The sequence below is a fragment of the Neoarius graeffei genome, chromosome 9 (genome assembly GCF_027579695.1).
Source record: "Neoarius graeffei isolate fNeoGra1 chromosome 9, fNeoGra1.pri, whole genome shotgun sequence".
In the NCBI taxonomy this organism is placed as follows: Eukaryota; Metazoa; Chordata; class Actinopteri; order Siluriformes; family Ariidae; genus Neoarius; species Neoarius graeffei.
The window spans coordinates 40,033,325-40,177,503 of record NC_083577.1 but is presented as its reverse complement, the minus strand read 5'-3'; the positions used below and the strand labels follow the sequence as shown (position 1 = coordinate 40,177,503).

The following is a 144,179-nucleotide window of genomic DNA, read 5'->3' as shown; positions in this document are numbered from 1 at the left end:
TGGTGTAGCGGTCAGCACTGTCGCCTCACTGCAAGAAGGTCCTGGGTTTGAGCCCAGCGGCCGGCCTTTCTGCGCGGAGTTTGCATGTTCTTCCCGTGTCCGCGTGGGTTTCCTCCAGGTGCTCCGGTTTCCCCCACAGTCCAAAGGCATGCAAGTTAGGCTAATTAGTGGCTCTAAATTAACTGTAGGTGTGAATGTGACTGGTTGTGTCTACCATGCGATGACCTGGCGACTTGTCCAGGGTGTACCCCGCCTCTCTCCCATAGTCAGCTGGGATAGGCTCCAGCTTGCCTGCGACCCTATAGGACAGGATAAAGCGGCTACAGATAATGGATGGATGGATATTGCTCTTAGCAATTAGCTTGTTGTATGTGTTGTTCTTTAGTTGAAATTAACTTACACTATGAGTGATGTAATTGGAGATTCCTACATAGGGCACTTTTTTGAAGAAATTTTATTAGCAGTAGGTGACCTATCCTTAAAAAGTTAGACAGATATGCTGTGTGCATTTTCATTGAATTTTGTATATATTAGTGTGTGTGCGTACACCGATCAGCCATAAAATTAAAAACACTGACAGGTAAAGTGAATAACACTATCTCACTTCAGTGTCACCTGTCAAGGGGTGGGATATATTAATCAGCAAGAGAAGAGTCAGTTCTCGAAGTTGATGTGTTGGAAGCAGGAAAAATGGGCAAGCGTAAGAATCCGAGTGACTTTGACAAGGGCCAAATTGTGATGGCTAGATGACTGGGTCTGAGCATTGTCTAAATGGCACATCTTGTGGGGTTTTTCTGGTATGCAGTGATTAGTACCTACTCACTGTGGTACTAATCAAAGTGGTCCAAGGAAGGAAAACCAGTGGACCGGCGACAGGGTCATGGGTGTCGAAGGCTAGCCCATATGGTCCAATCCCACAGAAGAGCCACTGTAGCACAAACTGCTGAAAAAGTTAATCCTGACACCTTTCTGTTTTAATCAATGTTATTCACTTCACCTGTCAGTGGTCATAATGTTATGGCTGATTGGTGTGTGTGCAAGATATATAATCACATTTTTTTCTCATTTGGTCATGGGGTCCGTGTACCATCCTGTTCTGCTATCTAATTGGCAGTAGGGAGGCGGTTGAGACTTTTTATTCAACCCTGGCTTCAGCTATGTTGTTGTCCACTGTCTTCCCTTGCTTAGTTGAATACATGTAACTTTGTCTGTGCAACAAAGGTGCTATCATAACAGAGACAACTGTTTGTCTGGATGCCATATTTCACAATATTATTATAGAGATGAATAAGTTGGAATATTATGAATGTGTTTTATATAAAATATTGATGTGTGTTGCTATGAGCAACTTACCAGCTCATTTCTAACAGCTCCATCAGTGGAAAGTGGCCACTCTGGAACCACAGTTGATGAGATATTTGCCCACTCTCAGCACAGCCACTACACTGCCAATGTAGTTGCACAATACTATGTGTGGTGCTGGCAGGAGTATATCAAACTCCGCAACAACAAAACCATCTGAGCTCCTGGGCTGAGATACTGTCTACCAAACAAAATTATTCATCTAACAGTGGCCCTGTAAGCACCATCACTCCTGAAGAATGAGAGGGGACACACTGTAATGAGCTTTTCTCTACTGTCAAGTAGGTGGTTCAGTAGATTTCTAAATAAATAGCTAATGGTTTGGTAGAGTTACAACATACTGAATTTTGATTTAACTTCCCAAAACAACTCAAGGTAGAACAGGTTAGTCTGGTTTCACGTGCAGCCTTTGTCCACAAGCTAACAGTTTTATGTGGGCGAGTTCATCTACCTGTATTTTTCTCAAACTTGCACCCTTATCTCAAATAGTGTGAAAACCTCTCTAATACACTGTGAGCCTGGCGTTCATTTGGGATAGCTAACTGTGTGAAACCGACATTCTGTTAAAGCCAGTACACAGGAGGGGATAGAAATAATAGAATCCTGGATTAAACTGAATTTTAAAATTACCACACTGAAAATTTTCAAGAATTTTAAGCCTTTGTTCATCACATGTATATTAGAGCACAGTGAAATTCTTTCTCTACATTTAACCCATCTGGGGATGTGAGCACATACAGTACAGTACACACCCAGAGCAGTGCCCAGGGAGCAGTTGTGGTGGTAGGGGTTGCCCTTGCTCAATAGCACTTCAGTCATAGATGTACAGTAGAGGGAGAATTCCTTTACTCCTCCCACCCACACATTTTCCTGCTGATCCAGGAAATCGAACCAGCAACCTGTTGATCCCAAAGCTGCTTCTCTAACTTTTAGGCCATGGCTCCATCACAAACTAGGAGATATTGCTCTATTTTAAAACCTAAAAATGACTACAAATAATTTAGGTCACAAGCAAATGGATCTAATTACTTCCTCACCACAAATCATTAGATGTGATTTTCAATAAAGCTTCTATCCATCCTGCTTTAATGAGAACATGCAAGACATTGTATCTAGTCTAAAAGCATGCATCCAAGAAGCAGCTGTGTGTGTATATATATAGTATGTGAGAGTTATGCTGGTTAGTCATCATCATCTGGTTTCAGTGGGAGGTTTTCGATTTTTTTCAAAACTAATATTCTACAGCTTGCAGGAAAAGATTCCAGAGCAGTTTGAGACCTAGCTGAGGTCTTGGAGACACTTCAAGATTCCCCAGTCATTCCGAAGAGTGTCATAGATTACAAAAGACAAACTACATTTCTGTAATTGTTCAGATCTGTCAGACAGAGAATATTAAACAGGCCACATTGTTTTCAGATTCCTTTTTAATTCCTATTTAATTAAATGTGCTCATACACCACCACCACCCACACTTACCAAAGAATGTCTTTTTTTTTTTTTTAATCAAAGAGAATGGCTTGTCTTGCACTGCTCTGTTAAAAAAACCACATCAATAACCAAATTTCCTCCCACTCCAAAAGGGTGCCTGAAGACACCCTTTACATACTGTTATATGTTTTAATATGATTAAAGATATATAAAAAGGGGTGTGTGTGTTGTTGTTTTTTTTTTTTTTTTTTTTTTTGGGGGGGGGGGGGTATATCTATCAATATTATAAAAGACCAAATATAACTACAGCAAATGGTATTCTAATACAGCATAAACCACAACATTTATGACTGGATTGACATTTATTAAATAAGATAATCATGCATAATGAAATAAAATTTAAATCAATTAAAATACAGTTGAAATAATTTGAAATTTAAGGTGAAAAGTTAAATAAACTTAGCTTTGAATCTAAATTCCAGCTAACAAAGCAAGATAATATATTGGTATGATTTTTATACTTATGCAGTGCGTGTAAAAATATGCAAAATCAGTTTGTGCAACAGTGTCAGTGAAACAATGGGGATGGAGAAAGATGAAATTGGGTAGCTGTAATTACAATACTGCTCAATAAAAACATAGCATGAGACAGTGGGACAGATTTTCCTTTTGTGTGCAAGGACAGCTCACAAATTATGACATCTTTTGTAGAATATGACTTTGAATAAAGTTCACAGCGTATAGAATGTGCAATTGTGTAATTTCATTGAAGTTTATGCATCATTTGCACGAGTGTGTGTGTGTGTGTGGGGGGGGGACAATATTTAGGCTTACATAGCCTGCTTTTTGGCTGTATGATTTACCAGTGTGATATTATAAATAAAAATGACAACATATATAAAGTTAAATGACAGTCAGCGATATTTTAAAACACAAACGTAGCAGCCAGGGCATTTTATTTGATTCCAAGTAATTATTTATTTGTACTGGTATATCTTGATACAGTGGTGCATGCTGTCTGCCACCACTAAGAACCCATTGGGTAGCAAGGCAAGCCCTCGGGGGCTGCTTAGTCCCTCAGTAACCATTATTCTGCCTGTTCCTTCAGGTGGGTATAGCACCACACGATGCTGCTCTGCCCAATCTGCTATTAGCACTGCTCCATCACGGTCAATGCAGAGTCCCCAGGGACTAGTGAGGACGGGTCCCATGCTAGAACAAACCCCGAGAATGCGTAGAATATTCCAGTCAGGTCCCAGAACCTTCACACAGGGCTCTCGACCTGTCTCACTGCCCCGCTCAGACACTGCCATAAGACCAGTGTGTAGACACGCAGTCACTAGGTAAGGTCTGTGGAATCCAGTTACTACTGTTCGCTCCAGCCTTGAGCCAGTTTTTGGCTCAAGTCGCAAGGAAGTTAAAGTGCCTTTACGAATATCTGCAACAAGGAACTCATCTTTTTGTGTCACTGTGACTCCTCTGGGTGCTTCCAGCTCATCTCGTGGCACCCCTGCAATATAAGGTCCCCCTCCAAAAGTTTGGAGGAGGCGTCCATGTCGATTAAAGATGAGAAGGGCTCGTTCAGCTGCACAGCTCAGGGCAATGAGACCTTTGGAATTAACAGCCACATCAAAGTAATTGCGGCAACATCTCGATAAGCCTCCAGGATCATTACCTGGGGAAGTCACTTGCTGAAAAACATTGCCATACTGATCAATTACCTGAACACGAGCATTCCCACAATCCACCAAGAAAAGCTGACCCTGAGGTGTAACATGGACACCGCTTGGCAGAGTAAGGTCTGCACGTCCTGAGCCTTGTTTACCAAATTGTCGAACAAGACGCATTTCTTCTGCTGCCAATTTCTGAGCATCCTCCTCAAATTCTAGTAGGGTTGGTTCACTTCTATCTCCCCAAAGCCTGGCCCCATCCTTGTGCTTTGGACCAGTGCCTGCATTCTGGTTTAGCCTATCTTGGGAGGACCCATCAATGACTGACATAGACAGTGAACGTGAAACTCCCCAAGAATGTCTATGATGTTGTGGGTGTTCTTTCTGTGAACGGTTTCCATGACTGGGGCAAGATTTAGTCCGTGATGCTGAGGATTGCTGGTACCCACTGACTTTCCTCTTGCTTGATTGGTCTTTTCCACTGAGCAGTGGACGAGAAAGCTCACCACTGGATCTAGATAATCTATGGTTTGTAGTGGTATAATTTCTAGGAGAGCTGACAATGAAAGTGTATCCAGAATCAACACTCTCAATAGGAGAAGGAGCACGGTTATATCCATGGTCATCTAAGGATATAGTAAGGTGAGACAAAGGACGGTCATATGACAGCAGATTTTGGCAACTGTGGTTAGTGTTTGGATCTCTGTGGCTCCTGGGGCATGACATTGAGCAATAGCTAATTTGAGATCTTCCCTTGCAGGGGTTTTGTTGCTGCCTATCTGCCTTTGGATCTTCACAATGAAAATTGCATAAGAACTGACCTCTCTGTTGCTGATAGTCTCTTTCTGGGGATGGAGTTTCCAGCTGCTTCCTTGCTCCTTCTGAAGCAAGAGGCTGAGTTGATACATTTTGCTGATATACAAATTCTTCTTCTTCTGACTCCATATTGTTAAGCAATGCTGGTACAGCCAGGAAAAGCTCATCTGCTTTTGATTCAGATGTGGGTGATTCACACTCTTCCTCCTGTGATGATTCACACTCACTGGAAACCAGCTTTGGGTGCTGGTGGCCCATATTTTGTGATAGTGGTTTCACATCTTCACCAGATTCTTCATCACTTTGGGCTGACAGTTTGATTTTTCGGACAGCTCTCTGGCTCCCACAGCTATTTGATGAAATAAGAACTTGGCCATGTCCAGGCCCTGCTCCATCAGGCATGCTCCTACCTCCTTTTCCTGGCTCTGTCCATTTATCACATTGCCCTCCAGAGGCATGAAGGGAACACAGCTGTCCCTGCAACCTACAGGAACCAACAGGGAAATTAACAGGGTGGTCCTGCACCTTAATCTCACCAAAGGTGACAGCTTTTGGTTGGGCACTGGGCTTGAAAGACACACGTTTCAGAGCAATTGAAATCTCCCATGGCTGAAGCAGCTCTGCAACACTCTTAAGAAGTAAACCATGTTTCTGATCTACTTCACCCCCATCTTTGTCTCCATTTGCATTTTTTTCATTACTTTTTTTTACTTGATCTCGTAACTGACAGATTTTGTGCAGGCGCTGATCTATAAGTGTTTGTCCAACACGGATAGCTGCTGCATTGTCCCTTTGCAACTGCTCCAGTCTGCGCTGCAGATCCCGATGATCTTGCTCCACTCTCTCCAGCAGGCGACGTTCCTCCCTTTGTGCTCCCAGCAGAGCACGTTCTACTCCTCTGCCCACTACCTCAGCCTCAACTGCCTGTTGTTCCCGAAGCCGCCTGAGCTCTGTCTCGCTAACTGCTAAATCACAGAGGGCCTGTGTAGCCCAACAGGGCAAGGGAAGGGAGGACACCATGGTACACTGTTTTTGGGTCTCTGGACCTTCTGAATCTGACTTTTCCACTGGGCTAGGCAAGGAGAGTAGAGATGTACTAGGGGAAGCCTTGCTGCTTAATGGAGACCCAGGAAACATCATTGCACTGATTTCAGAAGGATATTTGGGACTGTGATGTGTGATGTCTTCTAATTAGAAGGCATTCTTTTCTCAGGGACCTGTATGAAATATCAAAAGAAAAGGGCATTATGTTACAAATTAGATAATTATATCGCAAAAAGTTTAATACATTTTTTGAAGATAACAATGTTAATCTGTTCTGGCACCTAGGTGTAATGAACCTCCTCTAGATATCTGGACCAGCTGAGTCACTGGCCTCACAAGGCCTATTTCTTCCTGAAGTATTTAAATTAGCACTTTTTAAAAAATGTGTTGTCTACGTGCTCTTCTTATGATATTACCTCCCCAACAGGGCTTTTAAACTGATAGAATAAGAATACTATGACCCAATGAACCACTATCAGAATGTATTTATTGATAGAGACGCCAAACCTGTTCCAGCATGACAATGCTCCTATGCACAAAGCAAGGTCCATGGTTTGCCAAAGTTGGAGTGAAAGGACTTGAGTGGACTGCACAGAACCTTGACCTCAACCCCACTGAACATCTTTATGATGAACTGGAACACCAACTGTGCACCAGGCCTTCTCACCCAACAACAGTGACATCTCACTAACACTCTTGTGCCTGAATGAGCAAATCCACACAGTCACACTCCAAAATCTCATGGAAAGCTTTCCTAGATGATGTTCACATTATCCCATTATTATTTATCCAGGATGATAGTTGGCAGAACTCTGCTCATTCCATTTCAGAAGCACAATATATTTTTAGTTACTTCTAACCTAGAACTTGATCTCTAATTAATGCTAAATATATTTCCAACATCCTATTACCATCCCCCCCATTTTATTTGGCTTATAGGTTTTTTTTAATTAATTCCTTTCATGAAAATGCACAATATACAGTATTGAATTAGAACATACACTACCATTCAAAAGTTTGGGGTCACCCAGACAATTTTGTGTTTTCCATGAAAAGTCACACTTTTATTTCCCACCATAAGTTGTAAAATGAATAGAAAATATAGTCAAGACATTTTTCTGGCCATTTTGAGCATTTAATCGACCCCACAAATGTGATGCTCCAGAAACTCAATCTGCTCAAAGGAAGGTCAGTTTTATAGCTTCTCTAAAGAGCTCAACTGTTTTCAGCTGTGCTAACATGATTGTACAAGGGTTTTCTAATCATCCATTAGCCTTCTGAGGCAATGAGCAAACACATTGTACCATTAGAACACTGGAGTGAGAGTTGCTGGAAATGGGCCTCTATACACCTATGGAGATATTGCACCAAAAACCACACATTTGCAGCTAGAATAGTCATTTACCACATTAGCAATGTATAGAGTGGATTTCTGATTAGTTTAAAGTGATCTTCATTGAAAAGAACAGTGCTTTTCTTTCAAAAATAAGGAAGTTTCAAAGTGACCTCAAACTTTTGAACGGTAGTGTAATTCAAGATACATAGATCAAAGTGACTCTTTTCATGATTGGAAAGGAGCAGCAAGAAGAATATAATTATTAATTTTGTCTGCCCCTTAGTAAAACATATAGAATCTTAGATGGTCTGTAAATTCCAATTACCTACACAGCACATCAGTTACCTACACCATCAGCTACATATGCCAACAACTTAAAAGAAAAAATAACCAATAAAAGCAAAAATGTATAAGCTCAAAACAATAAAAATCATCTACATTCGATGCCAACAACATAAAACAAAAAATAACCCATAAAAATCTAATTTTATGAGCTCATAAAAAATAAAATGAACATCCAGTTAAATGTCATGTGCATATTGTCTCATTTGTCTCTCTTTATAAATTTTTTAAACTGAAAAATATCTGTGCAACACTTTAAATCATCCTGATGAGAATTCCAAAGTTTTACGCCAACAACAGAAATACACATTTGTTTTAAAGTGGTGCGAGCAACTTGATGCTTAAAATCAAATCTCTTTCTATGATTTTCATCTTCTGAGGTAAACACAAACAACTTCTGCATGTTCTCTGGCAATATTCTGTTCTTGGCTTTAAACATGACTAATAATGTCTGCAGTTCAATTATCTCTTTAAGTTTCAATAACCCTGACTTAATAAATAATATATTAGTATGTTCTCTAAACTCAACTTTGTGAATTATTTGAATTGCTCTTTTCTGCATTAAAACCAATGGCATTATATCGCTTACCGTACAGTGGTGCTTGAAAGTTTTTGAACCCTTTAGAATTTTCTATATTTCTGCATAAATATGACCTAAAACATCATCAGATTTTCACACAAGTCCTAAAAGTAGGTAAAGAGAACCCAGTTAAACAAATGAGACAAAAATATTATACTTGGTCATTTCTTTATTGAGGAAAATGATCCAATATTACATATCTGTGAGTGGCAAACGTATGTGAACCTCTAGGATTAGCAGTTAATTTGAAGGTGAAATTAGAGTCAGGTGTTTTCAATCAATGGGATGACAATCAGGTGTGAGTGGGCACCCTGTTATGTTTAAAGAACAGGGATCTATCAAAGTCTGATCTTCACAACACATGTTTGTGGAAGTGTATCATGGCACAAACAAAGGAGATTTCTGAGGACCTCAGAAAAAGCGTTGTTGATGCTCATCAGGCTGGAAAAGGTTACAAAACCATCTCTAAAGAGTTTGGACTGCAGCAATCCACAGTCAGACAGAGTGTGTACAAATGGAGGCAATTCAAGACCATTGTTACCCTCCCCAGGAGTGGTCAACCAACAAAGATCACTCCAAGAGCAAGGCGTGTAATAGTCAGCGAGGTCACAAAGGACTCCAGGGTAACTTCTAAGCAACTGAAGGCCTCTCTCACATTGGCTAATGTTAATGTTCATGAGTCCACCATCAGGAGAACACTGAACAACAGTGGTCTGCATGGCAGGGCTACAAGGAGAAAGCCACTGCTCTCCAAAAAGAACATTGCTGCTCATCTGCAGTTTGCTAAAGATCACGTGGACAAGCCAGAAGGCTATTGGAAAAATGTTTTGTGGACGGATGAGACCAAAATAGAACTTTTTGGTTTAAAAGAGAAGCGTTATGTTTGGAGAAAGGAAAACCCTGCATTCCAGCATAAGAACCTTATCCCATCTGTGAAACATGGTGGTGGTAGTATCATGGTTTGGGCCTGTTTTGCTGTAGAGGTCTGCGCGGGTCGGATTTTTCAGTCCCGCTCCCGCCCAACGCCCGCAAAGAATTATGATTTTCAGTCCCGCTCCCGCCCGCCATATTTTGTCCCGCCCGCATGATGCAGACGTTCGTATTTCTCAGGAAAGTTCTTGTTTTGACACAGCGTGATGGTGCCCCGCCCCTTACTTTGAGTGAATTTGAGCATGTGAGCATAAATATTTACAGCTCATGTTTGTTATTGCTCACCTTGTTTCTAAATTCAGCATGTAATATCGCTAATAATAATAAGCGCTGTTAAACGATTAAAATATTTAATCGCAAACATACATTTCTATCACATGAGAAATCATTGTAATTTTCTGATCAGTACAAAAAAGTTAATGTACTTGCTTTACACCAATTTTTTTTTTTTTTCATTACAAAGCAGAGTTAGTAAAAGAAGTGAATTGACTTACTGCTTGAGTTAGTCTACAACTTTAATCAGAGAGACAGGTTACACAGTGACGGTAGGCTTGACTCAATGCTATCCCAGAAATCCTTCCTGTAATATGCAAATTTGGCCGCCTCTGATTGGACAGCCAAATTTGCATATTTCAGGAAGGATTTCTGGGATAGCATTGAGTCAAGCCTACCGTCACTGTATAACATGTCTCTCTGATTAAAGTTGTAGACTAACGCAACAAATAAAACAATTATTGGTCGGACATGGCGATTCATTTCCGCCAGTTCGTTCATGTCGGTCAGTTCGTTCACCAAAGCGGCATAACAATGGCTGTCGTCCGAAGTTTAGTTCATTTTGAGTGAACGAGAGGCGGCAGAGGTGCCACCCACAATAGATTTTCATACATTATAATGTGCTTGAGAAAAAGATGGAAGAAAAACATTATCCTAGCATTATCTGAAAAAGACTACATAAACAAAGCTCTGAAAGTTAATTAAATGTAGATGAGAATAAAGCTGTTTTTATATTTATTTTAGTAGAGCCATGGTTTGCCGGCTATGCAGTTGTTCTCTCAAACCCATTAAGCAAAAAAAAAAAAATTGCTTATTCAACAGCAACACTCATTACAAAGAACAAACCACTTTATTACAAATTGCATTAACATTAAAAAAACGAACACAGTATGCCGCGATCTCCAGAGCCACGTTCTTCATTGTTTATCACAGTCATGGAAACCGTTGCTATGCGCCCAGCCCAGTATGGCAGCAGGCAGGCTGGCTGCTCGTTCGTTCGCGAACTGCTGAGCTCGTTCGCTGTGAACTGAAATGTATTGCTGAGTGAGAGCTCTAAATTGTAAACTAAAGACCTGGCATGTGTCAACGCTCTGATAATAGGGCTCAGATAGCCCTTAAAGAAGTAAAGTGGCGCTGCTCTGCACAGATCAAAATGCAAGTCGGACGCCCTTCTGCTACTGAACAGATCCTGCTGATTCGCCAACGACCGAGATTCAGCGGCCGCCCTGCTGCCAGCGAGCAGAGACTGCTGATTCGCCAACGACCGAGAACGAGAGGCAGCGCGAACTAGTTCTAGTCGTTCACTTCGAAGACTCGTTCAAAAAGAACGGTTCGTTCGTGAACGACACACCACTAAAAGCAATTCACTCATGGTTCTCTTGCTAGTTGGGTGTGAACTGCGAGTCATTAAAGTGATCAAATAATTTCCCCTTAGGGTGATCAATGACAAGTTTAAGATGCTATTTCTCACTCAATCTGACTTCCTCTGCAAATTTAGGTATATCTTAAAATGTTTTTATTAATGCCAAATAAAATATCCAGCACAAATTATATATGATAGACATAAATTAATAATTTATAAATTTTATTTCAAGTACGTTTTTAGTTAGCAGCTTATCACCGCTCCCACCCGCGCCGCATATGTGCACTTCCGGTCCCGCAATTAGCTTTCAAAATTTGTCCCGCGCCGCACTGCTTTGCGGCGGGTCCCGCGGGAGTGCAGGGCTCTATTTTGCTGCATCTGGGCCAGGATGGCTTGCCATCATTGATGGAACAATGAATTCTGAATTATATGTGCGAATTCTAAAGGAAAACGTCAGGACATCTGTCCATGAACTGAATCTCAAGAGAAGGTGGGTCATGCAGCAGGACAAGACCCTAAGCACACAAGTCGTTCTACCAAAGAATGGTTAAAGAAGAATAAAGTTAATGTTTTGGAATGGCCAAGTCAGAGTCCTGACCTTAATCCAATGGAAATGTTGTGGAAGGACCTGAAGCGAGCAGTTCATGTGAGGAAACCCACCAACATCCCAGAGTTGAAGCTGTTCTGTACAGAGGAATGGGCTAAAATTCCTCCAAGCCGGTGTGCAGGACTGATCAACAGTTACCGCAAACGTTTAGTTGCAGTTATTGCTGCACAAGGGGGTCACACCAGATACTGAAAGCAAAGGTTCACATACTTTTGCCACTCACAGATATGTAATATTGGATCATTTTCCTCAATAAATAAATGACCTAGTATAATATTTTTGTCTCATTTGTTTAACTGGGTTCTCTTTATCTACTCTTAGGACTTGTGTGAAAATCTGATGATGTTGTAGGTCATATTTATGCAGAAATATAGAACATTCTGAAGGGTTCACAAACTTTCAAGCACCACTGTATGTATGCGTTACCCCACACTTCTACACAATAACTAAAATAAGGCAATATAAGTGAACAGTACAACATTCTCATTGTTTTACAATCTAAAACATACTTGACTTTGTTCAAAATAAAAATATTCTTTGACACCTTTTGTTTAACAAATGATATATGAGAGTTCCGTGTCAATTTTCCATCCATTATAACTCCTAGAAACCTAAACTCAGATACTTTCTCAATGTTAACTCCATTAATAGATAATGAAACTTCATCCTTTCTTTTATTTGCAAAAACAATCGTAATACAAATGAGCAACTCATCTACTGATGGTGTTTCTTGTTGCAATACACTACACTGCTAATGATAATTCTAGAATAGTCTACCTCAGAAATTTGATGCAGCGTGAGCAGCATACACTAGTCACAGTGCACAACTGAAGCACAAACAATGAGAAAGAGTAAAGATGGACTGACAGATGGTTAGCTGAATATACAATATGGATAATGTGACATGCTGTGGTAGAGTTCAGAAGGCGAAGAGACCATAAGATTAAGAGAAAAATAAAAGATGTGGGAAAAGGAGAAACATGAACATAGAAAACAAGAAAAGGTATTACAAGATACAGATACAGTATTTAAAAAGCACTGAATATTTTATTGGCATTTCAAATGCAAAGAGGCAGGGGAAGAAGGTAGTGATTGGTAATAGTGTGTGTGTGTGTGTGTGTGTGTGTGTGTGTGCGCGTGCATGTGTGTAGGAGGATGAGGAGAAGGAAACGCCAACCTGTCTTTTCAAAGCACACACACACACACATCTTCTAATACCACCCATCAGTATGGAAATGGTATTAATATATGGTAATGAAAAGCACAGCTTAAGGAAAGCTATGATCATAAAAAGAAAAGAAAAGTTTTCTCTATCTTTGGAACATCATGCTATATTCAGGAAATGTAAAATGCATTTAGTCTTACTAATTACAAGTGCATGTAATCTCCAAAGGGTGCATTATTGGTATTTTATTGAGATTGTAGACACATTTGAACTGATAAAACATGACTCGTTTATATTGTATGTTGATAATCCTAACTGTCCATATTACACACTAATTTAAATAGATACTTATGTGTTTCTAAACCCCTGCTTCCTTACTGTTTATTTGTCCAATCAATTAAAATGCTTAAAGTGCAAATCAATGACTGTTGTATTAGACTGGTACCAAAATCCAGAATTGTGACACCCAAAGGCATTTTTGAGACAAAGTCGGCAAACAGTCTTATTTTGTCAATTTGGGTGTGCCGAATTCAAATCTGCAATATGCCGAGCTCTATCTGACCTCTGTTGACCTCTAGAGGTCATTGAACTTTGGGCCTGTAAACGTCTCAGCTGAACCCAGTTTCTCAGCTTTCTAAGGAATGAAATGTACTAAAATGATTAATGAAGTTAGCAAATGGCCTTGTTTGTTAAATGTTTGGGTGCTGAATTCATTTTTCATTTGTAAAACGACATATGACTTCTGATAACCTCAAGGTCAACGGCATTTTTAAAATGACTTTACTCCCCCAAAAAGAATATGAACAGATAAAAAACAAATAGAAAGGAACAAATACAACATTAAATGCCAGTCCATGTACATGTGACTTACTTTTCACAATGAGAATGCCTCGGCGATCACCTTACATAACATTGCATTACATTTAGCGGTTATTGTTTATACGAAGCTACTGAAAAAAGGACAGATTCAGCAGCATACAAAATGTGGGGGCATACAGGGTATACAGGTTAATCAGGGTTAGTATATAGGAGAGTTTTTTTCTTTGTTGTTTGTTTTTTGTAAAGGCTTTACCCCGTTTAAAACAAAACAAACAACAAAGAAAAAAACTCTCATATATACTAACCCTGATGAACCTGTATACCCTGTATGCCCCCACATTTTGTATGCTGCTGAATCTGTCCTTTTTTCAGTAGCTTCGTATAAACAATAACCGCTAAATGTAATGCAATGTTATGTAAGGTGATCGCCTAGGCATTCTCATTGTGAAAAGTAAGTCACATGTACATGGACTGGCATTTAATGTTGTATTTGTTCCTTTCTATTTGTTTTTTGTCTGTTCATATTCTTTTTGGGGGAGTAAAGTCAGTTTAAAAATGCCGTTAAATGCATAGGCCTATAAGGCCAAGTTTAATGACCTTGAGGTTATCAGAGGTCATATGTCGTTTTACAAATGAAAAATGAATTCAGCACCCAAACATTTAACAAACAAGGCCATTTGCTAACTTCATTAATCATTTTAGTACATTTCATTCCTTAGAAAGCTGAGAAACTGGGTTCAGCTGAGACGTTTACAGGCCCAAAGTTCAATGACCTCTAGAGGTCAACAGAGGTCAGATAGAGCTCGGCATATTGCAGATTTGAATTCGGCACACCCAAATTGACAAAATAAGACTGTTTGCCGACTTTGTCTCAAAAATGCCTTTAACTCCTTAAATAAGCACTTTTTTGAATTTTGGTACCAGTCTATATGGTCAATGAACAATCAAATTGGTCAACAGTCATGACCAAGACCATGGCTTAAAGTTTATTATTATTAGGCATCCAATTTGGGTATTTTACTACAATCTCTATTTTGTAGTCACATGTAGTGTGAATTACCATAATGAGGGACACACATTAATTTATTATGTTTCATCGAATGAATTAACCTAAAGTTTAGCCTAACATGTCCCACATTCAGCTAATTCATTCCATATCAGTCTTGAATCGACAGCCCATTGAATTTCCATTAGATATACTTTGCAGCCTAAATTATACAAAAGGAGATCAGGTATCCATTACATTTTAAATTATACATCAGGGATTGATATTGATACAGCTGTAAATAAGCCTTCAACGTTTTAGGAGAGGAACACAGTACGTCTTTGTTAGTAGAAATGAAAAAAAAATGCTAACTGAAGGTGTTGTCAAAGAAAAGCAAGCAACTGAGAAAAAATTTCTGAAGCTTCTCAGTTTCTTTCCTAAGAGCACATAAGCAGGAGTAAATCATTGAACAACACTAAATTTGTTACCAATTGGTAATTTTTAATAATTACATATAACCAATAATATACAGCTCATGTAATGCTGTACTTTGAATCAGCTAACTATATTCTGTTACATAACAATAATATATAATACAACAAAACATGTCAGTCAAAAGTTTTATTTCAACTTGTTTTGGTTATTTAATTTATAAGCGCACACAAGTGTTGTTAAGAATGTACAATAGTGATGAAATGCATCATTTATTAAATTTATAAAAATATATATATTATTGGATTCTTACCTGTGTTTGCAGGTACCTGTGCATGCATGCATCTCTCTCTCTCTCTCTCTCTTTCTCTCTCTCAGCATTCTGGGTTTCTTGCTGTTGCTAAGAGACACAAAAAAACACAAGGCCAGCTGCCAGTCGATCACACTTTTTGGTAGGAAAATGGGCTATCCAGCATTTTTTCCTCCTTTACCAAACAGATTTGTCAGTTGATTTGTAATAATCGCACTGTATGTATAATTAACTGATTTATCTAAGCTTTATCAACCCTGCTTGATCACATGATATCCCATTAGATTATTAAATTAGATTTAGCTGTTCACTTTCACTATTTACATACTTCTGCTATACTAAATATTTGAAATAAGAATACGAATATTTTGTACTGCCTAATTTTACCATATACCATTATTTAGCAATCAATTTATTAGTTTTGTTTTTAAATTAGTTTCACTCTGTACAGTGGATATAAAAAGTGTACACACCCCATTAAAATGATAGGTTTTTCTGATGTAAAAAATAAATAAATAAATAAATAAATAAGACCACGATAAATAATTTCAAAACTTTTCCCATCTTTAATGTGACCTATAACCTGTACAATTCAATTGAAAAACAAACAAACCAAATCTGTTAGTGGGGAAAACATGAAAAATTCAAAACATACAATAAGCTGGTTGCATAAGTGTGCACATCCTTAAACTAATACTTTGTTGAAGCACCTTTTGATTTCATTGCAGCATTTAGTCTTTTTGGGTTCACACCTACCATCAATGAAAATGACTCTGATTAACCCCAAATAAAGTTCAGACATTTACTCAGTTGCATCCTCCAGCAAAAGCCAGGGTTCACAGAGAGCTTACAAAGCATCAAAGGGATCTCATTGCTGAAAGGTATCAGTCAGGAGAAGGGTACAAAAACATTTCCGCAGCATTAGATATACCATGGAGCACAGTGAAGACAGTCATCAAGAAGTGGAGAAAATATGGGACAACAGTGACATTACCAAGAACTGGACGTCCTTCCAAAATTGATGAAAAGACAAGACGGAAGCTGGTCAGAGAGGCTGCCAAGAGGCCGACAGCAACACTGAAGGAGCTGCAGGAATTTCTGGCAAGTACTGGTTGTGTACTACATGTGACAACAATCTCCCGTATTCTCCATATGTCTGGACTATGGGGTAGGGTCAAAGAAAGACATCCAGGCCCGGCTAAATTTTGAAAAAAAATAAAATAAAATAAATAAACTGTCCCAAAAGCATGTGGGAAAATGTGTTATGGTCTGATGAAACCAAGGTTAAACTTTGTGGCCACAATTCCAAAAGGTACGTATGCTTGGTGCAAAAACAACACTGCGCATCACCAAAAGAACCCCATACCCACGGTGAAGCATGGTGGTGGCAGCATCATGTTTTGGGGTTGTTTTTCTTCAGCTGGAACAGGGGCTTTATTCAAGGTGGAGGGAATTATAAACAGTTCTAAATACCAGTCGATTTTGGCTCAAAACCTTCAGGTGTCTGCTAGAAAGCTGAAGATGAAGAGGAATTTCATCTTTCAGCACGACAATGACCCCAAAAAAGTTTTGGAACGGCCCAGCCAGAGCCCAGACCTAAATCCAATTGAAAATCTGTGGGGTGACCTGAAGAGGGCCGTGCACAAGAGATGCCCTCGCAATCTGACAGATTTGGAACACTTTTGCAAGGAAGAGTGGGCAAATATTGCCAAGTCTAGATGTGGCAGGCTGATAGACTCTGACCCAAAAAGACTGAATGCTGTAATTCAATCAAAAGGTGCTTCAACAAAGTATTAGTTTAAGGGTGTGCACACTTATGCAACCAGCTTACTGTACTTTTTTTTTTGAAATGTTTTTCCCCCAAACAGATTTGTTTGTTTTTTAATTTAATTGTACAGGTTATAGGTCACATTACAGGTGGGAAAAGTTTTGAAATTATTTATCGTGGTCTCATTTTTTTTTTACATCAGAAAAACCGATCATTTTAATGGGGTGTGTGCACTTTTTATATCCACTGTACATCATTTTATCCACTCTGCCAGATTGCTTGGCAACTTTTTGCCTACTCGTTTTTCATCTCTCATGTTTCACGTGTTCTTGCTGTGTCCACCTGGATCTCCTCTCGCCTCCAATTGAGGTTTTTCACCCACGTGACCAAGTCATGTGATGCATCGTTAGGCTGCCATTTTGGAGGTCACGGCTCGAATCAGTTTGAATGCGAGGAAGGCGACAAACGAAAAACATAAAAGAAAAAGGAGCGAGATGCAGAAAACACCTTCACTATCCAGCGACGTAGGGCATTTACAGGGCGAGCAGAGGGAGAGGTATTTGCAAAAATTGAGGTTAGCAGGCTTAGAGAACGACGTTTACCTGCTTCCACCAGGATTGTTCACTGACGTATGGAAGTACACGAAGCCCTCGTCTTTACCTGACTTCGGCCCACATGATCTGTATACCTATGTCGTTAAAAACCCATCGCCATACACAGGTATTGATCTGAAAGCGTATAAGAGTTTGGATGCCTACAAATATTTTGTGTCAGGCTGGGTAACATGCCTACATCAGCGGGTCGTCCCTGGAGCCGGTGGTCGCCATCTTATTACAGCTAAGGTTTGTTCACATTTTCATTTACTTTCGGTCCTCAGGATAAACAAAATGTTATTAAATGTCATTGAAATAACTTCTTAGTCTGTTGAAACATGGCCTGTTATAAATTTGCTGTTACCAGGCAATGACCAAGAACTGTATTATTAGGGTCGGTGTCTGTGTTGTAGCAGTGTACTAGCAGCTAGCTGTTAGCACTAGCTAATGTCAACAACATCGTAGCTAGTATGTTACTGTAGCAATGTTTACGTTCAGTCATTTGGATGACTGTTAAAACCTTTCAGTCTCAAGTTTTTCCTTTACTGTATTTACTAGTTTACTGTAATTATGATCTGGCAGCCATTTACATCGGATCCAGTGTAAATAGCTGCCGGAGCGCGCTCCGGCTTGCTCCCCCTCAAATTAAGCAGTGCGCTCTGGCTTTCTCCCGGAGCGCGCTGCTTAATTTGAGGGGGAGCAAGCCGGAGCGCGCTCCGGAACCTCAGCCGGAGCACTCCGGGAGCAAGCCGGAGCGCGCTGCTTAATTTGAGGGGGAGCAAGCCGGAGCGCGCTCCGGAACCTCGGCCGGAGCACTCCGGGAGCAAGCCGGAGCACTCCGGGAGCAAGCCGGAGCGCGCTGCTTAATTTGAGGGGGAGCAAGCCGGAGCGCGCTGCTTAATTTGAGGGGGAGCAAGCCGGAGTGCGCTGCTTAATTTGAGGGGGAGCAAGCCGGAGCGCGCTCCGGAACCTCGGCCAGAGCACTCTGGGAGCAAGCCGGAGCGCGCTGCTTAATTTGAGGGGGAGCAAGCCGGAGCGCGCTCCGGAACCTCGGCCAGAGCACTCTGGGAGCAAGCCGGAGCGCGCTGCTTAATTTGAGGGGGAGCAAGCCGGAGCGCGCTCCGGCAGCTATTTACACTGGATCCGGTGTAAATAGCTGCCGGATCATAATTACAGTAAACTAGTAAATACAGTAAAGGAAAAACTTGAGACTGAAAGGTTTTAACAGTCATCCAAATGACTGAACGTAAACATTACTACAGTAACATACTAGCTACTATGTTGTTGACATTAGCTAGCTTGACCTTCAAAATGGCGGACACTGGGGCGTCACGTGACCCTGTGACGTCAGGTGAAATACCTCAATAAGCATGCCATTAGGTGGGTCTGTGATGCTAAATTCTCCCTAAATACTGTGTGTTTGGTGCCTTGTGATACACTGACATCCCAACTGACTGCCTCACACCCAATATTTCTAGGATAGTTTCATACTGAAGGTGTCGGCATTTCTTGGATTGGTTCTGTAAATGATTTGTAAAATGTGTATATTTTACTTTGCTCCCCAACATTCAAACATTGAGGGATAAAAACTTTCACACAGCAGTTGGTGCCTACTTTTGTTGATGTTCAATGTGTAAGGTCCTCTAAAATAACACTGTATTTTATACTCTATATTGGATTGCCCTATTTTCTGTGTAATTAACTCCATTTACCATAATGCCTTGTGGTTTGGAATATTTTCACTGTTCTGATGTGTTGTGACGTTCTGTGCATTCGGACCAATCAGACTTATTTGCTCGTTGTAGTTTTATTTGAATTTTGATGTCAGCCAATGGTAATTGGTATATGTTTAATGCCCGCGAGTTCGCGGGCTTTTTGAGATGTTTCATCACTTCGCGAGGGAGAAGCTCACGGAGTTCCCGCCTGCTGCCGAGCAGAGAGAGATCGCGTTGTTTGTGAGCTCTATTTCAGCACTTATTTTGCAGACAGTTTTTTTTTTATAGTTTGGTCTGCTTGTGGCCATAAACTCCGGTGTCACTCCAGTGAGTGATCTTGCTGTTTTTTTTTTCTGCGGACACATCTGCCCTCCGTGCTGTGCCCACCGGAGCGCTTTCGTCAGTCCCGGGAACTCACTGTGTCGGGTCTGGGACCCAGCCCGCTACCGAGGGGTTTGGGGTGAGCAGCATCTTATTCGAGCGAGCTAACCCACAGCAATAGCTAGCCCTCTGCTCAGGAGCATCTGCTGCGTGACTGTACCGACATCTGTAACCTGATCCGTCTGGTTTGACCGGTGGATTGTGAGTAACGCGAACCCACACTTACACTGACACACACACACACACACACGCGTTCCTCTGGTCTCGCCTGGATAGCCAGCGTTTTAGAAGGGCATTGCAGCGGTTGCTGTTCTGCCTGCAGTTCACAGAGCTGCCACCTGTGCACCAACGGGCCCCAACTGCGCGCGCGTTTTTCTTTCTTGTCCACTTCTTTTCTTTTGATACTTTACCCAGTTTTATTTTCTTACTATGTACTGCTGGTATACACACTGTTGATGTGCTATCTGTAACATCTCTATTATGTAGGCTAATTGTTTCCGCTCTTCTTGTGCCGGTGTTACTATTTTCTTGGTGATTACATTGCATGCTTCTTTGGGAGCATTTATTGTCAAATACTATTATTATTATTATTATTATTATTGCTTATTAATAAATATAATCATTATTATTTAATTATATCTTGGGTGTATTGGCTGCTCATTTGGTTGTTTATATTTGAACATTCTGACATGCACACTGCAGACTAGCTATTAGTTCTTTCACTCATGCTACTGTTATTTTAAAGTCTGAGGAAATACACCATACACTAGCTTCAAAGGTAAGTGTAGTATTTTCGCAGTGGAGGCACCGCGCTGTTAAATTTATCATTTATTAGATTTATGCTTATTATTCTCTCTCTCTACTCATACTTGTACCCTTATGGTATCAGGAATCTCAGCCAGCTCACCACTCCACCGCTGAGAACTTAGGACCCTGTTGCGCCATTATTTATTGGGATTTAGGGTAACTCTTTAGTAGCCTATAGCCTACTGTGCTGGGTAATCAGCACCTGTCCAAAAAAAAAAAAAAAGGGGGTTACAAATGGAAAGCAACAAAACAGAATCCACCATCACTGTAAAAGTTTTACTGCTGCTGATCATCTTTCCTGCAGTGAGACGAGACACTTTTCCTTACATACCAAGATGGCACACTGAGCTGCTGTTACTCGGGACTAGGAAACGTCAGGTTTGTGAGCCTCCTTACTCAGACTCACTTTTTCAGTTCAGGCTACAAATTTTCTGCAGGATTTACTGTAGGTCAGGGCTTTGTGATGGCCTCTTCAAAACTTTCATGGTGTTGTATATTATGCAGTTTGGTATAAATTTGGAGGTATGCTTCAGATCAATGTCCTTCTCTAGACCTAGTCGTGACCAAGTTTTAACATTCTGGCTAATGTCTTAGGACATGGCTTCAGTATTTCTAGATAATCCTCCTTCCTCACGATGCCATCATTTTTGTCTGATGTGCACCAGGACATTTTCCAGCAACACACCCCCACAACATGATGCTGCCACCCCCATGCTTCACAGTTGGGATGGTGTTCTTTGGATTAAAAGCCTCACTCTCCTCCATACATCGTGCTGATCATTATGGTCTAAAAGTTCAATATTTTTTCATCTGACCAGAGAACACACCTCCAAAAGGTTGCTGGCAACTTAAACTTCAGTCTGTCTTTCTTTTTTTTAATGCCAGTCTCGGAGTAGGGGCTTCCTTTGCATGACAAACTTTCAGGTTATGGCAATGTAGGACTCTCTTAATCGTAGATGTCCATACTTTGGTTCCAGATACCTCAACCCTTTCACCAGATCCTTTAGCATTGCCTTGGTGTTCAGTTGAACCTTTCAATTTTTTTTCCCCCATCTCTGGAAGTTCATTATACTGCTTTCCAGAAAAGTGCCATGTCTGTGTGGTTCCAAGATTTTTATATTTGCATACAATTATTTATACAAATGGTCGTGGTACATTCAGTTATTTGAAAGATTCTGAGAAAGTGCTAAAGCAGGATTACAGTGCTGGTGTGTCCGCATCAATTTGATACCTCAGCATTTTCAATTCATCACTTCTTCATACTGTCTCAGCTGAGCTCAATGCTGTGCTTATTCAGCGATCAGGAAGACGTGCAGAGCACCTCAGTTCAGATAGGAGAAAGAACAAGCCTTACTACCACTGATCAATGAGGACAGACAGACACACAGAAGGGGAGCATTTAAAATAACGGAGGAGGTTAAAAAAAATGATTTTTGGTTGGTGGACGGACCAAAATAAATGAAATACATAGACCGCATTATTCCATGAAATCGAGTCGTACATGAGCTGATAGCCGATGAGGCACGTACAGTAGCGGCGAGTTGCCGATAAGCCATGTACGATGAGATCGAGTGGAATAACTGTTTTATTCTATCCACGTTCACTGGATTTTGAGAAATGGAGCATTTTTATTTTTTGCAAATTAGATAAATAAAAACTTTGTACAAAATGTCTGACAAAATCATTTTCGCTTAGAATGCAAAACCAGCGAAATGACAGTAACAATTGTGTAAAAAAAAAAAGCGATGATAATTCTTGAAAAAAAAAACGTTCTTAGCATCAAAAATTTTTTTTAGGGTTTTGTTTTAGAGTTTTTAGTTCATCCTCAGTTTCTTTCAGTAACACGCTCTGCCATTTTGTTTTTCTCTACTCACGGTATATGAGCTGATCGCATAGTAGTAGAGTAGCCAATCAGAGCATGCGATTGCTCATAACCAGTGAATGCAGATAGAATAATAACTTTATATCCCTCTTTGAAAAATTGGCCAAGGATGGCTCATGTGACATGAAATAGTTCCACTATTGATTAAACAATGTATCTTGTGACATCCAAAAAAAATAAAAATAAAATCAAATAAATAAATAAATAGGCGGCACGGTGGTGTAGTGGTTAGCGCTGTCGCCTCACAGCAGGAAGGTCCTGGGTTCGAGCCCCGGGGCCGGCGAGGGCCTTTCTGTGTGGAGTTTGCATGTTCTCCCCGTGTCCGCGTGGGTTTCCTCCGGGTGCTCCGGTTTCCCCCACAGTCCAAAGACATGCAGGTTAGGTTAACTGGTGACTCTAAATTGAGCGTAGGTGTGAATGTGAGTGTGAATGGTTGTCTGTGTCTATGTGTCAGCCCTGTGATGACCTGGCGACTTGTCCAGGGTGTACCCCGCCTTTCGCCCGTAGTCAGCTGGGATAGGCTCCAGCTTGCCTGTGACCCTGTAGAACAGGACAAAGCAGCTAGAGATAATGAGAATGAGATAAATAAATAAATAAATAAATAAATGGATATGGTGAGAGTCAGTCATGGTATATCCAGGATGTCACAATTTCAAGCTATACGGACGACTTGAGTCACAGCTGTGGCTCTGCAAGCATTTCTGTACATTTAGATCTACGTATCATGATCATGCCTAGTGACGCAAGTGAGCGCATGGTACAACAAACAAACATGGCTGCCTCCAGCGAGTTTATGCCAAGATTCACTCAACGTTTGGAATTTTTTAAATGAGGGATATAAATGAAATATACCATGCACAGAGGCCCCGGCTGAAATTATGGATTCTCTGAGGTGACTGGCATAGTATTATTTTCTGAGGGGAAAACAGTACTATACCAGTCACCTGAGAGAATCTATCATTTCAACCAATACCTGTCAGTGCACGGTATATCTGATTACTGTATTCAACCATACAGATACACGTGTCTGAACGGAAAAACAAGAACAGACAAAAACAAAAAATGACAAGCACAACAAAAGCAACAGGAATAAATGAAGACCAAGACATCATAGGTATTGCTAAGTAAAACATTTATAACTTAATTTAAAAAAGAAAAAAAAACAATTTCCCTTTTAGTGTTTTACAGATTTTAAAGTGTAACCATTGATTTCCCCCTACTGAGATCAGCTGTACTCATCAGGATCTTTATAGAAAAATATTTCTGGCAACATTCATTATTTTACATTTGGTGCCATACAGCTCTGAACTGTTAAAGAAAAAGGGGGCTTGGTGAATTGCCCCAAGTTTAAGCGTTACTGTGTATAAACAAAAACTGAACCATGTCAGACTAAGAGCAACAGGAGCAGGTTTGCATAGATAACAAGCCGCAAACACAACACCACTTCACCATTCAAAACAGCCAAGATAAGAAAAAGAAAGAAATTAAACAAGCTAATTAATGAATAAAAATCAGCTTCAAAATCCTTTATGGGTTCCACTGAATTTATACAGAAATTTTGCAAATTTTCAAAAGCCAGCAACTGAGAACAAGCAATTACTTTGTCAAAAGCTTCATTACTCGAGCACAATTTTTTAGCCAGTTTTAAAATATTGATTATATCCTGGAGGTCAAACCTCCTGGAACCATGTGTACTGGAGTAGCCTCGACAGGCTCCGAGGCTGAAACACAAAACCGTGGCAGAACACACTTTCTCAAGGTATGTACACAAAGGTGCCTCGTTTAGAAATTTTTAGATCTAACTAGCAGTAAAAACACTAGAAAGGGCCAGAAACCTGTTTACTACGCAACACTTGGCACCATATCTCCTGATGTTCCTAAATCAGCTATTTAATATTCATCTCTCCACTTTAACACACGTACAGAAACCACAACCAGTGGCATTACATCACTCGTAAAAGAAATTTTTGCTCCTGTCGATAACTTGGAGCACCTTTAAAGTGACTACTCAGTAAGAACCTGGTATCTAGACATTTCAGAAACCCTGAACAACAAAAAAAAAAGTTTGTCAGTTAATATTTTGAGATGAATATTTAAAAAAAAAAAAAAATATTGCCACCCCCCAAAACAAACACACACAAAATGCTTAAGCAAACATAGGAAAAATGTCCTGCTCTTAACAACAGCCACAAATAAATCTCCTGACTGAAATGACACTTCAGTATTCTACGCATCTCTGGAAAGCAAATACGCCACTGGAATCATTCAAAGTCCGAGATAAGAAAAGCTTGCTTGTAATGGAGCGCAGTATGGCTAAGCGGGGATAAATGGATGGATTGATCGATAAGAGTCCAAGCTGCAACATTTACATCCATCATCTTAATTTAACCAGCATTTTATATACATGTACAACAACTGAAAATGATTCAATTTACAGGTGTTTAAAAAAAAAAAAAAAAAAAGCCACTTTCATTGAATGGGACAGCACTGTAATATGATTTGGTACATTAAAACAAGTGCATACGACATGAAAGTAAGTGTATAGTAAGTATAAGAAAAAGTGTCTTACATTGTCTTTATGGCTGAGAATAATTTCGTGGAATTAATCAAGGTAGATTCTGGCAAAAATTGCCTGCACCCAAATGAGAGCCAGTACATCATAATAATAATAATAATAATAATAATAATAATAATAATAAAGGGAACAAACCACCCACCACAACATGCAGTATTTTCACAATGAATACTAAAGTCTCCTGTGGGGGAATCCAAAATAAATTTAAACTTAAAAAACATACAGTAACCTTACTGCAACACTAAGATGGCTTCTGCTTCTCTGAACTTGGCACATTCCCTGCACAGGCTGGAACTCGCCTATAAAAACCTGACACAGTCTTGTCATCTACGAAACAGGCCACCAGGGAAACTAAATGGGGCGCCATAAAGAGCCAGTAAAGGATCAGTGCCTTTTCAAAAATCTAATTCTCCTGTTGCAATGATTATCTGCCTGCTCCTGTCGTGTTCTCCTTCCAGTCAATTTCCTGTGCCATTTCAATCTCTCATGACCACCTCCAGTCAGAGAGGATATTCAACACGCTGTATTTGGAATAAAAAAAATAATTTGACAAAAGGAACAAAAAAAATAAAGTAGAGCATGCAGATGGTTTGCTCTTCCTATGACCTCTTTGTAACTTTCTGAGATGACATGTCTAGGAACAGATGCTCTGAGATGATCGTGCTCGACTGGTCGACTCCCAGGTTTCCCCCCCTATAGTTGAACTACTCACTGAAACAGTGGATACATTTGTGATATACATTACTGGCATTCTGCCGGGGGTTTACATTCAGGCTTAAATGTTAGTTGGTTCTCATTTTATATTCTGTAGCCTAGTATTAGATCTTCAAGCCACGGTATTTTAACAAAAGTCACAATTTTGCATTGCCATGTCCGTTATATCCTTTTATTACACAGCTTTGTTGAAGACTCCGTTCTGATTGGTCAATTAAGTGTGGGGTTTATATTTCTGTACAACAGACCGTTGCTATGGACCACATCACTGGTGGAAGTAAAAACATTTTTAAATCAACATTGTGTCAAATTATTGATTTCTTTAACAAGTAGCCATGGAACAAGCAGGATAAATGTACAGCAAGCCAGGCATTATTGCAAAATTAAACCCCTTCTGGGTGATTCAAGGCTCTTCCACTTCACATCGAGGTCCTGCATCACCCTGTCAGGGTTTATTTCGCAACAACGACCAACTCACTGTACATTTAACAGCTATTCTACAAAATCAAGTCGTGCATGAGCTGATAGCCAATGAGGCGTGTAGCACCGAGTTGGCTATAAGCCACGTACGATGAGTGAGTGTGTAAGATTGAATGTAATAACTCTTATTCTATCCACATTCACTGGATTTTGGGAAGCAGAGCATTTTTATATTTTTACAAATTCGATAAATACAAAAACTTTATACAAAACTTCCAAAAAAAATAATTTCCACTTAGAGCGTAAACCAACTGGTGAAATGACAGTAGCAATTTGTGAAAAATGCTATAATAATTCTTGGTTGATGGACACACACTCTTACCAGCAAATACTTTTATTCCATATTTTGTTGCTTTTTTTTAGGATTTTGTTTTTTGTTTTCAAGTAGTTTTTTTTTATTTCATCCTCAGTTCATTCAGCAATACACTCCACCATTTTGTTTTTCTCTACTAAATGGTATATGAGCTGATATCCTAGTAGTAGAGTAGCCAATCAGAGCACGCAATTGCTCACATCCAGTGAATGTGGAAAGAATAATAGTCCTTACTTTATGTCCAGTCACTAAAACACTCAGCAAACAGTACGCCAACGTGTCAGATATAATCTTTGGGGACCCCTACGGCAATCACCCATGAGAGACCACAATTTATTTGAATGCCTCTAAAATGCAGTGTACCAAGCTGTACACATTTACTTTTTTGTTTAAAAAAAAAAAAAAAAAGACAAAAAACGACTCAATATCACTATACTAACGAACATTATGTATTTTTAAGAGTGCTATTAGATTTAAATATTCCTTGCTACAAACACGAGTCATGTGCTTCAGTTAGGCAATGACTTCATTTTCATTTAGCTAGTTTGTGGGGTAAAACAATGGAAAGGCATGTCTACAAAAATTTATATATATTCTGGCTGCAGCATCTTTTCAAAAACAGGCTACAGTACACAACTGACAATCTTGTACTATAAATAACAAAACTCTTTTCCCAGGCAACTTGTGCTCAGTTTCAAATACTCCATCTCAATACACAACAAAATGCACCCACAATTTCAGTGAGTAGAATATTGCATAAGCCACGAGAGCTAACTGACCACTGCTCCTCATTGTAGATTTTAGGACAGGTTGGGTTTTTTTTCCCCTTTTTATAAAAATGGAGGGAAGGGGGGGGGGACCCCATTGTGTTAAATGTATATTTTAACTTATTCACACCAATCATGTTTTAAAAACCGTATTTCTACTTGGACAAGACTCAAAAAACATTTATACTTAAAGGGTAGGTGCTGCGTGAGTTCACTGTCGAGCTGTCATTTCCTTCACTTTGTTTGGATAAATGGAGTTGTACATAGTAAATGCTCAGGCCAGCTGACGAGGCCCTGATAATGGTTACTGACAATCAAGCCACGTTATGAAAATCATTTCCCTACATAAATCTATAAAAGTAACAGAAATATGTGGGTTTTACTGAGCTTTGTTTGCATTTTTTAGTAGATCCCTTGTATAGAATTACTTGGTACAAACCTAGTATAATAAAAAGATCACAGCAGCATGCCTCTTACATTTAAAAAAAAAATTTGCGAAATAACACCAAAGTTTTTCTTTCGGGAGTGCTTATGTACAGCCATGTTAAAGCATACAAGTTGCTCTGAGCATACTGTGTAAAAACATTATACATATTTTATATAGAATTTATACAAGATTTATATGGACATCTTTCTAAACTTTTAACAATGAAGCTCTTACATATCCTGTACAGTTTTAAAAAATTATTATAAACATGTAATTACACCTATCCTCACATTTCTTGTCTTATTCCTTTTAAAAACCGTAGGAAGATTGAGCGCAATGTCCGTCACTCCTCAGTGTCCTGGCTGGGTGGGAAGGGCATGGCCACGGCATGCTCCTGGGCCAAAGCTGCCAGCTCCTTGAGAAACTCAGAGAAGATTACAGCGCAATAAACCGTGTTCTTTACCCGCAGCGCCTCTGCCTGTTTCTCCAGACTGGAAGTTCCAGTTCCGGCCACCACGCCGCGGAACAGAGCGCTGTGCAGAGAATGGCTCCCATCCCTTACGTGGGCCAGAGCTGCCTGAGCTGCGTGACGTGCTCGCGTTGGACTGTTAGTATGCCTCAGGATCAGCTCACCCAGTGATGGCTTCCGACTCTTCACTATAAAAGACAGACATGCACTTAGGCAAGAGAAGCGTGTGACAAAAATTCAACAGTTTACAAAATGATGAGGAGAGGCAGAATTAATGAGCGAATGCCCAAAAGAGAAGACAGACATTTCCTTTAACTTGACCTTTTCACACGGTTATACAAATAAACATCTCCCCCCCCGCTTGTTTTCTCACTAACCCATTGAGTCTGATCGACGGAGAGGGGGTACACCCGTGGGCGAATCCGTCCAGTCTAGTTTGCCTCGTGTGACAAGGAAGCGCCGAGCCTTCCTCAGCATAGCTGGAAAGTCCTCGTGCACTGCAGCAAACACTTCAATACGATTCTTCACAGATCCAAGCACCTGAAAAAAAGTGAAATAATAAAAGGAAGGTGAGGTCAAAAATAAAAAAAAAGGTTTTGTTGCTGTGAATTCAAGTGGAAGAAAGCTTTGATGTATTTTTTTTTCTCAATTACAGGAAACAAAAAATTATTACATTGCAACCTCACTATAACGAACTCCTTGGAGGACATCCAAATGCGGACCCACTCGTCACACCAAACACTCAAGTTGTATGCAAAGTTTGTCACATCCTCCTTATCACAAATTTCTCCTTCTGAGTCACTATCACGGTTTATTGACCGAGTTAACCAGTCAACGAAGGCGACGATTTCTTCGTCTGTTATGGAAATGACTGACAGCGATACACCAGTAACCTCTATATGTTCACCCACTGACTCACTATGTTTTCTAAATCTTCACCGTTCAGTTCATTCGTACGTCGCAAATCGCCGATTGTCATTTATGTCACACCGCAGGGCGGGGTGTGGGGTATAAAAATGCCACCGATGAGCTTTAACTAGGTGTTAAGTTTAGCGATATCAGTAATCATTTCGTCCTTTTAAGGCAAGGCAAGTTTATTTATATAGCGCATTTCATACACAGTGGCAGTTCAATGTGCTTTACAGAGGTAAACGCAAAACAGTAAACAATAAAAAAATAAAATTACATAAAATAAAATCGATTTTTTGATTGAATTTAAATCGATCCTTTGATCACTGTTTTTGATAAATGTTCACGATCGACACCTAAGCTCGGTTAGTTAAGCCATTTGTTTTATAGCGTTAACACACATCGTTAACTTGATTGAGGTAGTATTGTAGTCAAGACCACCTAAACCGAGATCGAGTCGAGACCAGGACCAGACCAGTGTGTGTGAAGTGGGGTGGGAAGGGGCAACAGCAGTTATTAGGAAGAAAACTTTCAAATTAGCAATGAGTCACATCACTGGTCGCATTTGAAGCAGGAAATTTTACATACAAGCTCAGTAACAATTATAAATAAATCAGACAACGTACAGACAATTTAATGAAATCCCAGCATTTGTGGTCTTGTCGGGTCTTGAAATAAAATCCTGAGTCCTCCATGCCTGAGCCCGAGACAAGCACGAGTAAAAATGTGGTTGATTCCCGAAACGAGACCGAGAGTTTCAAAAAGTGGTCTTGAGACCAACCGGTCTCAAGTACAACAACACTAGACTGCAGACTTGATTGCTTGTCTCTGGTGGGAAGAGGAAGACATGGCTCAGAGCGTCATGTAAGCAGGTGAATGATGGATGTAACTGCAGGAAAAAAAGTGTTTACTTACAAACAGGCAGGCAAACAGTTGAAAAACGCAAGACAAAGGCATGAAACAGGCAATGGTCACGCGAGGCACAGACAGAATGACGGAGGCAGAGTTCAAATATGCAAAACAAAGTCAAAACCAGAAAGGCAACACACAGATACAAGGTTTGGTAACATGAAACACTCGGTACAGCATGTATACTTCGCCAAGTCTGTGTTTAGAAAATCCTTAGAAGCACGCGCTGTGGTTGTGCTCTAATCCGGAACAGGTGCATAGTATTGTAATTAGTCCTAATAGCGCTGCATGCGCCGAGCGCCAATGTACGTGGACATGACACAGCAATGTTTTTTGAAGACTCTGTCATTAAAGGCAGGGGACATGAACTTTCTTTGTTATATGCAAAAGTTCATAGTAAGAGAGTTTGTTATAGCGGGGTTGCAGTGTATTCATTATGGACTGTATTATGGCATATGAAATAATAAATAGAAGGTTATTAAGAACACCAATGAACTAGACTCATCTGACTTGAAAATATAATCGGCTGAACATTTATGAGTCTTTCACTTCGGTTGATTTGAATCTGGAACATCATGTAACAATACAACACTCAAGATTTGGATTATAATTTGTTCACAAGTTCAGGTGGTTTTACACTGAAATTAACAGCAGCTTCTTAAAGTTTAGTTCAATGTGTTTTTAAGTTGAAATGTGTTGGACTGTAACAGTATCAGTAGGATCAGACATTTTGTTGCGCTGTAGAACGGTCACTTTGCTTGCTTACGAAGACAGTCTCTTGTGTCCAGTAAAAGTCATACCTGTACAAGAGACTTGACACTAGGCTGGAACACCATATTTGTGTTAAGAAGGAAGGAGCGGAGGAGAGGCTGAGGGTAGCAGGCAAGCTGAAACACGATGCCAGTCAACAGAATGTTCACATACAATGAATTTTGCATCATATTCTCCAGCTTTGAAAAGAGCACCGTCAAAAAGGGACCTGCGGACACAAAGTGGACGCAGTGGAAGATTTGTTTTTCTAGGTGTTGACTATTCTTAACCAGGTAACTTAACACATACGGTGTCTTGCAAAAGTATTTATCCCCCTTGGTGTTTGTCCTGTTGTGTCACATTATAAGCTGGAATTAAAATGGACTTTTGGAGGGTTAGCACCATTTGATTTACACAACATGCCGACCACTTTAAAGGTGAAAATTCTTTTATTGTGTGACAAACAATAATTAAGATGAAAAATAAAAAGAAATCTGGAGTGTGCATAGGTATTCACCCCCTTTCGTATGAAACCCCTAAATAAGAGCTGGTCCAACCAATTCACTTCATAAGTCACATAATTAGTTGATTAAGATCCACCTGTGTGCAATCAAAGTGTCACATGATCTGTCACATGATGTCTGTATAAATCAACCTGTTCTGGAAGGACCCTGACTCTGCTACACGAATAAGCAAGCAACATGAAAACCAAGGAGCCTCCAAACAGGTCAGAGACAAAGTTGTGGAGAAGTATAGATCAGGGTTGGGTTATAAAAAATATCTCAAGCTTTGAATATCCCAGGGAGCAACATTAAATCCATTAGAGCAAAATGGAAAGAACATGGCACTGCTACAAACCTGACAAGAGAAGGCCGTCCACCAAAACTCACAGACCGGGCAAGGAGGGCATTAATCAGAGATGCAACAAAGACACCAAAGATAACACTGAAGGAGCTGCAAAGATCCACAGTGGAGATGGGAGTATCTGTCCATAGGACCACTTTAAGCCGTACACTCCACAGAGCGGGGCTTTATGGACAAGTGGCCAGAAAAAAAAAAAAAAGTCATTGCTTAAGAAAACATGTTTGGAGTTTGCCCAACAGCATGTGGTAGACTCCCCAACACATGGAAGAAGATTCTCTGGTCAAATGAGACTAAAATTGATCTTTTTGGCCATCATGGGAAACACCATGTGTGGCGCAAACCCAACACCCTGAGAACGTCATTCCTGCAGTGAAGCATGGTGGTGGCAGCATCATGCTGTGGAGATATTTTTCATCTGCAGGGACAGGAAAGCTGGTCAGGACAGAAGGAAAGATGGATGGCACAAAACACAGGGCAATTCTGGAAGAAAACCTGTTTGAGTCAGCCAGAGGTTTGGGACTGGGACGAAGGTTCACGTTCCAGCAGGATAATGACCCAAAACATACTGCTAAAGCTACACTGGAGTGGTTTAAAGGGAAACATTTAAATGTCTTGGAATGGCCTAGTCAAAGCCCAGACCTCAATTCAGTTGAGAATCTGTGGCATAACTTGAAGATTGCTGTACACCAATGCAACCCATCTAACGTGGAGTTGGAAGAGTTTTGCCTTGAGGAATGGGCAAAAATCTCAGTGGCTAGATGTGCTAAGCTAATAGAGACAAAGCCCAAGAGACTTGCAGCTGTAGTTGCAGCAAAAGGTGGCTCTACAAAAGTATTGACTTTGGGGGGTGAATACCTATGCACACTCCAGATTTCTAGGGTCCCCCCCCATCTTAATTATTATTTCTGTCACAATAAAACAATTTTCACCTATAAAAGTTGTAGGCACATTGTGTAAATCAGTGCAAACCCTCCAAAAACACATTTTAATTGCAACTTGTAATGCAACAAAACAGGACAAACACTAAGGGGGACGAATACTTTTGCAAGACTCCGTATATACAAATCTCCCATAGTTACCTATGTATGGTTGTGCTTGAGGTTGTCCAAGTGGTCGTGCAGGGCTGAACATGGCTGGGGTGGAGCTTTCAGGCTTTGATTCTTCAGCTCCCTGCTCTGTCTCCAACAAAGAGCACTCCTCATCTGGCCGGTTTGGATCAGGAGGATTAGATAAGGGATCCTGTATGAACTCATCAGTGCTTCGCTTGTGAACCCTCCTTCCCTTTACTCGCTCCTCTAGGTCTCGTAGCTCTTGGTGGAATGCTTCAATGCTGATGCCCTGGCCATTAGAGTCTCCAGACAGTGGTTCAGATGGTGCTTGTTCTAGCAGCTCATCAATCAGACTCTCGACTGACTCTAGCCCTGGGCTGCTGCAGCTTGTTGTGATGAATGTTTCAGTTGAGCTCAAGGCTGGAGTCGATCTTTGTCCCTCACTGGATTTACACTCCTGGGCTGAGGACTGCAAGTTAGCTGGGCTTGTCTGTGGTTGTGGAAGCGCAGTAGATTGCACCTGAGATGGTTTTATCACCGAACTATACTCTCCCTGGAGGGGAAGACTGGATTCTGTAGATACAATACCCGCCCTTCCGTTCACACCTAATTCTTCCACTCGTCCACTAGCATCTGCATCTCTCTTTACCTTCTTCACCTCCATCCCTCTATCAGACATATCCACACACTCATCTGCCTGTCCGGTGCCGTTATAGAGTGCTCGATGTGAAAGTGTGTGGGGTTGGTGACCTGCAGGTTCTCCTGGCCCTAATAGGGGAACTGTTGATGAGGGTGGCTGCAGGGAGACAGAATTAGGCAACAGGCTGCGTTTCTTGCTGCGAGGTGTGAGGCTGATGCAGTTCTTAGTGATCGTTACATCCCACTCTCCACTGTTTCGATCCGAGTTGCTCCATTCTGCACGCGCTGCTGCCACCATGGCTGCCCTTTGCTGGATGTCTTTAAGCCCACTTGGCTGCATGGAGAAGTGCTCAGGCACCATACTGAGAGATGGGTTAGATGTGGGAGGCAGTGGTGGAGGTGGTGCTGAATTGGGGGAAGGATTTTCTCCATCATAAGGGGCTGACCAGTCCCGACAGGCCCATGAGCAGAGCTCAATTCCCCGTCGTGCATCTCTAAGGTACTCCAGGTAACCAGACTCGGCTTCTGAAGCCTCTGGAAGCTGATGCATGGGGCTGTTGGGTGATGGTGTGGAAATGCTGCCCCGAGGAGAGGAGGGAGTGTTGTCGGAAGCAGCAGTGGAGGATGGGTTGCCCGTATTTTGCTGCCTAATGAAGAGAGTCAAGCGGGATGGAGTGCTGGGTTTGGCATGAATAGGAGACTCTGCAGTGGGGCTACCCAACACTACAATAAAAATAAGGAATGAGATGTTTTAATGAGACACACTGCTTATAACGATCAATAACAACTGCACAAGTCATTTTACAGTCAGTGGTTACAGAAAACAAGTATTTTTGAGAGCATTTCAATATAAACTGCTAAAATTGAGATTTTTGAACTTGGCAAAAAAAAATTTGACCATGGTTAGATCTGGTTTTAAAATGTGCCATGGGCAATCGGATCACAAGTTGTCAATGCTAAATACAAGTGTAAACAACCACCAAAACACACTTCACTAAGGCTACAGCCACACGACAACGAGATTTTTTTTTTAATATCGCGTCCACATTGGCAACGGATCAGTAAAATATCAGGTTCATATGGCAACGCAACGCTTGCTGAAAACGATGCAATACACATGCCACACCACTACGTGCGCTGTAAGACGGTCCCATCGGAGACACCAGAACAATAGAAGTAGTAGACGCATGCGCATAAACCCCTTCTTCTGTAGCATTTAGCATTAGCCACAAAGTTTTGATTATTAATCAGTAGCGTAAAATGAAAGACGCGGAAAGAGGGATGAATGGGGGTAGATGGAAGCCGGTACACCAACATTCTGAGATCCTCCAGAATTCTTTAATGGTCCAGAATAAATTGAATGCTACACATTGATGGATTACTTTGTTCTTCTACGCCCTTTTTGAGGAATGTATTGTCGGACTTAAACCAACATCTGTAGAGGTGAGATCGCTCCTTTTTTTTTTCCTATGTTTTGCTGGCGGGATTGTTTTTGTTTTTGGAAAGCGCACAGGCGGTGCGCGGTTTGATACTGCTTCTGCAGTGTTTGGACTAAAGACTCTGCCCTAAGGGCTATTCTCTCACTCACTCTCTCTCTCACTTTGCACCATTACACAATAAATATTCACAGTGAAAATATTTTGTAAGCGCGTTTCATGAACCAAGTTATAGGATTTGTTGACAATTCGCATCGAGTTTGTTACACTTCTACCCGGCGTGAAGCACTCACAGTCATGTGGTTGTGACGTCATCGTAAACAAATCCGTTCTACTCATCCAGACGACTTCGCAACGGCGCTGTTGCCAGACTTTTTCACTCTGGAACCCGTTCTCAAAAGATTTCGTTTTGGGGCACCCAAAACGCCGGTGCCGTGTGGACGCCAGGCTGAAACGATAAACAATTTTATCAGATTCACCTGAATCCGTTGCCGTGTGGACAGGGCCTAAACCACTTGCCAAGGTGGTCTGGGATGCATTTGACCACATATCTTTTGTAGTAGAAATGCTGAAGTGTCCCAATGCATCCCCAACAAAGACGTAACAGGAAAATACGTCATTAACGCAGGACATGGTGGGTGTTTTAGTGACAGCGCATCAACTTCCAAAAGGGCACTTTAATACAACTGCTCGTGGGGCTCTTTGACCTTGTAGCAGAAGTGACATGGGCAGTAATCTGAACATACAAGTGGTCAGCTGGACACCTTGGAGATGTGTGACAAGTGTAAACGGCAATGTGTCTTGGCTGTCCACACGAGCCGATCGCCCAAGACACATTTTAAAACTAAGTGTAAACACGGTCTACTTGTTTTATCAATATGCTGGAAAACTGTGTACACTTTCTACTTTTCATTTCTTCTGTTTCACCATGTCTAGCCAAAAATCTGATATTAATGCAGGCATGTAAAATTAACACTGAGTATCGTGAAAAAGAGCTGATGTTTCAGACTCATTTACATGATAGTGACACCAAGTGTGCAAAACCACACACACATTTTATTTTACATTTATATATCCGTCTCAGAAACTGCTCTCTCATTTGGGACATTATGGTCAAAAAATTTTTCTAATTCTACTTTTTTTTTTTTTTGCATTTACCTAACACTCAATGTTTCTTTTGTCATGTTTAATAAGAATAAAGATAGTATCTTGCTTTATCTGGCCTCCACTGTGGAAAATTTTTGATTACAATTCAAATGCTTTTCTAAAATTGATTTACATATAAAATAACATCATGAAGAATTAAAGCCCCTCCTTCACAGAGGAGTGAAAATATTGAATAAATTTCCTCTTTTTGATTGCTTGGGTTAAAAATGCCAAGTTACGATGACTGAATTGATTATTCACTTAAATATGAATAATATGGTACATTTTGGGTATTTGATATGGCGAAATAGGACACGATGGAAAAATCAAGAACACACCGGAAAGATGAGAATAACGGCGGTGGTAAAAGAACAGCGACTGTACCGGCTGAAGGTCGCGCGGGTCTCTGCTGCGGCGCGCGAGCAACGGGACATCACTACCGCACCGGACGGAGCGCGAGGCGGGGGCGGGGCAAAATGACTGGCCGTAGATTCTATCAAAAGTTCGATCTAAATTGACCGTGGTTGCAAAATATTGGCCAAAAATACGCAAATATTATGAAATATGAAAGTAAGATGAAAAAAAAAAAATTCTATTGCCTTATACTGCAAGACTAAAACAAAAAACTGTCAAAACTCCCCTTTTCAGTAATAACGTCCGAACAGATCACCCGCGTAACAGAAAGACCGCAAATGGAAGCACGATCAACTTCTAACTGTTGGAGTGGAAAATTCCATTCTACACATGCAAATTGTTAATGCGTGTCCTTCCCCGCACACAAATAACACGCTACGGTAAAAAATAGACCACAACTCATTTTATAGCTCAGAAATTCATACAAGACCAGCTACCATCGTAACATGTTCTGTAAGAAACATATTCTATACCTAACTTTCAGCTTTCGTTTTAAAAAACAAAATCGCAGATTTATAACTAAATGTTTATATGGCGTAGTGATTTTAAGTTACTACTTTTGGTGAGGTAGTGACCTTGACCCTGAGGCTTTCCGTTTAGATCAAAACACACGATCGTATTGGTTTTGGGTCTGCGGAAAATGGAGTTACGACGGTGATCAAATATTTTGCATGATGTTTTATTACGGTTATGATTATTCTGTGAGCGCGCCAATCCTTAGGTGTATAAAGTTACAACGTAAAATACAATTAGTGATAACTGTAGACTTTTCAGTGGACTACAACCTTTTTAAGGGAATGCGATGGAGTCAACCATTTATCATGTCACAGATCAAGCCGCCGTTTTTCCACAAATTTGCAGAATTTTTGCCAAATTCTGAATAGAGTATTCACATCAAAGATTTAGTTTTATCTGTATTATTTCTTTCATCGTTTTTTTTCCCCCAAATTAAAACCAACATCACCATTCAAAACTGTATAGTTTATTGACTGAGCATATTTAGTGGGGCACCCCCACAGTACCCAGTTTCTGAGACAGACCCAGAGTGAGTGTGTTTGTTTCAAAAAACTTTGATATTTGAAATGTAAATATCCCAGAAACTACATAGTCTAGGCAAATGAAACTGAACAGGCTTAATGTTGAGCAATATAAAAGATTTATTCCTCAAAATTTGAATGAGAAATTCAAGAGGTATGTGGATTCCATGAACGATTTCACAAATTTTCAATACACGCCGCCTGAGAGAGAGACACACACACACACACACACACACACACACACACCCTTCCTCTGAACTTTTTGTGCCATGTCCAAATCTGCATTGCAGTTGGTGCATTTTTAGAGAATTCTCATAAATGCATGCTGCACGGTTTTATCCGACTGTGTTCAAGCGTACTCTAACGCACGCACCGCCTTTTCTTTTCCAGTGGATGGCATTTCTATACCTAAAAAGATTTTTTTAAAAATAAATAAATAAAAATTTTGACTGTTTCCACACGCGCTGTTAAAATTTGAGGTCAGTTGAACGAGAATTGTTAAAACGTTATTAGATCATGAAATTATAAAATCTTTTGAAACACCCTGTACGTAATAAATAAATAAAAGTGGTTCAACTTTTATTTCTAAAATATCTAGCAAGCCAATTTAAAAAAAAAAAAAAAAAAGAGGGCAGCAAAAATGGACTGCAAGCTGTAGTTTGGACCCCGCTGCAGTGTATACCCTGAATATACTGCTGGCAGCCAACATTTGTAGAATAATTTTGGCTCTAGTTCCGAACCCTACTTTTGATTAGGTCTTGTTTAGCACATGCGCTTACCTTTGCCCCAGAAAGCAGGTTCCTCCTCCTTTTCATTACAGGCTGCTGTGGTGATTTGGCAGCATTCTGGGATGAGAGACAGGAACTTATCGGCTGATTTGCCGTAGAGGTCGATCTCTCTGACTGCACGACGCTGACTCAGCATCACATGAGTGCAAGGCAGCAAATACCTAAACGTGAAACAGCAAATTAATGACTACCACTGCGCTGAAAGCATCTTCAGGATCGAAGAGGAATGTAGGTAATTGCATATGACACACACCTGAGAACGAGCTGAAGCATGAGGTCTTCACAGTTGAGGGAGAGTAAAGTCTTGAAGAGACTGAGAGAGACCATGCACAGCTACAGAGAGACAGAAGGAAAGAAAGTTACGACACACCGATACCCGACTTTATAACTACATGTAGGCAATGCTGGTTCCAGCGCTAACTGGACAGTTATACAGGAAATAGATACAGAGTTCCTCTCCCAGTGGAAAATAAGCCAGACAGATTTGCCAGACTTCCCAGTGGCCCAGACCTACCCGTGAGTTGCTGCTGATGCGCGTCAGCAGTGTATCGAGGATTGTGTCATTGTCATGACGATGCAGCAGTATGAAGCGAAGAAAGGACTTGAGGAGGGACTTCTCTGTGACACTACGCAGAAAAAGATCCAGATACGCTGTACTTGCTATCATTTCATCCACAGATGACTGGATTGAATCAGGACAAAGAGAGGAAAACAGAATGATAAGATCTTCATCGCAATGGCAGTCAGTGACTGGTGCTATCCCAATCCCCTCAGGAACAGACACATCACATACAGTACGTATATAGACAATGTACAATGTCAATTCTTAAAGGAGATACGCAGAACCTTTATTTTTAAATACATTTCTGAGTGGATAGTATCTCCACTGTTGACTCTTGTATGCAGCAGAAATGGGAATTAAAAAATATATTTGAGAGTTAAAATCAATCGCAAAGTTGGCATTCGAGTTACCCTGCTGAGCCAGCCAGCCCTGAGTGCATGACATCACAACGGTAACCGGTTTTAAGGCCGAGGCCTTTCACAGCTGTAGACCAAAGTCATATAAATAAAAATTTACGGCGAAAGTAAGAAATACTGTTACCGACTTGCTCAACTAAGACTGATTTGACTTCACTGGTTGTGGGTTGACTCTCATTAAAACAGGATGGGTGTTATAACTTATGCAACATGCATGTACATGCATGCATTTTCACTGATAAAAGGCTAATTAAATAATCAGATGAACTGAGACAATCACATTCTGAAGCAAATTAAATAATCTTACACCGGTAACTTAAACACACAATACAAGTTACATGTATTAATCTAAATGCAGGTAAGCAATGTGTTTTTTTTTTTTTATCCAAATGAGAATCGGAGCTTACCCGTCTGTGTTCTCGCTTCTTGAAGGCCGAGCTTGTGGCCAATTGTTTTGAAACATTCTGACTTTCAGTTATTCATTCAGTTCTCCGTTCATTTGCTTCTTCCACGCAAGGGCGCAATGGCAGCAATATCCAGTTTAGATATCAGACGGCTGTTCCACTCATTCTCCATTCTCTCCATACTGAGTACTCCGCCATTACTGCTCGGCTCAGGCAATTACTAAAACCCAGGACGGAACGGGACGTCACCGGTTTTAGCAACAACCGCGGGGAGGTCGCTGCCCGAGCGATATGTCCTGTTCCGTCCTTGGTTTTAGCAACAACCCTCGGCTCACAGTCCAAAACAACTGGTGAAACTGAACTTACTTTCCTTTTAAAAAATAAATACAATAAATACTTTCCTTTTCTTGTAGTTTTCTTTAATTGTAGGTACTGCACCCTCTTTCAATACGGGCTTATAGCCAACGCTCCTCAACAGATCAGAGGTCTCGTACGAGTCTTCAGTAAAATGTGCAGAGCAGAGGAGAGACCACTTCATAGGCACCCAATGTGCCCGTGAACTTCTCGCAAAACACATCCAAATCGTTGCAGTTTGAACATTCTTGGGCCATAAATGCAACGTAAATCCACCTTCTGTCGTGTTGCTGGCACATCTACGTGGCATGGCGATAAATTAGCTCAGGATGGAGGATCGGAGTTGCAGTCAGCTCTGTGTTTTAGTATAGCGGAAATGGCGATGAGACCGATAGACTTCCTGCTGTGACGTCAAGGTCATTCACTCAGACCGCTACCTATATGAATCACTTTAATTGTAAAAATTACTATATTAGATTTATTGTTAATGCTTAAAACTATCCCTGCGCCATTCTTGAGGTCTCAAGGCATTTATAAACAAAAAAGTGAGGCCATGGTTCTGCGTATATGCTTTAAGCAGTGCATTTTCAGTAAGGTGTTCAGTACTAAGAACTTTGTCTCACCTTGTGCAGGGCAGGACCCATGACTGGTACCAGAAAGCCATTGTGGAGGTAGTCAATTAGCTGGCAGCGGACGAGTGGGTGTGCCACCTGTACCACGGCGTTACAGAACTCTAAACTGTTCATGAAGAGGACCAGAGAGGACACACCCATCCAGTCCTCCCTCCGCAGAGCATGCCAGTCATCACCACGCACCTCAATCTTCCGTGGCAGGGAGGAATAGAGTGCACTCAGGCCCGTTGCTAGTACCTAGGGCACGGAGTTGTAAATTAAACTTCTCAATTCAACCAGTTTGTAGTCTTGCTACAGAGACTGGAGTACAGTGATGCCACAGAGACTGGTGTGTATCATGATCAAACGAGCCTCTCTCAATGCAAACTTTGTTTTAATATTGCCATTAAATTATCCCCCCTCCCATAAGTAGATTAGATTGCAATGGTTGCCTTCTACTATCCAAAAACATGCAGGTAAGCAGACTGGCTATGCCAAATTTCACCTAGGTGTAAATCAGTGTGTGCGCATGATGGCCTGCAACGAATTGGTGTCCCATTCAGGATTATTGCTCTTGCCTTGTGCCCAGTGCCATATTAAGCCAATGCGGTGCCCCTGGGCACTATACCTCAAGTGCCCCCCCACCACCACCCTGCGCGCACGCGTTCAGTAACCTCCTGCACACACTCACAAACATATCCTCCTCCCTGGGGTCTCCCTCGCTCCCATCTTCCTCAAGGGGATCCTTGTCGTCGCCGACCCCTCGATTAACACTAGCATCTCCCCGGCTAGTGCTAGCAGGGCCATCTCCCTCACTAGCATCGCTGATTTCACTAGCTTCGGCTTCAGCGCTGGTAGTGACAGCAGTTGTCGATGTTTTTATAAAAAAACGATCCAACACTGGAACATTTTTAATTGCAGCTACACGCCTGGAGTCGGGGCGGTAGTGGTTAGCGCTGCCGCCTCACAGCAAGAAGGTCCGGGTTCGAGCCCCGTGGCCGACAAGGGCCTTTCTGTGCGGAGTTTGCATGTTCTCCCCGTGTCCGCGTGGGTTTCCTCCGGGTGCTCCGGTTTCCCCCACAGTCCAAAGACATGCAGGTTAGGTTAACTGGTGACTCTAAATTGACCATAGGTGTGAATGTGAGTGTGAATGGTTGTCTGTGTCTATGTGTCAGCCCTTCTACCGTGGTTTTTAAAAAATTGATACATTTCACCGTAGGTGGACTGGCTCAACTGACAGGTTGAGGAAAGGGGGGGTTAATGGTCACATAGGCCACTCTTGCTCAGAATTATGATTATTGTTGTTCTTATGAAATTAGTGTTCATAATGAATTATATATGACTATTTAACAATGTCAAGTGTATAGCCATTTTAAGTGTACAAACATTCACGAAAAATATTTTTAAAGTTTGTCATGTGGTGCCCCCCCACTGGCTGAGAGTGGTTAGTGCCCCTGGGCACTGTGCCGCAGGCCTATATAGTTAATCCGGCCTTGCTTGTGCCCAGTGCTGCTAGGATAGGCTCTGGATCCACCATAACCCTGAAGATGAAGACTGGATTTCAAATATAGAGGTGGGCAAAGTATTTTCAAGTGTCAACTTAGGATCATAAATCAGGCTGAGATAATGTAGAGATGACTTCTAAATGTTGTTTGGCCTTTATCAAAAAAATAAAGGCTCTGATTATTAAACAGAGTGACTGCTTCTGAATAGCCTGTTAGTCTGTGAATAAAAGACTGCCATTTAGAAAAATGGTCATATTTCTGATGTCATTTATTACAAATTATATTTAAATAAATAGCAGGTATTTTTACATAATCTTTGTGTCCTTCAGTGACATCAAAAAAGGAATCTTTAAAAACCGTTTTCTCCTTTTTCAGTGTTGGAGTAGAGATACAGCACATCTAAAATAAAATCTGTTTTTGCTATACGCTGAAGACTTTTGGGTTTGAGATCAAAAGATGAATATATGATGGTAGATCAGAAATTCAGCTTTCGTTTCCTGAGACCTGCATCTAGATGCGTTTAAAAAAATTATAATACATGTGGCACCTTTTGGAGGACAACCCAGGGCTTGAAATTAACTTTTTTTCTTTGTCCCCCCAGTGGTCCCGAATTCTGTGTTGTATTGTCCCGAATGGAAGCAATAGTGTCCCCATTTTTTTCCTCTCTGAAATAACCAGTGGTTAATATTATCATATGAAGTTACTATTATATTTGTAACTATGCGATTTTGAAACCTTTATCATTTTTACAGTAAGTCACAAAACACAAGTGACATGTCCTATACATCATCTACTTCAAAATTACAGTTATTGCATTTTCAGTTTATTAAACTTTGGCGATCTCACTGTATGAATAGATACCCGTTTATTTAAAGGGGCCAACTAGCTCATTCAGAAAATGTTTCAACTCCCTACATCTGCAGTACACTTTAGTTGAAAATAAGACCCCTTTTATGTTCATTTCATCTACTTATACCTTGAATATCTGTTGCCACTTATAAGGCCAACTTATAATTTTCACCATTACCGTTATCCATTTTTATGAACTTTCCGTTATCCATTACCGTTATCCATTTTTATGAACTTTTGCTGCCGTTTCATGGGTGCAAATGTTAGCAACATCAGCATAGTGGCAGGTCCGAGCCTAGTTGTGCTGCTGACTGACTAAACTTTCTGAACTAGAAAGACACCAAGAAAACTCACTTATTCTGTTGAATGGTATCTTCCGTCAAGATCATCCACATCATTCCTGTTGTATTTTATAACGTGTCTAACAGTGTTCATTAAGTTCATTCAGTTGCTAGCGTTGCCTGCAGACCAGGCGATGACACTTTGGATCCTGAAGGTCCCGGAGACGTTATGTCTGGGCTTTCAGTTTCTTCCCCGCGGTTGGTCCGCTTCAACCACTTAAGCATTTTTGTTCTGGCAAGAGTCGGCGCGGCGTGTGCGGTAGCAATTCCATTCCAAGTCCATATAATGCGGACTCCGGCCGAAGATTCTAGAACAGAATGCGCTGCTCTGTAGCCTACGGATGCAGGTGCATCGAAAGTGTAGCTACTATGTATTTTTCGCTGTTAATGTTTTAAAATTAAAATTGACAAATTAGGTGAATGTCTACGTACGTGTTACGGCTTTGTAAATAATATTAATGTAGAACTTTTTTTCTAGATCTATTTTTTTCCATTGTCCCGGGATTGTCCCAGATATGATAATTTTGTGTCCCGATGACATTTTTTATGGTCCCCGGGACACCGTTAGTTTCGAGCGCTGGGACAACCATCCAATTTTTAGTTGAGCCAAAGTCTAGGAACAGATAGTTTTAAAGTAAATAATTTTCCTGTAATAGCTGCAACGGCTTCATGCATCCTTATTTTGTGATGCTTTTCCAGGCTTATATAGCAGTTTCTTTCAGCTGTTTATTTTGGGGATTTCTCACCTCAGGATACACTTCAGGCAGTGAAACACATGCTCAATGGGGTTAAAGTCTGATGACTGACTTGGCCAGTGTAGAACCTTCCGCTTTATCCCTTAATGAAGTCCTTTGTTTCTGTAGACTTCTGAATTCATTCTGGAGCTTGTATGTTTTGGGTCATGCTCAGATCCTTTCTTTCCCAACACTTTGGTACAGGTTAATCTTGGTTCCAGATCTTTTGTGGCTCATCTCTATATTTCTTTGTGAAGTCCACACTGGCCATCCAAATTTTACTGCTTATGCAGTGTTTTCCCCAGAAAAAAATTAAAGCCCTAAATTCTGGCATGATAATACACAGACAATTGAGCGCCAACAGTGCGAAATGAAACTAGGGGGGTTCGGGGGCATGCCCCCTGGAAAATTTTTTTTGAAAATAGATGCTCTCGGGTGCATTTTCAGGGTCTGAGAGGTTTTAGATCCATGATTATAGGATAGATTTTAACAGTGTTTCAATGATTTCTGACCTAAATAGTATTAATGTACACACATTTGAAATTTCACCTTAAAGTTCAACATGCAAGTTAAACTGTTTTGTTATAGATTACTGAGGTATATGATAGATTGAAAACCTATGGGGATCCCTTAATTATCTATGATCAAGTAGTGTTGTAACAAAAATGTGTGTGAAAATATGAACAGTGGTTTGCTCCATCTTATGCAATCCAACGAAGAGAATCGATCAATCATGACCTTCTGTTGATCACAAAGGGATCTGAACCTACGAACTGCCACCTTAAAATAAGTTGCTGTATTACTATAACTAATGATTTAGAATGTTTGATGCAATTACCATAATATATGTATAACTAAGATACACTGAAAAGAAAAGTAAGGCAACTGCATATTATAAAGTTTAAATTTTTGCACTTTATTAAATGGGCTAGATTAAGATTAAAACATTTAAAGGAAAAGAAAACTTAATTCATACATTTAAGTTTGCAGAAAGATTATGTACTTATAAACACGTTCATGAATGATAATAGACGAGGTCAAACTTTTGTGATTTAAAATCAGTCGGCTTTGTCCGTCTGGTGGGGGACGACATCGCCAGCCAATGAGATCGCTTATAATGAATCAGAAACTTCCAGGATGTCTGACGTTTTCTTTCGATATTTTTATTGGACGGTTTGAACACGTGATCTTGACATAACCAACAGATTAGTTTGTTTACATCATACCACGCGGACATATTACTTTGACAGAATCAACACAAACATTGGAGAAAAGGCCGCTTGTTTGACACAAATATCAATCAATATGTAAATGGATCTGTTATTTGCTCTCCTATGCATCTAGTTACTTGTGGGTAGGAAATTTAACACATTTGTATAAATCTAAGCGTATTGGATTTTAACTAAAGCGACTAAGCGTATCGGCAGGCAGAGCAAGCATATCGGGCCCGATACACAAAACGCTTTGGGGAAAACCATGTAATGAGTGGTTTACATCTTGTGGTATGACTTCTATATTTCTATTTTCAAGGTCTTTAAATGGTGGATTGTGAAACCTTCACCCATGCCCTGTGGAGGTTGTTGAAGTCACTGACTTCTTGTTTGTGGGTTTTTCTTCACAGCTCTCACAATGTTTCTCATCAACTACTGGCATCTTTGGCCAACCTGTTCAATGTGGGGTTTTTATTGGGTACATCAGTAGTTTCTTTCATTTTCAAGCAATTCCAATTTTCCCTCTTTTCTCAGCTTCAAAATGGCTTGCTTTTCTCCAATAGACAGCTCTCTGGTCTTCATGTTGGTTTATCCTTTTTTTTTTTTTTTTTTTTAAACAACAAATGCAGTCTTCACAGGTGAAAACTGTGGCCCAAACCAAGAGCAGACATTCAGCACTATTGATAATCTGAACAATTAAGTCAACAGGTCACACCTGGGCAACAACACGCACCCATTAGTTGCGTGTTCCAATATTTCTGATCAGCTGAAAAATGGGTGGGTTCAAACAAAAGGCACCATTTCCAAGTTGTTTAACACATCTAGATGTAACATCTGAAATTCTATCATCTTGTTCATCTTTTGATCTCAAACCCAAAAAAAGAACAGGTCTTGCCATTCCAATACTTTCAGAGGGGACTGAATTTCACTAAGTGAATGGTTTTCTCAGGTTGCTACACATTTCCTATAGTGAAGAAAATAAAGTTGGCCATGAAAAAGCGTTATAAATCAGATAATCATGATACCACTCTCCCTCCACACACTTTTTTCCCCCCTAGACACTCCTGCACATACACGCCCACACACCTACCGGACAGAAGTAGGAGTTCTCAGTGATGTAGCGGGCCACAGCGTGGTTGCTGGCCGAGGTAGCCATGACCAGAAGCAAGGCATCGCGAGCTTGCTGTCCCAGAGCTCCATCTCGATGGATAAACGGTACCAGCAGAGAGAAGATCAGCAGATTTGTGGGACCCTGCTGTATTGTACCACACCTGAACAACAGCTCCAACACAGCAGGCTGCCTCGCCATGGACACACAAACCTCAAGACACACATACGCAAGAATTTACTTGAAGCAATCCCAAACAAATGGATCAAACAGAGGAGAAACTGAGCTAGACTATCTATCTGTAACCTTAATAAAAAGGCTGGACTCAAACTAATTTGCATTCTTAGTAACCCAAAGGATGTCTTGATTCATGTTTTCACTGCTTAACAACAAATGTCCTATGGACCAATGCTATTTGTTCACTTTACAACACCACAGTTATTACACGTGCATTAAGGTTTATCACAATATTAGGTCAATAATATTTGCAAAATCACAGGTGGTGTGGAAGAGTGTAAATTATTTCACTTTGAAACTAAATGGTTAAAATAACGGACAGAATTTCTGCAACAAATATATTTAATAATGTTATTTTAAATACAAAAATGTGTGTTGCTCCACTATAAACCCTTTTCAGTCACGTGACCTTCGTAAACGCGACCACCATTTTGGACATGTAGTGGACTTCGGCTCGAATCAGTTTGAATGTGAGGAAGGCGACAAACAAAAAACATAAAAGAAAAAGGAGCGAGATGCAGAAAACACTTTCACTATCCAGCGACGTAGGGCATTTACAGGGCGAGCAGAGGGAGAGGTATTTGCAAAAACTGAGGTTAGCAGGCTTAGAGAACGACGTTTACCTGCTTCCACCAGGATTGTTCACTGACGTACGCTCTGGCTTGCTCCCCCTCAAATTAAGCAGCGCGCATCCGGCTTCCGGAGCGCGCTGCTTAATTTGAGGGGGAGCAAGCCGGAGCGTGGTCCGGAACCTCGGCCGGAGCACTCCGGGAGCAAGCCGGAGCGCGCTGCTTAATTTGAGGGGGAGCAAGCCGGAGCGCGCTCCGGAACCTCGGCCGGAGCACTCCGGGAGCAAGCCGGAGCGCGCTGCTTAATTTGAGGGGGAGCAAGCCGGAGCGCGCTGCTTAATTTGAGGGGGAGCAAGCCGGAGCGCGCTGCTTAATTTGAGGGGGAGCAAGCCGGAGCGCGCTGCTTAATTTGAGGGGGAGCAAGCCGGAGCGCGCTCCAGAACCTCGGCCGGAGCACTCCGGGAGCAAGCCAGAGCGCGCTGCTTAATTTGAGGGGGAGCAAGGCGGAGCGCGGTCCGGAACCTCGGCCGGAGCGCGCTGCTTAATTTGAGGGGGAGCAAGCCGGAGCACGCTCCGGAACCTCGGCCGGAGCACTCCGGGAGCAAGCCGGAGCGCGCTGCTTAATTTGAGGGGGAGCAAGCCGGAGCGCGCTCCGGAACCTCGGCCGGAGCACTCCGGGAGCAAGCCGGAGCGCGCTGCTTAATTTGAGGGGGAGCAAGCCGGAGCGCGCTCCGGAACCTCGGCCGGAGCACTCCGGGAGCAAGCCGGAGCGCGCTGCTTAATTTGAGGGGGAGCAAGCCGGAGCGCGCTCCGGAACCTCGGACGTTGGCTCCGGCAGCTATTTACACTGGATCCGGTGTAAATAGCTGCCAGATCATAATTACAGTAAACTAGTAAATACAGTAAAGGAAAAACTCGAGACTGAAAGGTTTTAACAGTCATCCAAATGACTGAACGTAAACATTGCTACAGTAACATATGTTGTTGACATTAGCTAGTCAACAATAGCTACTACAGAAGAACAAAGAGGTTACAATGGGTTATTTTAACCTATTTGGTTACACACTCGCCGCCACAGAATGTTAACAGCAATGTAATGCCTTTTCTGGCTAATTTTATTCGTCTTACCTCCAACAAAGTGGTCACTGCACAAGTGTTGGTATGCCGAGGGCTGCCAATCTTTCCTGTTAATGGCCGCTATCCATCTTCTCCGTCGGGATCCGATAAAATGATAAACCTTGCCTTGTTTGTTGATGGTTACTACATCCAGGTGTACAACAATATAGTGGCATGATGGAAGTCTTGCTGAAAGTAAAAACTTTCTTTGCTGCCGTTCCTCAATGTTGGCTGTGGTAAACTACTGGTAGTACATGTCCAAAATGGCGGCCGCGTTTGTCGTGACGTCACGTGAAAAGGGTCCATAGTAAAATATAGTCAAAGTAATTCATGGGGGTGGGGTGGGGGTGGGGGGAGAGCACACTTTACTCAACACTACTACGAAGTGTTATGGTATTTTGTTTTCTATGAAGACACCAGACATCGGAAATTTACGGTTTTATCTGACAATGCTAGTAGAAAGCAGTAGGACAGGTTTCACATTAAATTTGCTAAGTGTATCTTTAATTAACATAATTTTTCATTTGAGGTTCTAAACCCACACATACACACCTGGTTGAGCAGCAGTACGAGGCTGGCCTCCAGGTTCGGGGGACAGCCGAGCTGAGGGTCTACACAGGCTCCCAGCAAGATGAGCAGTGGCTGAAGCACGGCACTGTTCTGGAGTAAGGGCTGATGGGATTGGCCAATCAGCATTTCAAACAGCTTCAGCAGAGCTGTCTGGCTGTCAGGGTCCAGACCACGGCGCACATGCCACTGTACCAGTCGCTCCAGGATGTTCTCGGACACCACCAGCTCCAGAATGGGGCCTAAAGCTGAGGAGTAGATGTAATAATAGCAACAAGGTTATTGGGCTTGAGTTTAATTCACAGTTTACACAGTTCCTGTTAACACTTTTTATCAGTTAGTTATTGCACATTTCCTGTTTTTTTAAATGCTTTTTTTCTTGACCAAAGCTAATGTACATAAATCTTCAGAGGAGATGTTTCCAATGATGAAACATGCAACTTGTTCTTTAGCACCTACTCAGCTGAGTTCACAGTATAAAATACTTCACATATTACTGATGTGCTTGAATGCCTACACAGGGCATTTGGCAAGTTAAAGTGGGTGATTTTGAACCTGGTGGCTCACTGTCGCCCCCTGCTGGTTTTTCCTCTGCCAGTAGACACAGCATTTGATCAGTGTGATTCCTCACTGCTGTCAAATCATCAGCTCCCCCAGCCACAGAGTCCCTCTGCTCCAATACCCACGACACCTGTAAATGTGGATGAGAAAAACAGCGGCACTTTTGAATGCCTCAGGAATGTCTAGAATAAATATTTATCCCTTTGAAACAGCGTCCTCCCCCATAGGATTAACACAGCATCCATGACACACACTAACAATTCTGCATTTCTTTGCATAGTCAGGTAAAATTTACAAGCGACACAGCTATTGCACAAGAAAGGCATCAAAGTTATTTAAGTATCAAGATGTAAGAACATGAGGACATGAAAATGTTGTACGTTATTAACCACCCTTAGAACACAGAAAGAGCACAAACACTTTTACATACAACCCCAATTCCAAAAAGTTGGGACAAAGTACAAATTGTAAATAAAAACGGAATGCAATAATTTGCAAAATCTCAGAAACTGATATTGTATTCACAACAGAACATAGACAACATATCAAATGTCGAAAGTGCGACATTTTGAAATTTCATGATATCTCAAAAAAGTTGGGACGGGGGCAATAAGAGGCTGGAAAAGTTAAAGGTACAAAAAAGGAACAGCTGGAGGACCAAATTGCAACTCATTAGGTCAATTGGCAATAGGTCATTAACATGACTGGGTATAAAAAGAGCATCTTGGAGTGGCAGCGGCTCTCAGAAGTAAAGATGGGAAGAGGATCACCAATCCCCCTAATTCTGTGCCGACAAATAGTGGAGCAATATCAGAAAGGAGTTCGACATTGTAAAATTGCAAAGAGTTTGAACATATCATCTACAGTGCATAATATCATCAAAAGATTCAAAGAATCTGGAAGAATCTCTGTGTGTAAGGGTCAAGGCCGGAAAACCATACTGGTGCCCGTGATCTTCGGGCCCTTAGACGGCACTGCATCACATACAGGCATGCTTCTGTATTGGAAATCACAAAATGGGCTCAGGAATATTTCCAGAGAACATTATCTGTGAACACAATTCACCGTGCCATCTGCCGTTGCCAGCTAAAACTCTATAGTTCAAAGAAGAAGCCGTATCTAAACATGATCCAGAAGCGCAGACGTCTTCTCTGGGCTAAGGCTCATTTAAAATGGACTGTGGCAAAGTGGAAAACTGTTCTGTGGTCAGACGAATCAAAATTTGAAGTTCTTTATGGAAATCAGGGACGCCGTGTCATTCGGACTAAAGAGGAGAAGGACGACCCAAGTTGTTATCAGCGCTCAGTTCAGAAGCCTGCATCTCTGATGGTATGGGGTTGCATTAGTGCGTGTGGCATGGGCAGCTTACACATCTGGAAAGACACCATCAATGCTGAAAGGTATATCCAGGTTCTAGAGCAACATATGCTCCCATCCAGACGACGTCTCTTTCAGGGAAGACCTTGCATTTTCCAACATGACAATGCCAAACCACATACTGCATCAATTACAGCATCATGGCTGCGTAGAAGAAGGGTCCGGGTACTGAACTGGCCAGCCTGCAGTCCAGATCTTTCACCCATAGAAAACATTTAGCGCATCATAAAACGGAAGGTACGACAAAAAAGACCTAAGACAGTTGAGCAACTAGAATCCTATATTAGACAAGAATGGGTTAACATTCCTCTCCCTAAACTTGAGCAACTTGTCTCCTCAGTCCCCAGACGTTTACAGACTGTTGTAAAGAGAAAAGGGGATGTCTCACAGTGGTAAACATGGCCTTGTCCCAACTTTGAGATGTGTTGTTATCATGAAATTTAAAAATCACCTAATTTTTCTCTTTAAATGATACATTTTCTCAGTTTAAACATTTGATATGTCCTCTATGTTCTATTCTGAATAAAATATGGAATTTTGAAACTTCCACATCATTGCATTCCGTTTTTATTTACAATTTGTACTTTGTCCCAACTTTTTTGGAATCGGGGTTGTACTATCATGGTGACCAGGTAATGCACGCAACAGAGTCGGGTGTTTCCCAGCTCAGTTCTCACAGAAGCCCAGATGCTTGACATTTTTAGACCGTCTCAGCTCCCAACACAGTTGAACCAAACACAGATGAAATGTCTGGCAAAGCCATGCTTCGAAGAACAGGATATGGTCCTGGATCGACATGCTTTTGTTGTTCCTGGAACATTTTTAACTAACCACTGCCATCTGATGTAAGCAGTGTGTGCCTCCTACTTCTCCAAATGGCTTTAATAACTTTAAAGAGTTTTCCGTCATCTACAAACTGAAATGCCAAGGCACACAACAGATGCAGTTTGAAAGCTAAGTAGTGAACCTGAACAGAATTTCAACCGGCTTCAGGTGAGAGGAGAGACGTCCTATTTGAGAAAAATCACATCTGTGGTTATTTTGATGGAAAAGAGGAAAAATGTGGTTTGTCTGGGTGGCTAGTAGGAAAAAAAAAAAGTGATAAAAGACATGGTCAGGACCACATGTATAGCAACTAGTGCTGTCAAGCGATTAAAATATATTCAGCAAAAATAAAAACTTGACACTCATTTTTCAAATAGTGTTTAGAAACTTTTCTTGAAAGAGTTCTTGTTGTGATTATGGTTAAATGCATTGTCAAGGGCATTACGTCACACATTCATTCTACTGGTCGGGCCTACGTAGCACGTGCGAGAGCACTGCACGCTAAAATCACGTTTCCACGTGACACAAGTGACGTGACCTATTGATACACGTGCAATTGATCTCACGGTAGCAGAGTAGAGTATCATCTCAGAAAAACAAGGTTTTATGGTTAATTATTCGTTAATTTGCAATGCCACAACTGTCAAACATTCAGCGTGAACGTGCCATTGGCATGCTGAATACGGGAACATCCGTCACTGACGTTGCGAGGGTTATGGGATGCAGTCGACAGACCATCCATAATCTCCAGACACGTCTCCATCAAACTGGCACCACAGCCGACCGTAAGGAACCCTCCACAGAACTTGCAGGAGCTTGGTGCCATGTTGGTACAAATATGGCGGCGCATTCCCCAAGCTGTGTTCAGACGCATCATCCAATCCATGAGGAGACGTTGTATCGCAGTTGTGAACGCCCATGGAGGACACACCCGATATTGACATGATTTCATCAAGTTGTGACTCACAGTTTTTGGTCATGGACATTGTCGTCGCATTTCCGGTAGAACCGATTCCATGACAAACATGATCTGTATGCTATAGCATCTTTAATGACAAGATAATTGAATACAATCGTTATTTCAAACCTATTTTCCAAAATGTTCAAATTATTGACTTTGAAACGAGTGTAAAGTTTTTATTTTTGTTGAGTATATTTAATCGCGATTAATGTCGCGACTGTCATAGTTAACTCGCGATTAATCGCAATTTAATCGCACATTTTTGTCATGAAAAACCATTGTAATTCTCTTATCAGCATAAAAAAGTGAATGGGCTTGCTTTGTACCAATGTTTTTTTTTTTTTTATTGCAGAGCATACCACGTCTCGTCACAGCTAGACCCCAAAGCCATTTGTTTTCAGGATAATGGCTGGCTGATGAAATTATTGGCTGGCTAGCTGACTCAGCCAAAACCTTAATGGCTGCTGCAGCCACCAAAATGTTTATGGCTACAAATGGCTGATACTGGACGTCACTGTGTGGCATATATCCGGGCGAACGGATCAAACAAATGGGGGGAATAAATAGCAAATTACCACAGGTCCCCTGGTCTCTTACTTCATTGTAAATATAAATCTAGCAAGATTGTAGTTCAATGCTAATAATAAGCTAATCTGGATTGTTCGAGGAAGGCATCTAGCTATCTACTCTCACTAGCAATGACCAGTGAAGGACTGGCAGCTATCTTACTATGATGAAAGTAGAGTGGTGGAGTACTTTTTTTTTTTTTATCAATCTCGAAGTATGTGATACAAACAAACAAACAAAAAATCCCTTTACACTTTCCCTCAGCAGCGGCAAAGAATGCAGCCATCTCGTCGATATCGGAGTCGATTGATGCTCTGGGTGGGTTCCCGGGTTCCCCAGTGTATCGTGGTAACGGTGTGAGGGGCGGGAAGCCAGACAGGTAGTCACAACGGCAAGCTTGTGGTGGCTCTCTGTGCTGTGATATCAATTCTAAATCTCTACAGTGTATGCCTATACGTCTCTATTGTGTTACTACTAGTGTGTACAGTTGATCATGTTTGTGTCACTTTTCTTGTAGCTCATGATGTGGATAAACCCATTATTTGATGTACACAATTCTTAGTGGCTCAGCCAAATTTTATTAGATAGCGGCTCAAATTGGCTTACAAAATTATTGGCTGGCGGCGGCTCAAATTCTAAATGGCGGTTTTAGCGGCGCCTGGCGGCAGCTTCGGGGTCTAGTCACAGCCACTGACATCCATAACTTCCATATTAGATGAGAAAACCAAGGGATGAAAAATAAAGTGCATATCACTGTGAAAATAAAATGTTTTATTTTACTCAGTTTCTTTTGAAGAGAAGTATTTGCCATAAAAGAAGAAAAAAACAGATAAAAATAAAAACATTCATCATACGTTCAAAAACGTTCATCATAGTGTGGCACTGTATTCTCTAATTCTCACTGCTTATAACTCTACACCTACCCGGTGGAGATGAGCTGGGAAACTGAAGACTGAAGGAACAGTATTGAAAAGTATTTTTCCAGTCTCACCTGTGAAAGGTAATCCCATGTGATCTTGTTTGGATGGTAAACCTGTTGGTACAGTTAAACGCAGCCACTTTGCCCCATCCAATATGGCGGCGAGGATGTTTATATGTCTATGCCTTTCTCCATCACTCACACGTACTCTTATTGAAGCAGCGCGCGACAAGCCTCAACGGGTGACTCGCAGGGCCAAATTAGAATTTGCGTTAACGGCGCTATTTTTTTAAATCGCGTTAAATTGAGATTGCGTTAACGCGTTATCATCGCGTTAACTTTGACAGCACTAATAGCAACACATGTCATTTTTACACTAAGAATATACAGTCAGACTCTCCCGACAATTCACAGTCTAGCCCTAAACCAGGCTCTTACACACACCCTGTGTTAGGGAGTCTTCATTAGCCAGATATTTTGTAGTAAATACACAAGTGAGCAGGAATTGTGACCAGAAACGACAGTTGTATGTGTTTGTGTACATGTATCACCTGTCTCCAATGGTTCTCAAACACCATCAGGCATGTCTCGGGGTCGGCAGTGCATGGGCTAGATGGGGCAATGTTCCGACTGTTCCGCCCATCTGGACCTCTGGGAGTTATACGACTCAGCCAGCTCATCTTCTCGGCCTAAGGTCAAAATTCTCGAGGTGGGGTTCTTCCAGGACAGAGGGAAAGATCAGAGGAGAGAAAGGGATGGGAAAAGAAGAGGAGAGGAAGGGGAAGAAGAGAGGAGAGGAGAGGGAAAGAGGGGAAGGAAGGGCGCAAGTAATGCAAAACAGCCAAAGACAGGAGTGTGTACAGGTGCACAAGAGAGAATGGGAGGTGAGAGCATAAAAAGGACGGAGTTCCGCTGGTGTCCTCAGTAAGGGTTGTCACGGTAACAGGGCAGTCAGAATGTTGGACTGAGACAGGTCAGCAATGTCATCCAGTCTGTAGCCGACACCACTCCATACCTGCAGGGAGAGAAAGAGTGAGTCAGTGATGTGTGCTGCACACCTGCAATGCAACAAACAGTAAATACAGAACGGAGGAAAAAAAAAAAAAAAAAAAGAGAGAGGGAGGGGAGATGAACACACACCCACACACAATGCACATCTGCTCCCTTTGCTGATCAAAGCTCTTCTGGTGATTTGCATATCTAGATCTCTCAAAGTTACAGTCCTGCCTACAGGAATGTGACTACCCCAAATCTACTGTCGCCAAAATCTTTATCATTTCACTCGGCTTACTCTACCAGGTTCTTCTTTTAACTCCTTGGTCATTTATCATTTACAAAACACTTGGGCGTGACATGAACAACACTAACTCCGGTTGTCTGAATGCAGGGGTTCCCAAACTTTTTTGGCAAATGATCCCACATGACATAAAATTTTCTGGAACCCCAAGCCTTACCCACTCTACCTTTTTACTGTAGATTTAGCCCATGTTTACATTAGACCGTATCAGCGGATCATCAGATTAACGTTTTTAAAACGATTAGTGTGCACACAGCAACACCAATACACGATTTGCGTGCACACAGCAACACCAATACACGGATACGCTCGGCTCCGCAGGCATCCTGCGCTCCAAATCACTCCGCCCTGAACAGCGAGTGCCCTCTGGAGGGTGCGCACTCCGGCCCTGCGCAGCTCACAGAGCACACGAGTGAAGTGAACAAGCAGTGATTCGGGACTGAGCCGCTGTGTGTGTGATCCCAGCGCATATCACTTACCACTTGCAAGTGGAAGGATGGCAAGCCTAAAGACAATCATAACTACACAATGGGCAGTATTTGCATCAGTATTTGCAGTATTTTCATACTTTTATACTCTTTAATGAAAGGTGATACAAGGCGGAAGTCCGCGCCGTTTTTCAGAAGTCGCGTCACATGACCAACACCAGCGAATCAGGAAGGTGGATGTCACAGTGACGTTGTCCAATGAGACGCCAGCTAGAGCTCAGCACAGTGTATCCCAATGTTTACACAGCACCGGAGCTGACACGATCTGGATTGAATACGTGGACCCTGGCGGATTCCCGTTTCCCGGCGGTTTAATGTAAACGGACAGTGCATCCGCGAAGAAAACGAGACAGATACGGTCTAATGTAAACATAGCCTTAGAATACAGGACTACTGCAATCGTCCAATTACATTATACAGCTGTGTTCATAACATACAGTACAAGTCAAAAGTTTGGACACACCTAATTCAATGGGTTTTCTTTATTTTTATTAATTAAAAGACACTTCATGTCTTAAAGTAATGATGGATGTCGTTTCTCTTTACTTAAGCCTAGGTCACAACCGGCCATACGTGCTCCTACGGCCGGTCTACGTGCAAAAAAACGCAAGAAACGCACGGAGGGCGCGCGTGACGTGCTGATTTTCGAGCCGTAGACTGGCCGCAGAGGTTCTTTGTCATGTCAAACAAAGCTTTACGTTTTTTTCAGGTTGCAAGACAAACTTACGGCCAACGTGCGTCTTTCTCCACGAAAAAAAAAAAAATCCAGCGATTTGGGGAAACGCCAAAGATCACACAGCCAAAAAAAAAAAAAATTGTACGTCCGGTTGTGACCTAGGCTTTAGTTGAGTGGTTCTTGACGTAATATGGATTACTACAGTTGTGGAATAGGGCTATTTACTGTATTATTTTTACTATTTGATCTCAAACATATTAAGAAGGCAAGAAATTGCACTAATTAACTTTTGACACGGCACCTGTTAATTGGAAAGCATTCCAGGTGACGACCTCATGAAGCTGGTTAAGATGATAGCGTGCAAAGCGTCATTAAGGTAAACGCTGGCTACTTTGAAGAATCTAAAATGTTTTCTGAAACACTTTTGTTCACCACATAATTCCCATACATGTTATTTCATAATTTTGGAGTCTTCAGTACTGTTCTACAATCAAAATACAGAAAAACTTAAGAATGGAGTAGGGGTGTACAAACTTTTCACTGGGACTGTACTTTACATGTGTGTAACATAATTGACAAAAGAAAAACACAAAAAACAAACTTGAATTGACTTGCCAGTCTGTACTGTTATGACAGAAAAATAATCCATACCAGGGTGGTGTGATGAGGCAAAGGTTTATATATAAATCAAACTGTAAAATATTTTACTTTATGCTCAGTGATGTTAAAACACACTGATGTGCTCCGTCTCTTTGCTGCTGTTCTGATTGCTGCATTAAAAAAAAAAAAATTCCAACCTTACACTGATACACGAAGCAGACCTCTGGGTAGGGCTGAAGGCTACACGAGAGGCTTTTAAACCGTAAGGCTATGCTCACACGACAGCTTTGCTATGAGTTATTGATGAAAATGAGGCGTTTTGGTAGTGATGCCTCCCTGAGCTTCGGTAAGTATTCCCAAACCCATCTGCGAGTATTCGCCGCTTAGTTTGTCAACGAAAACGACGACGCCAAACTTCAAGGCATGCATTAAAATTTTTCATCATGTTTTTGGCCACTCATAAGACAGACACAGCAAAAAAAACAACTCGTGAAGCTTGGAGAACATTCGCACGATTAGTGGTGAGGCTAACAATTTTTCATCGCCATGTATTCACAAACCCAACACGAGCTGTAGCGTGATCGTAGCCTAATACGAAAAATGGTTAATGTTAGTCTGGAATAAAACATGAGTAATCGTACACAAGTATGCGATTTGAGTCACAGCACTAGCTTCTTTAGCGGAGGCAGATGGATGGGGAAACTTGCTTGTTTTTATTGCTAGTGCCATGTGTCAGGATAGTGAAAAGGGTTCAAATACAACCCCTGGCAAAAAGTATGGAATCACCCGTCTTGGATGAGCACTCATTCACACGTTTTATTCTGTAGAACAAACTCAGATCACAAACATGATACAATAATAAAGTCATTCCAAAGTGCACCTTCTTGGCCTTCAGAAACACTAAAAGAAATGAAGAAAAAGCATTGTGGAAGTCAGTAAATGTTACTTTTATAGACCAAGCACAGGGAAAAAAATATGGAATCACTCAATTCTGAGCAAAAAAAATTATGGAATCATGAAAAACAGACAAACAAAACATTCAAAACACATCACTAGTACTTAGTTGCACCACCTCTGGCTTTTATAACGGCTTGCAGTCTCTTAGGCACGGACTTGAGTGACAAACAGTATTCTTCATCAATCTGGTGCCAACTCTCTTTGATTGCAGTTGCCAGATCAGCTTTGCAGGCCGGAGCCTTGTCGTGGACCGTTTTTTTAAATTTCCACCACAAGTTTTCTATTGGGTTGAGATCTGGACTATTTGCAGGCCGTGACATTGACTGGATGCGTCTTTCACCAAGGAATGCTTTCACAGTTTTTGCTCTATGGCACGATGCATTGTCATCTTGGAAAATTATTTCATCATCCCCAAACATCTTTTCAATTGAAGGGATAAGAAAACTGTCCAAAATGTCAATGTAAACCTGTGCATTTATTGAAGAAGTAACCACAGCCACCATCCCAATGCCTTTGCCTGACATGCAGCCCCATATCATCAAGGATTGTGGAAATTTGGATGTTTTCTTCAGGCAGTCCTCTTCATAAATCTCACTGGAACGGCACCAAACAAAAAGTTCCAGCATCATCACCTTGTCCAATGCAGATTCGTGATTCATCACTGAAGATAACTTTCATCCAGTCGTCCACAGTCCATGATTGCTTCTCCTTAGCCCATTGTAGTCTTGTTCTTTTCTGTTTAGGTGTCAATGATGGTTTTCTTTTAGCTTTCCTATATGAAAATCCCATTTCCTTTAGGCGATTTCTCACGGTTCGGTCACATACTTGTACATTGACTCCAGTTTCCTCCCATTTATGCTTCATTTCTTTTGTTGTACTTTTTCGGTTTTCAAGACATATGGCCTTAAGTTTTTTGTCTTGACGCTTTGATCTCTTCCTTGGTCTACCAGTACGCTTGGCTTTAAAGGCTACATCCACACGACAACGGCAACGAGATGTTATTTAAAAATATATCGCCTCCAAATGGGCAACGATCAGTAAAATATCAGGTCCATATGGCAACGCAACGCTTGCTGAAAACGATGCAATACACATGCCACACCTCTAGGGGCGCTGTAAGACTGTCCCTTCGGAGACACCAGAACAATAGAAGTAGTAAGGACGCATGCGCATAAACTATTATGCGCGAGACTTCATATTAGCCACAAAGTCAGAAAAATCTGTTCGTAAAATTACATTATAATGACCAAATACAATGAAAAGTATTTTTCCAGTCTCACCTGTGAAAGGTAATCCCATGTGATCTCGTTTGGACGGCAAACCTGTTGGTACAGTTAAACGCAGCTAATCTTTATTCTCCGCTTTGACCTATCCAATATGGTGGCGAGGATGACGTATGATTCTACGCGGAAGGCGGCGTCTTTAATGGTCCGGAATAAATTGAATGCTACACGTTGATGGATTAATTTGTTGTTTCTCACCTGTGAAAGGTAATCCCATGTAATCTCGTTTGGACGGTAAACCTGTTGGTACAGTTAAACGCAGCACATGAATCTTTATTCTCCGCTTTGACCTATCCAATATGGCGGCGAGGATGACGTATGATTCTACGCGGAAGGTGGCGTCTTTAATGTTCCGGAATAAATTGAATGCTACACGTTGATGGATTAATTTGTTCTTCTACGCCCTTTTTGAGGAATGTATTGTAGGACTTAAACCAACATCTGAAGAGGTGAGATCGCTCCTTTTTTTCCCTATTTTTGCTGGCGGGATTGACTCTGCCCTAAGGGCAGAGTCTCTCTCTCTCTCACGTTGCACCATTACACAATAAATATTCAGTGAAAATATTTTGTAAGCGCGTTTCATGAACCAAGTTATAGGATTTGTTGACAACTCGCATCGAGTTCGTTACACTTCTACCCGGCGTGAAGCACTCACAGTCATGTGGTTGTGACGTCATCGTAAACAAATCCGTTCTACTCATCCAGACGACTTCACAACGGCAACGTTGTCAGATCTTTCCACTCTGGAACCCGTTCTCAAAAAGATTGCGTTTTGGGCACCCAAAACGCCGGTGCCGTGTGGACGCCAGGCCTAAACGATAAGCAATTGTATCGGAGTCACCTGAATCCATTGCCGTGTGGACAGGGCCTAAGAAGTTTGACAATCCTCTCTTTTGTTTCAAGAGACATCTCTCTTGTTGGAGCCATGATTCTTGCCAATCCACTTGGTCCAGCAGCCCTCCAAGGTGTGATAACTGCGCTGTTTCTAACTGCAGACTAACGAGCAGATCTAATCTGAGGCAGGTGTCAATTTAGGGAAAGGAAATTGACTGGGTGAGTCCTTATTTTCTACCTGAAAATTGAGTGATTCCATATTTTTTTCCTCAGAATTGAGTGATTCCATATTTTTTTCCCTGTGCTTGGTCTATAAAAGTAACATTTGCTGACTATCACAATGCATTTTCTTCATTTATTTTAGTGTTTCTGAAGGCCAAGAAGGTGCACTTTGGAATGACTATTATTGTATCATGTTTGTGATCTGAGTTTGTTCTACAGAATAAAACGTGTGAATGAGTGCTCATCCAAGACTGGTGATTCCATACTTTTTGCCAGGGGTTGTAGCATGAACCCTATTAATTTAAACATGGCTTGTCGGAATGTGACTCACAGTAACATTTCTAAATATTAAACATAATAGTGGAGACACAGAAAAAACATTTTATTTTGTGAAATAAAAGAGGATGTTCCGAGTCTTTCTCCTGACCCCATTTGTAACTCAAGCCACCCTCTGTTTGGGAATCCCTGTCCGAATATGATGTCGGCTTCCCTGGTTTTCTTACACAAACCCAAATTTCTGCTCTTTAACCATCTCCTGACTCAATTTAATATTGCCTTGACAATGTTTAATTAGAAGCTTAAGTTCCTTTATGGGACGCAAGCCATCTCATATGACGTTCCAGGAAGGTTTTGTGATAGCAGGGTGGAGTCCATGGAAAAGTTTAAACAGAGGAACTCTGCTGGCGTGTCATTAGAATATTTTGGTTAAAAGCACCAGCGTGTTTTTAAGACATCAAATGTCAAGGTTTTTTTTTTTTTTTTAAGTATTCTTTCATCTTATTTAAATCAAGTCATACCTTATTCGTTGCTCCACAAAGGGAAATTTTAGACTAGCACACAAAACGATAAGCAAGAGAGATCTGAAGTTTGGAGTGACTATTTTTGCAGTACCTCTACTTAATCTTATAGTCTGAGAAATAGAACATAGTCTTATAAATTACACAACAAGCAGTGTCCCATGAATCTCAACTCAATAATCCAGAAAACTTCCTGGAACACATGACAATATGGCTTGCTTCCCTAAAAGGAACTCACTCACCCCAAAGGAGGGCGTCATGCAAACGGAGACACAATGCAGGAAGGCTGAAATGGCACAAGAGGCCAGCACTCAGTCTCAAAGCACAAAGCACATCCATGAGCACAAAACATGCATCAGGATGACGATGTAGCTAATAGGGACACCGACACTGATCTCAGAGCAAATACCAAAATTATTCGAGGTACGGAATGTGCAGTTCTACGCTGTCACACAAGCAGGTAGTGTGGTAATGTGGGATGGAATTTTCTGGGAAGAAATTACTGTCTTAACATTTCCAGAGATTTCATCACTGGAAAATAATGAAAACAGAACAACAGTGGCTCGGTCTCCATCCTAACATCTGGAACATTTGACACCTTGTGCACCTACACTGAAAACTCCACATTTCATAGAAAGTGAAGCAGACTAACGTCCATCAGTGTAATTACAGACAAGTAAGGTCACTACACTACAACAGAAGCCAGAGAGATCGGATTTTTATTATTAATTTTTTAACCTGGTCTGGCTATATGTAACATTCTACACGTTCACTCTGATTGGCTACTCTCCTACTAGGCTATCAGCTCATATACTGTGAGTAGAGAAAAACAAAATGGCAGGGCGTGTTGCTGAACCAACCGAGGACTCAAACTCTACTCGAAAACAAAATCTCAAAAAAAAAAAAAGGAATAAAAGTATTTGATGGCAAGAATGTGTGTGTGTGTTATTTATATATATATATATATATATATATATATATATATATATATATATATATATATATATATATATTTATTTTTTTTAAGAATTATCATTTATAGCAGCAGTTTTCACAAATTGCTACTGTCATTTTGCTGGTTTTTTTACATTCTAAGCGGAAATGATTTTGTCGGACGTTTTGTAGAAAGTTTTTGTGGCTACTGCCTCATGGAGGCTGCAGCCCCTACCGTCATCGTGTTGCAAGAATGTAAGAATGCGTAACAATCGTGCACTGCGCATACACACATACCCCTTTTCCACCAAAGCAGTTCCAGGGCTGGTTCGGGGCCAGTGCTTAGTTTGGAACCGGGTTTTCTGTTTCCACTGACAAAGAACTGGCTCTGGGGCCAGAAAAACCGCTTCCAGGCTAGCACCAACTCTCTGCTGGGCCAGAGGAAAGAACCGCTTACGTCAGCGGGGGGGCAGAGTTATGACCAACAACAATAAGACCGCAAAAGATCGCCATTTTCAAGCGCCGAGAAGCCGCAGCTGTACAAATGTGAAGCAGTGTTTCCCACACATTGACAAGACTATGGCGGCTCGCCATAGTCTAATTTGGGCCGCCATAGTCTCAGTCCGCGCCCCCCCACACGCACGCACGGCGACACTGGCGCACCCGGTCTGACATTGCGTGCGTTGCCTATCTGAGACAGCGTGAGGCGACAACTCTGATTAGCTACATCCTGTCTGCATCTATACTAAGTAACTTTAAAAACGCACAATGGAATTCAACACGATATCACTTTAGATCCATGCATATATTTGAAATTTATGATATTGTATGTAATGCACACACATCTTGAAACATCGATAAAGGACATTTATTGTCAAACTCAAGAATTCTCATTCTCATTATCTCTAGCCGCTTTATCCTTCTACAGGGTTGCAGGCAAGCTGGAGCCTATCCCAGCTGACTACGGGCGAAAGGCGGGGTACACCCTGGACAAGTCACCAGGTCATCACAGGGCTGACACATAGACACAGACAACCATTCACACTCACACTCACACCTACGGTCAATTTAGAGTCACCAGTTAACCTAACCTGCATGTCTTTGGACTGTGGGGGAAACCGGAGCACCCGGAGGAAACCCACGCGGACACGGGGAGAACATGAAAACTCCGCACAGAAAGGCCCTCGCCGGCCACGGGGCTCGAACCCGGACCTTCTTGCTGTGAGGCGACAGTGCTAACCACTACACCACCGTGCCGCCCAAATCAAGAATTAATTCACAATAAAAAAAAATTCAAAGTGACAGTTGGTCCATGTTCGGACCGTCATGCTGGAGATTCTGGGTCTGTGTCGTCCAGGGGTCTCAGCAGCAGTGACTGAGGGTGTCAGGAATCTGTCACGGAGGTGAGCTAGCCTGATGTGCTGATCCTGAACTGGCGTCATGACTCGAGGCTGACCAGGGCGTGGACGATCCCTGGTGCTCCCTGTCTGTCTGTAACGCTGACTCAAACGGGAAATGGTCGAATGATGAACACCGAAGTGCCGGGTGACCTCTGTCTGTGTACTTCCGGCACACAACATCCCGATGGCCTGTTCACGTTGATTTTGGCTTAGGCGTGGCATCTTCAATAATGACAATTTTCCCATCATTTCCCCCGGGTATTTATAGGCAAGATTGTGTGTGTACAGTGTATGCAAAATTTGTTTGAAAATTAAAGCCTGTCCATGTCATTGACTACCCGAGTCATATTGTACGTTATTGAGTACAACTCCCTTAAATTCTGATTTGAGCACAGATTTGGAACTTATTCGGGCGGAACGAAGTTATTTTTCCATTGTGATATATTTCTTTTCTTCTTGAGATAAACTCAGCACGAATTCAGCAAGTTTTATCAATGTGCGTTTTTAAAGTTACTTAGTGTACATGTTAAGGTAAGTTTATACAACTTTATGTAGCCTTTGACACGATTGGGAAGGTGACATTTAGGCTACGCTATTGTGCTTTATAGGCGTATGGAGAGCGCATTGATCAGACCCTCCAGGATTTCGCGATGTTGCTATTTGCAACTTCAACACAAATTCAACCAATCCCCGAGAATTCAGGGCGGTGTTGCAATTATATCCAATCACCGCAACTTACCCGCAAATTTGACCAATCGTTGGCGTCGTCTTGCGGCGACGTCGACAAACTACCTTCCACCTTACTTCCTCCGTTCAAGAGAAGCAGCGCAGTGTTGCCAGATTGGGCGGTTTCCCACCCAATCGGGCGGTTTTAAGTGCATTTTGGCGGGTTTTGAACATATTTTGGGCTGTAATACGTCAGCAGTATCTGGCAACATATTTGTTTTTACTTAATACAAGAAATTAATGGATGCCAACGTTTTTGCCAAAATGGTATTTTTATTTTCCATTGTTTAGGCAGCTTCAGCATCATAACTGTGAGATTCTGTTCAAATTGTTTTTTTTTTCTTCTATGAAGCCTGAGCCATTTATTTTATTAGTTTATAATTGTTTAATTTAGTCTTCAGGAGAGACTGCCTGCACACAGTACTAGTATTAATAGTTTTTTTTCTTACATGAAAGCTGAGGCATTTATATTATATTTGAAGGTAACTTCATGTTGTGCTGTGAGGTTCTCTGCACTTTAACTTTTGAACCAACAGGAGCATTTGGATAAGTAAAGCCTATTTTTCTGCATTTTTGTAGTCCTGGTAATCTTTTATATTGGTAAAGTTGTTTATAGGACCATTTCTCAGTGTGTTATTTTAATCAATAGTTTTTCAGTAATAACTTAATATTTAACATATCACTCAATTTTAAACAACCCCCGCGCACCCCTGCAATTCAACCGGACCCCCCCCCATGGGCTGCCCCCATAGTCTCCAAAATTTCTGTGGGAAACACTGGCGAAGTCATCTATTATTATTGTTGCTGTTGTTGCTGCTTCTTCCGTGTTGTTTTTGCTTTGATATTCACGCCAAGGTTTATGCAAACGTAGCGACATAACTGACGTATACAGCGACATAACTGACGTGGCTTCCCTTAGCACCGCGAGCTATGGAAAAGCAAACTGGTTCTCAGCTGGCTCGCAAGTTGAACAAGTTGTGAACCAGCACTGGCCCCGAACCAGATTTGGTGGAAAAGGGGTAATACAGGTGTTCCTATTAAAATGGCTGGTGAGTATATACAATTCGGTTCACCATTCGAAATAAATCGCTTTCAGACACGTTTATGCTCATTACCGAGGGAAAGTGCGTTCCTATTTTAAAATCTACTCCAGTTTGTCCCCCTTTCCTCGCCTTCTTCGGCCAGCGGTCCCATGTGTGATGTAGATGTGATGCACTTCCGAGCTGTTACAGGAAGTTGTCGAAAAGAGTAGTGAGACTACTGAGCTCTAGCGCCAGGCCTTTTCTGGGAAATAAGAGTTTCGGTCATGGCGACAGCGTGTACGTCAGCCTTGATTAGGAGGTTTCAGTTTCGAAAACTGTAAGAGTAGAATAAGTATAGGTAATCGTATGGGGCCCGAGTAAAATTAAGGATTAATTTCACGAGTGATTTAAGTTTTCAAAACTTTGAAATCATGAGTGAAATTGATCCTTAATTTTACGAAGAACCATACGATTACTTGTTTATAATATATAGGGCCAAATTCATACTTCGAAAGCCAATCAAGTTCACAACATTTGTCATTCATGTTTTCTGAACCAATCAGGGCGCAAGACTATCTTGCACGTTTGAATCAGTTTCTAAAGCATCTTTCATCATGACACGGCGACACGACACGAAGATTTTGAGGTTTATCATTTCTTCGTCAAATATAGCGAAACGCAGCATTGCTGAGTCAGCAGAGTCAGCCATTTTGTTGACAAAACTTGCTCATTTTTGTTACCGTAACCAAGCAACGAATTAGCCAATAGCATTTCAGAAACACGGCCCCGTGTTCAGGAAAAAAAGCCCTCCTTGATTGACCAATCAGAATTGAGTAATTTGGCCCCATGTATTATAAGATACGGTACAGACACTTGGTATATTTTACTTCTGTGATTTTTAAATTGTTCATTTTTGTGGCTACTGCCTCAGAGTAAATATACACGTTATATGTACAGTATGGACATGGGATCAGAAAATTTTATTTATAAGCAGTAGCCACATGGACCCATAGGGTACCAATTTTTATTTACTGAATTTCCAAAAAAAGCTCAGTTTCTCAAAATCCAGTGAAAGTGGACAGAATAAAACAGTTATTACACTCAATCTCATCATGCATGGCTTATAGCCAACTTGGTGCTATGCGCCTCCTTAGGTTTCAGCTCATGTACGACTTGATTTTGTGGAATAACTTAAATGTAAAGACCACTTCCTGCCTCACTGCTAGCAGAGGTAAAATAAACTGCCCAGCAGTTGTTCTAACTGAGCAAAAATCACCTTAGACTGGTACCAAAATCCAGAATTGTGACACCCAAAGGCATTTTTGAGACAAAGTCGGCAAACAGTCTTATTTTGTCAATTTGGGTGTGCCGAATTCAAATCTGCAATATGCCGAGCTCCATCTGACCTCTGTTGACCTCTAGAGGTCATTGAACTTTGGGCCTGTAAACGTCTCAGCTGAACCCAGTTTCTCAGCTTTCTAAGGAATGAAATGCACTAAAATGATTAATGAAGTTAGCAAATGGTCTTGATTGTTAAATGTCTGGGTGCTGAATTCATTTTTCATTTGTAAAACGACATATGACCTCTGATAACCTCAAGGTCATTAAACTTGGCCTACAGAGATCTTGCAGTCACGTGACCGGAAAGTACATAGCCGCCATCTTGTCGGTAAAAAACACAGCTGAATACTGCTGCACTCGTGTACAGAATGGATCAATTTCAACCGACGGACTACACGGCTCATTTTTCTAATGAACAGATAACTAGATACATGTCTAAAATAAACGATCTACAGATTAGTGACCCTTATGGCTTACCGGACGTAGTTTTCACGACCGTGTCAGTGGATTTTGAACTGCCAGAGGTGGAATACCCAGACGTGTATAATTACCTCATTAACTTTCCCTCGCTGTTCAGTGGTGAAGCACTGCGTGCTTATAAATCTCTGGACAGTTATCTTTACAGAAATTCAGGATTTGTCAGCGACTCAGATGTGGCATCTTGTAAACAAGAAAATAATCCTCATTGGACGGGTAAGTCACTTAAGTATTGAGTATAGCACTGACCAGCCGATTATAGAATAGAATAAGGTAATTCCAGCTGTAATTCCAAATCGTCCATCTTGTTTAACATGGATCTGGCGTTGGAGAAGTAGAGGCTTAGCAGTGGAGATTTGAGTGGCTGTTTTCTGAGCTTAGTCAACAGGCCGGCTCTGCCTGCAGCCTCGCTTTTGCTTCCTCTCCCGACGCCGCCTCCTTTGCTTCCGATAACAATCCACGGAGACCCCGCTGGTCTCGCTATCTCATCCGGAATGTTGTGCATGCGATGGAAATCGCTACAAACCGTCATCTTCTGCTGGAAACCAATGTCCAGCAAGTCCATACGGTTGTAGTGGATATTGAAGTCCGGTACAGACGAACAACACGCAAATACACACACAAAAAACGTGCACAGGTAGGGAGAGCTTGTAGCCGCAGCCGTTGTAGTAGAATTGTATATAGTAGGGTTTTCCAGAAGAAAAGATAGAAGTAGAAGCAGAAGTAGAAGGCGGAAATATGGCGTTTGACCGACAAGATGGCATGTGCCACAATCTGGATCGGCTGTGACGTCACATGCAAGTGCTCCATTGGCCAAGTTTAATGACCTTGAGGTTATCAGAGGTCATATGTCGTTTTACAAATGAAAAATGAATTCAGCACCCAAGCATTTAACAAACAAGGCCATTTGCTAACTTCATTAATCATTTTAGTGCATTTCATTCCTTAGAAAGCTGAGAAACTGGGTTCAGCTGAGACGTTTACAGGCCCAAAGTTCAATGACCTCTAGAGGTCAACAGAGGTCAGATAGAGCTCGGCATATTGCAGATTTGAATTCAGCACACCCAAATTGACAAAATAAGACTGTTTGCCGACTTTGTCTCAAAAATGCCTTTAACTCCTTAAATAAGCACTTTTTTGAATTTTGGTACCGGTCTATATGGTCTGAAAAAGACCAATGTGTGTCAAGTTGAGAGAAAAACACATTTCTATCTGTGACAAGGATTGACTTATTCAGGGAGCGCATTCCACATTATCAAATATACCTCAAAGTGGATACAATTTCTGACGTGCTGTGCATATATAAGTGCAGGTGAGACTGCACTGGCGAATGCAACTGGTATAAGGAGTATAATCGCATACACGCATCACATCACTTCATATTTCCCTATAAAATAATGCTTTGTCATGCTTTAGTCTGGGGCAGCGCGGTGGTGTAGTGGTTAGCGCTGTCACCTGACTAGGGTTGCAAAGGGGCGGAAAATTTCCGGAAAGTTTCCATGGAAACTTTGGTACGGGAATTTTGGGAATTTTCAAAAAAAAAAAAACCACTGGAATTACGGTAATTTAGGGGAATTATTTAATTATTTTATATAAAAAAAAAATTTATATATATATATATATATATATATATATATATATATATATATATATATATATATATATTTATCTGTAGCCGCTTTATCCTGTTCTACAGGGTCGCAGGCAAGCTGGAGCCTATCCCAGCTGACTACGGGCGAAAGGCGGGGTACACCCTGGACAAGTCGCCAGGTCATCACAGGGCTGACACATAGACACAGACAACCATTCACACTCACATTCACACCTACGCTCAATTTAGAGTCACCAGTTAACCTAACCTGCATGTCTTTGGACTGTGGGGGAAACCGGAGCACCTGGAGGAAACCCACGCGGACACGGGGAGAACATGCAAACTCTGCACAGAAAGGCCCTTGCCAGCCACGGGGCTCGAACCCGGACCTTCTTGCTGTGAGGCGACAGCGCTAACCACTACATCACCGTGCCGCCCCATTTATTATTTATTTATTTATTATTAAGACATAAACAAACAAAAATATAAACATTTTATTTTGTCATCAGCAGACATTATTGCAAAATGGAGACAATTAAAACTGATTTATTTGTAAGAAGAACTTCATCAATGCTTATTTCTTTCATTGAACAAAACATGAACGTTTGCCAATATGTTGCTTACAGCTCCCACTTATGGGACAGAACAGACAGAACGCAACTCTCTTTCTGACTCAAACTCAAATTCAAAAATGTAAAATGAAAAAATGTTTTCCCCTTCGAAAAAAGTATTGAATGTCAAATAAAGTCTTGCATATCAATGCATTTACACAAAGTTTCTCAAGCCTTATTTTTGCATGTTCTCCATTTTTCCAAATTCTTTCAGGCTTCTTCCTGAACCTCAATATCCTCAGTGTTCACTTCCTCAATATCTGAATCCTCTTCTACTTCAGTATCTGTGTCCAGTCTTGTTGAGGATGGCTCTGTGTCAGGCTCAAAGAGCCTGAGGTTTGCTCGTATGGCCACTAATTTCGCCACTCTTTCATTGGTGAGCCTGTTCCGAATTTGAGTGCGTGTTCCCAAATAGTGACCAGTTGCGCTCAGAGGCAGCTGAAGTTGGAGGGATTTGGAGAGGGACAGAGGCTATTGGTGCAAGGGCCTCAGATCCACAAAGCCCCTTCCACCAGGTGGATGGAGAAATATGTTTGCTTGACTGCCAGATCCCATCTCCTTGCCAAAGGCCTTGTTTTGTGCGGTATTTTGCCAAACTGCCAAGAACTTTACCTGCATCAAGGCAGTGATGACACTGTAGGCACTGTTGATCTCCTCTCCAGACAGCATGCTTTGGCCGTATTTTGGGTTCAGCATGTATGCTGCTGCATGCACTGGCTTCACGCAGAACTCCTGGCGTTTCTCCAATAATTTCACTGCTGCCGTTTCTTCTGTTCTTAGTAGTAGTGAAGTGGGCAGAGCTGTCAGGATTGCTTGTTTAATTCCAGCAAAAAGACACTGAACATCTGATAGTAGGGCATCATCAGCCTCAATTTTTGTGATTGCGGCAGCTATTGGTTTGAGGATAGTCAGACTGCTGGTCAGTCTCTCTCAAAAAACATCATCCAAAAGAATTTTCTTGATCTCAGATTCAATGGCTACTGTTGGGGATATGGCCATCTCTTGGAGGGACTCCTTTCCCTCCAGTAGACCGTCATACATGATGACAACCCCAGCCCAGCGTGTGGGGCTTGGGAGCCTCAGTGTGGTACTCTTGGTTTTTTTCTTTTTGTTTTGAGAGGTACATTGCAGAAGCTACTTGTTTGCCCTTCACATACTTGACAACTTGCTTTGCCCTCTTGTGTAGTGTGTCCATCGTTTTCAGTGCCATGATGTCCTTAAGGAGATTGTTAAGTGTGTGTGCAGCACATCCAATTGGCATTATATGGGGGCATGTTTCCTCGACGTGTGCCCAGGCCGCCTTCATATTTGCTGCATTGTCAGTAACCAGTGCAAACACCTTCTCTGCTCCAAGGTCATTAAAGGACATGGGACATGAAACAAATGCACGCTATATCAGTTTCTTTCCATTAAAAATATGAAATAATTGCATCAACAAATACAAAATTATCTATTAAATTCAGCAAAATCGTTATATTCATGATGATTATATGGCATTTCTGCTTGAGCTCCGATATGCATATTTTACAACCGGAAGAGCCGCTGTCACGTGATCATACGTCACAAAAACTTTCGGGTACAGCACAAGCGGGTAGATGAATATGGAGAAGTGTGAATCGTGATGATGACGAATGCGACAAAATAGTTTTTGTGTCTTGAATGACAAGAAAATTGTTTCGTTTTTAGAGTGTTTAACGTACATTGAACATCATGGTGCATTGCGACCTCCCAGTCAGTCAGACGCGCTGTCACTCCTGTTAGCAATGTAGCTAGGCTCAGCATGGCCGATGGTATTTTTTGGGGCTGTAGTTAGATGCGACCAAACTCTTCCGCGTTTTTCCTGTTTACATAGGTTTATATGACCAGTGACATGAAACAAGTTCAGTTACACAAATTGAAACGTGGCGATTTTCTATGCTATGGAAAGTCCGCACTATAATGACAGGCGTACTAACACCTTCTGCGCGCTTCGACAGCGCATTGATACCTTCACTCAGAGTTGTACCATTATTTTTTAGACAGGGCGGACGGACCAGGGCATTCGACGAGGAGCGCTCTCGGCCGGCTTGGGAGGCAGATGGCAGCCCCTCCTGGAAGTGTGGTTTTACCATGGGCCTCATGCGGTAAGGATTAGTATTATAATTTTGGGTGTATCAATTATTGATTATCATAATTCTGACTCGTTTCGCCATTTTGAATGTTTTCATCTCGGACTCTGGAAGCATTGTATCTCAATCAATCTCGAAAAATATCAGCAAAAAAAAAAACTAGCTTGCAATGGACTTTAGCTAGATCTATGATGAACTTTCAATGTATGATACAAAAATAATACTTCTTTCAACAGATCATTAGCCTTTGAGCAGAATTGTTTTTAACTTACCAGGAAGTGTTATCGAGCCGACCGCTTTCAGTTTCATGGGGATTGAATGAACTCTCACTCTCAGAATCATCTGACCCGTCAGAGTAAAGACAAGGTCTATGTTCATGTGAATTTCCAGCTATCAGTTCGAATTGATAGTGTCTAACTTCACATCTCTGTGAAACATCGGGAATGTCACTGTCGATGGTGTCCATTTCGGTAACCTGTTTACATTAGATTCCCAAGCGCTGGCTCCTTGGAAAGTTTTTGTGACGTCATGGGTCACGTGACCGCTTAGCTAATTAACGGATCATTGTTTTACGCTGATGTATAAAAAAGTTGAATGTGATGATTTTCACATTTTTGACGCCCTGCAGTGATTCAGATGGCATTTCTTATGTCCTTTATACATAATTATACCCAGAAAAAAATCCATGTCCCATGTCCTTTAATGACTGCTTTCAGCTCATCCACAATGTAGGCACCTGTGTGTTGGTTGTCCTTTGTGTCTGTGCTCTTGTAGAACACGGGTTGAGGGGTGGTGACAATGTAGTTTATAATTCCTTGTCCCCGAATTTTTGACCATCCATCAGAGATGATGGAAATGCAGTCTGCATTGTCGATGGTTTGTTTAACCTTTGTTTGCACTCTGTTGTACTCTTCATCCAGCAAATGAGTAGATAGTGCATGTCTGGTTGGGGGGAGTGAATGCTGGTCGGATTACATTAAAAAATCTCTTCCAGTAGACATTGGCAGACAACATCAGAGATGAGGATGTTGCATAGATCGCTCGAGCTAAACATTCATCAGCATTTCTCTGACTTTGCTCATCCATGGAGTCAAAGTACCTTCTGAGGCCTGAGGGTCCAGGAACCGATGAAACGGTATCAGAAGAATCTGATGCAATAGATGAATTTTCACCTGCTGCATTTGTTGTTGCCTTTGGACATTTGGAGCATTGCAAAATATGATTCTGCATTTTCGTAGCATTCTTAACACATTTCTTGGCCCAATATTTGCACATGAACAAAGATTTCCCGTCTACCGTCACAGGTGTGAAATGCCTCCACACATTGGATAGCACGCGTGGCATTTTTCTGTGAAATAAGATGACTAAACCGGGGCGGCACGGTGGTGTAGTGGTTAGCGCTGTCACCTCACAGCAAGAAGGTCCGGGTTCGAGCCCCGTGGCCGGCGAGGGCCTTTCTGTGTGGAGTTTGCATGTTCTCCCCGTGGGTTTCCTCCGGGTGCTTTGGTTTCCCCCACAGTCCAAAGACATGCAGGTTAGGTTAACTGGTGACTCTAAATTGACCGTAGGTGTGAATGTGAGTGTGAATGGTTGTCTGTGTCTATGTGTCAGCCCTGTGATGACCTGGCGACTTGTCCAGGGTGTACCCCGCCTTTCGCCCGTAGTCAGCTGGGATAGGCTCCAGCTTGCCTGCGACCCTGTAGAACAGGATAAAGCGGCTACAGATAACTAACACATTTTGCTGTAGCTAGCTAGCATGAGAATTTATTCAATGAAATGTTCTAATTATCTTACATTTATTTTTACCAGTAAGCTAACATTAAATTCAGTTTTCTTACATGAAATGTTTATAGGAAGCTTTCATTTAGCTTATCTGGTTTCCCATTAAGCTAGCACAATTTGCTGTAACTAGCATCACAAGCTAACTACTTCAATGAAATGGCACAATTCTAATTTACAAGTAAATTAGCACTAGATTTATTCTACTATACCTTTTCATTTTTACTTAAATACCATAATAGATAAAAAATCATCCTCAAACATCCTCAAAACTTACTTGATGGCATGTAGTCCTTTGTCTGTAATGTGTGATCTCGGCAGTTTGTATTTAAAACAGTTCTAGCTCTTCGGAATTCTAGAAGTTATTGTGCATGTGATAGAGGGATGCAAAATGCATGTAAGTGGCTTCAATGGCTCCTGAGAAAATAACATGTTTTGTCCATGTGAGTGAGTAACAGCGTGCTATGCACAACTTTATTCCCATAAATCTGCCTCTTTTAACCAAGATTATGCTACAATATTTTTTTCTACTTACTTAATTGATGTCCACTTTCAAAATTCCCAGTCTTTTCCCGAAAATTCCCATGGAAAGTTTCCACCTTTGAAATTTCCCGGAATTTTGCAACTCTACACCTCACAGCAAGAAGGTCCGGGTTTGAGCCCCGTGGCCGGCGAGGGCCTTTCTGTGCGGAGTTTGCATGTTCTCCCCGTGTCCGCGTGGGTTTCCTCTGGGTGCTCCGGTTTCCCCCACAGTCCAAAGACATGCAGGTTAGGTTAACTGGTGACTCTAAATTGAGCGTAGGTGTGAATGTGAGTGTGAATGGTTGTCTGTGTCTATGTGTCAGCCCTGTGATGACCTGGCGACTTGTCCAGGGTGTACCCCGCCTTTCGCCCAGAGTCAGCTGGGATAGGCTCCAGCTTGCCTGCGACCCTGTAGGACAGGATAAAGCGGCTACAGATAATGAGATGAGATGCTTTAGTCTTGACATTTACGCTTTATTCGTTTTCAAACTAATAACCTTTTAATATTTTAGTAACTAAATTATTAAAATGTTGAAATACATGATTAAATTATTTTATTAAATGCTCACAATGAGCACTTCTAAGTGACAACAATAACTTCAGTAAGTTTTACTGTCCTTGCTGGCCGCATCCGAGTGCCGGTTTCAAAAAATTTAATAACTAGAAAATGTTACAACTGCAGTTTGAAATCCAATCCATAGGAAAGAACATTCCAGATAGCAAAGAGTTAAACAAGTGCTCACGTGAGGCCAGTGAATGATTTTGCCTCATTTAAATTTGCTGGCATCGACACAAATCAAATTATAGTAAAAGGCAGCTGAGTTCTGCACCACAGACTAGATGGCTGAAGGAGAGACTAATACCCTGAGCAAGTCCATTTCAAACCCTAACAAACAACAAAATACACAAAGAATTTCACATTATAGATTTATCATTTTTAGAAAAATACATAAAATTTACATAATTCACAGGACATTCCAGTGCATGTACACTCCTAAATACATAAAGGCATATTCTTCTGATTCTTAAAGCAAGAGCAATCTTGCAGTTTTGCAGCATGGGTCCCACTCTGCTCTTCACTACTGTGTGGATTAATCTCACGGCCGTGACACAATACACATTCAGTGAGCATTCAAGGCTGTGTTCCAAACCAGGGGTAATGTAGTTAATGAAAACAGACCAAATCGAAAATTAGGCGTGAAAAATAATTTTGTTAACTGAAAACACGACAGTAAAACTAATCTACACTGCAAAAACCCGGCTTACAAAAACAAGAAAAAAAAAGTAATAAAATGAGGAATATTTTACTTATCATTCTCATCTCATTATCTCTAGCCGCTTTATCCTGTTCTACAGGGTCGCAGGCAAGCTGGAGCCTATCCCAGCTGACTACGGGTGAAAGGCGGGGTACACCCTGGACAAGTCGCCAGGTCATCACAGGGCCGACACATAGACACAGACAACCATTCACACTCACCTTCACACCTACGGTCAATTTAGAGTCACCAGTTAACCTAACCTGCATGTCTTTGGACTGTGGGGGAAACCGGAGCACCCGGAGGAAACCCACGCAGACACGGGGAGAACATGCAAACTCCATACAGAAAGGCCCTCGCCGGCCACGGGGCTCGAACCCGGACCTTCTTGCTGTGAGGCGACAGCGCTAACCACTACACCATCGTGCCGCCCGAATATTTTACTTAAAATAAGCAAAATTATCTGCCAACAGAACAAGAAAATTTGACTTGGCAAGATTTTTAAAAACAAGTAAATATATCTAGCTTTAGAAACCCCACAGATGTCTTAAAACTAGTGTATTTATACTAAAAACAAGTAAAGTTGTACTCCTCATTTTAACATGCTAGATACTTTGTCCCCCAACCAACAGTTTGACTATTTCATCTGGGCGTATTGGTGTGCTCTGTTTAAGTAAGTGTTTATACCAACTGAGACCGCCAAATAAATCAAAATCAAAACAAACCAATCCATTTTGTAGCCTATTTTTGTTGCCAGATTAACAATACAACAATTCATTTAACTTAATTATCTGTTTTGTGTTAAGAGATTAAAAGAAATAAGATGCTTGAAATAAGAAATTCTGACTTTGACAAACTTGTCATGGTTAATATAACACCGATGAAATTATGGTAATTCTCATTTTAAGACAGAACTTACTCATAACCAGCAATAAAATCTCAATAACAAGTTATAATACCTTATTAAGATAATTGAGGGAACAAATGCTTAAAGTAAGTGAAATACTCTTACACAAAACCTGCCTGGAAAGGAGAATTATCTTGGCAGACAAATAAGCATATTTTGTCTCGATTTAAGATATTTAATCTTGGTTAGATTTTACTTTTTGCAGTGTACAACTAAACTGGGGCGGGGGGAAAAAAAAAATCTAATGAAAATTTCAAAAAACATAACTCCGTTCCGAACAGCTGCACCAAATATGACGCCTAAATATTAGGCACGCCAATGTGGTGTACTGCCACACAGTTTAGCATGGTAGCACATGGATTGGGATGAGGCCCAAGTGTTTATGCGTCCGAGGATAGAAATAATCTGCCGTCGTTCTAGCAGTACAGAAGAATGATGAGAATAAAACCATTTACTGAGCAAATCAACATGACTAATAATTCCTGGGTATTAGGTAAAAGAGCGAAACCGCTAATCTTCAGCTAAAGCTCGTCTTAAACTCGCCAGTTGGCGAGTTCTCACTGCGAGTGCCCGATTAAGCAGCCGTGCCACATGAATCACCAACCTGCTGTGACTGTGCTCATGTCAAACCATAAACAGCACATAACCTACAGAATCCACTAGTTACGTAACGTTGCATAGCAAGCTAAAATATAAGTTTAGGTCAAAGGGGGAAGGACTGATCTGCTGTCATCTCACAACCACCACAGCAATCAATCAACATAGGGGCGGTCCTTTAAAGGAGATGCACAGAACCTTTATTATTAAATACATTTCTGAGTGGATAGTAGCTCCATCCTTGACTCTTGTATGCTGCATAAATGGGAATATTAAATTTTATTTATATATATATATATATATATATATATATATATATATATATATATATATATATATATAAATAAGGGTTGGGCGGTATCCAAATTTTGATACCTTTAAACGGTCTCTGTGTTTTCCCGGGGTATACGGTATTACCGAGAAAAAAATATTTTGTTTCGGCCTACTGTGTAATGTGCGCCTATGCCTCAAATGTACTATTTAAAAGCAGCATAGCGAATTATGTGCATTGTGGTATGGATTAAGCAGCAAAGTGAATTTTGTGCATTGAGGAATGGATTAAGAGATATTTCAAAGCATCACGCAACTCTTCCTTCATCTTGAAAATAGCATTCAGCTGTCGTTTACACGTCTGCGTTGAAACGCATTTGCAGCACTATTTCACCTACTCCATCAAAAAAAAAAGTACACGATGAGCAGGATCATACCCTTTCAAGCATGGGAAATAAAAAAAAGAAAAAGAATCAACCAACACCCAAGTCCGTTTAGACTGCGCGATAAACCATATTCTTCAGCGCAAATGAGGCGAACCTAATTCAAATGCGTGATAGCTGCACAAGGCAAAATCATATGGGCCCACGTCATGCCATGGCGGGGAAATTAATAATCAAATGGCCTTACCTTGCTTAAAACGTTGTCTTGATCACATAACTCCTTACAATTATTCCACTTAAATCCATACGGTTTAACACACCCAACAAAGATAGCAAGCGCATTGCTAATTCCCACCAGAAACCTAACAGTTTACGCTACGATGTTTTCTTCCGTTTCTTCAGTAGATGACATTTCAAACGTTTATTACCCACATCCCAAATGTCATACGTTATATTATTTTACCTTGTTGTTACTCATGTAACCTACTCAAAACACAACTCATTGGAGAGATCTCGTGGAAGTGGAGTACCCCAGGCTATGGTGTGCCTTAGGGGACATATTAGATTTTTCGTTTGGTTTGAAACCAAAATACTGCCACACTGCCGATGTTGTATTTTTTTTGCCACTAACTCGTTATCTTGACTTGCCATCTTTCAACCGCGGTCTCAGTCTCTTTTTTTTTTTTTTTAGATAGGACAGTATAGAGAGACAGGAAATGAGCGGGGGAGAAAGAGACGGGATCGGGAAATAACCTCGGGTCGGAATCGAACCCGGGTCCCCGGATTTATGGTACGGTACCTTAGCCATCTGAGCCATGACACCCCCGGTCTCAGTCTCTTGCGAAGCTTTCTGTCAGACTCCAAATGTCACGCAGGGTTGCCATGGTAACGACATAAACAACCCTGCACGCGATGAGAACTTCTTTAGGAAATTGATAGAATTAGTGAAAATACGATCACAGTGTTATTCGGGATGATCTTCAATTTATTATTTTATATTATGACCTCATGTACTCCATATTTATTTAGATATTATATATTTTTTTAAAATGACGGTAATGAGACCGATACCGTTGGTACTTTTGGATACCTCGGGATACCTTCTTACCGTAATACCGCCTAACCCTAATATATATATATATATAAAAAAATTTTTTATTTTTGGGGAGTTAAAATCAACTGTAACATTGGCATTCGAGCTTCCCTGCTATGCCAGCCGGTCCTGACCACGTGACGTCGCAGCGAGAACTGGTTTTAAGGCCGAGGCCTCAGGCAGCTGGTGAAAGTAAGAAATCCCGTTACCGACTTGCTCAAGTAAGACTGATTTGACTTCACTGATTGTGGGTTGACTCTCATTAAAACAGGATAGGTGTTATAACTTATGCAGCATACATGTACATGCATGCATTTTCACCGATAAAACGTAAAAGGCGAATTAAATAATCAGATGAACTGAGACGATCACATTCTGAAGCAAATTAAATCATCTTATACCACTAACTTAAACACACAATACAAGTTACATGTATTAATCTAAATGCAAGTAAACAACAAGCGTTTTGTTTTTGTTTTGTATCCAAATGAGTCGCATTTTACCCGTCTGTGTTCTCACTTCTTGAAGGCCGACCTTGTGGCCGATTGTTTTGAAACAATCTGACTTTCAGTTGTTTGTTCAGTTCTCCGTTCATTCACTTCTTCCACGCAAGGGCGAGATATTACTGAGGCAAGTACATCCAGCGGAGAAATCAGACCGCTGGTCCACTCATTCTCCATACTGAGCACTCCACCATTACTGCTCGGCTCAGGCAATTACTAAAACCTGGGATAGGACATCACCAGTTTTAGCAACAACTGCTGGGAGGTCACTACCCGAGTGATAACGTGTCCCGTTCCGTCCCGGGTTTTAGCAACAACCCTCGGCTCACACTCCGGGAGAACTAGGGCAACTGAGCTTACTTTCCTTTTCTTGTAGTTTTCTTTTCCTTTAATTGTTGGTACTGCACCCTCTTTCAATACGGGCTTATAGCCAACGCTCCTCAACAGATCAGAGGTCTCGTACGAGTCTTCAGTAAAATGTGCAGAGCAGAGGAGAGACCACTTCATATGCGCTCAATGTGCCCGTGAACTTCTCGCAAAACGCATCCAAATCTTTGCAGTTTGATCATTCTTGGGCCATAAATGCAACGTAAATCCACCTTCTGTCGTGTTGCTGCACCCGCCAGAAACACATCTACGTGGCATGGTGATAAAACAGCTCAAAATGGAAGCTCGAAGTTGCGCTTAGCTCTGTGTTTTAGTATAGCGGAAATGGTGATGAGACCGATAGACTTCCTGCGGTGACATCACAGATGCCAAAGTCATTCACTCAGACCGCTACCTATATGAATTATTTTAATCATAAAACTTACTCTATTAGATTTATTGTTAACGCTTAAAACTATTCCTGTGCCATTCTTGAGATCTCAAGGCATTTATAAACAAAAAAGTGAGACTATGGTTCTGCATATTTCCTTTAAGCTACGAACCAGCCTATACCACAGTTCCATGGCTGGGGTAATCCGACATGCTAGCCCACCCCCATGTTGACTGATGCTGTGGTGGTTGTGAAATTAAAGCAGATCAATCCTCTCCCCTTTGACCTAGTGTTTTAACTAACTAGCTTAAAAAAAAAAAAACACAGGTGCATGAAATACACTCAGACCAAAATGATACCCAAATTTGAAGTTTAAAAAAAAAAAGTCAAACACAGCCACAAATATTTGTCTAATAGCTGGCTATCATTGTTTGGCTAAACAAGTTCATAACTGGGTAACACCAGGCCATTATTAAAAAATGTTCTGTTTCCGGTCCACCGGCCGGGTGAGTGCCGTTTGTGCGGTTGAAATTTTTTTTTTTTTAAATGCCGGTTTTTCGACATTTTTTTCGGGTTCGTAAATCTAAAAATCAAACTTGACATTTACGCATTCCCAGGGCTTTCCACTAAGGCTCATACTAGCCAGCCATGACAAATAAGTAGCCAGCCGGGGGGGAGTAAACACAAAAACTCCTGTGCACGCAGTTCCCAGGATTAAATGTATTTTCCACAGACCATTTATTTATTCACGTTACTCAAATACAAAGTAAAATGACAGTAAATCTTTTCTTTCCTTGCGTATTGCATCATGAGGCGTTCCTGGCTTGTAAATCTCTTATTTTCGGTGCATGACACATTCACGCAGCTGAGCATGCTATGAATTAACAACAACGGTCTGCAGTGGCGGCTACACAAACACTCAGCGAACATTTCTCCATTTGTGTATGAAAATACACTCCAACCACTCAGTTTGGTTTCATTTACAACCAACGGTGTCTTTTGATGCCAGCACGTAATTGAACGAGAGAAGACTGGTTTACCGGAGACAAAATAAGCGTTCTCTCTGCTTCTGTTCCCTCCGACGGCCCCGACACACTACTGCCTCCGCCGAGTGCGCGCGCGCACACACCGCATGCCGGGGCCGCAGATGAGTTACTCTCCCTTGATCAACGAAGTCGGCGGGGAATTTGTGGTTATTATCGGTACAAACAGTGCGAATCACAACTTAAATGAGTGCGGTTCAGTTTGACATTATTGTCAGTCCGTTAGATAAACATTTAATTTTATTAAAATCGAAAATTAATATTTAGAGCCTGTGGGCTACAAAAGTAAGTCATTAAAGTAGCCAGCTGGACTTAATTGTGTAGTTGGCTGTACGGCCGGCAGCCGGCGCTTGTGGAAAGCCCTGCATTCCGTGCAGAATATAGAATTGAATCAGCTCTGCGCATGCGCCGTGCGGCACAAAAACAAAAAAATAAAATAAAAAGGCAGCCACCATGAAGGAACAGGGCTGTGAAATAGAAATGACAAAATCCGAGGAAACAATTTTAGCAGGGGGTCTGGGAGGAGCAGCCCCTCAGAAGCCGGGGGCCTGGGGCCCACAGGGCCCCAGAAGCTGAACAGATTTTGTGTATATTGATAGATTTGAAGCATCTCGTGAAAGCAAATATTTTCTCAACCATGCCATTTAATTTGAACTGTTTATTATTATTATTATAAATTGAATATATAAATGTGAGCAAGATGGTCTACCTGGTAATCTATAGTTCGACAGCTTCAATTTCACCAATTCCGCATGTTTTTTTCCTTTAACATGGTCAACCAAACACGTTCTTCCATCAGAACCGTACTTCACATCCTGATGGCACAAGATGCAGTAAGCTTTCCCCGGTTCTTTTATCTTCCGTATGTGCTCATTCACTACCGACTTTAAACTCCAGCCATTGCCAATTCCATGGATTTTTGATGCCGTTTTCCTTGTCAAATGTTTTTGACATCGTCGGTCTCACCGTCCTCCCTCTGAACAATGTCCCTCCGTGACACGGACATACCGCGAAATTCTCCTTTTCAAAACCGTTGATATCAAAAGCGTGTTTAAAGAGCACAAGATTCGTGCCATGGTTTGTAAGCATGGCGCAAATGCCGTAAACCGGTCTGTCATTGTCGCAAAAGAACCCCCCCCCCCATTTTTATTGCAAAATTAGATGATTTACTAAAATGATATTTTTGGCGGCCAAATTCACGGAATTCCGCGGATCCTTCACAGCCCTAAGGAAGGAGATTCGGAGTTTTCAAACAAGTGTGAAATTGCAAAATGGTATTCTAGCGAACAACAAAATAGTAAAGATTCAGAAAAACAAATCATTCAGTGATCATTTTAATAGTGTAATTTCATCCGAACTAGGCCTAACGGTCGATTTAGAACTACAAAAAGTCCGTGTGTCGGACATTTTAAGTACCTTTTGTAAAAGTTTTGCAAATGTTGCAGTCAGCATTTAAAATACTAACTTAAAGTTTTTGTACGAGTTTCAGTTGATTAAACTCTGTCATATTTTATTAAATGTGTCTGCTTTTGTAATAAAAAAAAAAGTACTGAAAGAAAAAGCAAACAGCATTGCGATTTCTTATCCATCCATATATTAAAAAAAAAAAAAAATCCCTCCCTCCCTCCTGAAATTTTTTTTTGCTCACCCGGTGGACAGGAAACGGATTTTTTTAAGGATGGCCCCACAAACTCTGCAATAATTAACTGGTTAACTATCAGTCACTAACATTCCACCAAATTAGAGACCAAATAAATGCCTTATTTTCTGAAATAAAATACAGGCAATGCTCGCATGTTCAGGGGAAGGTCACGTCCACAGCCTGTTTATGTTGCATTGCATAGTCAATAATTACATATTGTGTCCCTTATATAGAATTTATATGATGACAATTTTCAATCAAAGTCCTTCCCATGTCACAAGGCACATCGGGCAGCACCGATCTCTGTTTCAATAGCCCTCAGCCTCTCGTCCATTACATCGGGGGGGACGGTCCTCCGGTAACCGCGAGAGTTTGACTCCTCACTCACATCTGTATTGCAGCGTGTGATAGGTGCCATTCTGATAATGGTTTCTGGTATGACTTGACCGCAAGTAGAACTCTCAATCTCCTGGCCGAGAAGTAGGCACGCTAACCACAAGGCCAACTCGCAGTGATTAGTTTAACAAGAACTTTATAACAGAAGACAAAACTGTAAATTGTAATGGATTAATTTCTTCACAGTTAACAACCCTGAACGCAATACGCTTGAACTCCATAATGTAGATCTCCGATTTCAGACAGACAGCAGGACTGAGTGCAGGTTTTGCCAGTGTGTGCTTTGGGTTCTCAGTTTCCTCTTGATGTAAAACAAAAGATGGGACAAATTTACAGCTGTAACCCGTCACCTGCATACAGCAATGAAAAGGGAGAAAGCTGACAGACCTGCTGGGACACCGGGCAGAAATGTTATATGTGCACAATCAGCCCACAATACCCAATTGTGCTGCAATATTAGCTACAACACTGATTCCCACGGTTTTTATTCTAACCCTGCAATGAATTAAGACGTTTTGGGAAAGAAAATGGTCTGGCTGCATGAACAGTCAGGCCACTTTACTAAGAAGCGAAATCATCTGGCAAATGGTACAAGTTAAACAATGTGGTGTTCTTTCACAGTAACAGCAATATCTCTTTTCCCCCCACTATAAAATTTCTAGACTAAATGAGCATTATTAAATGTACAAGCACACATGAACATAATTAGTGTCCACAAAGCACAATTTCTTCCTCTGTGGTTTAGTGCATGGTCTGAAGGCCAATTTATTCTTCCATTCAAACACGCTTGGATGGAATGAAGGCCGGCAACTTGGGAAAAGTCTCGATCCAAAACCAAAGTATCCAAACTACATGTGCACCTCCTCAGTGACTGCTCGATAGAGATCTGTGGATCAATAGGTGTAGAAACCAGTGAGGGATCCAGCAGCATGTTTCACAGCCTGTCCTTGAGCATGTTTATCACATGCTTGTTGGGTCATAACCCATCTACACTATATGGCAAACGCTTCACAACCCCATGTGGACCTTCCACAAACTGTTGCTACCAAGCTGCCACAAAGAGAAAAGCACTCTCCCAGACGTCAGCCAAAGATCACACATTCGAATCCTAACAATGCCGCAGCCATCCATGGCAGCAAAACTGGCTGTGCTCTCTGGGTGGCAGACTCTCCTGTCAATCAGTGACACAAGCCAATTATGGCTGGGAGCTCATGTATGCAGAAGGGGGTAGATAGTGCTTTCCTTGGCATGTTACACCATCCCATGATCTGAGTAAAGCAGATCAAAAAGACGCGGTTGACTAGCTTCATGTGCCCCGGAGGAAGCACCAGATAGCCTTCACCCTCTCAGATTGATCGCCATCATGGTAGCTGGACAGGCAGACCTAAGTGATGGGTGGGAATTGGCCAAGACTAAATTAGGAAGTAAATTCTAAAGCAAGCAAGTCAGGTCAGTCTCATCTCATCTTCTCATTATTTCTAGCCACTTTATCCTGTTCTACAGGGTCACAGGCAAGCTGGAGCCTATCCCAGCTGACTACGGGCGAAAGGCGGGGTACACCCTGGACAAGTCGCCAGGTCATCACAGGGCTGACACATAGACACAGACAACCATTCACACGCACATTCACACCTACGGTCAATTTAGAGTCACCAGTTAACCTAACCTGCATGTCTTTGGACTGTGGGGGAAACCGGAGCACCCGGAGGAAACCCACGCGGACACGGGGAGAACATGCAAACTCCGCACAGAAAGGTCCTCGCCGGCCATGGGGCTCGAACCCGGACCTTCTTGCTGTGAGGCGACAGCGCTAACCACTACACCACCGTGCCGCCCTGTCAGGTCAGTCAGTCAATAATATGTAAAAAGCTGGAAGCACAGCGTCCAATACATGATGCCTTTGTATACTGTAGTATTAATTCTCTTCACTGGAAAGCGAGGTCCATGAAGACATGGTTCTCCAGGGTTGATGTGGAAAAACTCAAGTGGCCTGCACAGAGCCCTGACCTCACTAAACACAGCTGAGGTTAATTGGAATGACAGCTGCACATGAGGCCTCTTCACCCTACGGTACATCAGTGCCCAAGCTCTGGCGCTCTTGTGGCTGAATGAACAAACATCCACCGACATGGTCCAAAACGGAGGAAAACCTTCCCAGAAGAGAGTGGGAGGACAACTCGATATTAAATCCCATGGTTTTCGAAGAGAACATCCAACACTCAGGTGTACACATACTTTTGACCATACAGGGTATTTGTTTTATCTGCATTTCAAGCCCCGATTTGTTCAATTCCAGCCAGACAAATTGAAAATAAAACTAAAATAATTATCCACTAGAGGTATAGCAATAAATAAAATTGAAAACAATACAATTTCAGTATGGTGCAGCCTTGATGCAAAACTTTCAATACCCTAAAGATAAGCATTGTTTGAATACTGTATGTGCCTTACACTACGTTCAGACTGCAACCTGAAACGACCCATATCCGATTTGTTGTGAAATCCGATTTGTTTGTTAGGCCGTTCACATTACCAATTATATGAGACTTGTATGCGATCTCCAATATGAACGGAAAACGACCCAAAAGTGTCCCGGATGCGCAAATTGACACGTAATAAGCACATCTACCTAATACGTGTTAAAAAAAAAAAAAAAAAAAGAGCACTCTTCAAGTTTAATGATTTTCTTTTGTTTGTTTGTTTAATTATCTGGTTAGTGTTAAAGTGTGAGGTCTCGTGTGTGTTTTTGTTTCTGAACTGAAATGAAAACGTGTAGCCTGGTAACGAGGGTTGACTCCTAAATGTCTCTCTAATTTCTATACAAGTACACTACATGTTACTAGGAAGTAATGGATTTTTAAACTCTATATAGTGCACTCGAGCTTCAGTAGGCAGTCATTTGGGATACGGCCGCTGTATTACCAAACTCTTAATTCAGGCTTAATAATTTGCACATATTTATTTCGTCATATTAATAAACTTTTTCTACATTTTTATAAATATTTATTTAGATTGTTTATAGCCAGCTGAATTCTGCAACTTCTCTCAGCGCTGGCTCAAGGTGCATAAACACCAGTGCAGTTTGCTATGGAGATGAGGCGAGACCTGGCGATATGGTACAGGATGGTTTAAGTTATAAATCAGTTATAGAAACGGTTTTATTTAATCAGGCTAACAGATAAACATCCAGGTCCCTACCAAATCCACCATTAGCTTGATCAATTCTATAAAAGTCTATTTAAATTCTGAAAACTGTACAAATGTTGTTGTTTTCCACCAAAGAGGCGGGATTAGCCAACGCAGAATAGTGACGTTTGTCTCTTGTTGATGACATGTAGGTCGCATGAATGCGACCTGTCCGGTCAGACTGCAGTCGTATGTGAAAATATCGGATATGCATCGGATTTAGGACCACATATCCAAGCGGCCTGGGTCGCATGTGAAAAAATCGGATCGGTGTCGTTCAGATCGTCAATAACAAATTGGATACAGGTCGCATATGGGCAAAAAAAAAAAAAAAAATCGGATATGGGTCGTTTCAGGGTGCAGTCTGAACGTAGTCTTAGATCCCCCTCCCATTTTCACAATGCAATAATGACAGTGATAATGTGATCTGTTCAGACTTTTAGCAGCAAACACACACAAAAAAACAGCTGTGCTGAAGAGAAGCCTCCTGATATGAGAAAAAGAGGAAGTTACCTTCTCAGAGGAGGAAGTGTGGGCTTGATCAAGTTTAAATGTAAAAGATTTTCACCTCAGCAAGTATTGTTTTATGATAGTCTACTTTATTATGCAGTGTTAAATGTATTGTTCGATACATATAGGTTTCGAATCGAGAGCCTCAGATCAAATGAAATTAGATAATACGTACTGTATCTTTATATCCACTGGCCAGTTTGCAAATGGAAACACTGAGTCTAAATTTATTTTGCTTGCCGTCTGTGCAGAAGGTGTGTGGAATCGACTCCAAAGCTTTGAGTGCCTGGAACTGTACTCAGTCATACTGATCACAAACAAAATGATGCAAAGTGAATTATTACACGGTACATGAAAATACAGTGGTACTTGAAAGTTTGTGAACCCTTCAGAATGTTCTATATTTCTGCAGAAATATGACCTAAAACAACATCAGATTTTCACACAAGTCCTAAAAGTAGATAAAGAGAACCCAGTTAAACAAATGAGGGTGTTTTCACACCTGGTCCCCTTTAAAGGAACCAGACTCAGTCCTCTTTAAGCGGACCAAAAAGTGGACCAACAGAAAAACTTATTTTTGTGTTCACACTGAATTTATTACAAAGAGGACTGGGTTCTCTTTCTGGTCCAGTTAAGCTTTGATGGGGCCTCAGTCCTCTTTCTGTTCACACCAGGTCCTCTAGAGCCCTCAGACCCCCAGTGCATGGAATTCTGGGTAATTTTCTTTTGAATCAAAATGTCTGCTGCCATGCTTGCCCTGCTGTATTCTTTGATCAAAATAGTGCGGATTAAGGAAAATAAAAAAATTTATTAAATTTATCACTTTTATTGTGGCCGACTCATCAGTCAGTAAGTTCAGAGAACTGTAAAACGGCTGTGGTAAGTTCCAAAAGGAAGTTGAGTTTCCCTGCTACAGTCACGTGACCAACTACGGCAAACAAAGAAGGTTAAACTACAGTGAAAAAGGAGAAGTGAACCCGGTGCGCTTTTTGTTCACAATGCGCAGATTAGGCGAACCGTACCGTTGATTTTTAGCGAACTGTACTGAGACCACCTCCTGAGGTGGTTTCAGTTCGGTTCACTTTAAAGGGGTCTGGGTACGGTTGGAGTGTTCACATATGCATAAAAAATGCTGAGTCATCGATCCGAGTTCGGTTAGATGGCTGAAAGGGACCAAGTGTGAAAACACCCTGAGACAAAAATATTATACTTGGTCATTTATTTATTGAGGAAAATGATCCAATATTACACATCTGAGAGTGGCAAAAGTATGTGAACCTTTGCTTTCAGTATCTGGTGTGACCCTCTTGTGCAGCAATAACTGCAACTAAACGTTTGCGGTAACTGTTGCTCAGTCCTGCACACCGGCTTGGAGGAATTTTAGCCCATTCCTCCATAAAGAACAGCTTCAACTCTGGGATGTTGGTGGATTTCCTCACATGAACTGCTCGCTTCAGGTCCTTCCACAACATTTCCATTGGATTAAGGTCAGGACTTTGACTTGGCCATTCCAAAACATTAACTTTATTCTTCTTTAACCATTCTTTGGTAGAATGACTTGTGTGCTTAGGTTCATTGTCTTGCTGCATGACCCACCTTCTCTTGAGATTCAGTTCATGGACAGATGTCCTGACATTTTCCTTTAGAATTCGCTGGTATAATTCAGAATTCATTGTTCCATCAATGATGACAAGCCGTTCTGGCCCAGATGCAGCAAAACAGGCCCAAACCATGATACTACCACCACCATGTTTCACAGATGGGATAAGGTTCTTATGCTGGAATGCAGTGTTTTCCTTTCTCCAAACATAACGCTTCTCATTTAAACCAAAAAGTTCTATTTTGGGCTCTTCTGTCCACAAAACATTTTTCCAATAGCCTTCTGGCTTGTCCACGTGATCTTTAGCAAACTGCAGATGAGCAGCAATGTTCTTTTTGGAGAGCAGTGGCTTTCTCCTTGCAACCTGCCATGCACACCATTGTTGTTCAGTGTTCTCCTGATGGTGGACTCATGAACACTAGCCAATGTGAGAGAGGCCTTCAGTTGCTTAGAAGTTACCCTGGGGTCCTTTGTGACCTCGCCGACTATTACATACCTTGCTCTTGGAGTGATCTTTGTTGGTCGACCACTCCTGGGGAGGGTAACAATGGTCTTGAATTTCCTCCATTTGCACACAATCTGTCTGACTGTGGATTGGTGGAGTCCAAACTCTTTAGAGATGGTTTTGTAACCTTTTCCAGCCTGATGAGCATTAACAACATTTTTTCTGAGGTCCTCAGAAATCTCCTTTGTTCGTGCCATGATACACTTCCACAAACATGTTGTGAAGATCAGACTTTGATAGAGCCCTGTTCTTTAAATAAAGCAGGGTGCCCACTCACACCTGATTGTCATCCCATTGATTGAAAACACCTGACTCTAATTTCACCGTCAAATTAACTGCTAATCCTAGAGGTTCACATACTTTTGCCACTCACAGATATGTAATATTGGATCATTTTCCTCAATAAATAAATGACCAAGTATAATATTTTTGTCTCATTTGTTTAACTGGGTTCTCTTTATCTACTTTTAGGACTTGTGTGAAAATCTGATGTTTTAGGTCATATTTATGCAGAAATATAGAAAATTCTAAAGGGTTCACAAACTTTCAAGCACCACTGTATAACTTAGAATTTGTCATGAAACCAACAGTATGTCACGTAAAGTGTTTATGCATACAGGAGGCAGCTTACTGTTCTAACATGCTCAAACATTTCTATTAAATGTGTTTTAGGCTACAACCCCAATTCCAAAAAAGTTGGGACGCTGTGTAAATTGTAAATAAACACAGAATGCAATAATTAGCAAAATCATGGAAACCCTATATTTTATTGAAAATAGTACAAAGAAAGCCCTGTGATGACCTGGCAACTTGTCCAGGGTGTACCCCGCCTTTCGCCCGTAGTCAGCTGGGATAGGCTCCAGCTTGCCTGCGACCCTGTAGAACAGGATAAAGCGGCTAGAGATAATGAGATGAGATGAGTACAAAGACAACATATCAAATGTTGAAACTGATAAGTTCTTTTGTTGTTTTTCAAAAAACATGCTCATTTTGAATTTGATATCAGCAACATGTTTCAAAAAAGTTGGGACGGGGCATGTTTATCCATGTGTTGCATCGCCTCTACTTTTAACAGCACTGTAAACATTTGGGAACTGAGCAGACCAGTTGCTGTAGTTTTGAAAGAGAAATGTTGTCCCATTCTTGCCTGATGTACAATTTCAGTTGCTCAACAGTTTGGAGTCTCCTTTGTCATATTTCGCACTTCATAATGCAACCAATGTTTTAAATTGGAGACAGGTCTGGACTGCAGGCAGGCCAGTTTAGCACCTGGACTCTTACTATGCAACCAGGCAGTTTTAATATGTGCAGAAAGCGGTTTGGCATTGTCTTGCTGAAAGGAGGAAGACCATCCCTGAAAAAGATTGTCTGGATGGCAGCATATTGCTCTGAAACGTGTATATATCCTTCAGCATCAATGATGCCTTCCCAGATGTCCAAGCTACCCATGTCATGCGCACTAATGCACCCTCATACCATCACAGATGCTGGCTTTTGAACTGTGCACTGATAAGTCGGTTTGTCCCTCTCCTGTTTAGCGCAGAAGACGGTGTGTCCATGATTTCTAAAAAGAATTTATAAATTTTGATTCATCAGACCTCGGGACAATTTTCCACATCGCCTCAGTCCATCGTAAGAGAGCTTGGAGCCAGAGAAGATGGGGGCATTTCTGGATATTGTTTATATCTGGTTTTACCTTGCATTTGTGGATATAGTCATGAACTTTTCACAGACGATGGTTTTCTAGTGTGCTCCTGAGCCCATACAGTGATTTCCAATACAGACACGTGTCTGCTTTTAATGCACTGTCGCCTGAGGGCCTGAAGATCACAGGCATCCAATGTCAGTTTTCAGCCTTGTCTCTTGCAGAGAGATTTCTCCAGATTCTCTGACTCTTAATATTATGTATCATAGATGATGTGACCCCCAAACTCTTTGCAATTTTACATTGAGGAACATTATTCTTAAATTGTTGCACTGTTTTCCCATGCAGTCTTTCACAGAGCGGTGAACCCCTCCCCATCTTTACTTCTGAGAGACTCCGCCTCTCTGGGATGCTCTTTTTATACCCAATCATGTTACGGACCTGTTGCCAATTAACCAAACTAGGTGGGGTTTTTTTTTTGAAGCATTACACAACTTTTTCAGTCTTTTGTTGCCCCGTCCCAACTTTTATGAAACGTGTTGCTGACCTCAAATTGAAAATAAGCATATATTTTTCAAAAGACAAAATTTCTCAGTTTCAACACTTGATGTGTTGTATTTATACCATTTTCCATGAGATTTGCAAATCTTCACATTCTGTTATGTTTTACACAATGTCCCAACTTTTGGAGTTGTAAATGAAGTGACCGTACAACAGAGTACTCAACTAACCAATAATGAAATCAGAAATTTTTATAATTGATTTTAATTATTTGTTACAGCCTTAACTTGTGACTTTAGCTATATTTTAAGCTAGCCTGGGCCCGCCCATCCTAAGCGTGACGCAACACGAGGGCCTGTTGCGAGCTTAGTCTGGCCAGGCAAGCTATCTCCAGCTCTTCCAAGCTCCCGAAAAATCGGGAACCAATCAACTTTGAGCATCTCCAACGGCCCTGGGTAGAGGCGTGTTCAAGGCAGTGACGTAGTAGAACTGCGACCGGAAGCCATAGATTGTTTACAGAATCTATGCCGGAAGCGCTTCATTCACGCTTCCGCATCTATTACGCATAGATGCTGTATTGAAAGCATTCAACGGGAAGTTCTCATTGAAAACGGAGCAAAGAGCAGCCCTGGAGGTATTTATTGAAAGGAAGGACGTTTTCGCCTTGCTCCCGACCGGCTTCGGTAAGAGTTTAATCTACCAGTTAGCCCCGTCGCGTCACATACGTCAGAGGAAAGAGTGATGTGATTGGTTTAAGCTTCGTCACAGCCTTTTCTGGCTTCGACCAGTAGCAAACTGAGGCATTTCCAGGGAGGCGGGTCAACCACGGGCTCTGGGAAAAGGTTGGGCTTAATATCTTGGCCAGACCAATAGCTCGGAGAGCTTTGAAGTCGCGCTAGCCAGGCTAATTTTAAGCTAGATTTTTAAATTAGGTTGTCCATTCAAGTTTATATCCTGACAGGAGACAAGTTGGAGAAAAGTCACAAAAAAAAGTGTTCCACCACCATTTATGCTTTTAAACGAAGGTTTCCAATTCAAGATTAATAAATAGAATCACAATCATCAGATAAGGTTGCTGCAAAAACGGCAACACCTTCTCTGCTGTAATGCCTTTGCTTTATTCAACCAGACAGCAGCTACGATCGTCCTGTCGAAAGCTTGGGGATTTATGAAGGTTACATCAGTCAGCTTTCAGAAATTTAGCAAACCCTTTAATACAACTGAACAAGAAGCACAGCTTCAGATCCACTTATGGACTTCAAGTACCTGGTCCTGAAATAAAATTCCTCACGCAAGATATACCGCAAGTATGTTACAAGAGCTTTAAGAGAGAAAAACTTTATCAGCTACTAGAGATTAAATGCAGCCCTAAATGTAATACACTTGTTAGTGGTGTACTGCATATGCTACCATCAGTGCATGCTGAAAACGTAGCAGTGTGTTAAATGCTTAAGACGTACAGTACAACTCTTACCTGTAGCACAGTGTAGCATAGAAAGCTAACGCTTCATATTTCCTGTGATAGAAAATTCCTCGTGATAACGTCTGAGACAGAGCTCCAGCACACTCTTCCCACCTTCCACAGTTCCTGTTCACAGTCTCTCTGGAAGAGAACAATAAGACTAACTATACAGTTGGCTGAAGGTATTCAGCACATCAAAGTTATGGCTCCAGTCACAGGAATATAAAAGAAGCAGCTTTTGTTCGTATTAGTGGTAAGCCTGTTGAGCCTATGTGCTTCTTAAAGACCTTCTTGTGACAAGAGCGTAGAACTCAATCGGCCATTGTTCTTGGCAAAGACATTCTTCTCGCCATCAGTTTGGGTTTTGTTAATAGCGGTGGAAAAAACTTTTACTACGCTCTGGATTTTCCCAGTAACCTATGACGTTATCCAAAATCGCATTTGGCATTTCGGGTTGGTATATGGCTTAGGTTTTAAGAATCGCTTGGATTGTTCTCTGGAGTACATTTGACGTAACAGACACCTTTTGGCATAGAAAGTCAAGGATACATGGTTAACAAGTTCTAGGCTGAAGGTAATGATTAATGGCTGGACCAAGCGTTTTGTGGACACTGATGCAGGACAAATATCTTATCTATGGCTACAGATGTAGTACTAATATTATCAAGTGTCCCTAAAAACCCTTTTTATCAAAAGTTTATCCTTTTAACTTACAGGAGCCTAAATACATTTTTTTTTAACATTACTTAGATTAGCACTTTCCCCTCCAGTCCTTAGGAACCTCTCAGATAATCCATATTTTTCCTATATTTAAGCTACATATGCTTGAATGTGTGTCTCTCTCTCTCTCTCTCTCACACACTATGACAATCAATAAAAAGGTATTACATGACCCAGCAGAAAGCAAAATAAAGCTGCAATAATTATGATTCAGATATAGGTCTGTGAAGATTCTCAGGCCCACTTTACACGGGGACAGTCTGAAACAAAAACGCAAAAGTCCGTTTTCGTTCTCGCTTTTTTCCGCGTCTACACGACCGTTTTCAAGGAGGAAATCTGCGTCTATACGGTGACGCACAAATGTGTGGAATTCAATTGGATGTGCATGCCAGGCGGCTAGGTGGTGCTGTGAAAGACCTCCGCTATGTCTGCATGCATGCGCAACGTCTTCCGTCTTGTCTGATCTGCACATCTGCGCCGTGAAAACTTTGACTACTCTGGCTATGGTAAGTAAGAAAGTGTAAGATTGTATGTGTGTTCTCGTGCATAGCTGTACTGAACTTATGACCTGTTCACATCCTGGTAAACGTGCATAGCCGCGAGAACATACTTTTTTGCTTTTCTCTGTACCTTCTAGTTTCACTGAAACCACATTCCTGGACCCTCCTGTTCTAGGGGGTGTACATTCTGCTCTTTCATGTATAATAAAACAACTCCTTATTTGGTGAGTTGACCTTGTGCCCTCGGGCCTCTACTTATCTTGTCACGCAAGCTTCTGATGTATATAAACCCTGCTCTTTCTGTGTATCACTGAGCAGTGCATGAATAAACCAGATTGATTTAATTCGTGTGGTTCGTTCTCTCCCTGCTCCAGAGCGCTCTTACGTCAACGCATCTGAACTGAGACAGACACAGGTTCTAACAATTTGGTGACCCCGACGTGATACTCTCAATCAGGTAAGACATGTTTGATTGACTACCTGGTTGGCAGTAGTTTCGTAGTGTCCTACGGAGGACAGTTTTCCCTGGTTCGAGTCCAGGAAGAGCGCGCTATACAAATTTGTACTATATTTGTTGTCTGTTCCTCTTCAGATCCGTTTGTTGTCATTGTACGATGGGAAGCTCGTTCCCTAAGCCTGCGCCAGGGGAAACCCCGGCCGAATGGATGACTAGGTGCGGTTTTGCTTATTATGTTTCTCCCTGGCTCGATAATTTGGCAGGTTGGACTGAGGCCAACCCTCAAATTCCTTCCTATCCTCGTCAAGGTACATTCGATCCTGGTTATCTTGCATCGGCCCATCGCATGATTTATGAGGGATTAGGGGACCCCGGCTGGGATCGCCCGTATATGCGGGATGGATATGCCAAATGGTATGATATGAAGAAGATTTGGGATAATTTTAAACAGGCCTATACTCCCCGTTCAGTCCTGAAATCCATCCCGAAGCCTCGGGCTGCACCCGTCACCAAGGAAACGGAGGAGGCGGCGCTAGGAAAATCCAAATCTCATTCTGCTCCTCCAGCCTCGTTAGATAGTAAACCTCCACCTTATAGTAAGGCTGGAAAAATTACTGGTAAATCGTCGTCATCTGTAAAAACGATTCCTAAAATTTATCCGTCCCTGGCTGCTGTGTCTGCGTGCCCCCCCCCCACGGTTGACAGAGGGCAGCGTCCCGGAGGGATAAAGGGTGCGCCTGCATCAGCCAAGAACGGCAAAGACGAAGAAAGTAGTGACGATACCGATGATGACACCAATGACGATGATGATTGGGATAATCCCGACGATGTGGGACCAGACGCCGGCTCGCGTCCTTATCCGCCACAAAACGCTGCTTGTGTATGGGTTGCAAAGCGCAGTGGTATTGATATAACTCCTCCGTCCCCGTCGGCTCTTAAGGACATCATCTCGCTTCTTCCGTCACCCGATAAGCCCTTGCTTTTTGTTGATCAGTTAATTAATGTTTCTCGTAATTGTCAGCTTACGGGAGCTGATTACCGGTTTATTCTGCAAAATAAATTAGGAGGCGCATACGATGAGACGGCCCTGTTAGAAAACGTACAGGTCCTCCGCCCCGTCAACGATATTGCTGTTAATGTTAAGGAGGAATTGCCTCCGGTAGGGGAAAACGGTCGCCCTCGCCAGCGCACCGTGTCTACCTTCTTTTGGAAAGACACGCCGGACGCGCTGCAGCAGCTTCGCGAGCAGTTGACGCGATACCTGCTCGCCTTAAAACAAGCAAATAGAGACCTGTCACAGGTCACTAATTGCAAACAGGAGCGTTCTGAGCTGACGTCGGCTTTCTGGAAGCGCTTTGGGGAAGTTTGGCAACATTTGGGAGGTCTTGAACTTGATTTGGCAAACCCGAACCCAATGTTCTTGTCCACCTTTCTGTCTAATTGTCGCCCCGAAATACAGAGCGTATTAAAACATCACTGGAGTGACCGGAATAATCTGGTCCTCCGTCAGGCCGGGGAGCGGGTGCGCACGCTGGAGAGCGATGGTCTTTTAGACTGTAAAACGAATAAAGCATGTTTATCCGTCGTGCCGGGCGGACGAGCGGAGGGACGACAGGAGAGGGGTCGCCGAACGGGACCGCGCGGCGGGGGAGGGAGGAGAAATGGAAAGTGCCACTATTGTGGAAAAGAGGGGCACTGGATAAGAGAATGTCATGCGAAACAGCGAGATGAGCAGGAACGCGAGAAACTCGTCATGCGCGCCGGTTCAAGCCCCACAGGGCAGAGAGATCCTGCCCGCCCATAGGGCTGCCCTCAGAGCGATGAAACCCCGACCGTTGCTATGTTAAATCTTTTATTCAGCTCCCCTCTTAACGAAGATCTTCCCACTATTGTTTTATGCCTGGCAGGGACTGAATATCCTTTTTTACTCGACACCGGGGCTACCATGTCCTCAGTGGGGAGGGAATATGCGGGTCCTTTATCTACACGGTCTGTAAGCTCTGTGGGAATAGAAGGGGTTCCTTTCCATTCCAGTTGCACGCCCCCCCTTTCTGTTACTTGTGCCCTTGATCCTTTACTGAAGTTTTCTCACTCCTTTGTTTGCATGCCTGATTGCCCTTTTAACCTGCTTGGACGGGATCTCATGAGCCTCCTAGGGCTCTCTATTTCTTTTAGTGGTTCACACATGGTTGTTGACGCACCAGACGACACTTCGTCGGCTGCTCTTGCCCTCACCTCCCTTTCTCTTCCTCATAATCTTCTTAATGCTGCTTGTGCCGTTACCCACCTCACACCCTCTCTTTCTGACCTTCCAGCTTCTCTTTGGGCGGAACATAAGGACGAGGTGGGCTTTGTTAACTGTACCCCTTACGAGGCGGTCATTAAACACTCTTCGCCAGTATATGTAAAACAGTACCCCCTTTCCCCAGCTAAACTGTCTGGCATTGATGATGTTCTGTGTTCTCTCCTAGAGCAAGGTGTGGTTGTTCCCTGTGTCAGCCCTTATAACACCCCAGTGAATCCGGTGCAGAAGCCCAACGGCACGTGGCGTTTCACCCAGGATTTGCGTAAGATTAATGAGTTAATTATCCCAGTCGCCCCATTAGTTCCAGACGTTCCCTCTCTTATGGCCTCGATTCCGTGTGAACATGCGTTTTTCTCTGTGATTGACCTCTGTTCTGCCTTTTTCAGCGTCCCTGTGGGCCACGACACGCAGCCCCTGTTCGCTTTTACGCACAGGGGAAAGCAGTACACCTGGACCAGGTTACCCCAAGGATATGTCGATTCCCCCGCGGTTTTTACAGCCGTAGTGAGGGACGCCTTGGCCGGTTTGTGCCTCCCCTCGGGCTCCTCCGTGCTCCAGTACGCGGATGATCTTCTGGTAACGGCGGAGGACGAGGACATTTGCGCTACAGCTACACTTGCTCTCCTCTCCCTTCTGGCGCAAGAAGGTTTCAAGGTCTCACGAACTAAGCTTCAGTTCTGCCTCCCCACTGTTCGATATCTGGGTCACGATCTCTCCCAGGGCTCCCGCAGGCTCAGCCCCGAGCGTGTGCAGGTCATCCTAGACACTCAGGTGCCTGCCACGAAACACGCCCTCATGGCTTTTCTGGGACTTATCAATTACTGCCGCCAGTGGATTCCTGACTGTTCCACCTATGACAAGTGTCTGCGCTCTGCAATTCTGCACTCGGACCCTTTGACTCAGCCCTTGGTGTGGTCTGATGAGATGCTGACGGCCTTCAGGGCCCTGAAGCAGGCTTTATGCTCGGCCCCTGCTCTCGGACTTCCGAATTACCGTTTGCCGTTTCATTTATATGTGTGCAACCAGCAGGGAACTGCGTCTGGGGTTTTGGCGCAGGAGCACGGGGGGGGTATGCGGCCTTGTGCGTTCCTCTCTAAAACTCTCGATTCTGTGGCACAGGGTCTCCCTGCTTGCCTCAGGGCGGTGGCTGCATGTGCTGTCATGGTCACGGACGCTGAACGGCTGGTCTTATCTCACCCGCTCGTTCTCCACACCTCACATGATGTAGTGCACGTTTTAAAGAACCTCAGTACCCAGCATTTATCTGCGCAGCGTCGCTCTGGATACGAGTCTATTCTTTTGGCCACCGAAAACCTTACTGTTAAGCCCTCCTCCTCCTTTGATTCTCTCGCGCACGCGCTTCAGCGCCTCCTCAATTCACAGGATGATTTTCTTCCTTCTGAAACACACGACTGCATTTCTAGCATTCTTTTCGAGACAAGTATCCGCCCCGACTTACGCTCCACCCCGTTACTTTCAGGTGATTCGCTGTTTGTGGACGGCTCGTGCTCACGCCCCTCTGACGGCGTTTTCGTGTGTGGTTATTCTGTGTGCCGCCTTCCTGATGAAACTGTTGAAGCTTTTTCTCTTCCTTTCTCCTCGGCTCAGGCTGCCGAACTATACGCTCTAACCCGTGCATGTGTTATTGCCCAGGACACAGACGTCACTATCTACACTGATTCACGCTACGCTTTCGGCGTTGCTCATGACTTTGGTCGGATTTGGGCTTCGCGTGGGTTCACCACTGCAGACGGTAAGCCCATTTCTCATTCTTCGCTTGTTACTGATCTTATTACAGCGTGTCTTCTCCCGCGCTCTTTAGCCATTGTTAAGACTCGTGCTCATTGTATTGGGGACTCTTTTGAGATCAGGGGAAACTCTCTCGCCGATCGCATTGCCAAAGCCGCGGCTGCCTCCGGTGTTTTTCCGCCTTCGCTTACTCTCTCCCTGGTCTCATCCAGCCGTATGATTAGTGCCGTTCTTCCGGACATTGACTTGATCTCCCTCCAGGCCTCCGCTTCGGCCTCAGACAACCATTTCTGGGACTCATGCGGCGCGCAGCCGTCTGACGGCGTTCGGATCGATGCTCAGGGCCGTCTTTGTTTACCTCGTCACTGTACTCCCTTTCTCGTCCGCGAGTTTCATGGTCCCACTCACCGCGGCCGAAGAGGGGTAGTGGAGGATCTATCCAAAACATTTTGTATTGACAAAATACACACTGATGTACATCACATTCTAGACAGATGTTTAACGTGCGCCCAGAATAATCCATCTAAACCAGGCGCGGTACATCAGCACCTTCCCATACCTGACACGCCGTTCCAGGAATGGCAGATTGACTTTACTCACATGCCAAAACAGGGCCCCTTTAAGTATCTCTTGGTCATGGTCGACAAATTTTCACGATGGGTGGAGGCTTTCCCCTGTGGGAAAGAAGACGCTCGCACGGCGGTAAACAAATTGACGCAAGAAATCATTCCGCGTTATGGTCTCCCGGTAGGGATAGACTCTGACAAAGGTACGCCGTTCACCTCTAAGGTGACACAAGAACTGTGTAAAGACTTAAAGATCCACTGGCGTTTCCACATCCCGTACCATCCACAATCCTCCGGCATTGTGGAGCGCGCAAACAGAACAATCAAGGGTAAGCTGCGTAAAGCCATGCAAGAAGCTGGTACTAAAAATTGGGTACAAGTTTTGCCTTTAGTTCTCGCTGACATGCGAATGACCGCTCAAGTGGCCCTCGACAACCTGTCTCCGTACGAGCTCGTGATGGGCCGGCCTTTTCCTACACCCTGGCGCAGAGGTATGCAGGCTATAGGAACGAGTGATCTTGATGTACATCTCAGTGAGTACGCCGTGGGTCTCATGCGGGTGTTGGATGAGTACTGGACGAGACTAAATTCCAAGAAGCCTCCCATTCCTGAGGCACCCACTCACCCCTTTGAGGTAGGGGATAAAGTGTTGGTAAAGAAATTTGCGAAATTAGGCGCTCCTTTGGAGGAACCGCCCTACAGTGAACCCACGGATGTGCTCGCTGTAACTCGAACGGCTGTACTAACTGACCTTTTTCCACAGTGGATTCATGCCAGTCGAATAAAGAAGGCTCCAATGTAATAGAAATCTATATTGTTGATGCTTAACAGGTTTTTGTGTTTCAGAAAGTTGCTGTGACAATAGCTGACGGCCTTTTCAGGGATCCCCTTTCCAGCATCCGGAGTGATCCGGTTTCGGCTGATCTACAAAGAGGGGATGGTCGGTGCGTCCCGCAGACTTCTGAACTGAGGAATCTGGAAGACACGTGAGCCTGGGCTACCTTCAATCATCTACATCCCGTGGACACAGAAAGAACAAAAGTCAGTGACCAGTATGACTTTTCTCCTGATACTGGTCTTAGCGCTTGGAGCAGGGAATCCCGCTCAAGCCAGCCACGAGGACAACGTTTTTTGGCAATTTGCCAACTGGACTGCTAAGCAACATACTAATGAATCATGTTATGTTTGTCATTTAATGCCTGTAAGCTCAGTGTCCACGTCTCTCACCCCTATGTCTGCCAATACATTAGAGTCTAAACTGTAGTTATACTCTGTAAACAAAGTATAAAAGAGGGGATTGTAAGATTGTATGTGTGTTCTCGTGCATAGCTGTACTGAACTTATGACCTGTTCACATCCTGGTAAACGTGCATAGCCGCGAGAACATACTTTTTTGCTTTTCTCTGTACCTTCTAGTTTCACTGAAACCACATTCCTGGACCCTCCTGTTCTAGGGGGTGTACATTCTGCTCTTTCATGTATAATAAAACAACTCCTTATTTGGTGAGTTGACCTTGTGCCCTCGGGCCTCTACTTATCTTGTCACGCAAGCTTCTGATGTATATAAACCCTGCTCTTTCTGTGTATCACTGAGCAGTGCATGAATAAACCAGATTGATTTAATTCGTGTGGTTCGTTCTCTCCCTGCTCCAGAGCGCTCTTACGTCAACGCATCTGAACTGAGACAGACACAGGTTCTAACAGAAAGTAAGTAAAAAAGTAAGAGCATACTATACCCGCCTCTGTTCATTAACGGTATATGTGCAGATTCGGTATAGATGTTCGAAGGACTCCTGGACGTTTATTAAAGCTGCCAGAGCAGCTTGAAGGTCCGTTGGATCGATGTAATCAGACATGCTCTTACTTTTTTACTTACTTTCTTACTTCCCGGGCTGGCATGTACAGTATATGACATATGTATGACGTGAACGCGTACCCGACGTGAGCAGATCCGAGCAGAGTTTCGCGTATTGGGTAGTTTAGACGGATACGCAACGGGGGCTGTTTTTAACTTATCCACTCTGGAAGGCGTTTTCAATTTTTTCCGTTTTTCAGCCTCGGAAACGCCGTCCCCGTGTAGACGAAAGGCACTTCCGATAAAATATTTAGTCGTTTTTACCCGACAGCGTCCTCGTGTAAACGGGCCCTCAGTCATCCAGGTCATAGTAATCTGTGGGTGGTAAGAGAGAGCAACTGGACTTGCTTGAAGATTCTTGATGTTTTGCCTCTCATCCGAAAGGCTTCTTCAGTTCTGTCTGACTAATAGGGAGTATCAGGTATTTATCCTCTCATCATCCATGAGAGGATAAATACCTGATACTCCCCATTAGTCAAACAAAACTGAAGAAGCCTTTCGGATGAGAGGCGAAACATCTTCAAGAATCTTCAAGCAAGTCCAGTTGCTCTCTCTTACCACCCACAGATTCAGATAGGTTAAAACTTAATCCTAGTTTAGAGGGAGGTTAAGTCAGAGCCAGAAGGAAGGGGAGATGGATAGAGGAACAGAAAGAAGAAAGAATAGCAACGTGACTATAACCTATGCAAACTATCAGAGTTACATATTCTACCATTAACTAGTTACATTTACTGATGGAGTATCTACACTTAAAATCCAAAGTTTAAAAGATATAATTGTTCACAAATTAAGAAAATTTGCTTTACATAATTTTATTTTTTTCCTCAAAACAAGACACAATGTCTGAAATGTACTTCTTTATCACTGCAGCTACAAGACTAGTGTTGCATTAAAGTCCTGATGACACGAACATGACTCTATGCAATTTCTTAAATAAACTATACAACATGGCAAACATGCTAGATTTCTGTTATAATTACGTGAAAAGAAGCTGTTGTTACACAAATATCCAACTTTTAATTGCACAGCGCAAGAAAACTGGGTCCGTGGCTCGTGGCCATGTTGTGACGTCAGCGGAAGAACACGCTGCGGTTCACTGGCTGTTCTACTCTGGTTCTACTCAATGGAAATGGCGCATGAAAACGCCGGTGAACTCTCTAGTGCTAGCTCTTCCTCTTCTGGGAGTCTAGAATTGTGTTGATCTCTTCTGAATAGAATCTGATAGCCTACCCTCTTTACCCTTTGCCTCTCATTGCTAGGCGGCAGTTACATGAAAGCCGGAAGCTTTCACAAGCAAATACATGACTGATATCACGCCGACTTTATGATTACATTTATGATTATCATGTAGAATCTATAGCTCTACGTACCTTTATCTTATGTCGTTTCACAACACATGTTCTGACAGGAGGACTGTCTTTGGATCCGGCATAGCTACTAGTAGACCCCCTCCGGAATACTGGCAGTGTTGCCAGATTGGGAGGTTTCCCGCCCAGTTGGGCGGTTTCAAGTGCATTTTGGTGGGTTTTGAACATATTTTGGGCTGGAAAACTTCAGCAGTATCTGGCAACAGATACTGCTGACGTTTTCCAGCCCAAAATATGTTCAAAACCCACCAAAATGCACTTGAAACCGCCCAACTGGGCGGGAAACCTCCCAATCTGGCAACATTGTGTAGGCACTGCTGATGGTAGTAACACACGTTTGTGCTGAACTAAACACCCAAGAGATTCTTTTAAGCTGGGAAGGGTGTCAAAACAATCCAAATCGAAGTGTTCAGAGCACAGGACGGATGTTGGTGAGGGCTCCCACTTGTCACGAGTGCGCCTGACTTGCTTCACCCACTTCACATGCAGCTCGGGATCTCTGGGAAACTTGAATAAACTTGCCCCATCCTTGTGGGTTTTGGAGCAAAAGCCGGCAACAGAACACGAAGGCATAATAACTATATATATATAACAATGTATAATAAAAATACTAATAATGATAAACTGAACACCTGTCGCATCAACAACAAACTGGTAAGTGAGGAGGAAGGTTCTTTCGCTGACGTCATATAGCTCCTCCTCCTCCTTCGTCTCCTGGGTGCTGCAGCCCCGTCAAATTTGCCCAAATAGCCACGTTTATCATCATAACTTGTAAAATAGGCGCCTTCGTGAATTAATATATGGATCATCGGGAATTACTTTTTATGTTATAAAACATCACCAAAGATGTCAAAAACGTGTCATCAGCACTTTAAAATTTGGGGGTGAAGCAGGGTTGTACAAATCATAAAATCAAATCAGCTACTATCATGTGGAGGCTCCATTGTTTGATGATCTCTAATTAAGAAGGCAAGAAATTGCACTAATTACCTTTTGACGAGGCACCTGTTAATTGCAAAGCATTCCAGGTGACTACCTCATGAAGCTGGTTAAGAAAATGCCAATAGTGTACAAAGCGTCAAGGTAAACGGTGGCTACTTCGAAGAATCTAAAATATGAAACATACACGTTATTTACCAGCTGGGAGGTCCGTATGGTGAAAGACCGTGATCGAGGTCTTGAAAGTAATGAGCGAGGCCCTCTGGGCCGAGGTCAGTATTCAAGGCAGAGGTCACGGTATTTCACCATACGGACCGACCTTAAGCTGGTAAATAATATATTTATTTTTTCCTTTACCAAATTTTAACAGAAAACGAGAGCGCCCGAAAGGGAAAACCGAGCCGAGATGCCATTTTGAATCCTCATTCACGGCTGTAATGCAAATTGCTTCCTCCTCGGTATACAAGTGCACTTCCATGGCAGGGGGGGAAAAAAAAAAAAAAAACACTACATTTTGCCACCCATGTTGTCCCCCATTTATACAAAATTGAGTCACTCAGGATTCAGCCATGTTTTTGCTCGACCAAAGTTATACAGTATTATGACCTTTATATTGCATAAATAAAGCCATTTGGTGAAACTTTGAAGAAGAGATTGTACTGGTTTAAAGTTTTCACCTAACGTAATATTACAACCCCGATTCCAAAAAAGTTGGGACAAAGTACAAATTGTAAATAAAAACGGAATGCAATAATTTACAAATCTCAAAAATTGATATTGTATTCACAATAGAACATAAACAACATATCAAATGTCGAAAGTGAGACATTTTGAAATTTCATGCCAAATATTGGCTCATTTGAAATTTCATGACAGCAACACATCTCAAAAAAGTTGGGACAGGGCCAATAAGAGGCTGGAAAAGTTAAAGGTACAAAAAAGGAACAGCTGGAGGACCAAATTGCAACTCATTAGGTCAATTGGCAATAGGTCATTAACATGACTGGGTATAAAAAGAGCATCTTGGAGTGGCAGCGGCTCTCAGAAGTAAAGATGGGAACAGGATCACCAATCCCCCTAATTCTGCGCCGACAAATAGTGGAGCAATATCAGAAAGGAGTTCGACAGTGTAAAATTGCAAAGAGTTTGAACCTATCATCATCATCTACAGTGCATAATATCATCAAAAGATTCAGAGAATCTGGAAGAATCTCTGTGCGTAAGGGTCAAGGCCGGAAAACCATACTGGGTGCCCGTGATCTTCGGGCCCTTAGACGGCACTGCATCACATACAGGCATGCTTCTGTATTGGAAATCACAAAATGGGCTCAGGAATATTTCCAGAGAACATTATCTGTGAACACAATTCACCGTGCCATCCGCCGTTGCCAGCTAAAACTCTATAGTTCAAAGAAGAAGCCGTATCTAAACATGATCCGGAAGCGCAGACGTCTTCTCTGGGCCAAGGCTCATTTAAAATGGACTGTGGCAAAGTGGAAAACTGCTCTGTGGTCAGACGAATCAAAATTTGAAGTTCTTTATGGAAATCAGGGACGCTGTGTCATTCGGACTAAAGAGGAGAAGGACGACCCAAGTTATCAGCGCTCAGTTCAGAAGCCTGCATCTCTGATGGTATGGGGTTGCATTAGTGCGTGTGGCATGGGCAGCTTACACATCTGGAAAGACACCATCAATGCTGAAAGGTACAGTATATCCAGGTTCTAGAGCAATATATGCTCCCATCCACACGACGTCTCTTTCAGGGAAGACCTTGCATTTTCCAACATGACAATGCCAAACCACATACTGCATCAATTACAGCATCATGGCTGCGTAGAAGAAGGGTCCGGGTACTGAACTGGCCAGCCTGCAGTCCAGATCTTTCACCCATAGAAAACATTTGGCGCATCATAAAATGGAAGATACGACAAAAAAGACCTAAGACAGCTGAGCAACTAGAATCCTACATTAGACAAGAATGGGTTAACATTCCTATCCCTAAATTTGAGCAACTTGTCTCCTCAGTCCCCAGACGTTTACAGACTGTTGTAAAGAGAAAAGGGGATGTCTCACAGTGGTAAACATGGCCTTGTCCCAACTTTTTTGAGATGTGTCGTTGTCATGAAATTTAAAATCACCTAATTTTTCTCTTTAAATGATACATTTTCTCAGTTTAAACATTTGATATGTCATCTATGTTCTATTCTGAATAAAATATGGAATTTTGAAACTTCCACATCATTGCATTCCGTTTTTATTTACAATTTGTACTTTGTCCCAACTTTTTTGGAATCGCGGTTGTATGTATTAGGATAACATGGTCCAAAATGGGCCTCATTAACTAATGAGATCAAACTGTTAGCAAATTAGAAGATTTTAGCTTTCTCCTGAAATGTTTTATTTAATTTTGTCTTCCTCAGGGTAGTAAAACTCGCTTTCGCTGTGAACACTGTCGTTATCGCTGTCCATGCTGTAAAATTAATGCCATTTTGAATCCTCATTCACAGCTGTAATGCAAATGGCTTTCTCCTCGGTATACAAGTGCACTTCCATGGCAGGGAAAAAAAAAACAAAACTACATTTTGCCGCCTATGTAGTCCCCTATTTATACAAATAGGAGTCATTCAGCCATGTTTTTGCTCGGCGTTAGCAAATAACAGGTTTTAGCTTTCTCCTGAAATGTTTTATTTTATTTCTTCTTCCTCAGGGTAGTAAAACTCGCTTTCGCTGTGAACACGGTCATCGCTATCCATGCTGTAAAATTAATGCTATTCTCCTGAGAAATGCTGGCAAAAATTAAGATTTTGATAATCTTGTATATTTAAAAAAAAAAAAGTTGACAAAAAATGCTGCCATGTTTGTTGTTGTTGTGAACGAGTGAGTCGCCAGAGGTCCGTACCATAGGATACGGACCCGCTCGCCAGCCAATCAGAGCGCAGGATTTGGACCATGAAAAAAATAAAATTTTGGTATTCTAACACTTTTGTTTACTACATAATTCCATGTGTTATTTCTTAGTATTGATGTCTTCAATACTGTTCTACAATGCAGAAAAAACAGTCACAATACAGAAAAACCTATGAATGAATAGGGGTGTCCAAACTTTTGACTGGTACCGTATATGAATACTCCTTCGCGACCTCAACCAAGTCACCAAGTGGTTGGTGTAATTTTCAGCTAGGAGCTGTTGAGCATGGGGTTTTTTTCCCCCTACATGTTTAACTCTGAGGTGATGGCACCTTATGCTAGCACAACGGTCACGTTACATTACATTACATGGCGTTTAGCAGACGCTCTTATCCAGAGCGACATACATTGGTCACATACAGCAAAAAGTATGAGGACACCTGACCATCACACCCATTCTTCCCCACAACCGGATTAAGATGTCTTTGTATGCTGTAGCATTAAAATTTCCCCATCACTGGAACTAAGGGGCTCAAATCTAATCCAGCATGTCAGAGCTCCTGTGCACATACCGAGCTCCAGGAGGACCTTTGGGAATAACACGGCCTGCGCCCCAGACCTTCTCGCCTGATATCAGTGTCTGTCCTTCTTAATCCTCTTGTGGCTGAATGGGCAAACCTCCACAGCCACGCTCCAAAATCCAATGATAAGCCTTCCCAGAAGAGTGGCGGTTATAACACCACCAAAAAGGGGAAATACATCTGGAATGGTGTGCTTTTTGAACAATCAGGGTGTGATGGTCATGTGTCCACAAACTTTTGGCTATCGAGTGTGTACGCCATCTGTGTAGGTTATTTAATCTGCCCAGCATCCTACCGTTAGCCAGATCGTGCCTCAGCTGATGTGCTTAGTGTAGCAGGCAGTGGGATTCAGAAGCACGAGCAACAGTTACATCACTGAGGAAAGTGTATTGCAGTTACTGTAAAACACGCACCAAATGAAAGTTTTCCGAGGGACAACAGGAAGTAGGGTTTATATTTGTTCACTGATTGTTATACCTACTTTTACTACTGCCAGACAAGTACAAATAAATAACCAACGATTCAGACGTGAACTCTTCGTCCTGGCTACCAGGGCTACTAATTTATCCAACCCTGTGAAGCGTGCACAGTAAAATCCTGCATGTACATCATTGCTGCAGATTGAATTACAGACTGTAATATTACACAAGCAAGGCCGATGTACAGACGGCACTGAGGATATGCAGGTGGTTTCAATAAATACACATAGGTGTACTGTACTGAAACAGAATCTGATCTGGGTTACTTCCAGAACACTCAAACTCCAAGTTGCAGTCATTTCTTTATTGAACCGTAAAACCGCTAAACCACAGAAAGTCAACAACTGCTTTATTTGCCTGACCTTTTCAAGTGAAACCAAAACACACACACCAAAAAAAATGTAAGGAAAAAAAATCTTCATGGTAGGTAAAGGCAGCATTTCCCAGTAAATCGGAGTACTGAATATCCCTAAAAGAAACCACGTTCTGCAATAAAATATTTATAAATAAACAATATCCTGCTGAGTCTGACTTAGGCCATGTACACACGTAGCCGGTAGGGCTGTAACGATATGCGTATCGAAATCGCGATACGCAGAGCCACGATCCGTATCGCGATACAAGAAGGCAGAATCGCGGTACACCCTTTCAAACTTCTCCTCAGCCCAAAAACAGAGGCGCTTCCAAACTTCAATTTATGAATACTTTACTTTTTATTTAAATTACATTTTAAACTTACTTAAACTACTTTTTTTTTTATATCTATTAGTAAGTCATTTTTTCGCCGACCTGCGACAATCTTCTGCGAGTCACACAACGTCCACACTCGCCACTGGCAGAGCATTCATTTCTTTTAAGCGGTCGCCATTCTGGTTGCGACGCGGGGAGCGAATCTGTAAACAAGCAGCTCATTGGCTGGCTAGGTGTGCCACAAGCCAATCACAATCACTTGACCGGAAAGGCATGCAGTGTTGCCAGATTGGGCAGGTTTAGGTGCTTTTGAACATATTTTGGGGTGGAAAACGTTAGCAATATCTGGCAACACTGAAGGCATGTCTGCTTGGGCGGAAGCCTTCTGCGCCAGTTACATTTTGACACGCGAGCAATGTTTCACTATAAAAATTCCGTAATTTCAATCTGTTTTCCGCGATCACAGAAAATCATTGGCCCTATGAGAGTGAGACAGTGAGAGAGCCACCCCCCAAAAAAAATCTTAACGGATTTACACGATTTGAAAAAATGACTTTTTCAGAACCGAAAAAAACAGAGCTTCCGGCTCAACAGTATTATTTTGAGAAATAAAACAATCTTTGGATATACATTTGTTCATTTTTGCATACATATTACTCATTCTCTGCAGTGGTCTGAATTATTTGTTATTAAATAGTTAAAGTAAGTAAGTAAATGTTAATACGTCAAATTTACTACTTAAAAAAAAACATTTAAAAAAAAAATCGTGGGCGTATCGAATCGTGGGTCAAAAATCGCGATACGAATCGAATCGTGAGTTGGGTGTATCGTTACAGCCCTAGTAGCCGGGTATTTTTAAAACCGAACATTTCCCCCCCCCCGTTTATAAAAATGTTTTATCCACACCACCTCGTCTTCGAAAAAAATCCCTTCCACACATAACCGAACATCTGCGTTTTTAATCACATTCATAAGCATTCCAAACCTGTAGATGGCATTATTTCCCCAAATCCTACCCCCTAATCACATCAGAACAGCCCTCTGTTGGCGTCACTTCCGCCTAAACATAAAACATGGCTCCAAGCTCGTTTGTCTGGACAGACTCGGAGACAGAATTGCTTCTAAACACGATTTGGGAGTATAAACTTCAAAAGACGCAAGAAAATGTTGATTGGGAATCTTGTCAAAGCAAATATGTGGACATATTGACCCTGTTTTTGGAGCAGTAGTTGGGCTTCTAAAATTAAACATGTAAATAGCACCTGCACAATAATTAACGCTTTCAAGGCACTACTCCGATCATTACTCTTTGTCCATACTTAATGTGGCTTCTGCAGTAAACAAAGGTCGCACGTTTGACGTCAGGGCAGATTTGTCATCATTTTTTTGGCGCAGATTGTGACGTTCTAAAACGCAAAACTCCGGTTATCTCTGTCTACACGAAAAGGCATACACGGAATTTTTAAAAATCTTCACTTTGCCCGGAGTTTTTTTAAATATTTGTTTTTGATGTGTTTTCATGTGGATGACAGGCCAAAACGTAGAAAAATATCTTCGATTTAGCAGATACCCGGCTACGTGTGGACGGGGTCTGAATTGTACAGAGACTACACAGACACGATCAGTCACTGCTAACCTAAGATCAGCATAAAAATACATCTGCGTTCTGCAGATCTACATACAGCCTTTAGATCTATAATAATATAAAATGAGGCCCTACTTTTGCATATTTGACATTTGCATCGATGCTGCACCGATGTATTTTGTTGCGATATATCTTACACCGGTGTAAATTTTGTGGAGCGTCCACACGTCACAAACCTGCTTACTAGAGAGAAGCGTGTTAGCACCGGTGCAGCCCCACTTGCGTTCACACGGCAGTTTTTGCGACCGTGCTATACAATAGTAATAATGCGGAAATGAAACATGCGCATGCGTGAAAATGTACTTCCTTTTCCTGGTTGTCATGGCATCACCAAGCGCCGGGAAAACAACGTGGATGAAGACACGCAGTTCTGTTGTTGTTGATATTCGCCATTTTGGAAGCGCAAAATACCAGGATGCAAATTATGCAATGGCCGTATGTAAATCAACTCTCCTCACGCGTAGCGAGTCGACCCCTGTAGCGTTCAGACGTCCCATTTTATATCGGTGCTGCCCCGCAAACTAGCATTTACTCCGGAGTACATTTATTAAACCACCTCCCGAGCAGGGTTAGATTTGCACCGGTTTAAGCAGCTTTCAGGGGCTACACCGGAGTACAACTTTGTACCATGTGAACGCTCTACCGGGGCAGCCCCGGTGCTACACCGGAGTAAAAGTTGCCGTGTGAACACCCCTTTTGATGCGTTTCAATTTCGTCACAAGAAGATAAATTTCTCCAAACTCACATGTATATTATTCTTTTTATTACTATAAACTACAGTGTGCCTTAGGGATTTATAGCAAAATGTTTTGAAAACAAAAAGATACACGATTCATGAAAACACTGACTGGATTCAGGTCAACTTGTCAGATCCCGAAGGATTTCACAGTGATTTCAAAAATCAACATTACTATTTAGAATTAAATTCCTACAAAAATCATTTCTATTCATTCATTTTTTACACATTTTCTCTTTCAGCTCGTCACATTTCTTGTGAAAGAAATCTCTCGCTCTTTCACATCTTTCCTTTTCTTCCTCTGTCAAAACTCTCTTCTCCCGGTTTTGACTTCATCTTTCTCTCCTTGGTTAACTTGTTCTGACATCTTTTTAAAGTTTGTATTAAAAGTTTGTAAAAATGATTATGTTGTTGCGCCGTTTGAGTTGTTCTCGGTGGAAAAACACGATAAATATGAAGTTATCTGTAGGCAAAAATAAGTTATGTAGGCGCGCTCGCGCTTCTAGTTCCCGGCAAAATCAAGCAGTCAATCAGAATCGTGAGGGGCATGGACGGACGGACACGGCTGGGATCCGCGTGTCCATGAAAAGTCAACTCGATGGATTACCATATTTTCTTAACTATGGAGCTCCGCTCGCACGGGCCGAAAGCTCCGCTAATACACGATACAGTTTTTCCATCATCTCACTGTTTGCTCCGTATAGTTTATGTTCATCATGTGGATCTAGAGATCACCGTGCTTTACTGCTTCACTCTTACATGAAGAAAATGGCAAAAAAAAAAAAAAAAACCCTACAATATTTTATTTCTACTAAAATTCTCTCAGTCAACCTCTGGTGTAGTTTAAATTCTCAAAATAACAATTGTCATGCACTTTTACATCCAACAGTCATTGATCGTGGAGCTCCTCAATGTGCGCAAACCATGCACAGAGCAGAGCCCCATACTTTAGAGAGAGAATATGGTAATGCATCGACCTGATTTTTGATGGCTTGACTGTATGACATCCATCTGTACATACACCACCACAGGGAACCTGATCACAAATACAAAAGTAATGCATCGTAATAAAATTTGTATCTTTATTTAGATAAGACAAATGGGTTTATCCAGCATTCATTTTTTATTTGCTTTTAAAAAAAAAAAAAAAAAAAAAAAAAACGTGCAGGGTTTTCTCTAGAAAAATTTAGTATGAGGGCGCTCACCATGGCGAGGGAGCGAAGCGGGGGGGGGTGCGCCGGTTGTCCCCCCCCCGCCGTGCAAAGCCTTTGAAAAATGCTCCAATAGAGATCTTGCATGTGACGTCACAGCCGATCCAGATTGTGACAGACGCCATCTTGTAGGTCAAATGCCATATTCCGCCTTCTACTTCGGGTTCTACTTCTGCTTTTACTTCTACCTTTTCTTCTGGAAAACCCTACTATATACAATTCTACTACAATGGCTGCGGCTACAAGCTCTCCCTACCTGTGCACGGTTTTTATGTTTTGTGTGTGTATTTTTGCGTGTTGTTCGTCTGTACCGGACTTCAATATCCACTACAACTGTATGGACTTACTGGACATTGGTTTCCAGCAGAAAATGACGGTTTGTAGCGATTTCCATCGCATGCACAACATTCCGGACGAGAAAAAAAAAAAATTCCGGACGAGACCAGATTGCGAGACCAGTGGGGTCTCCGTGGATTGTTATCGGAAGCAAAGCGAAGGAGGCGGCGCCGGGAGCCGAAGCAAAAGCGAGGCTACAGGCAGAGCCGGCCTGTTGACTAAGCTCAGAAAACAGCCACTCAAACCTCCACTGCCAAGCCTCTACCTCTCCAACGCCAGATCCATGTAAACGAGACGGACGATTTGGAATTACCTTATTCTATTCTATAATCGGCTGGTCAGTGCTATACTCAATACTTAAGTGACTTACCCATCCAGTGAGGATCATTTTCTTGTTTACAAGATGCCACATCTGAGTCGCTGACAAATCCTGAATTTCTGTAAAGATAACTGTCCAGAGATTTATAAGCACGCAGTGCTTCACCACTGAACAGCGAGGGAAAGTTGATGAGGTAATCATACACGTCCGGGTATTCCGCTGGCAGTTCAAAATCCGGTCGTGAAAACTCCGTCCGGTAAGCCATAAGGGTCACAAATCTGTAGATCGTTTATTTTAGACATATATCTAGTTATCTGTTCATTAGAAAAATGAGCCGTGTAGTCCGTCGGTTGAAATTGATCCATTCTGTACACGAGTGCAGCAGTATTCAGAGGTGTTTTTGACCGACACGATGGCAGTTGTGTACTTTCCGATCACGTGACTGCAAGATCTCTATGGGACATTCTGAGGCTATCTGAGAGGGAAATTGTAACAAATTGTCTGTCAACATTGAAAAAGAAAGAAGTAATCTTCTGCCCCAGACAGTCTTTGGCTTTCTTCCGCTTCGTGCCGCGGGATGACATCTTTAAATGCCCAAGTGTCAACAAAAACAACTCGCGAACTACTTCTGTCAAAAGCTCCCGCGCCGGTGGGTGAAAGGTCATTCAGTCTCGAGAAATCTCGCTCTACAAGTCAGCTGACCTTGTATGTAACCCATGTCAAATCTCGCGAGAGCAGCCGCGACAAGTAAACAACTAAACAACATGGCGCCTCAGTCTGGAAAACACCAATTCGGATTGTTTTTGCACCGTCTGGCGGTGTATCTACTATGATTGGAATATTTTTGGAGCAATTATAACGTATTTGATGATCAGACACATTGTCACAGTGTTGCTGGGATGTTTTCACGGAGTCGGTAAAGGGGCGCACGCCGAGAGTAAGAGGGCGCAGCGCCCCTGTTCCCCCGTTTAGACGAAAGCCTGACGTGGGATTATTTACTAACACGTTTTACAGAAAATATTCACGACCGTTTCATATAAAACTAGATAAAACAGTTTAGTCCACTAGCCTGTTGGACAATTGACAGCTTCTGTTATGTAAGGGCGGTAGACGGATGCAAATCACAGGAAGAGGAGTTTTATTGAAAGCGCGCTAGCAAACAGATCCAAAATGTAGACAAAGGCAGAGTTGAAAAACAGGCAGTGGTCGAGTGAGGCACAGACAGGATATCAGAGGTAATACAATACTCACAGTCCAAAAACCAAAAAAGTGATACAAAATACAAGGGTTTTGCAAAGTCTGCGTGTTACTGAGAGTCCTTATATGTACACGCTGTGATTGCGCTCTAATCGGGAACATGTGCATGGCAATTAGTCCTACTGGCTTGTGCGTATTTTGCACTCTGCGGCTGCATGCTCAGAGCTCCAAAGCACGTGGACATGACTGATGTAACCAGACAACTGTTTGACATACATCAAGTTTGATACTGGACTGTAACTATATAGTAATGATGTAAAGTGGAAGTGCTGCTTCACTGCTGTCCACCAGACACCCAGCAGAATCGCACCATAATAAATGCCGTGGTGTTGTTTATGGCGCATGGCATGCGGTGTCAAATATGTATTCACAACTGAAATGTACATCTCATTATTGCCATCACAGTCACAAGGCAATTTACTGACACGAAATGCACGACACTACACGATTCGATGGCTCATATGCTATAACAACATTATTCTATTCAGGTTGATTTTGTGCCCTTTTGCAAACATTTTGCTCATACACTCATCAGGAGTGCCTAAACATCTACATTAGAGTGACTGGAACAGCCTTGATTTTGCCTGATTATCTGAAGCTTTGCTTTCTTCACTTCCTGCTCAGTGCTGCCTGCATTCTGCATCATGACTTGACATATGCTGAATAATTCAGAGTCAAGTGTTTTGCAGCTAGGGTTTGCCACTCCTCACAGAAACACACAGAGAAACGATGCACATGCTGAAATGTACCAGCTGATTTGTTTAGTGGTCTGGGTTGATTCTGTACACCACAGTGACTCCGAAAGCCCTGAAAGTCACTATACTGATCTATATTAGGCTGTAGAGTCTGGGTATCCAACCCAGAGTAGATGATCTGTCTATCAATCATCGACTGTAGAAGACATGGACAGTGTATCGTGAAGCCAAAAAGTGGAGCCAGGACAGGTCTAGCGCCCCTGCTGGCTGGCTGCAGTACAGTTTTTAGCACCACCCATCCCCATGTGTCTCTATGACAAAACAAACAAACAAACAAACCTCTTTTCCTTGTGATTTCTCATCTAAACTATCTTCCCATTTACACTGTCCAATTTGAACAGTTAGTTTTCCCTAAGCTGCACATTTTTAATTTCATCAGAAATTAGGTTTTAAAACATCATTCTACTACATTGTAAGCGGGTGTGACGACACTTGGGAATGATGTGATTGGCCAGAAGAAACCGGCTACAGCACATACATCATGCCCTGTCTGTTCATTACATATATCGACTTATTTCTGCACGTATGCACTAATACAAACTATTAGCCATTTTATTAGAAACATCAAGAGGTTTAATATGCAAAGGCGAGTTTAATTGTTCTCGTTACCTTGCCACATATCCATCTTGATAGTGATATTATTCCAGTATTAAAGGGCATATTCTGGACCAATTTTGTGAGTTTTTTTATATGAAAGTATACACACTCATCCAGAAGGGTACTTTTGCACAAGGCCATCTGTCTACAGCAGAAAAAAAATAAAACAAAACGCGTCTGGAAAAATCCCAAGGGAGTCTGGAGCCAGATTCGTGACGTCATCTGCAGAAGCACCAGCAGGCTGCGAGAGCTTTGCACGGTTTCAGTGCACAGCCTGTGTAGACCAAGCGCTCCCGTTTCTCTCTCATTGTCCGGTCTTTTGGGAAACGATGAGCACTAATCCCATCAAGATTGGTGTTGCTACACCCTCCTACGATACATCTGTTAACCATTTTAATTAGGGGTGGGCAAAAATATCGATACAGCGATATATCGCGATACTTTGTCTTCCGATTCAATATCGATACTCAAAATTTGAATATCGATATTTTTTCAAATAATAAATCATGTTTCAGACGGGTTGTAAATCCAGTACGACTTCCGCACCTCCTCTCCGTAAGGTGTCGCTGTGCTGCTATCTCACAGCAAGGCACTCTTCGTCTTCTCTTTTTTTCCCGGTGGTTGCAGTGAGGAAAAAAAAAACAAGCAAGCATGGCTGTTAATGTAAACCTAGAGATGCTGCCGAACTTTAAGGCAGATGTTTGGAGGCACTTTGGATTCCAAAGGAAAGGAGAAAAAAAAAAAAAAGTGAGCTGGACAAAGAGTACGCACTTTGCAACACCTGTTTCGCTCCAATTAGATATTCAATTTCTACTGCAGGTGACATAATCAGCTCTCAGAGGAGCTGTCTCACCTCTGAGCATGCTGACCAGTTGCTCTTCCTGAAGAACATGCAGTTTTGAAATGTGTGCTCACAGTACAGGTTTGGATTAAACTTTACACAAGTACTAAGCACAAGTTAAGTGTTCTCAGGTTTACAAAGAACAAATTGATATTAGTGTTAGCACTGAAATGTATGTGCAGTCTGCAGTGCAAGTTTTAAGTTTTCATAAAACAATTTGATTCTGCTTGTTAAGCAGCACTGACGTGTCCATGCTTACAGAAAAGTTGAGAATACGAGCACAGAAATGGGAATTTTCTGTATGTTGTAGTGAAGCAACTCTTGGTTTTGCCAGCAGTGGAATAGAGACAAATATATGTCTGGCAAGAGTGTGTAGTTATGTATGTGAAATGTAATTTTACAGTGGTCAATAAATTCTGATTTTCTTCAGTGACACAGATATCGTGATGTGGTTGAAATTTCTTGCAATATATCGATTATCACTGAACCGTGATATTATCGTTATCGTGGGCAAAATATCGCCATAGTATCGTATCGTGAGGTATCTGGTGATACCCAGCCCTAATTTTAATAAGCACGCGATAACGTTGAAGAAATTTGCAGAAAACCACCAGGTCGTTTTCTCATAAACAAACCAGCGCTGACGTAGGATTCAGAAGGAGGCGTCCTGCAGATGACGTCACAAAAAATCAATGTTTGCCGGGAAATCCAAATGCCAAGTTTTTTCAGAGGCGGACCAATTCACCTCAAATGGCTTGATTTCAACAGAATTTTTCTGGTATTGCGCAAGGTAAAAAAAAATTGCAGAGAATGCAGAATGTTACAGATATTTAACCAAAAGTTTAACATAAAATCGGAGAATTACATTGATCTCGCTCCTGAATTTACCCGTGATATGCACTTTAATTGCATCCAGTCAGCCAGCTATCAAAATCTGCACAAAAGCCATTAGTTCATCAGTGAACACATACACTACCAGTAACATTAACATGGATTTTATGAGTAGGCTAGTTAGCTTACAGCATGCTCGGAATAGCCATGTGTCCCAAATGAGGAGTTATTAACGCACTATATTGAATGGCTAACATTAGGTCGCATCAAATGTCTGAATTTCCAGGTCATGTTCATGTACTAAACGTCCTTCCTAGACACGTCCGTATTAATGAAATATCTCCAGCTGAAACTATTTAAGCTCTCTGGGTAGATGGAATACAGAGAATTTGAGACTGTATTCATCGGATCATTTCTACCACTGTACATTGGGAGAAAGGGGGTGGGACTACGAAAGGAGTAGCTGTGCCTGTACCTTCGACTCTCGTCTCTACTGCGCAGACTCTGGCTCCAAATATGACGACAACACGGCAAAGGATTTTGGGCTTCATTTATATAGAATGGGAGGCAACAGATCCACACCGTCCATGTTTTCTACAGTCGATGGTCTGTATAAAAACACAACTACACAGGAATGAAGTGCTAGTTTGACCTACGTGCAAGGACGCGTTATCCTAATGGGCTTCATGGACAGCTGCCCAGGGCCTCGGCCACTAGGGGGCCTCGGAGGTAGCGAGATCGGAAAATATGAAACGATATTTTCAGAAGTTTTGATCATATAACATTTTTGATGCATTTCGCCACCCGTAAGGAAGCCCACCTTGTCCCGTCGCATAAATCACCCGTCACTGTCCACCATGTCTTCACACGCTACGCCAGCTTGAGTTCAGTGATTTAATTAATGACTTCGCTTTCCAGAAAAGTAGGAAAGTGCCCTTGTAAGTTGACCCATGGCTGTCAAACTGAATGCGCAAAGCTGTGTGCCACTGCTGTTTGGGACATTACGTGTGTGAAAGGATGAAATGTTTCACATAGCCTAACATTTTGAGATTTATTTCTGAGAAGCAAGATATTTTTCTTTCTTTGTTATCGCTCTTTGTTTTCACAAGTTAAAAGTCGCCTGGATTCCAAAATGAAAACGAACGGTTATATACCAAATGAATGTTCTTGTTCTGAATACTAAAGAAACTGTTGTAGGCCGAGGTTATGCTCTTGACATGTTGTTCATTGACTCACTCATTCAAAGGCTTCTTGAGGCTAAACTTTAGTTAACCAGACTTGTTAACCGTGATGTCTGATGGATTTTTTCACCATGCAGTTGCCTATTTCACCATTGCTTTTTCTCCATTAAATAGGTGTTGATGGATATAAAAGTTTTATCGTTCAATAGTATTTCTAATTGTGCCACTGTCATCATTTAAGTTTCTGTGTCTAGTTAGACAGGCGCGTCTGAGGGGGTGAATTTGCTGAGCGCAGTTGACAACAGGCGGGAGTGGGGCCTCGGGGGTGTGTCTGCCCAGGGCCTCAGCAAGGGTTAACGCGGCCCTGCCTACATGACCGAGTAAAGGCCTCTGCATGCTCTTGCGACAAGGCTTTCGCAGATAGCTTTTCGCAGACAGTTGTAATTTATCGTTGAGCGGGGAGTATAGGCGTGCGCGATGTTATTCACCACCACAATGCAAGGGGGCGCGAAGTCGCTAGGAGTAGTTGGTGGGTGTGGTTAGTGGAGTGTTTATCCTCCGGTTACTTATAATGACTAGAACTTTTTTTTTTTTTTTATAATGACTAGAACTGGAGTCGTATAGATGTACATACTTCCTCACTTCCTCAGTCAACCACTCTTCATGCTGCTCCATCTCCGCTCGTGTTTTTAAAAATGCCGGTAGTGAAAACAAACCAAACCGGGAAAGTAGGGAAGCGGAAGTGCGTGTACAGCGGATGTAGAGTGGACCAATCGGAGCCCTCTTGTCTGCGACGCTGTCTGCGAGGCTTCTGCGGTGGTCACAATTTTTGGGAGGTGCGCGCAGAGCGTCTGCGAAGGTGGGGGGGGGGGGCTACGCAGACACTGTCTGCGACGCTATCTGCGAGGACTGGGTTGTCAGCATAAATTGGCCTTAACACCTCAAAAAATAAATATCCTCCAGATTTTTTGAAGAAAAGGTATCTACCAAAAGGTACTATTCGGTATGTTTGCCAGTAAAGAAAGCAACAACCTACCAAGATAACAGACCTATACGCAGGTAAAGTTAAATTGGTATACAGATTTATTTAAAAAAAAAAAAAAAGACACCTTAGGTTTCGCAAGTGCGTGTTATACATATGTAACTACAGTATAGGCTATGCATTCTACAGAGCTATGAATAGCTTCTATATCTGAAAGGAAGTAAAAATTCAGAGAACGCTCTTTCTTACAAAGTCATTTCCTTTCTCAAGTCATAATAAATCATTAACTAGAGGTCTGATAATAGCAGGTCACTGCAGAATCCAGAGTCGGTTAAGTCACACTACAGCCTCACACAGATCGCAGCACAAGCTACTGACTGGGTCACTGAAAAAATGGCGCAGAGTCAGGAAAGGTCACGGGCAACAAAGAGGAGTCTCTGGGTAGCATGTGTGTCAAAGGATCCAGCTATTTTCTGCTAGCGGCCTGCTTTTACAGTGGCGCAGTGGCTGCGACGGAGAAGGGCCTTCCAACAACATACTGCACATCATACACAACAGCTGACCCTGTAATTATGGAAAACGGAGGAACATTATAAAGTATATAGCAAAAGAAGGGGGGGTGAAGGGTTTTTTTTTTTTAAAGCTAATTACTATAAGGGAGCTCATTCTTGTTCTTGTTCATTCTAGCATAAGGGTTAGAGATGGCATAATACCACTTACAAATAGTGAAACCCTCGCTGTGTCCGAAATCACTCACTACATAATGGACTAGATAGTGAGTTCGCCATTTTATAGTGCTGTCCGAATGTACAATGAGAATTATTACACCCTATATAGTGGACTCACAGTATCCCACAATGCACCGTGAAAAGGAGCGTACTGTACAATTGGTCACTAACCAAGCAATATATCCCATCATGCATTGCGATCATGCTGAAAGAAATCAAATCAAAAACCTCAAATTTGATTTAATAAAAGGCAGCGGCAAAGAAGAAAATACTCAGCCTTGATTCAAAACAACTAAAAAGATGCAGCAGACACAAAGCACTTTGTATTTATTAATGTAGGAAATACGCTCAGTAGAATATATCTCTATCACAAAAATACATGCAAGTATTTATTATTTTGAAAACCCACCAGCTGACTGATCTGGCATGTTTTAAATGTGCGACGTGAATAACGGTGCAGCGGAGTAGTGTCTGAAAGTGTTTTTTCATTTTACCAATGAGCTCGCTATATCGTCCTCTATATAGAATTCTATAGATAGTGAGTAGGGAGGAGTGAATGAGGCCAAGTTTACATTAGACCGTATCTGTCTCGTTTTCTTCGCGGATGCACTGTCCGTTTACATTAAATCGCCTGGAAACGCCGGGAAACGGGAATCCGCCAGGGTCCACGTATTCAATCCAGATCGTGTCTGGTCCGGTGCTGTGTAAACATTGAGAATACGCGGATACGCTGTGCTGAGCTCTAGCTAGCGTCGTCATTGGACGACGTCACTGTGACATCCACCTTCCTGATTCGCTGGCGTTGGTCATGTGACGCGACTGCTGAAAAACGGCGCGGACTTCCGCCTTGTATCACCTTTCATTAAAGAGTATAAAAGTATGAAAATACTGCAAATACTGATGCAAATACTGCCCATTGTGTAGTTATGATTGTCTTTAGGCTTGCCATCCTTCCACTTGCAAGTGGTAAGTGATGTGCGCTGGGATCACACACACAGCGGCTCAGTCCCGAATCACTGCTTGTGCACTTCACTCACGCGCTCTGTGAGCTGCGCAGGGCCGGAGTGCGCACCCTCCAGAGGGCACTCGCTGTTCAGGGCGGAGTGATTTGGAGCACAGGATGCCTGCGGAGCTGAGCGTATCCGTGTATTGGCGTTGCTGTGTGCACGCGAATCGTGTATTGGTGTTGCTGTGTGCACACTAATCGTTTTAAAAACGTTAATCTGATGATCCGCTGATACGGTCTAATGTAAACCCCACCTGAGTGAGTAATTTCAGACACAGCAGTTGAGAACCAGCCAATAAATGAAGCATTTCACAATTAAACTTTCACACAAAATCATTTATTGTAAATACAATAAATATAATAAAATCAATCCTAAACAAAATGACCCTAGTTCCAAAAAAAAAAAAAAATTCAATTCCAAATTTTTGCCATTTGTTACAGGATCCAGTACGTTTTCTCCACGATCTACTTTTTCTGGTACTGGCCTGATAATGAGATTGTTGCCATCTCTAGTTAAAGGTAAAGGAGCAGGTGATTATTATAACCGCAGGTCACATTCCACAAGTCAGTAAGTGACCAAAGTCCAAAAAAAAAAAACCCAGAAAGGTCCAGCAACTTCAAAAGGCACGAATGACTCCTACCCTTTGGCCTCTTGTGCATTTGTGTTAAACATTACGACAGAGCTATCTAGAACAGCCAGTGCTTCGTTGTGTGGTTTTGGTTCTAAGAGCATTATGTTTGTGCATGGTTTTATGGCACACAGCTATTACGCTCCACAAGGAAGCAAAGCCATTATGAACTGCAGGGCTCCAACATGACTCACCATGTGCCTCGCTTGCAATACTAGCCTCATGCTGCGTGTGGGAGAAGATGCAAGAGGAGTTTGCAAAAGACTTGCGTGGCAGAACGGTGACAGAGAGAGACATGCACTTTAGCCCGAGTTTCCAAGTTGATCAGCTTCCCCTCAGGCATGCTCGAAAACTGTCAAGTGGAACATAGTCAAGCCAAGCAAAGGCGTCCACCCGTCCTTACTCATCTCTGCTTACTCACTGACAGCACTCAAGTTCGGACTTGACTTGCTCAAAGGGAAGGGCAATTAGTTTAGAAACAACGAACTTTACTCTGCAAGGACTAAAAGACAGCATCTAGTTTTAGAAAATAAACAGTACAACTAGTGGCAATCCATTAAACACTTCAGATTTCGCCTGCATGTGCACATCGCCTTAGGTGACGTGCAGGTCTGCAAAAGAAATCAGAAAATACTCGGCATCTCCAAAGGAACGTAAATGTAGTAAATCGGGTGTCTGAAGTTTGTTTCTGTTGTTTTGCACTGAAGCCAAGTGATTAATGTACTTAAAAAGTAACTGAAGTCCACTTTCACGCCCTCACTTTCAGTAACCGCTTTATCCTGGTCTGGGTCATGGTGGCCTCTTCCATGAAAACTGGGTGTGAGGTGAGAACACTGACTTGCCAGGCCATCGCAGGGCACCATGCACGCACGCACGCACACACACTACTCCTAGCTAATCCACTTATACCCCTTTTCAACCAACAGGGAACGGGTTCTTGAACCGGTTCTGTTCAGGATTCCTTGAACCTTGGTGCCAGCCAGCAAACCAGCCCACATCTTCACCAGTTTTCAACTGAACCACTAATCAATTCATTCCATTTTTCTGAAGATTTATCTTTTTTTGTTGGTTGGCAGCACGGTGGCGTAGTGGTTAGCACTGTCGCCTCACAGCAAGAAAGTTCTGGGTTCGAGCCCAACGGCGGCTTTTCTGTGTAGAGTTTGCATGTTCTCCCCGTGTCTGCGTGGATTTCCTCCAGGTGCTCCGGTTTCACCCACAGTCCAAATACACGCAGTTAGGTTAACATGGGACGGCCTTGGGCTGAAGTGCACGTATGCAGCGGCTTTGCGCACCTATGATGAACTAAATTTCGTTGTACATTTGTTCAGTGACTATTCTACATTGCGATGCTCTGCTTCCTATCCACTGATGTCACAGTTCACGGGGGGGGGGGGCAAAAAACTAACTTTTGATACCAACTTTTCAGATTCTGATATTTTTGGTCGAAATTCTGGTGCGCGAACCAGAATGGAACCTGTTCCCTGTTGGTGGAAAAAGGGTATTACTGGCATGTTTTTGAGAGAAGGGAGGAAACCAGAGAACCTGGAGGAAAACCACACATGCCCCTTTTCCACCAAAGCAGTTCCAGAGCTGGTTCGGGGCCAGTGCTTAGTTTGGAACCGGGTTTTCTGTTTCCACTGACAAAGAACTGGCTCTGGGGCCAGGAAAAACGGTTCCAGGCTAGCACCAACTCTCTGCTGGGCCAGAGGAAAGAACCGCTTACGTCAGCGGGGGGCGGAGTTGTTAAGACCAACAACAATAAGACCGCAAAAGATCGCCATTTTTAAGCGACGAGAAGGAGCAGCTGTACAAATGCGAAGTCATCCATTATTATTGTTGCTGCTTCTTCCGTGTTGTTTTTGCTTCGATATTTGCGCCAAGGTTTATGTAAACGTAGCGCCGCAACTTCCGTATACAGCGACGTAATGACGTGGCTCCACTTAGCACCGCGAGCGATGGAAAAGTAAGCTGGTTCTCAGCTGGCTCGCAAGTTGAACGAGTTGTGAACCAGCACCGGCTCCGAACCAGCCCTGGAACTGATTTGGTGGAAAAGGGGTAACAGTAATCTGAGCTCAGGCTTGAACCAGGGACCATGGAGCTGTGAGGTGGTACCCGCTACACCACCGTGCACTTATTTTTTCCTTAAACACGCATCCTCAAACAGTGTATAAGCCTCAAGCATGATCCATTCCTTAAATCTAGATATACAGACTTGCTAATGTGGTTTAGGAGTACAGCATGACTATAAAAATGAGCAAAACGTCACAGTAACTGAAAACCGTGGCATCACGGGCAGAGAGACCTTTGACAACCAGAATCACTTTTTTCCGCAGTGTAGTTCTGGATCATTCCAACGCCTGGACCCTGACTCTCAAATGTTTGAGAAAATGTATAAAAAATATTTAAAAATTTATTCCTACAGATAATAAGGTACTTCCACTCTTAATACATTTGTAAATATCCATTTACTTATTTTACACAACTGTTTACTTAGCAGTTAGAATGTAAGGCTCATGTTGCTCGTAGCAAGTATTTACACATTTGGGTATGTTATTCGTGCGTTAATCTCCAGCAAACGCTTTATCCTGGTCGTCGTTGGCACAGCACTAGAATACCGGGCGTAAAGTGGGAAAACACCATGAATAGGACACCTGTCCATTGCGGCTCACCATGCTCACACACATTCACACCTAGGGGCAATTTAGTGTCGCCAATCCACCTACTGGAATACTTGTGAGAGGTGAGAGTTAATCATTGACCCTAGAGGAAACCTACAAAGGCACAGGGAGAAAATGCAAAGCTCCACACAAACAGTAGCCCAAGCACTGGATTACAGCGTGGACTCTAGAGCTGTGAGGTGGCAACGCTACCCGCTGTGCCACCATGCCGTCCAGTTTTAAGATGTATTTACTCAAAATATTTTGCGTGGCACAGACCTTTCTTGGCTGATCAAATCCTACTGAAGTAGGAGTGTGGTGTCATTTTTACTTTTCACTGAAATATCACACAAATATACACAAAGCTGGCTTCAGGGTGACTTTGTGTCATTGCTGAAAGGAAAGCTAATGCACTGGCAGGGTAAATACAGTTTACCTGAGGGAGTTTCAACAAACACCTGGAGGAATGAGTGTTGACTCTGTGACCCAGCTACAGACAGACGTCACACCTGGCACTGGAACAGCCAAGCGTTTCGGTTTCACAGACTCAAGTCCAATTTGTACAGGACGGTATTTTTCACCAAATATCCGAGTGTCTCACACAAACCTATGCAGGATCGTCACACTAACGACACTTGATAATACTACAAACCGACTCCTTTGGCATTTATTATATCATCTACCTGCTTGTTGTAAAGACTGTGACTTGATCATTAGTAAGGCGCATGGCCATCACACGTACAGTACACCAGTCAAAAGCAGGCACACACACCTACTCCTCATTCATAGTTTTGATTATTTTCTACATTGTAGAACAATATTGAAGACATCAAAACTATGAAATAATACATGGAACATATGTGGGAAACTAAAGTGTTTAAAAAAAAGTTTCATATTTTAGATTTTTCAAAGTAGCCAGCATTTACCTTGATGACGCTTTGCACACTATTGCCATTATCTTAACCAACTTCATGAGGTCGTCACCTGGAATGCTTTTCAATTAACAGGTGCCTCGTCAAAAGGTAATTCTTTTTTTTTGTGCCTTCTTAATGTGTTTGAAGATCAAACAGTAAATAATAACACAGTAAATAGCCCTATTCTACAACTGTAGTAATTGGGGCGGCACGGTGGTGTAGTGGTTAGCGCTGTCGCCTCACAGCAAGAAGGTTCTGGGTTCGAACCCAGTGGCCGGCGAGGGCCTTTCTGTGCGGAGTTTGCATGTTCTCCCCGTGTCTGCGTGGGTTTCCTCCGGGTGCTCCGGTTTCCCCCACAGTCCAAAGACATGCAGTTAGGTTAATAATGGGACAGCTGTGGGCTGAGGTGCCCTTGAGTGAGGCACCCAACTACCAACTGCTCCCCGGGCGCTGTTAGCATGGCTGCCCACTGCTCTGGGTGTGTGTGTGCGCATGCATGCATGTGTTCACTGCTTCAGATGGGTTAAATGCAGAGAGGAAATTTCACAAGTGTGTGATGCATAAAGTTGTGCTTTCTTTCTTAATCCATATTAGGTCAAGAATAGCTCAAATAAGTAAAAGAGAAACAACAGCCATCATTACTTTAACACATGAAGTGTCTTTTAATTGTCAATAGAGAATCTATTAAAAAAAAAAAAAAAAAAAACTGACAGGAGGCTCACCCAAACACAACCAACCATTCCGGACCAGGAGTCCGTTTTCCATGCAGGTTCTCTCAGCGAAAAGTTTACAGATTTCAATCTTTATAAAGTTCTTATAAATTCATTTGGATATATAATCAGCATTACATTTTTAACTTCACTGAAGAAATACTCTTTCCAGACATGGACTTTAGGACTGCTTCAGACAAGAACGCAGTCTCAGAGACACAGCGAGGATAATAACAACAACAACAAGCCTCAATGCCAGGCATTGCCCGAATGCCCAATTTGCCCGACCAAGACTCTCAGGCAGAAATATTTTAGCGAGTTAGACCTGTTCGGGCACACCTTTAAGCATAAAACAATTTGCACTTAATGACGGTTTTGGTCGGCTTCTTTAAGCACAAAAACAACTTTTGAGCGAGTACATAAACAAGACGTATTAACCAGCATCCTCGCCTCCCCCGTGATCACCGTTTTGTTTTGTTTTTTCTTCCTGATTTGTAACAGCGATTCTGATTGGCTTGTTTCAGGTGCGTGTGTGTATTTGTGCTTTTCATCACTACGTGTGGTCGCTGGTGCCCTCTACGTTTCCCAGGTTGACTTCAGGATGTCCACATGTTTAAAAAAATTAAAAAAAAAAAGCTAGTGGTAAGTACATTCAATGAATAGAAAGGCATGTTTGTGTCTCAAATAGTAAACCACACTTTCTACAGTAAATATATATAATTTACATAGTGAATTAACCCATAGATAAATATATCTTACCCCATTTATCATTTGACATTGGCCATCATGCATGTGAAGTGAAGATGAGGAGGGAGGGAGGTATAATATTTTTTATAGTTTTATAATTCATCTCTGCAATATTGCTAGTCATTGTTATAGGCAAAACAAAGTGTGTTTTGGGTCCTAAACTCTACATAAAAAGACGCATTACATACTCATACTGTATGCAAGTCTTACATATACGATATTGATTTATGGTTCATGTTTTCAGGGCTTGTCTTGTTCTGTTGCAGAAATATATACATTTTTAAAAACGTACTTTTGTCTAAATAACTCACTTATACCCGTAGAAAACGTATCAGTCTTGCCTTGAACCATGTACTTGAAAACTTGCCGAAATACCACAAAATTTTAGGGCAAAAGGAAATTCAAGAGGGAGCAAAAAAAAAAAAAAAAAAAAAAAAGAGGCCATTACGGTGTCAAAAGTTAACATTGAGACCTGTAATAATAATAATCATCATCATCATCATCATCATCATCATCAGGGCAGCATAATGGTGCACTGTTGCCTCACAGCAAGCAGGTTCTGGGTTCTAACCTGCTAGTCACTCAAGCCTTTCTGTATGAAGTTTATATGCTCTGCCCCAGCCTGCGTGGGTTTCCTCCAGGTGCTCTGGTTTACTCCCACAGTCCAAAGACATGCAGATTAGGTCAACTGACTGCTCTAAATTGCCCATAGGTGTGAATGTCTGTCTGTGTTAACAGACACAGTGATAGACTCGTGAAAGAAAGCACAACTTTGGTGGTGTTTACATTAGACCGTATCAGTGGATCATCAGATTAACGTTTTTAAAACGATTCGCGTGCACACAGCAACGCCAATACATGGATACGCTAATCACATGACTAATTAGACGGCACGTCACATGATCCCAGTGCATATCGGGCATGCGCAAGTCACTCACCACTTGCAAGTGGAAGGATGGCAAGCGAACACCTTCTCCAGCAGATAAACACACCTGGCTGTGATGTTCATGTTCTCACTGAGTTTAAGCGCCTGAAGGAGGTAAATAAGTTGAAATGTATAAATAAACCTCAGTGCGGCTCAGCGCTTCCTCCTGCGCTCCAAATCACTCCGCCCTGAACAGCGAGTGCCCTCTGGAGGGTGCGCACTCCAGCCCTGCGCAGCTCACAGAGCGCGCGAGTGACGCGCACGAGCAGTGATTCGGGACTGAGCCGCTGTGTGTGTGATCCCAACGCCAGCGAATCAGGAAGGTGGATGTCACAGTGACGTTGTCCAATGACGACGTCAGCTAGAGCTCAGCACTGCGTTTCCTCGTTCCTCAATGTTTACACAGCACCGGATCAGATACGAACTGGGTTGAATACGTGGGCCCTGGCGGATTCAAGTTGTTCCGCCTGTGGAGTCGTTTCCCGGCATTTTAATGTGCACGGACAGTGCATCCGCGACGAAAATGAGACGGATACGGTCTAATGTAAACACCACCTTTATTCATCACACACACACACACACACACACACACACTTGTGAAATTCCTCTCTACATTTAACCCATCTGAAGCAGTGAACACACACATGTGAGCAATGAATGCACACACACACATACCCAGAGCAGTGGGCAGCCATGCTAACAGCACCCGGGGAGCAGTTGGGAGTTAAGTGTCTTGCTCAAGGGCACCTCAGCCGCCCACATGACCTGTCCAAGGTGAACTCCGGCTCTCACCAGACGTCAGCTAGGATCGACTTCAGCTCACCTTCAACCCTTAGTAGGATAAGCAGCATGGAAGACTGATAGATAATAAATGTGTTATTTACCAGCTGGGAGGTCCGTATGGTGAAATACCGTGACCGAGGTCTTGAAAGTACTGAGCGAGGCCCTCTGGGCCGAGGTCATGGTATTTCACCATACAGACCGACCTTAAGCTGGTAAATAATATATTTTTTTCCTTACCAAATTCTAAAAGAAAATGAGAGCGCCCGAAAGGGAAAACCAAGCCGAGCCGCCGTCTTGAATCCTCATTCACGGCTGTAATGCAAATTGCTTCCTCCTCGGTATACAAGTGCACTTCCATGGCAGGAAAAAACTACATTTTGCCACCTATGAAGTCCCCTATTTATACAAATAGGAGTCATTCAGGGCAGCACAGTGGTGTAGTGGTTAGTGCAGGAGTATGAGAGGACTTCCAGAAAACTGGCAGACATCTTAGCCAGAGTGGATCGTTCATTTTTGTCACCCTGGAACGACCATCACTGAACAGAGGTGGGTGTCTATGACATCTTATCAGCCGCCCACAATACAGCCATCAGCATTCTGATTCGGATTCTATGATGATCCATGAGAGAATAAATACTGGATACTCCCTAGTAGTCAGACAGAACTGAGGATGCCTTTCGGAGGAGAGGCGAAACGTTTTCAAGAATCGTCAAGCAAGTCCGGTTGCTCTCTTCAACCAACCACAGATTACTATGTACCTGGACGACTGAGTTTCTTCATAGATATGGTTAGTGCTGTCGCCTCACAGCAAGAAGGTCCGGGTTCGAGCCCCGTGGCCAGTGAGGGCCTTTCTGTGCGGAGTTTGCATGTTCTCCCCGTGTCCGCGTGGGTTTCCTCCGGGTGCTCTGGTTTCCCCCACAGTCCAAAGACATGCAGGTTAGGTTAACTGGTGACTAAATTGACCGTAGGTGTGAATGGTTGTCTGTGTCTATGTATCAGCCCTGTGATGACCTGGCGACTTGTCCAGGGTGTACCCCGCCTTTCGCCCGTAGTCAGCTGGGATAGGCTCCAGCTTGCCTGCGACCCTGTAGGACAGGATAAAGCGGCTACAGATAATGAGATGATACTTGTCATTTTTAGGGCATATCTAACAACCTGTGTTTTCTTTCTCTCTCTCTCTCTTCCCCCCAATCTGTCCCTCTGAGTTACATGTTGATCCTGGGATTGAAATGCTGGCCTCTTCTGCCCCTCGGACCTGCTTGATCCATCCTGGTGCCCTGTGTCTGGTCGGAGTTTTATCGCACCGCTCCTGTGAAGGACGGCCCCATGAGGACAGTTGAGGGTTATACCTGTTAAAACTGTTAATATTACAGTCAGGCTGTCTGTTGTTGCCCAAATGAGGCTGGGTTCCCTTTTGAGTCTGGTTCCTCTCGAGGTTTCTTCATGTCGTCTGAGGGAGTTTTCCCTTGCCACCGTCGCCACAGGCTTGCTCATTGGGGATAGATTAGGGATAAAATTAGCTCGTGTTTTAAGTCGTTCAAATTCTGTAAAGCTGCTTTGCGACAATGTATAGTGCTTTAAAAGCACTATACAAATAAACTTGATTTGATTTGATAATGAGATGAGGAGTCGTTAAGGATTCAGCCATTATGGAACCCGGACTGCGAAAAAAAACAGCAGTTATTTACCTCCATGTAAACTTAATCCAAACCAAATAGGGCTTAATAGGTACCGTAATAACATGTTTCTGCTTGTACCCAGTAGTGCTTGACTTTTTTTTTTTTTTTAATAATGGAGTGACTGAACTTTGATCACTTTACTGGCTCAAGGAATGTGACCTGCAGATATAATCTCTGTAGTTTTCTCCTTCTGAGGCCTGTTCAAGGGTTTGTCTTTCACACTGTTAGAACAGGTTGCTTGCTGAAATCAACTTGGTATAAAAACACACACAGAGTGCCCTTAGGAATTCCTGGCTACATTCTGATTTTGCTGTTTCACTGGAGCCTGAAGAAAGGACTGTTCAGCACAGAGACAGGGCCAGAGAGCCACACGCAGTCTGAAATAAAGTTAGCTCGTTGATGAGTAAACACTTTCCATTCAGCTGACGTTAATCACGGCTGTCATACAGAACACCCCAGCTAGCATTAGCTTTACTCTGAGGCGAATTCAACAGAAACCCCAGCCAGCGAACAAGTCTCGAAGGGTCACTGAATCCAGGGTTGACCCGAAACTTAGCAGAAAACTCAAATATGCCTCAAAATAACGCTCACCTTCTTGATTTTCCGCTCGTAGCCGGGCTCACCGGAGCTGCCAGTGATACTGAAGCAATAACTGTTAGCTCGTCTCGGCTCTGCAGTTAGCCACAGCCGAGCGGCTCAGCTCTTCACTGCCGACCGAATAACAGCCAGCCAGAGACGAAGACAACATGAGAACCGTCACTGTTTTCGCTCCAGCACAACTCGCTTCCTCTTCGCGTCTCCTGCAGTACCAGGACTGTCTGTCCTCGACTATTAAATCTGTAAGAGCTCAGGCTCTTCCCCCTTCCGCAGCCATCTTCTTTCTCGAGTTCCTCCGTTGCATTATTTTTCCTTACCCGTATTCTGACAAGTCCCGCCTCCTGCTCTAGGATTGGTTAATAGTTCGTGCTCATGAGTAATCCACCAATCGGAGCAAGGAGAGAACGCTCGCGCAAGAAACAAGGGCTGGTCCGAATGCGAGTGGGAATAAGGTGCCGTAAGAACACACCCACACTCAGAGGGACGGGCGGTGTGGAACCGCTACTCGCGCACCGCTACACCGGACACGGACACGCCTCTGTCCTGCTCAGGCTTCACACGTGGGCTGATTCTGAAGGACACGGAAACTGAATTTCTGATTACATTTTTAATAACAATATTATATTAAAATTGTATAATATATATTTAAAAAAAAACCCGAGACTCCTCTTATAACTGATAGATAGAAAGAGTGGCATGCAAAAGTTTGGGCACCCTTGCTGAAAATGTCTGTTACTGTGAATAGTTAAGTGAGCAGAAGATGAACTGATCACCAAAAGGCATAAGATGACACATTTCTTTAATATTTTCCACAAAGTGGGCGGCACGGTGGTGTAGTGGTTAGCGCTGTCGCCTCACAGCAAGAAGGTCCTGGGTTCGAGCCCTGGGGCCGGTGAGGGCCTTTCTGTGTGGAGTTTGCATGTTGTCTGTGTGGGTTAACTGGTGACTCTAAATTGACCGTAGGTGTGAATGGGTGTCTATGTGTCAGCCCTGTGATGACCAGGTGACTTGTCCAGGGTGTACCCTGCCTTTCGCCCATAGGCAGCTGGGATAGGCTCCAGCTTGCCTGCGACCCTGTAGAAGGATAAAGCGGCTAGAGATAATGAGATGAGATTTTCCACAAGATTACATTTTTATTTCCATCATTTACACAGGGCCGTAGGGTGGTGTAGTGGTTAGCGCTCGAACCCTCACAGCAAGAAGGTCTGGGTTCGAGCCCTGTAGGGCCTTTCTGTGTGGAGTTTGCATGTTCTCCCCGTGTCTGCGTGGGTTTCCTCTGGGTGCTCCGGTTTCCCCCACAGTCCAAAGACATGCAGGTTAGGTTAACTGGTGACTCTAAATTGACCATAGATGTGAATATGAGTGTCAGCCTTGTGATGATCTGGCGACTTGTCCAGGGTGTACCCCGCCTTTCACCCGCAGTCAGCTGGGATAGGCTCCAGCTTGCCTGTGACCCTGTAGAACAGGATAAAGCAGCTAGAGATAATGAGATGAGATCATTTACACAGGGCTGTAGGGCAGCACGGTGGTTTAGTGGTTAGCGCTCAAACACTCACAGCAAGAAGGTCTGGGTTTGAGCCCCATGGCTGGAGAGGGCCTTTCTGTGCAGAGTTTGCATGTTCTCACCCCGCGGGTGGGTTTCCTCTGGGTGCTCCAGTTTCCCCCCCAGTCCAAAGACATGCAGGTTAGGTTAACTGGTGACTCTAAAGTGAGTGTGGATGGTTGTCTATGTGTCAGCCCTGTGATGACCTGGCGACTTGTCCAGGGTGTACCCCGCCTTTTGCCTGTAGTCAGCTGGGATAGGCTCCAGCTTGCCTGTGACCCTGTAGAACAGGATAAAGCGGCTAGAGATAATGAGATGAGATTTAAAAAAAAAAAAATGCCTTCTGCATGTCAAAAAAACTGAGACTCCTCTTATAACTGATAGATAGAGTGGCATGCAAAAGTTTGGGCACCCTTGCTGAAAATGTCTGTTACTGTGAATAGTTAAGTGAGCAGAAGATGAACTGATAACCAAAAGGCATAAAGCTAAAGATGACACATTTCTTTAATATTTTCCACAAGACTACATTTTTATTTCCATCATTTACACAGGGCCGTAGCTAGGATTTTTCAAAGAGGGGTCACACACTGACTGGCAGCCTGAGTACATACCCGTAGGTTTATAAATGAAAAAATACATTTGAGAAAATAACGCAGCCTTTGCATCATTCTTTCATCTCATGTTGCGAGCTGTTGAGATGTCGGACAATGATTAGGCCAAATCAGCTTTATCCGGCAGTGTATGGGTAGCAGCTCGACATCTTACTGTACCCGAGTCAACCGATGCAGATCTGTTTATTCTCGTTGTCTTACTGCTCATCGGCCAAAATGTTTCTAAGTAAAAAGCATCATGGATGACGAATGGCAAAGATGTCAACGATCTTTGTGGCTCAGGTGGATAAGGCGCCGTACCATAAATACAGGGACCCAGGTTCGATTCTGACCCAAGGTCATTTCCCAATCCCTCCCCGTCTCTATTTCCTGTCTCTTCACTGTTCTATCCAATAAAGGTGAAAAAAGCCCAAAAAATATCTTTAAAAAAAAGATGTCAATGTTGATCGCTCTGCCATAGTGTATTCTTCCATGTTTTCTTCTAGAAACGGCACACTCAGCTTCGAAGCCACAAAATGCAACTTTGATGGAAAATATATATATACTAAATTGCTTGCCTCTCTTCACATCAAAAGAAGGAGGAAAGTTTCGCTTGTTTGGACATGGCGAATTATTAACACGAGGAAATACTTGTAATTCACAACTAAAAATACTGCAGCTACACTGGCAGCTTGACCATGCTTTCTAGTACAATCATGTTGCGCTTGCACAGAACTGGGTTTTCGTGGCCAAACCACAGGAAATCCATACAAGGTTATAGAACTCTAATGAGGCTGAAGTGACAATCTAGTTTAAAAAAAATGTTAGAAAAATTACAGTGGTCACTTTTTTAATATTCTTATGTGGCTATTGAAAAAATGTATGGTCCGAGAAAGGGGGGGGGTCACAGGCACCCTAGGACCCCTCCCTAGCTACGCCTCTGTTACAGGCGTAAAATACCAAAAAAATGAAAAGGACCTGAAGCAAAAGTTTGGGCACCCTGCATGGTTAGTACCTAGTAACACCCCCTTTGGCAAGTATCACAGCTTGTAAACACTTTTTGTAGCCAGCTAATAATCTTTCAGTTCTTACCTGGGGGATTTTCGCGCATTCGTCCTTGCAAAAGGCTTCCAGTTCTACAAGTTTCTTGGGCTGTGCTGCATGCACTGCTCTTTTGAGATCTATCCACAGATTTTCAATGATGTTTAGGTCAGGGGACTGTGAGGGCCATGGCAAAACCTTCAGCTTGTACCTCTTGAGGTATTCCATTGTAGATTTTGAAGTGTGTTTTGGATCAACTTTTTTTACAGATGGTGTGATGTTTGCTTCCAGAGTTTGCTGGTATTTATTCGAATCCATGCTTCCCTCGACCAATCAAATGTGCCCTGTGCCACTGGCTGCAACACAACCCCAAAGCATGATCGATCCACACCCATGCTTCAGAGTTGGAGAGGTGTTCTTTTCCTGGAATTTGGTACCCTTTTTGCTCCAAACATACCTTTGCACATTGTGGCCAAAAAGTTCTATTGTGATTTCATCAGTCCACAGGACTTGTTTCCAAAATGCATCAGGCTTGCTTAGATGTTCATTTGCAAACTTCAGACACTGAATTTTGTGGCTACGACACAAGAAAGGTTTTCTTCTGATGACTCTCTCATGAAGGTCATATTTGTTCAGGTGTCGCTGCATAGTAGAACAGTGCACCACCACTCCAGGGTCTGCTAAATCTTTCTGAAGGTCTTTTGGAGTCAAACAGGGGTTTTTATTTGCCTTTCTAGCAATCCAACGAGCAGTTCTTTCAGAAAGTTTTCTTCATCTTCCAGACCTCACCTCGATCTCCACTGTTTCTGTTAACTGCCATTTCTTAATAATATTGCAATCTGAGGAAACAGCTACCTGAAAACACTTTGCTACGTTCTTGTAGCCTTCTCCTGCTTTAAGAGCATCAATTATTTTATTACTCAGAATGCGAGGGAGTTGCTTAGAGGAGCCCATGGCTGTTGATTTTAGGGACAAGTTTGAGGAGTCAGAGAATTTATACAGCTTTGAAATCTGTATCACCTGACCTTTCCTAACGAAGAATTTGAACAAGCCACAGCTCAATAAGCTAATTAAGGTCTGGAACCTTGGTAAAAGTACCTGAGAACTCAAATGTATTGGGGTGCCCAAACTTTCGCATGGTGTTCCTTTTCTTTTTTTCACTCTCCAATTGTACAAAACAAAAATAATAGACAAATCTTTCAGAAAACACTGAAAAGAAATGGGTTGTCTTTACCTTTATGCCTTTTGGTGATTAGTTCATCTTCTGCTCACTTAACTATTCACAGTAACAGACATTTTCAGCAAGGGTAGCCAAACATTTGCATGCCACTGTAGATAGATAGATAGATAGATAGATAGATAGATAGATAGATAGATAGATAGATAGATAGATAGATAGATAGATAGATAGATAGATAGATAGAACTTTATTGATCCTATTGGGAGGGTTCCCTCAGGGAAATTAAAATTCCAGCAGCATCATTACAGGATAAACAGAGAATAGAAAATAGAGAAAACTTCTAGATAAATTAAGTATTAACATATACAAATATAAAAAATAAAACATGAAAAAAGTCCAGCAGGAGAGGTATTGCACATTATATTGCACATTTATATTGCACACTGTCCAGTATTGCTTTTTGTCAGGCTAGGCTACTGCTCCTTCCCATCCTCTGTCCCCCTGTTACCCCTCCTCCCCCCCAGAGAGGAGTTGTACAGTGTGATGGCGTGAGGGACAAAGGAGTTTTTAAGTCTGTTCGTCCTGCACATGGGAAGGAGCACTCTGTCACTGAACAGGCTCCTCTGGTTGCTGATGACGGTGTGCAGAGGGTGACTGGTGTCATCCATGATGTTCAGTAGTTTGTCCATAGACCTCTTCTCTGCTACCGTCACCATAGAGTCCAGCTTCATGCCGACCACAGAGCCGGCCCGCCTGATCAGTTTGTCCAGCCTGGATATGTTGTTCTTGGATGTGCTGCTCCCCAGCACACCACGGTGTAAAACAGGACATTGGCGACCACAGACTGATAGAACATCCACAAGAGTTTCCTGCAGATGTTAAAGGACCGCAGCCTCCTCAGGAAGTATAGCCTGCTCTGTCCCTTCCTGTACAGGTGGTTGGTGTTGCAAGTCCAGTCCAGCTTGCTGTTCACCATATAAATGATGATACATTTTTCTTGGTCAAATAACAAGTGGTTTTTTGTCAGCTGTTTATTGCATGGGTTTAATGAATTCTCAATTCTGATTGGTCAGTTGCAGCATGGTCTGTTATTTCTGTATACCTTTACTATGAATAACAGACCATTACTATGGACCATGTCATTAGTGAAAGCAATAAAATCATTCCATCCATCCATTATCCGTAACCGCTTATCCTGTACAGGGTCATGAGCAAGCTGGAGCCTATCCCGGCTGACTATGGGTGAGAGGCGGGGTACACCCTGGACAAGTCGCCAGATTATCACAGGGCTGACACATAGACACAGACAACCATTCACACTCACCTTCACACCTACGGTCAATTTAGAGACACCAGTTAACCTAACCTGCATGTCTTTGGACTGTAGGGGAAACCGGAGCACCTGGCGGAAACCCCTGCAGATACGGGAAGAACATGCAAACTCCACACAGAAAGGCCCCTGTTGGCCACTGGGCTTGAACCCAGAACCTTCTTGCTGTGAGGCAACAGTGCTAACCACTACACCACCTGTGCAAGAAAATCCATCCATCCATCCATCCATCCATCCATTATCTGTAGCCGCTTATCCTGTTCTACAGGATCGCAGGCAAGCTGGAGCCTATCCCAGCTGACTACGGGCGAAAGGCGGGGTACACCCTGGACAAGTCGCCAGGTCATCAATTTAGAGTCACCAGTTAACCTAACCTGCATGTCTTTGGACTGTGGGGGAAACCGGAACACCCGGAGGAAACCCACACAGACACGAGGAGAACATGCAAACTCTGCACAGAAAGGCCCTCATCAGCCACTGGGCTCGAACCCAGGACCGTCTTGCTGTGAGGCGACAGTGCTAACCACTACACCACCATGCCGCCCCTGCAATAAAATCATTTTTACATCAAATAGTTTGTGCAAATTTATTGATTTATTTAGTAAGTAGCCATGTAATAAATAGAATAATATATAGAAAACCAGTTATTATCTTTTTCGTATTGGATGTAAAATATCATCTGCTTGCTTATGTGGTTTTCATTCTGAAACGATAAAGCATTTTTTTCTTTATTGTCCATTTTTTGCTGCCCATAGGAACAAACTGCTCTCCTCGCCTGCTCATTTATTTGCAAGCAGTTGGTCTACTATGTTGGATTCAGTTAGTTTCCTCTTTCTTATTTGGTTCCAATTTATTATCAATAGAAAGTAACAATAGAACAATAGATTGATAACAATAGAAAGTTATTTTCATATGTCCAAACTTTTATTGAGGAATCTAAACGATTCCAAACACAGGAATAGTTGGGCCAACTGTTTGCTTACACCCCCCTTTTTTTTCTTGTTTGTTTTGTCTGCTGTCTTGTCATTTTTGTTTGTTCTATTGTAGCAGTTCGGATGGGTGGGTGGAGCACAGAAGGACGGCAGGCCAGAACTGAGTTCACAAAACCCGTTTATTTTAGCTTTTCAGCCTTGACTTATACACATATACACACACACACACACACACACACACTCCCGTCGTCTGGTTGGGGAGAGACCCCGCTCTGCTCTCGCTCTCTTCCTTAAATAGGGCACGGCTGCTGGGAAGACACACAAACACAGGTTAATTCACATCAGGTGTAGTGATTCTGCCACTTACCTTCCCTGACTCCGCCCTCCGGTCACAGACCGACGCTTTACCACGCCCCCACTGCCACTTACCCCCACCGCCCGACTCAGGCCGGGCAGCCATCCGGCCCGCAGCCGACTCCCCCCCTCCCCGACGGGAGACGAAGTCCACCATGACCATCTACGCCCCCGGCCTGTGGACCACCTTGAAGTTAAAGGGTTGGAGTGCCAGATACCAAAGGGTGATATGCGCGTTGGCATCCTTCATGTGGTGGAGCCACTGGGGGGCGCGTGGTCCGAATAGAGGGTGAAAGGGCGTCCCAGCAGGTAGTAACGGAGGGCGAGGACCACCCACTTGATGGCCAGGCACTCCTTCTCTATGGTGCTGTAGCGCCCCTCACGCACTGCCAGTTTTCGACTTATATACAGCACTAGGCGATCCTCCCCCTCCACCTCCTGGGACAAAACAGCCCCCAGCCCTCTGTCCGACGCGTCCGTCTGCAATATAAATAGGAGAGAAAAGTCAGGGGAGTGTAACAGTGGCCCCCCACACAGTGCAGCCTTTACCTCAGAAAAAGCCCGCTGGCATTGCTCTGTCCACTGGACCGGATCTGGTGCCCCCTTTTTAGTGAGATCAGTCAGCGGGCTGGTGACGTCCGAATAATTAGGTATAAACCTACGATAATAGCCAGCCAGCCCCAGGAACTGTCTCACCCCCTTTTTGGTCTTGGGCAGGGGCGCAGATAGGATTTTTGAACTGGGGGGGACTGAGCTGTCAGCAAATGATTCCATTTTGTATATATATATATATATATATATATCTCATCTCATTATCTTTAGCCGCTTTATCCTTCTACAGGGTCGCAGGCAAGCTGGAGCCTATCCCAGCTGACTACGGGCGAAAGGCGGGGTACACCCTGGACAAGTCGCCAGGTCATCACAGGGCTGACACATAGACACAGACAACCATTCACACTCACATCTACGGTCAATTTAGAGTCACCCGTTAACCTAACCTGCATGTCTTTGGACTGTGGGGGAAACCGGAGCACCCGGAGGAAACCCACGCAGACACGGGGAGAACATGCAAACTCCACACAGAAAGGCCCTCGCCGGCCCCGGGGCTCGAACCCAGGACCTTCTTGCTGTGAGGCGACAGCGCTAACCACTACACCACATACACATATATATATATATATATATATATACACACACACTACCGTTCAAAAGTTTGGGGGCACTTTGAAATGTCCTTATTTTTGAAAGAAAAGCACTGTTCTTTTCAATGAAGATCACTTTAAACTAATCAGAAATCCACTCTATACATTGCTAATGTGGTAAATGACTATTCTAGCTGCAAATGTCTGGTTTTTGGTGCAATATCTCCATAGGTGTATAGAGGCCCATTTCCAGCAACTCTCACTCCAGTGTTCTAATGGTACAATGTGTTTGCTCATTGCCTCAGAAGGCTAATGGATGATTAGAAAACCCTTGTACAATCATGTTAGCACAGCTGAAAACAGTTTAGCTCTTTAGAGAAGCTATAAAACTCCTTTGAGCAGATTGAGTTTCTGGAGCTTCACATTTGTGGGGTCAATTAAATGCTCAAAATGGCCAGAAAAATGTCTTGACTATATTTTCTATTCATTTTACAACTTATGGTGGTAAATAAAAGTGTGACTTTTCATGGAAAACACAAAATTGTCTGGGTGACCCCAAACTTTTGAACGGTAGTGTGTATACATGTTATTTCACCTCCCTCACTGCCATCACCAGGAACTACCTGCAGGCCAGGACAATGATAACATTTTAACATAGCCTATGGAAATCCAAAGTTTACACATTATCATCACGCACAGAAATTGCAAAACTGCAAAACTAGTTTTAAAACCGCTAAGTTCCAACTGTTAAACATAGCGAGAGGCTGGGCTACGTGTGTGTGTGTAAAGTGTAAACCAGTGCATCCTGACTTTCTAACTATGCCTGTGTGTTGCGTAAGCGGCAGTCAGTCAACAACTCTTCGCAAAGTTTCCTTATGAAACAATATGCTCGCTGAAATTATGGCAGGGAACGCCAGATTAAACATTAAAACTGCCTTCTGAGCACTGTATCTACAGGCTACCACTGAGAGAAGGAGGCTACCAGAAAGGCATCTCTACTCCGTACGATTTTACTTTCACTACGACATTACTTTGAACAGACTATCAAAAAATTGCAAGGTGATATGATAAAGTAAGGCACAGTTTACTTACAGTCGTTTTTTTTTTTGAAAAAACGATGCAATCGTTTTCTGCCTTTTGGCACCCTTCATCATGCCGTGTTGGGGTCCTGAACTAGGAGGAGCTGTCCCCGATATGCCTGTCAAACTTGTTGTGGGTAACCATAGCAACCAAGCTCGAGCTCACAACCTGTGCAGTCTGCGCAGTTGCAACTATGTATGTACTGCTGTGCACCTCAATAAACCGAATGGTAATTAGTCTTTTGATTTTTCCGTGAGGTTTGCCTTATGCAAAGAAAGACAGCATAGACGTTTTTCCTCCCTATAAGTGGGGGGGACCGAACGAGGTGAATTTAAATCTGGGTGGGACGAATCCCCCCCGTCCCCCCCTCTATCTGCGCCTGTGGTCTTGGGCCTCGGGCAGGCCGCAATTGCCGCTGTCTTGTTAACTTGGGGACGCACCTGCCCGTTGCCCAAGTGGAAGCCCAGATACCGTACTTCCACCCGCCCAATCGCACACTTCTTCGGGTTGGCTGTGAGACCCGCCCGCCTCAGCGACCTAAAGACGGCCCTCAGATGTTGGAGGTGCCTCGGCCAGTCATTGCTATAGATAATGATATCGTCGAGATAGGCGGCCGCATAGGTGGCGTGGGGGCGAAGGACCCTATTCATCAGCCGCTGAAACATAGCGGGCGCCCCAAACAGCCCAAAAGGAAGGGTGACAAACTGGTGTAAGCCGAACGGTGTGGAAAAGGCCGTTTTTTCTCGGAATAATGGAGTCAAGGGGATCTGCCAATAACCCTTTGTGAAATCCAGTGTCGAGTAAAAGCAAGCCGTGCCTAGTTGATCGAGCAACTCATCAATACGAGGCATTGGGTACGCGTCGAATTTAGACACCGCGTTGACCTTCCTATAGTCTACACAGAACCGGACCGACCCGTCGGCCTTGGGAACCAAGACCACCGGGCTGCTCCAGTCACTGTGGGACTCCTCGACGATGCCCATTTCGAGCATGGCCTCAAGTTCTTCCCGAACCACTTTTTTCTTGTGTTCGGGTAGCCTGTAAGGGTGGCTACGCACTACCACCCCCGGGGGCCTCTCAATGTGGTGCTCTATGAGGTTGGTGTGGCCGGGCAGGGGCGAGAATACATCCAAAAACTCGGTCTGCAACTGGGCAACCTCCTCGAGTTGGGTCAGGGAGAGGTGGTCTCCACAGGGGCCCGGAGAGGTACGTGATGCCAATGTTCCCTTTTGAACCTCCGGCCCCAGCTCCGCCTTCTCCGGAACCACCGACACCAACGCCATGGGGACCTCCTCGTTCCAGAGTTTGAACAGGTTGAGGTGGTAAACCTGTAGCGCTCCACCCCTGTCCGTTCACCTCACCTCATAGTCAACATCTCTGACTCACCGTGTGACCTCAAAGGGTCCTTGCCACTTGGCGACTAATTTGGAGCTCGATGTGGGCAACAGTAAGAGTACTTTATCTCCCGGTGCGAACTCCCTGAGGCGTGTACCCTTGTCGTGCAGGCGGGTTTGTTGTTCTTGGGCCTGCTGCAAATTCTCCTGGGTTAGGTGGGTGAGTGTATGGAGTTTTGTGCGCAGGTCAATAACGTATTGGATTTCATTTTTACTTGGTGAAGGTCCCTCCTCCCAATTTTCCCACAGCACATCTAGAATGCCGCGTGGCTTACGCCCGTATAACAATTCAAACAGGGAGAACCCCATGGAGGCTTGGGGGACCTCTCGCACTGAAAACAACAAGGGTTCGAGCCACTTATCCCAATTACGTGCGTCCTCACTTATGAATTTTTTAATTATATTCTTGAGGGTGTGATTGAACCGTTCAACTAAATCGTCCGTTTGTGGGTGATACACGCTGGTGCGGATCGGCTTAATACCCAACAACCTATACAGTTCATTTAGTGTACGTGACATAAACGCAGTACCTTGATCAGTCAGAATCTCTTTCGGGAATCCAACTCGGGAGATACTAACGCGGAAGAGCGCCTCCGCAATACTGCATGCTGAGATATTGCGAAGAGGCACCGCTTCCGGGTATCGCGTTGCATAGTCCACCAGAACTAATATAAAGCAGTACCCTCATGTTGACCGATCTAAAGGCCCGACGAGATCCATCCCAATTCTTTCGAACGGGGTCTCGATTAATGGGAGAGGGCACAAAGGCGCTTTTGGAATCGCTGCTGGATTTACTAACTGGCATTCGCAGCACGCCGTACACCACCTACAGACATCGCCGCGAATTCCTGGCCAATAGAACCGGGCCATTATTCAGGCTAGTGTTTTATCGTGCCCTAAGTGTCCAACCATGGGATTAAAGTGAGCCACCGGGAATACCAATTCCCAGTGGCTTTTCGGAATCAAAAGCTGCGTGACTTGCTCTTTAGTTTGAGTGTCCTGCATCGCTCGGTATAATCTATCCTTCATAATCGCGAAGTAGGGGAAGGACGGGGTGGCGTTTGGCTGGAGCATTTGACCATCGATTACTCTCACTTGGTCAAATGCATGCCGCAGAGTCTCGTCTCGTGACTGCTCTAATGGAAAATCCGCGAGGGATTCCCCAAGAGAGAGAGGAGGAGCCGGCAGCTCCTCACTCTGACACGGAGCTGACGTAGACGGCTCTGTGACAGCTGCTCTCGCCAACGCGACACCGGGACCTCCCCTTATTAAACTACGGCAGGACCCACTCTTTACTAGGTGCCTCATTAATTCCCCAAATCCCGGCCAATCCATCCCCAAAATTATCGAGTGGGTAAGGCGAGGATTAACCGCCGCCTTCACTATAAATTTTTTCCCTCGAAAAAAATGTGGACCGACACTAAAGGGTAGCTGTGAACATCCCCGTGCACACACAACACCTTCACCAATTGTGCTCCCCCCAATGCCTCGTCTTGCACCAGGTTTTGGTGGATTGAGGTCTGATTACAACCAGAATCCACTAGTGCCTGATACGTATCCCCTTGGACACTCACTGGTATGCGATACGCTCCGGCCCGATCGAGGGCAGCTCCTGGTGCATCGGGGATCCGAATCACCGCGCCCACCTCCATTACCAAGCACTGCTGTTGGAGGTGGCCCAGCTCCCCGCAGCGCCAGCAAACCGGCCCGGGCTTCCTCTCTGCACTGGTGCTCTGGGGCTCACTCATCTGAGGGGGGGGACAGACAGACACAGAAGGGAGAAACGGGAGGGCACCATGGGTGCAGCGGGCCGGCTGGGGTGGGGCCGGCCCCTGCCTCTGCGGTGGGGGAATGGGGCGAGGAGGAGACACGGGAGGAGAGGGAGAGAGAGAGAGAGAGAGGGGGAGAAGAGGTTGTCTGCTGTCCTGCCATCGGGACAGCCGCCAAATGGTCCTCCGCCAGCTCGATTGCCTGATCCAGCGATGCCGGTCGGTGGCACTGGACCCACTCAGCAGCTCCAGCTGGTAGACGCGCGATGAACTGCTTCAGCGCCACCTGGTTGATGATCCCCTCAGCGTCACGGTTGTCGGCCTTCAACCACCGCCCGCAGGCGTCCTGGAGTTGCTGGCCAAATGCGAACAGCCGGCCGACTTCCTACAAGCGCAAAGCGCGGAAGCGCTGCCATTGTTGCTCGGGGGTGCGCCCCACACGCTGGAGGACGGCCCGGCGAAGGTCCGCGTAGGCCAGCCGGCGGTCGGCGGGGAGCTGTAGTGCGGCCAGCTGCGCCTCTCCCATTAGTAGGGGGAGGAGGCGCACCGTGCGCTGTTCCATCGGCCACCCCGAGGTCTCTGCCACTTGCTCAAAGAACGTGAGGAAGGCCTCGGGGTTGTCCTGCGGGCCCATCTTCATCAGGGTGAAGGGGGACGGCCCCGCGGCGGTGGACCCCACCGACGTGAGGAGGTGCCGGAATGCCTGTCGCTGTTCCTGCTGAGCCAGCAGCAGGGCCTCGAACCGCTGTTCCTGTTCCTTCCGGAGGGCGACTAGTGCCTGGTACTGGCTTTGCTGGGCCGTGGCAAGGGCGTGGACCAGCTCGGCGAAAGGGGAGGACTCCATGGGGCTGTTCTGCTTTGGCGCTCCAATTCCCAGGTTTCGGCACCACTGTAGCAGTTTGGATGGGTGGGTCGAGCACAGAAGGATGGCAGGCCAGAACTGAGTTCACAAAACCCGTTTATTTTAGCTTTTCAGCCTTGACTTATACACATATATACACATACACACTCCTGTTGTCTGGGTGGGGAGAGACCCCGCTCTGCTCTCGCTGTCTTCCTTAAATAGGGCGTGGCTGCTGGGAAGACACACAAACACAGGTTAATTCACATCAGGTGTAGTGATTCTGCCACTTACCTTCCCTGACTCCACCCTCCGGTCACAGACCGACGCTTGACCACGCCCCCCACTTCCACATTTATATATTAATGTAAAATGTTATTCAGAGTAAGCCCCCTTAGATGAGCCTTAATGCTCTTGGGGCAAACTCTGACTCCAAATATGTTTAAATAAAAAAACAAACAAACAGTTATTACTGCGAATTATTGTACATACAGAACACTTTTTCCATGGAATAAAAACATGTATTAGCTTCCCTTCTAGCGGGTTTCATTCATTTGGTTTGACAGCATGCAATATTGTTAGCATATCGCTTATCCTACGTGTATTACATTACTCTACCCAATGGAGAATGAGCATTGAATATGGTTTATGATATTGCATGGTTGTCAAGACAACATGACATCACACATCAGTGATGTAAAACTTCCGTGCTAGCAAGCGACTGTGACAATTTGTAAACAAACATGGCCGCCAGGTTTGCTTTGTTAAATACAGAAGATTTTGAGAGAATTTTGAAAGAGAAAGACGTGTTGCACACCCGAAAGGAATGTGTACGTATTATAATAATAATAATAATGGCTACCTTTTTTCCGTGGTATACTGGATATATTCTACTCAGCTAGCATGGTATTGAACTTGTCTTCGACTTGTTCAATATCATGCTAGCTAAATGGAATATATCTGATATATCATGAAAAAAAGTTAGCCAATATTATTTAAATAAACCCCTTCAGGATGATTCAGGACCTCTCTACTTCACATCAGGGTCCTGCATCATCCTGTCAGGGTTTATTTTGAGATAATAACCGGCTTGCTGTACTGTACATTGTTCCTTACTTATTATTAGCCTTAGATTATGGTTGTTTGTTGTATAAGTTCACACTAGCAAGCAATAAGTCACTCATGTCGCTTGGAGTTTGTTGCATGTAGTTCTGAAAAGATGGTAGTCAAATTGTTTAGCTTTCACTACACAGTTTAACACACTGCATAATTGATTTGTCTTTAAAATGTATTCCAAGAGTTAACTAAAGTGAAAAGCGTGTGAAAAGTGGTTGTTTTTATGTCTATCACATCCCAGGCTTTGTATTAGCTCTGTTAGCGATTAGCAGTTTGAGCTAACTGTATGTAACCCTCATGAAATTAGGGCTACAGGAGTAGTAAAAGTTATTGCCTAAAGAGGGCGCACTATGCGTTCCAACTTGAGAGTTTCAACTGAAGTGATTCCATCAAATAATCTGATACTAGAAACTCCGATTGTTTTTTTATGCATATAGAAGAAACTGAATCCTGTGAATCTGAATCCTGTGAATCTGAATGCTGAGATGGCGAGCTAAACCCAGATCGTGGATGAGGTGTGGCCGACCGTATGATCCAGACCGAACCTGATTCGTTTATCAAGAAGACATCAGATCCAAGTCCTGCCTGTCAGGGAGACAGGTAGTAAGGTAATTTAGAGATACAGTACACATAAAGACCTGGACCAGAACGGAACTCATGGAACCTGCACACAGGCCC

At 42.8% G+C, this 144,179-nt stretch overlaps 1 protein-coding gene across 5 annotated transcripts; it reads right to left on the bottom strand.

The window, feature by feature from the left end:
* Positions 1 to 23,723: 23,723 nt before the first annotated feature.
* fhip1b (FHF complex subunit HOOK interacting protein 1B) lies at positions 23,724 to 129,471 on the bottom strand. Of its 5 annotated transcripts, none has more exons than XM_060929473.1 (14): positions 129,184 to 129,471; positions 92,021 to 92,149; positions 54,640 to 55,103; positions 49,434 to 49,569; positions 48,864 to 49,126; positions 46,372 to 46,602; positions 40,654 to 40,899; positions 38,809 to 38,976; positions 38,548 to 38,627; positions 38,286 to 38,455; positions 32,865 to 34,196; positions 30,972 to 31,150; positions 28,731 to 28,893; positions 23,724 to 28,541 (listed from the first exon to the last, which is right to left on the bottom strand). In XM_060929473.1, exons 3-14 carry the CDS (start codon positions 54,766 to 54,768, stop codon positions 28,228 to 28,230), a joined length of 3,411 nt encoding a protein of 1,136 aa, XP_060785456.1. In that variant the 5' UTR covers positions 54,769 to 55,103; positions 92,021 to 92,149; positions 129,184 to 129,471; the 3' UTR covers positions 23,724 to 28,227. The 5 variants fall into 5 exon arrangements, 4 of the variants coding, with proteins under 4 accessions (XP_060785456.1, XP_060785458.1, XP_060785457.1 ...); XM_060929475.1 differs by having other exon boundaries at positions 49,446 to 49,569; XR_009655351.1 differs by lacking the exon at positions 23,724 to 28,541 and adding an exon at positions 29,889 to 30,151 and having other exon boundaries at positions 28,810 to 28,893.
* Between the last annotated feature and the right edge of the window lie 14,708 nt (positions 129,472 to 144,179).

Coding starts and splice junctions, on each gene's coding strand:
- fhip1b (XM_060929473.1), bottom strand. CDS start 54,768: ATGAGCTGGCTGAGTCGTATAACTCCCAGAGGTCCAGATGGGCGGAAC. Junction 28,894..30,971: donor GTGTCAAGTCTCTTGTACAG/GTATGACTTTTA, acceptor ACTTTTTTTCAG/GTGCTTGGATCTGTGAAGAA. Junction 28,542..28,730: donor CCGTCGATCAGACTCAATGG/GTTAGTGAGAAA, acceptor TGTCTTTTATAG/TGAAGAGTCGGAAGCCATCA.